Raw genomic sequence first — 109694 nt, forward strand, 5'->3', positions numbered from 1 at the left:
TGTGTCTGCCAGAGGGCTGCAGCAGCAGCTCCGGACTGGTAGTCAGGTTCTAGTCAGCGTTCGAGTGAAGACCACTTTCCGGCCATCGCCCCCTTTGTGTGGTTTCTGTGCCACTGAGCCCTTTACATCTGCAGAGCTGACAAGCTGGGCACGTTCTGACCCCAGAGACCTGCAGGGGAGCAAACAGCGACAAGAAGCAATCTCAATATTGTGACAGGAAGGCTTCGTGGAGATGCACTTGGCTATGCGCAGACACTCACGCCCACAGCCCCGAGGGGGTCGGGACATGCACGGTGGCCTCCTTTCTTCCTGTCAATCACAGCCTCAGCCTTTTTTCACGGCAGGGGGTTTGCTAATGTGTGTGCGGCTACTGGAACTCCATCAGACTACCGTCCCCCGGCATCTTTCTGCAGGGCAATGGAGGGAAATTCTCCAGAACAGTTTCCAGCAGCTCCTTCGGCCCTCTCCCTCAGTCCCACCTGATCTCAGGTATGCGAAGGTTTGTCGCTGGCCTCCCAGGCGGGAAATCCAGACTTACAAGGGATGTCTCCTCTGTCTTGGCGAACTCGCTCACCTTGCGTTCTCCCTGAGTATGGATGGGCATAGCAGGGGGACGTGCCAGCCTTACCTCTCGCTTTCCTGCCTGGAGCCCTGAACAATCACCTAGCGAGGGAGGGGGATGAACAAGAGCCAAGGTTGGGTTTTCAGTCCTGTGTGTGGCCTGAGTCTTCCATGCCCGGCATCAAGGACACAGAAGTACACTCCCCCCCCCGCCCCCGCCAACACACCAAAAAAACCCAGCCAAGGTTGGACCCAGGTAAAGCAAAGGTAGAAATAAGACAGATTGAAAGGCTACAGAAACAAAGGTGGCACCAAGTGGAAGGATCAAACAATGGCCTGGCCTTGAGGTTTCGTCTGTCACCAGAGGGACACAGCAGACAATCCCACTCAAGTACAAGGTGAGTCTCTACCACCTCACCGCCCTTGTTAATCCAGTGGGGAGCGTATGGGTTCTTGGCCCAGTGGAAGCATTCTGTGAGGTTTCCCCCTAAGGAGGAGGCTCTCAGGCTCCTTCAGTGAACTGGACCCTGGCGGAGCCATGAGGGTGGGTACTTGGAAGATGACTGGGTTTTTCCAACTTTTGATCTATGTTCTCACCCTTAGCCTGTACCTCGCCTGCTGCCAGCTCCAGTGAGTCTGGGACCAAGCCCTTCTGGACTCAGGAAAGAATTGTCTCCTGTTCCATGGGGGTCTGGCGGTGGTCTTCTCCCCTTGCTAAACCAGAGATATTTGCCATCCTCCACCTGCTCCTGTCCACTATTGTTATGGAGCAGTTTTGGAAGGAGCTTGTGATTGACCACCAGGAGCAAACCCAAGTCCCTCTTTCCTGCCCTCTGACTGTGTGATGCCCAGACCTCCTCAGGAATGTGGCTCAGTGGGGCTGGGGTGGGGGTGAGGCTGGTGGGCTTTGGTCCTGCACGCCTCCAGAACACAGGGAAGGGAGGAAGGTGCAGATGCAGACCTAACGTGAGGGCCACGTGACACTTGAACTTGCCAAGGGAACAAGAGTCCCCCGGGGCTGGTACTGAGGAAGGAGGAGGGAGGGCCAAAAGGCTGCGCACATATCTCAGGAATCCATTCACCATGGTGTTGGACTGATTGGATCAGTCTTGTGGCCTGAATGCCACAGGCTCTGTGGGTTTATTTGTGTTAAATTTGTAAAAAAAAAAAAAAAAATTTAGTTTACACTAGTATACCCTGGTTTACATTTGAAACCCTGGTGGCATAGTGGTTAAGCGCTACGGCTGATAACCAAAGGGTCGGCAGTTTGAATCCGCCAGGCACTCCTTGGAAACTCTATAGGGCAGTTCTACTCTGTCCTATAGGGTCACTGTGAGTCGGAATCGACTCGACAGCACTGGGTTTGGTTTGGGTTTGGTTATACTTAGGTTTTATGATAAAGATCATTTAAGTTGACATTAATGATTTATTAGACCTTTTCTTTAGAAATTGTGCATACATTATTCGTTCAAGAAATTCTGATAGAACACAAGGACACGTCTGCAGCTTTGCAGTGTGGTATTAATCAGGGTATGCTACACTTTTCTGTGAAAACCAATTACCATCCCTCCCCTCCCCGGATTTGGGACAGATTCCATATTTGTGAGGGAACTACCCCTCACCTGCCTACATCATTGGGTTGTGGTAAGGATTAGTATGTGGAAATACGTTAGAATCTGCAAAGTGAGAGACGCACTCCAGTCCATCCACACATCCGTCTATCTTCCAAGTCTTTATTAAGCTTTATTAAGTTCTTTGGGGTCCCGATGGTGCAGTGGTTAAGAGTTTGGCTACCAACCAAAAGGTCAGCAGTTCGAATCCACCAGCCGTTCCTTGGAAAACCTATGGGGGCAGTTCTACCGTGCCCTATAGGGTGGCTATGAGTCAGAATCAACTCTCCTACAGCAATAGTGTTTTTTTGGTTATTAAGCCCTTTGCCTGGGTCAGCCCCATTCACACTCATGAAAGTGATGTAGACAGCAACCCTCAAAGTCACATTACCGCCCTTATTTACAGATTAATAAATGGAGCTTGAAGAGCTTAAGAGGTTTACCCAAGGTCGCCCAGCTGCCAGGCAGGCGCCCGGCTGACCATGTGTTGTGACAGGCATTGGAGTGATGGATGGTGATTTCGGGTGAGCAGGTCCCCTGTGTGTTGGGAAAGGGGTGGGGGTGGGCAGGCATCAGCAGGCTTCCTCATTGCCTCTGCAGCCCTTGCTTTCTCCCTAATGTAGGAAGCTCATTTGAGCTGTTCTGCTCCACTGCACACAGCCCAGAGGGCTGTGAGTGATGGAGGAACTGGGGATGCTGGGGGGAGCGGGGGTTGTCTTTCAGGGAAGGCTTGCCACAGTGCCAAAAGTGCTGCCAGGGTGGCCTGGGAAATGAGCCACATTTGTCAAAAACGAAAAGGAAATTTTATTAATTCACTTTAACATCATCGCATTCTCTGTCGTGAAAATTCAGAACAAAGCAGACTGATGGTGGTGGCAAGGGGCGGTGATGATGGTCAGATGATGGTGGTGAAGATACTGGTCGTGGTGAGGTGATGATGGGGGCGGTGAAGATGGTGACAATGGTGAGACTGATGCTAATGACAACAGTGATCACTGCCACTTACTGCTACTTTGGGCCAGGCTCTGCCGAGCATTTTAAAGTAAATGTTATTGCTAATTTTACAGATGAGGAAATGGGTTGCATGTTTGAAAATACATAAAAATGAAGGTTAAAATAAAAGCTAACCAGACTAAATGCTTTTCTAAAAAATGCACTAGGACAAAATGGAGTGACTGCTACTAAATTATCAGGAAAACATACCAGAGCCCTCAGCAATTTACTCTCTTTTTCTATCCAAGGACAAAAGTTTATCCCCAAAATTCATCAAAATGAAGTTTGACAGCCTGGTACTGGTACAATAACAGGCACATAGACCAATGGAACAGAATTGAGAACCCAGATATAAATCCATCCATGTATGAGCAGCTGATATTTGACAAAGGCCCAGTGTCAGTTAATTGGGGAAAAGATAGTCTTTTTAACAAATGGTGCTGGCATAACTGGATATCCATTTGCAAAAAAATGAAACAGGACCCATACCTCACACCATGCACAAAAACTAACTCCAAGTGGATCAAAGACCTAAACATAAAGGCTAAAACGATAAAGATCATGGAAGAAAAAATATGGACAACTCTAGGAGCCCTAATACAAGGCATAAACAGAATACAAAACATTACCAAAAACGATGAAGAGAAACCAGATAACTGGGAGCTCCTAAAAATCAAACACCTATGTTCATCTAAAGACTTCACCAAAAGAGTAAAAAGACCACCTACAGACTGGGAAAGAATTTTCAGCTATGACATCTCAGACCAGCGCCTGATCTCTAAAATCTACATGATTCTGTCAAAACTCAACCACAAAAAGACAAACAACCCAATCAAGAAGTGGGCAAAGGATATGAACACACATTTCACTAAAGAAGATATTCAGGCAGCCAACAGACACATGAGAAAATGCTCCCGATCATTAGCCATTAGAGAAATGCAAATTAAAACTACGATGAGATTCCATCTCACACCAACTAGGCTGGCATTAATCCAAAAAACACAAAATAATAAATGTTGGAGAGGCTGTGGAGAGATTGGAACTCTTCTACACTGCTGGTGGGAATGTAAAATGGTACAACCACTTTGGAAATCTATCTGGCGTTATCTTAAACAGTTAGAAATAGAACTACCATACAACCCAGAAATCCCACTCCTGGGAATATACCCTAGAGATACAAGAGCCTTCACACAAACAGATATATGCACACCCATGTTTATTGCAGCTCTGTTTACAATAGCAAAAAGCTGGAAGCAACCAAGGTGTCCGTCAACGGATGAATGGTTAAATAAATTGTGGTATATTCACACAATGGAATACTACGCATCGATAAAGAACAGTGACTGTGAAACATTTCATAACATGGAGGAACCTGGAAGGCATTATGCTGAGCGAAATTAGTCAGAGGCAAAAGGACAAATATTGTATAAGACCACTATTATAAGATCTTGAGAAATAGTAAAAACTGAGAAGAACACATACTTTTGTGGTTAAGAAGAGGGGAGGGAGGGAGGGAGGGAGGGAGGGAGAGGTTTTTTTTATTGATTAATCAGTAGATAAGAACTGCTTTGGGTGAAGGGAAAGACAACACTCAATACATGGAAGGTCAGCTCAATTGGACTGGACTAAAAGCAAAGAAGTTTCCGGGATAAAATAAATACTTCAAAGGTCAGCGGAGCAGGGGCGGGGGTCTGGGGAACATGGTTTGAGGGGACTTCTAAGTCAATTGGCAAAATAATTCTATTATGAAAACATTCTGCATCCCACTTTGAAATGTGGTGTCTGGGGTCTTAAATGCTAACAAGCGGCCATCTAAGATGCATCAATTGGTCTCAACCCACCTGGAGCAAAGGAAAATGAAGAACACCAAGGTCACACGACAACTAAGAGCCCAAGAGACAGAAAGGGCCACATGAACCAGAGACCTACATCATCCTGAGACCAGAAGAACTAGTTGGTGCCCGGCCACAATCGATGACTGCCCTGGCAGGGAGCACAACAGAGAACCCCTGAGGGAGCAGAAGAACAGTGGGATGCAGACCTCAAATTCTCATAAAAAGACCATACTTAAGGGTCTGACTGCGACTGGAGGAATCCCGGCAGCAATGCTCCCCAGACCTTCTGTTGACACAGGACAGGAACCATTCCCGAAGACAACCCATCAGACATGAAAGGGACTGGTCAGCGGTGGGGAGAGAGATGCTGATGAAGAGTGAGCTAATTAAATCAGGTGGACACTTAAAAAAAAAAACAAAATGAAGTTTGAACGAAGAAGAGACGGGGGCGGGGCGGGGCAAGTGTAACTTCAACATTTTAAATGTTATTTCTAGTAAGCTGATATTCTGTGTTGTACTTTTCACATTCTGCTTAAATATTCTCTATCAAAATTCTCTCAAAATAACATTCACTTAATTAAAAAAATCATATTTAGTTATTTAAATATTCTTGAAAAAGAACAAAAAATAAATAAATAAGGAATCTGCATCTAACTAAGCAGTTAGAGCTAACTTCTACCCTGCAGGAAACAGTGGTAAAGGACTAGTGAAATGGCAGTCCAAGGAAGGCAGGTACGGACGCACGCGGGAATTCTGTGGGAGAAATGACTCAGTCACCTCAGTAAGTCAAAAAAAAAAAAAAAAGGCAGGACAAATACAGGCAGGCAGACAGGTGGGAGAAGGGTGGGGGAGGGCTCTGCCATAGGTAGGAAGAGACTTAAGAGACATAGAAACAAACAAACAAAAAACTACAATGTGTGGACCTCGTTTAGGTCCTGTTGGGAACAAAACTAAGACCTTTTTCAGGAAATCTGGGAAGTGGGAATATGAAGTGGACATCAACTGATATTAATTTTCATAGGTGTAAGAATGCCATTGTGATTAAATAGGAAAATGCCTTTTTGTTTATCTGAGGTCCAACTGATGTTTTTGAAGGCAAAATGATGTCTTTGGAATTTACTTTAAAGTTAAAGTTACTCCAGTAAAAAGAGTCAGTGAAATAAGAATGGCAAAATGCTGGTGACTGCTGAAGCTGGGTAATGTGGGTGGGGTTGATTGCACTTTCTGCTTCTGTGTATGTTTGGAAAGTTCCGTTAATAAAAATACAAAAAAGTAGATAAGTCCATTAAAATATACTGATTTCCCTTATCAAAAATCTTACATAACAATGTGAATTTGTATTGGTATAACTGTAACTGAACTGTATTTTTTTTTTCATATCCACTAAAGTCATACTCTCTGTAGTTTGTTACATTAATGTACCAAACTCTTCTCTCCACAGTCCCTTCTCACCACTAGCATGTAAATTTTATGAGGGCAAGATTTTCGTTTGTTCACTGATATATCCTAAAAAGTATGTATAAAAATGACTGAAATATAAATATTTGTGGAATGACTCTTTTTTTCCAGAAAATATTCTAGATTGCACATAAACATTTCATAAACATGAATAAAGTTTCCATCAGACCCAGCCTAGTAAAGAAATGATCCAATTTTTCAGTAATTAGTGAATGATGAATTTTCTTTAGGAAAGCAGTTCTGCATCTTTAAGAATTTTTTATAATCTATACATTTTACAGACCTGATAAACAGTAACATGGTAAGATTATGTATTAAGATTGCTGGTAGAAAATTACATAAAATTCACATTAAATTGTTTTTAACAGCGTTGTGTCTATAGAAGCACCTTTGTCAAACGCTCAGCTGAACGTATTTTAAAACATCCTGAACTTTTCTCAGACAAGACCTGATACAGAACACAGCTCAATAAATGGAAGTCAATTCCAGGTCCTGACCAGGTGGGTTCATTCCCGGGTGTGTCCTGATGACTTTCTTCATTCATAAAATTGTGTGACATCAAGGAACTCAGAAACTGGGTTACAGTGCTTCAAAACCCAGTTACTTGAGACAAAAATTGACTTCAGAACAAACAAGCTTTTTTTTGAGTGGAAGATTCCTTATTGTTTCAAGGCCACAAATTGTTTTCTGCGTCCTTCATGCACTGTCTGATGACTCACAGCCTGGAAAGGGAGAGCGGAAGGGGAAGAGGAGGCCACTCTTGAGTCCTGGCCTCTAGGGCTGCACAGAGCAGCTCAGATGATCTCGCAGCGGGCAGGCTGGGGGCTGGGAGTGGTGGCTGCAGTGAGGAGTGAGTCAAGAGCCAAGTCCAACAAACGCAGCCTCTGGCTCCCCTATCGCACAACCCTCATGAGCAGACTGGGACCTCTTTGGACAGTGGTCAGCCTCTCTTACCCCCGTGGGGCCGAGATCAGTACAATGGGTCTTTGGCACCAACACCTCTATCCCACCTGGTCTTCAGCAGTTACCTTGCCTAGTCTCCTGCCCCTGAATCTGCAAGGACCCTGTAACTGTTCTGACCAATAGAATGCAGCAGAGGTGACATAGTGCCTGTTGGTCTCTGAAGGACCTTGTACTGGCCCGGTGCTTCTGCTTCTGGTCACTGGCTTCCTGTCTCCTAGAACCTCGAGGTGATCCCTGAGCTGTGCCCAGGAGCAGCTCGGCCAAAGCAGCGCGCTTGATGGGAGACCCTTGCGTGCTCATCCAGTGCAGGCAAGCCCAGTCAATCCTCAAACAGAGCAAGTGCAGGGCTGTTTTAAGGGAACACAGTCATCTCCCAGCCCACTTTTTTGCTCCTCAGTCTGGGCCCCACAGAGGTATTGGGGACTCATACAAAAAGCTGGGGTTGAGTCACGGTCACAGTCCAGGGACAAAGCTGGGATTGAAGCATGACAACACTTCACACATGTTCTTTATTTTCCTTCTCACCAGACTTGGTGGCAGTACATAAGGTCTAAGAACATAGTTTCTTTCCCTTTTGAGTAAGAAAAAAAAAACACACTCAAAAACTTTCTTTGACATTCTTTATGCCTTTCAGCCCTGATGCTCCCAGTGACCAAGAACTTGGACTTGGGTAGGTCCTTTAACTGTGGGCATTTGTTTATTCAACAAATGTTGAGTTTCTGCTCTGCCCTGGGTGCTGGGGATATAGTGGTGAACAAGATTAAAAGAACCCTTCCCGTGGAGCCTGATGTCTAGTGAAGGAGACAGTCAATAAGCACATTCAAAGAATGAATGCGGTAAGTTCAGATAGTAGTAAGTAATGGGGTGGAGAGTTGGGGGAGGGGTGGGCTTGGTACAGCCCCTGAGAGCCTGGGAGGTGACTTCTGAGCAAACCCCTTGGCACCATGAAGACCTGGGAGGAGTGATGTGAGCAGAGACGTGGCACATGCAGAGGTCCTGAGTGTGGAATGTAGGGGGCAGCGATGAGGCCTCGTGGGGAGCACACTAGGATAGCATTAGGGGCCCTGTGAGGAGGCAGAGATGAGGGTGACTGGAACCAGGTCCCAGCTGTATCTTTAAGTGAGATTTAAGGTGAGTGTGACAAGACTTGCAGAAGGACTGGATGTTGAGTGAGAAGATGGGTGAGTCAAGGTCTGGTGTCTGGGATGACCTTGCTACATCTTCTTCAGCAAACCCTTCTAGTTAAGCTAAGCAGATAGGAGACTTCCAGGAAGGAAACTCAGTCAGGATGGAAACCTATGTGAAGTAGAAAATCATTCCAAGAAGCAGAAGAAGTCCCTGGGAGACACTGGAGACACTTTAAGATGGAGACTCATTTTAGAAGCCTATTCACCTTGCCTTTGGGGGGAAGAATGAGCTGATGTACAGTGAATTTCAAAGCGGCTACCAATCTTCTCCATTGATAAAGCGACATCAAGAGGTGGAGTCTGCCCCCCTGCCCCCACTATTGGCTCTGGGCTCAGCCATGTGATTTCTTTGGCCAATGGGACTTCACTCATCACATGTTACCCAAGCCGAGACTTGAAAAGTGCTTGGGCATTGGGGCTTACCCTTTCCTGCTGTGTCTTCCAATCTTTCTCTCTGTATATTTACATAGGCTCCTCCTCCGTTCTGTCTGAAATCTCCCTCTGCCTCTCGTGAAAACACTTATGGTTGCATTTAGGGCCTACCAGATAATCCAGATGAATATCTCCATCTCGAGGTGCTCAATTCAGTCACATCTGCAAAAATAATTTTTCTGTAAAAGGTAATAAACAGATTCCAGGGATTAGGGCCTGATAAGGGGGGTATTTTTCAGCTCACCACACGCCACTACTCCCACAGCTGTCTGCCAGCTGACTGTGATTGGGGAAGTCACCCGAAGTGCTCAGCTGGCCCAGCCATAACTGCTGACCCACAAATTGTGAGCTATTAAGTGATCATTGCTTTAAACCATTACTTTTTGGGGAAGTTTCTTTATATTGCAAAAAAGCAACTGATACAGGATCATTTTTGTTTGGCTAGCAGCACCTGAAAGCCACTTCTTATCCCACCTGCCTCCTCGATTTTGTTTCTCTTCACAACATGCTTGTGAAAATATTAGTTTACTACTTTCCTTAGTGGTTAGATACAGTCTTTTCCCACATCTGCCTTTGTTTCTCATCACTAAACTTATAATATTGAGGTCATCAAGGATTTCATTTTACTTGGATCCACAATCAACATCCATGGAAGCAGCAGTCAAGAAATCAAACCAAGTATTGCATTGGGCAAATCTGCTGCAAAAGATCTCTCTAAAGTGTTAAAGCAAAGACGTCACTTTGAGGACGAAGGTGCATCTGACCCAAGCAAGGTGTTTTCAATCACCTCATATACCTGGGAAAGCTGGACAGTGAATAAGGAAGACCGAAGAAGAGTTGATGCCTTTGAATTGTGGTGTTGGCGAAGAATATTGAATATACCATGGACTGCCAGAAGAACGAACACATCTGTCTTGGAAGAAGTACAGCCAGAATGCTCTTTAGAGGCAAGGATGGCGAGACTTGGTCTCACGTACTTCGGAGGGACCAGTCACTGGAGAAAGACATCATGCTTGGTAAAGTAGAACGTTAGCAAGAAGAGGAAACCCTCAACAAGACTGATTGACAAAGTGGCTGCAACGGGTGGGCTTGAGCATGGCAACGATTGTGAGGATGGTGCAGGTCTGGGCAGAGTTTTGTTCTGTTGTATATAGGGTCACTATGGGTTGTAACTGACTCAACAGCAACTAACAACAATAACAACAAATTTATAAACTGAACTTTGTAAAATGAAGTCAGTTTTACACAGGCAAGATAAGAAAGGAGCAAATTATTTCTGAAACAATCATGTATGTATTTTTTTCTAGCCAAATGTCACTCAAATACGCCTAATTCAAGACGCAAAATGTACTGCGATAGCAGGTAACAGCCTGGTTAGACAAGAGATTACTTTCTAGATCTGAGGATATTAATACAAAAGGGTTTTAGCCTTACACATGGGCTCAGACAGTTCTTCAGAAAGAGACATTGACTGCATTCTCAGATCTGTGTATGTGTGCATATGTGGTGTGTACGTGGGAGGTATGAATATCGGTGGGTTGTGTATGTGTGTGTCTGTGTGTGTCGGGGTGTGTATTCTAAGTTCCCCAACTGATCTCTCTGTGAGGTGGCAAACCTCTACTCTGTTCCTGGCAGCTGCAGGCCCCACTCAAACCTGGGGCTGCCCCACCTTTTGTAGTTATTCCATCTCATGGCACTGGTTTCCTACTTCATCCAAATCCCGTTTGATTTTGGTGTTTTAGGAATTCTTTATTTCCTAAAGGAGTCATGGTCCTATTTATGGAAAACCTACTTTCTGTCATTTGCAAGAGTTTGGGCAGGAGGGGGCAGCTGTCGTGCAGGCTCATGAAGGTGTATGTTGAGCAGAGCATTGTACCAATTAACTAGACATGAAATGTAGCATGGACTCCAAGACAGGGCACTGTCTGGTCCATTGCAAGCCCAGGTGCCACCTTGAGGGACAACGGCTACTGTAATAGTGGCTCATGGATCCACACCTGCCCTTGTTGAGGACCCTCTACCTCCTCAAAGTCACATCATTTTGAGGGGTGGCGTGTTTTGTGGACACTTGAACTGTCTGCCCACCTGTTTTCTCCCACTGAGGGCCCTGCTGAAGTCTCTGCCTGCAAGTTTTGTCCTCTGGGGACAGCTGTGTCCCTGTCAAGGGCATCCCTCCTGCCCTGTCAATCTTCCATATGGCTTACTCAAAAATACTTTGAAATTTGAAAGTTATATTGCACTGTTGGGTGGGAACATTTTTATGATACGAATAAAAAATAATTTTATGCTCTGTGGATGTAATTAATTTTTCTACTGCAACTCAGATGTCAGCTAAGATCATCCTGTTCTTTGAGCTTTACATGACCTTTGCTCAAACTTCTTATCTTAAGCCTCTGTCATGGATTGAATTTTGTTCCTCAAAAATATGTGTCAACTTGGCTAGGCCATGATTCCCAGTATTGTGTGGTTGTCCTCCATTTTGTGATTGTAATTTTATGTTAAAAGAGGATTAGGGCGGGATTGTAACACCCTTACTAACTTCACTTCCCTTATTCAATATAAAGGTAATTTGCCTGGAATGTGGCCTGCACCACCTTTTATCTTACAAGAGGTAAAGGAAAAGGGAAGCAAGCAGAGAGTAGAGATCTGATACCACCAGGAAAGAAGCACCAGGAGCAGATCGTGTCCTTTGGACCGGGGGTTCCTGCGCAGAGAAGCTCCTAGTCCAGGGAAAGATTGACGAGAAGGACCTTCCTCCAGAGGCGACAGAGAAAGCCTTCCCCTGGAGCTGACACCCCTGAATTTGGACTTCTAGCCTACTAGACTGTGAGAAAATATTTTTCTCTTTGTTAAAGCCATCCACTTCTGGTATTTCTGTTATAGCAGCACTAGATGACTAAGACAGCCTCTGCACAACCAAAGAACGTCCTAGGAGGTCTGGTAAATTCCAGGTGCTTCTGTCCTCTGTTGGCTGTTTCTTGGGATTCTTGTTTTCTCTAAACATTGCCTCTTTGTGCATCACTCTCTCTGACTTCCATCTCTGTTTTGTAGAGCACAGGCCTATTTCCTTGATTTCCTAGAACCCTACTCACAAGGCATTTGTGCATGCAGTGGGCATTCCTGAGGGCTCGGAGCAGCAGAGGTGGCTCTCAAAACAGCTTTTGAAATACTTTTGTAGCACTTCTTGTTGCCGGCCATGTCTCCAGAAGCCCCCACCTCCACTGCATTCCTAGTGCTTTTCTCAATCCCTGTCCTTTGTCTTTTCCCTTCTTAAGTTTGTGTCTATTTTTAGACATGAGAGAGTTGCCTGGTCTTGCCATCTTCCCTGACTCGGCTCCCAGTTACTCCTCAGGTGCTTCAGGCCGGCTCCACCCATTATGATGCTGAAGCAGCTCTTCCTCCATCACCAGTGGCCCCATGCTACAGGGCCAGTGGGGATTTGATTTCCTTATATTTTCTGTTTTTTTTTTTTTTGTAAACTGTGGAATATGTTACTCAGATGGAAGACTGAACAAGACATATATGTACCTTAAGGGACTGATAATAAAACACACTCCTGGGTGCCCATTGTCCAGGCTGAGAAAAAGGACATGGTAAGGACATTGGTTGCCCCTGTGGACCTCTCCTCAAATGTGTGCACCTTTCCCCTCACAGCGTCTTGACTTTCTCATGGGCATATCTCGTCTTCATCTCTTTGGGCCCATCAGTAACTTTTGACACTGTTGTCCAGCATGACCTTCCCTCTGGACACCACAATCTCCGTGCTCCCTTTCTCTATGGGTGCCCCTTCTTGGTTCTCTTTATACCACATCTTAAGACTGGTTACCAGACCCTCTTCTCTCTCAAGACACTTCATACAAGTCCACAGCCTCAACTACCATCTACCTCCCATCGTGCCTAAATTTATAACGCAAGCCCAGATCTCCTCTCTGTTCTAGACACAATATCTGAGGACCTTGTGATGGTTAATATTGTGTGTCAGCTTGGCTGGGCCATGATTCTCAGTGTTTTGGCAGTCATATAATATTGCGATTACCTCCCTGTTGAGATTTGATATGTGATCACCCACATGATGAGATCTGCTGTGAGTAGCCAGTCTCTTAAAAGGGAGTTTCCTTGGGTGTGTGGCCTGCATTGAATATAAGTGGACATTCTGGCAAGGCGCAGGGGGCTTTTTGCTGGTGGTAGATTCTGCAGCTGGCTCTTGTTCGTCTGACCTCCAATTCTTGGAACTTGAGATAGTAGCTTACCTGTGGTCTTACCTGCCGATCTTGGGATTCTTCAAACTTTGCAGCCTGTGAGCAAGAGCCCTGCTGTCTGACCTGCTGATCTTGGGTTCACCAGCCCCTACAGCTACGTGAATCATGAGAGACCTCTATCCTGACCCACAGACTTGGGACGTTCCAGTCTCTACGACCATGTAAGCCATTTCCTTGATATTTCTCTCTCTCTCTCTCTATATATATATTCAAATGCTTTACTGGTTTTGCTTCTCTGGAGAACCCAGCCTAAGACAGATCTACTTGATACTTCCACTTGAGGGTTCACGGGCTCGGCAAAGTTGACATATAGAAGCTGAATTCATGATTTTTCCCAGTCAGTTGTATCCTCCCACTGCTCCTCCTTTCAGTGGACACCACAGTTCTCCATCCTGATGCAGGAACCAGGAAACAGGAAGTCATCTTTGATGCCATCATCCAATCACCCAATATCCAACTCACCTCGACTCTGAACAACTTTACCTCCCAGACATCTCTCTGATCTGTCCACTTCTTTCTGTTGCTCTACCAGGTCCTGGGGGCCACTATCTCTCTCCTGGACAATAGAAAAAGCCTCATCTGCTCCCTCCCCAGTAGAGTCTCAGTAGCCAGATTAATTTTTCAAAATACACATGTAATTTATGTCACTCACTCTCTTCCCATGATTGAAGGCTAAAGACACAAATACTCCTCATAGGTCTCCAGGTCCATGTGGATTGGTCCCTGCCTCTATCCAGCCCCATTGCCATTCTACCCTTCCTCTTGTCTTTTGCACTGTGACCACATTGATCTCTTCTGGTTTAAGTTGTAGGCAGATGGCATATGACATAGAAAGTGCTTTCCTTAGAAGTGAGAAGAGAACCGATTAATATAAATCTGAAGGCATACCTGAGAAGATGGTGTGGAGACAGAGGCAGTAAGGAAGAAAGAACAGTAGAAGAAAGAATTATTACTCCTGGGGCATCTCAGTTATCTCACTAAAATAGGAGACTAAGCTATTCCTGAGGAAACTCTGGTGGCATAGTGGTTAAGTGCTACAGCTGCTAACTCAAGGGTCAGCAGTTCAAATCCAACAGGTGCTCCTTGGAAACTCTACAGGGCAGTTCTACTATGTCCTATAGGGTCGCTATGAGTCAGAATCAACTCGACGGCACTGGGTTTAAGCTATTCCTGAAGTGATAGAGTGGGCGCAGAGGTGGGTTACATCTCAGGTTACTAAACGAACAATAGATAAATTCAAGAGGCAGTTGAAACCCCTATGAATTGGTACAGAGATGAGCCTGCTCCTTGATAATTGAGGTATTGGCTCAAAGGAAAATGAAAAGAATTGGGGTTATTTGGTCAATATAATAGCCAGTCGCAGAGTTCCAGTTGACTAAGACTTAGTACAATATTACTGGTTGTAGCAGTTGTTCTTAACTTTTTCTGTGCCAAGGACCTCCACCACTCTTTGGGAATCTGATAAAAATGAAAACTAAGGACATTCTGTTCAGGACAAAAAGCCCATAACACACACATACACAGAGAGAGAGAGAGAGAGAGAGAGCACACACAGCCAGCTAATGCATGTGTTTCCTACAGCACAGAGTGAAGGGTTGGACTAGATGTTGCTTATCTCTATGGAGCCATATACCAGGGAACCATGCTGGGCTGAGGAGAAGGAATTTGTATTGTGTTAACTCATATTCTCACTGCTGGCCCTTTTGGAATTGGAATATCAACTTTTATATTCTCTCTAAAATTGCTTTTCAGTATACAGATATTTCCCACATTGGCAGTCCTGAAACTGAAATTCAGGAGGTTTTAATATTAAGATAGGAGTTGACATTCGAGTTAAATTCTGAAAATATTTGTCCCCGGTATTACTGCCGTATTTCTACAAGTGTCATTCTAGACAACAGAATTTCCCGGGATGATTGTTAAAAATTGATTGCAACAGCCACCTTCATTCATTACTGTTGGAGGTACAAGATGGTACAGCCTCTATGGAGGGGAATCTTGCAATATCTAACAAAACTACAGATATATTTACCCTTTGACTCAGCAATCTGACTTCTAAGTATGTTCCACAAAGATTCGTCTTCACAAATGTAGAGTAGCATATGCATACAGTTATTTATTGATGCCTTGTTTTGTAATCCAAGGCTTGGGAACAGTATAATGCCCAACCATAGGAAACTGGCTGAATTAACTCTGATACGCCCACCCAATGGGATACTAGTCATCTGCAAAGAAACAGAAAAGTGTCTATGAACTGATGGCGTGATTTCCAGGATATAATTGTCAAGTGAAAATACCAAGATGCCAAAGAGTTTGCAAGTATGGTTCTGTTTATGGAAAAAGAAAATTTAAATATGCACACTACATATTAGTTTATTTCTCCAGAAGTAACACAAGGGATAAACAGAAACAAATGAAAATGCTCATTTCTATATACAAACGCCGGAGGTAGTGGGAACATGGTGGGTCTTGCAGTGACGCCAGCACAGTAGCCTGCAGAGTGGTGTAAACACGGCCGCCTGCGGTGCGGGGGGACCTGGAGGCTCACGGAGTATGTGAACACGACAGCCCACAGAGTGAGCGAACATGGCAGCACTTGGAGGGGTATAAACATGATGGCTCTGCCTGTTCTAAACAGCCTCTTGGTTGATAGCAAAAAATAGGCATGTGACCCAAATTAATAAATTTGTATCTTTAAAGACATTATTTTAAGTAGGCAAGCACATCTCTTAGTAGAAGAGATAGGAAAATTGGAAGAGCTCCTTTAAGTTTTGAAAGTCATGTCTTCTGGCCAACGTTTTTGATAGCCGACTACTTTTTTCCCCTCAAAACAGCTTCCCCAGGTCACCTGCTGAGTAACAAGAGTGCCACTTTATGTACAAGCAGAGGGAGGTAGGTCTCACAGAATATACAACAACAAAAACCAGAAAAATGGACAGGGTTATCGGACCTCTTTCAGATTTCATTTTCTTCACTAGAGTTCCCCTGAATGGAGCAATGGAAGAAGAGTGATGGAGCTTAAAGAGGAGCAGCAGGGGTGTCCTGTGATTCTCTCAAGTGTCCCATTGTGTGAAACCTCTTTTGCCAAAAGCACAGAAGGTAGCTGGAGCCAGAAGCTGGGCTGAAGTGTGAGGTTGATGTCGTCGAGGGCGAATCTTATGTCAGGAAGGAAGAGCTACGGTGAATCAGGTGGAACACTACTATTTTTGCATGTTTTGATTTCTAAATATATTTTTTCCCCTATTACACAAACAGATTTTCTCTGTAAGCCACTTGGGGAATACAGTCAGAGAAGGAAGAAATTCCCCCTCAAGGTCCTGCCCCCTAAAATAATGCCTTCAACTTAACCTAAGGCCAGAGGAATGGGCACTCCACTCGCACGGCCTTTCAGAGGTCCCCTACAGTGCTGTGCCCCACCCCATGCTCCACTGCACCCCCTCCCAGTGTGGCAGACACTCTGTCCAGGTTGCTTCCTTTGGCCCCTCTCCCTTCTCCTTCTTTGTAGATCTTCCAGCTTCTCTGCAGTCTGCCCACCAGCTCCTGCAGTTCCTCCCTCCCCCAACCAAGAGTCTCAGGCCACTCTCCTAAGCCTCCCCTCCCACTGTCACTTGCCATCTGTCCTGAGGGGAGTAGGAAGGAGCCAGGTCAGGATGTGTCCATCTAGACATGTCTGTTCTGTTGAAGGTGTGAATGCTTGGGTCCACCACTCAGGCCTTCAGACTTATGAGGCTCTGGAAGGTTCATGTCCAGCCCTTCACGATCACCTGCCTGCAGCCCCACCACGTTTGGGTTATGCCCCAGCACACAGCAGCCTAGGCCTCCCTGGTCAGGGCCACTGCGGGCTATCTAGGAGCCATGGAAGCTGGACCCCTGACCTCTGTACCCTCTGGAGCTTGGCCCACTGCAGTGATTCTAGTGGAGGTCTTCTTGTGTGGAATTCGTGGCGCATGGCCACGCTCCCTCACTGTAACACTGGCGTCAGTCACAGATGAAGTGCTGAAGCCAACAGAAGATGAGAACCTTAGAGAATGTCTTCCTCTGCACTCTGAGATGTGGAGGTCCAAGTAGAAGCCAGCAGCACGTGTTATTCACATCAGGATGCAAGCAGGCCCCGCATGACGGCCCTGGGCTCAGGACAACTTTGTCATCCTGCAGGCTTTTGGTGAGGCAGGGGCCAGGTTGAACTGAAACAGCCTGCCTGCAGTGTCCCTCAGGGTCCAGCTGGCCTGGCCCAGCTGAGAGGTGGGGTTGTGCCTGAATAGCTTCTGCAGGCTCCCAGCCATGACCAGGCCATGTCCTGCCGGGACAGAGCCTTGTGGACACTTAGACGTTGACCTGGCACAGTGCCTCCCTGTCCCTTTCTCGACCTGGTACAGTGCATCCAGCACCCTGCTTGGCCATCCACAGATGGGATGGTCCAGTGTAGCAGTCAGAATCACAAAGGCCTGGGTTTGAGTCCCAGCTCCACCCCTGAAACCTGGGGCAGCAGTTCATCTTTCTGAACTTCAATTTCTTCCTCTGTAAAATGGGAACGGCCTGACTTCAGGGACTTTGGTTGGGGTGGGGACCAGTGCTGGTACAGGGCAGTCTTTGCTGTATGCTGGCTGCTACTATGAATGCCCCTTCCCTCCCTCTGTCTCTCTGCTCTGCCTCTTTGCGTGTGTGAAATGGGTGCTGAGGTTCTAAAATCGTTTATGTAGTTTAACCTATGGATCATTTCCTTTATGATTTTTACCTTTACTGTAAAGCTTAGAAAGGTGTCCTTACTTCAAGGTTATATAAAAATTCAATACTTTCTTCTAACACTTATAAGTCCTCTTGATTTTGTATTTAAATATTAAACCTTAGTCCAAAGGACTAATGGATCACAAGTACCACTGCCTCCACCAGACTGAGTCCAGCACAACTGCTCTGACAGGGACCACAATAAAGGGTCCCAGACAGGGCTGGAGAAAAATGTAGAACAAAATTCTAATTCACACAAGCACATACACACAAAAGACCAGCCTTACTGGTCTGACAGAGACTGGAGAAACCCTGAGGGTATGGCTCCTGGACACCCTTTAGCTCAGTAATGAAGTCACTCTTGAGGTTCACCAGGCTCATAAAACAAAATGAGACTAAGTAGACACACCCACTCAGGGGCAAGGACGAGAAGGCAGGAGGGGACAGGAAAGCTGGTAATGGGGAACCTAAGGTCAAGAAGGGGAGAGTGTTGACTTGTGGTGGGGGTGGCAACCAATGTCGCAAAACAATATGTATATTGTTTAATGAGAAGCTAGTTTGCTCTGCGAACCAACTGAAGTACAGTAAAAAATAATTAAAAAACAAAAACAATAAGAATACAGATAATCCAGAAATAATTTAAGGAACAGAGGAAAACTTCAAAATACCTGTGATTAAAATTCTTAAATAGATGGATGAGATATACATGAAACAGGAACAGGAAGCTGCTAAAAAGGAACCTTTAAAGAAGAACAGCTTTTGGATTACTAAATGTATTAGAACACACCTGGAATATTGTGTCCAGTTCTAGGAAGATCCCCCATTCTAAGAGGGACATTGAGGAAGTAGAGGGCATCCCAAGGAAGTCAGGACCCAAATTTATTTGTGCCTGCAGCACACGTGCACTGGTAAACATTCATCCTATGCCTTTGTCAGGCAGCCAGACAATCACATTTCTCTGAATGAGCAAGAGGAGAAATGAGTGAGAGGAGGCTGAGCCATCAGGAGCTCATAGTTTGGGGTAGGATGAAGATAGATAATAGTCTTGGTCATCCAGTGCTGCTATAACAGAAATATCACAAGTGGATGGTTTTAACAAAGAGAAGCTTATTCTCTCACAGTCCAGTAGGCTAGAAGTCCGAATTCAGGGCGTCAGCTCCAGGGGAAGGCTTTCTCTCTCTGTCGGCTCTGGAGGAAGGTCCTTGTGATGCATCAGTTTTCCCTTGGTCTGGGAGCGTCTCCATACAGGAACCTTAGGTCCAAAGGATGTACTCTGCTTCTGGCACTGCTTTCTTTGTGGTATGGGGTTCTTGATTCTCTCTTTTATATCTCAGAAGAGATTGGCTTAAGACATTACCTAATCTTGTAGACTCAATATAACTGTTGCTAATCGATCTTATTAGATCAGAGTGATAGGATTTACAATACATAGGGAAACCACATAAAATGGAGGACAATCATATAAAATGGTGAAAAATCACACAATACTGAGAATCACGGCCCAGCTAAGTTGACACGTATTTTTAATAGACACGATTCAATCCATGACAATAATAAAAAATAAAGAAGAAGACATTTCTGAGCTGTAGGGATAAAGCTACCTACAACTTTTATAGGGAATCTGAAGGCTCTGGGTAGAAACGTGGTCATAGGTTTTCAGAAGCTCTTTAGGGAAAGCGGTCTCATTTGGTTCCTGTGGCATCCCTGTTACCATTGCATTTCGCACTTAGCAGGTGCAGATGACACACGGCAGAGCTGCTGCCTCTGGAAGGCAGCAAGCCAGGTCGAAGTGTTGCTCAGAAGGCAATGCCTGCAGGCACAGGGATCAGGCACCGGTTAGGAGCTAGGCTCCAGAACCAGATCTTCTGGGTGTCAACCCTGTTCTGTCACAAGCTGGCTAGGTGCCCTTGGGTAAGGTCTATGTAATGGAAAAAAAAAATTGAATTAAATTTAAAAAGCATCTTTAGGGAAGACAGAGAGGGTCATTTCATAATATGGCCAATTTGCCAAGGAGTTACGTATGTGTGCACCTGGTAAACCGTGTCAAAACATACGAAGCAAAAGTTGAAAAAGAAAAAATTAAATCAGTCTGTGTGAGTGCCTGTGGGTGCATTTGTTTGGTGTAAAATTATTTCAACACACAGCCAATCGTCTTACCTTCTCTTATTGAATAATATGTATTTCCCTGTTGCCTTGAAATCCCACTGTTATCAAAAGCACAATTTATGTGTATATCTGTATCATCTATATTTATTTTATCTGTCTTCATCATCATCTATCTATTCATCATTATTCTGTCTCTCTATCATCAGAACTGGGGTTTATTTATAGACATTCTGTTTTTCATTGATCTGGGACAATCTGGCCCTGTTTGCATTCACTACAAAACTAGCTCTTTTGCTAGAATCCATTCTACTTGGATCACTGAGAGACATCCCTGTTTTTCTCATTGGCTCTGTTACTTTCTGATTTGTTGGTAACTCTCAAGTTGAGGTGCAAACCTGGAGAGTGCTCCTTTCCCTCCCCACACTCTCCATTCTGGGTCTTTCATTTCTTTATCCATTTGGTATTCACACAGAGGTGGATTAACCGGTAAGCAAGGTACCCCCAGGCTTACTAGTGCTTACTTACTAATCTGTAGTGCACAATTTCACCTGGTTTGTGTGTGTGTGTGTGTGTGAAACTCATGTGCAATTGTGCACTACAGACTAGTTAAGTAAAAAAAAATAAAAAATTTTTTCTTTTTTAGTTAAGTAAACACAATTAAGTCTGTGCATACCTTGCTTACTGGTTAATCTTACTAAGACTAGTGCCGAAATGACAACTCTGGCTGCAGGATACAGATGCGAAGGGCCAGTGTGGGTGCCATGAAGACCAGCTGTGGGCAAAGCCAGAAACGGTTGGTCATCTGGTCTTCCTGCATCTGGAGCTCAGCATGGGCTCAGGATGATCTGGAGAAGGGAAACCTGTGCTGAATCCTGGGCTACTGGAACTGCCCTCCCCTACCGCCTCTGTGGCCTTGGGGGCATTGGTGTCTCATTTGATGTCTCCTGGAGTTCGAGAGGTGCAGTTGCTGACGGAGGAGGTCCCTGCAATGTTCTGAGCTTCTGTATGTGACCACTGGGTCTCCAGTTAAAGCCTCTCCCTGCCAGGCCAGCTGTTTCCCTCCTTCACGGTATGCCCTGGAGGTAGACAATTAAACCATTTTTTACAGGGAGTCTTCTTAGTGATCTCCCATCAAGTCATCTGGAGGAGTTTGACCTTTGTAGTAACTGCACCAGTAGATTGGCTGCCCTGTGGAGGTCAGTGGGCTGGGGACAAGTCTCGGTCTCCTTAGGAGCCACTTTTCTTCTGTGGCTTGAGCTGGTCATGATGGGGTTTGGGTGAGAGACTAAATAGCTCAGGAGCCCCGTGGCCAGTGCTGGTGCAGCTTGCATGTGGTCTGGCTGATGGTACCAGAACCACAGCCAGAGCTGGGGCCAGGGGGGTTGGGTGGGGAGGGACACTAGCCCAGCCAGAAGAGGGGGATCCTGACCCTGGTCAGCAGGAAGAGCACCCACTCTCATGCTGTGGCACACCCCCTCCCCCTTGAGGAACTCACTCCCCGCTCTGCTCAGCTTCCCTGACTGAACCATGAGAGCATGCAGCTGGGTGACCCCAAAGCTTCTCTCCAGCCCAGTGTCCTGGGAGTCTACAACCTGGGTCAGCTGGTGCTGGCAACAGTGAACTAACACCCATGTGGATTACAGCATGACACATGGCAGATTTGAAAACAGGAGGGCAAAGCTGGAGGACAGAAACATACCTGGTATTTCCCAAATTATCTCCCACCCCTTAGGGCCAGGGATATATACACGTGTAGAAAGAGAAAATACCTGTAACTTAGAAATACAAGTACCCACTAAGGGGAGGACAGTGGGGAAGGGGCACTGCCCTCAGCGAGAAGTCTCTGGGGGGTGAGGAGGGGCCCCTTGGTGATAGGAGGTGAGCAAGACTTCTTTTGTAGGGTCACCCCTTTGTTCCTCCCCAGACCCAATACACTGTGCATTCCAGAGGTGATTTAAACATTTCTTTTTAGCAAGATCACATCAGAACCCCAAAGAAATGTAGAATTAGGGGAACTGGAACTTAAGATGTGAACTGCCTGATTCCCTTGTCCTATAAGAGAGGATGAGGGGACGCAGTGTCCTTGGTACACCCCAAAGGGACCCCTATGGCTGCCCCATTTCCCTCCTCACTTGGTCTCTCCATTTCTCCCCCACCCTCTCCCCAGAACAACCAGAATGCTCCTTAGAAGCAAGGATGGCGAGCCTGCGTCTTACATACTTTGGACATGTTGTCAAGAAGGATCAGTCCCTGGAGAAAGGCATCATGCTTGGTAGAGGGTCAGGGAAAGACAGGAAGACCTTCAATGAGATGGAATGACACAGTGGCTGCAACAATGGGCTCAAGCCCACAATAAAAATTGTGAGCACGGCCCAGGACCAGGCAGTGTTTCATTCTGTTGTTTCATTCTGTCATTATGAGTTGGAACTGACTCAATAGCACATAACAACAACAACTCTCCCTGTAGACACCTTTAAGCCCCTCATGGCCATGTGCCAAGCCCCCTTCCCCTCCCAGGAGAACCGGATCCCCTACCCCCTAGTGAGGGAAAGGCCTGCCCTCTGATGTTGTACTGGTGTGACCTGGAGTGCCATATGCACCCTTTCTACACCGTGACTCCTTGCCTGGCTGCTGGCAGAACAGCCCCCCACCCCACTGGACCGCCTCCTGGGCCTGTTGTAATTTCCACCGGAGAAGAACTTGCATTCCCATCCTCCAATCATTTCTTTCTGACTTCCAAATTTACAGTGTGACGCAAGATGGCAAAGGAAGAGGTGTCTGGTCCATCATCATCTGTTTGGATGGTAATCCTGCAGACGTGGCAGGCGTGTCGTGGGCACCGCTTTCCCAGCACCGGCTCTATAAACACGTGCAAGGAAAACTGGCAGGTCTGTTTCCTTGCAGAGGTCCAGTGAGCCGAGGCACAGTGGGCGGCTCGGCCTGAGCTCACCTCAGGGTGCCATTGCTGGGCTTACATGGCTGCTGTCGCATTAAGAGACTGGTTATCATCTTCCCCTTAAGTATTTGACTAATTTTACAAATATACCTAACTGGGTGTGGTTTTTTTATCAGAAGGTTTGTTTTTTACTGATTCCATTCTTTTAACAGAAATACAGCTATTCGTATTTTTCAATTCTTTTTGCCTCAGCTTTGTAAAATTGTATTTTCTGAGGAATTTGTCCATTTCTTCTAAGTTGTCAAATTTATTGTTATAAAGTTGTTCATAAAATCCCCTTACTATCCTGTATAATGTCTGTATGATCTGTAGTAATTTCACTTTTTTGATAGCTGTTCTCATTATCTCTCTCTGTTTCTCTCATCAGTTTTGCTGAGATTTATCAATTTTATTCACCTTTTCAAAGAACATTTGACGGCTTGGTTTTCTCTATTTCGTTAATTTTCTTCTTCAACGATTTCTGCTTGAAATTGTTTAATTTGTTCTCTTTTTTCTAAGTTCTTGAGGTAGAAACTTTGATTTTAAACTTTTCTCTCTTTTTAAATAGATGCAGTGTAAGTTTCTCCCTATGCACTTTTCATCCCACTAAATTTGATAGGTTGTATCTTTATTATTGTTCTGTTCAATATCTCTCCTAGTTTTCTTTGTGGTTTGTTCTTTGATTAATGTGTTATTTAGCAGGTTTTTTGTTTTTGTTTTTAATTTCCAAATAAATGGGGGATTTTCTAGATAACTTTTTATTATTGAGTTGTAGTTTAATTTATTGTCATTAGAGGAAATACCCTGCATGATTTTAATTCTCTTAAATGTTGTAAGGCTTATTTTATGTCCAGCATATATATGTATTTTGGAGCCCTGGTGGCGCAGTGGTTAAGAGCTTGGCTGCTCACCAAAAGGTTGGCAGTTTGAATCCACCAGCCACTCCTGGGAAACCCTATGGGGCAGTTCTACTCTGTCCAAAGGGTTGCTATGAGTCGGAATCAACTCGATGGGAATGGGTTTGGTTTGGTTTTGGTTTACATATTTTAGTGAAAGTCTCATGTGTGGTTGAAAAGAACATTTATCCTGCTTTGCTGACTGTAAGGGTCTATTAACGCCAATAAGGCCAAGTTGGTTAATGTTCTGTTCAGATCTTCCACATCCTTACTGACTTACCTAGTTGTCACATCTATTACTGAGAGATAAATGCTGAAATCTCTAAACTTGACTGGCATTTGCTAATTACCTGTTTTCACCCTGTGTAATTCTTATGTCATGTGGCCTCCCTGGGCTAGAGAAGGCTGCCCTGTCCTCTGAGGACATTCTGAGGCTACAACTCAGGTGCATAGGTGCAAAGAGATTAAAATAGGTAGAGACAGACAGGTAGACAGGTAGACATTGTTGTTGTTAGGTGCCATCGAGTCAGTTCCAACTCATAGTGACCCTACGCACAACAGAACGAAACACTGCCCAGTCCTGCACCATCCTTACAATCATTGTTATGCTTGAGCTCATTGTTGCAGCCACTGTGTCAATCCACCTCACTGAAGGTCTTCCTCTTTTCTGCTGACCCTGTACTTTGCCAACTGTGATGTCCTTCTCTAGGGACTGATTCCTCCTGACAACATGTCCGAAGTATGTAAGATGCAGTCTCGCCATCCTTGCTTCTAAGGAGCATTCTGGTTGTACTTCTTCTAAGACAGATTTGTACGTTCTTTTGGCAGTCCGTGGTATATTCAGTATTCTTCACCAGCACCACAATTCAAAGGCGTCAATTCTTCTTCAGTCTTCCTTATTCATTGTCCAACTTTCACACGCATATGATGCGATTGAAAATACCATGGCTGGGGTCAGGCGCACCTTAGTCTTCAAAGTGACATCTTTGCTTTTCAACACTTTAAAGAGGTCCTTTGCAACAGATACGTAGATATAAATACAGCATTGGATCAGAGTGATTTAGCATTAGACAAAATATCAAAACATGAAGTCAACCAGGGTTCCCAAGGAGTGGTCACCTCATGCAATCTCTGCCTGAGATTCTTAGGGAAGATTGTATGTTCCTGCTGGTAGGATAAGTGAGACTCCCCTGGAGGATGTCTGTTATCACAGGTCATCCTGATTCTCTATAATCTGCTTTTATTTTTGCTATTAAAGGCTGTATTTTGCAGTGGAAGCATACATTGGTACACCCTGGGGCTAGTGTTGGTTGGAGACGTGAACTTCACCCCAGGGGTAGCAGCTCAGGTTGGGATGGGGAGGAAGAACTGGAGATCAGGGTGACACTGGGGCAAGTCCTCTGGCCTATGACTCATTTTCCTCCATTGTAAGTGAGGACTTGGAAAATTCCTATCCATTTCAAGCGGTTGTTGTGGGACTCGACTGACACGTGGGGTGAGTGGGCTTTGTGAGTGACAGATTAGGGGCACAAATGAGAAGAATTTCAGTCCATGGAGGTCCTGGACAGGAACCTGCTACAGCCTCTCCAACATGCATCAACTCTCTAGCAATGGTACCTCTCTGCTTATAATACCAAAAGTCTCTACAGGCTCTCCTTTGAGTTGCGACACAAAAAGTCTCCTTCAACTACCCTACTTGGCTTGAGCTTGGCACCTTAGAGGAGAAGAAGTTCAATAAAGCCCTCAGCTACCCCAAGACCATGATCATACTCTAATAAGCCCACTCAGCCTACTTTCCCTTCTCGTTCCCTGTCCCCACCTCCCTTTCCCCACCTGACCAGCCCTGGGATATCAAGAATTTGGCTTCCCCTCCATTTGGCCCTGGCTTTTTTTTTGGGAAGCAGTGTGTCCCTGAATCCTCGGGGTGACCCTTCAGTCCCACTCACCGATTACCATCAGCACTGCCATAGCACCGGCACTGTTCCTGAATTATAATATTGCAAACACGTTCCAGGTGTGCAATTTATCATTCATAGCACTTGCGACTTTAAAAGGAAAATCATCAAATTATTTAAAAATCATACTCAGTAAGAAGGAAGAACACAATTCAATAATCTGATCGAATAAGTCAGGCTGGTCTTCATATACAAATTTGTTTCCTCTCCTCCTACTTGGCACAGATCACAAATACAAAGGAAGCAGAAAACCTGCACTTCTCAAAGAAGGTGAGTTAGATCTGTAACTATAAACACACTGAATCATGAATTACACCAGGAAGAGGTGATGGTATTGACCATGAAACTCCTATATATTTTTTGAATACAGAAATAATCGTTTGCCAAGGGCATGGATTGTATTGGGTTACGAAGTTATGATTGCCAAAGTATTATTTAAACCAAATATAGCCTTCAGCATACTGTACACCCCAATTATTGGGGAGACTGATTTTGTTCCTGGAACAATGTAACTTCATCAAGGTGTTGACTTTGTGCTTTCCCTGACTGGAGAATCCTGTAAATTCTAGGGCAAGAGCAGAGGGCAGGCTAGTGAGCCCTCTTTTTGAAAAGAACTTGGGGCTGTGCTTTTTTTTTTTTTTTAAACAAGAGTTTATATGCTGGTGCCTATTTTTGGTCATCTTCTGTATTTGGGTACAGACTGGGACGTGGTGTGATATGTGGGCTAAGACTTTCTGAGGCTGGCTTTCTAACCTGGGGTGTGGCCTCCCACCTCTGGACTTCCACCTCCCTGCCATCCATGGCCCTCCAAGGCCAGCTGCCACAGAACTGGTTTTCTGAGGCCTACTGATCTACAAGTGGTCAACATGAAGATCTCACCCATCTCCCACCACCTTTACCACCTTTGAAAACATGCAGATGAACAGGACCAGGCTGCTCCGGAAAGCTGGGGCAGGGCCAGGGCCAGGGTCTTCTGCCTCACAAAACAGACGCTCTACTCTATTGCCTTTGGGAAACAGCCCCAAGGAGACATCAGTGAGTCAACAAACGTAAAAACTGAGGCACTTCATGGAGGGCTGAGGGCCCATCAGCCCTTCACACCTTTGCGGATGCAGTTCAGTCAGGTTCTCAAGACTTTCTTTGCTGCTGATTTCTGGCCTGGGTTTGGAGGGGGTTGGTGAGGGCCCTGAGCATAGGCTTGATGGTAATTTGGGGCAGCAGAAGGGACCTTGAGCCACAAGAGAAGGAGACAGACGACAGTGAGTGGGGAGGGAAAGCCCAGTTTAACTGGAGGGAAGTTTCTCCCTAGAACCATCCTGCGTGTGGAGACAAGCCAAGCCTTTCCTCCTCTGCCTTCCTACTCCATGGTTTCCTGTCCCCAAGGCCCAGTCCAGCCACACTGTGTTAAGTAGGTTTTTGTAAGCTGGCCCCTATAAAACATGTCCTAGGGCAAGTTGTGAGCAGCTTGTATTCAAACGGATGTGATGACCACCACTCACCTGTTACTTGGGGACCACTGCGCCTTTCATTGGGACCCCCTAACATGCTCCCTGTATTTATGCCTTTGTACATGCCCCCACTTTGATTCTGAGCCTGGCCATGTGACTGGGCTTGGCCAATGGTATGTCAGCAAACCTACCACAGCAGAGGCTTGGAAGTACCTGTTATCTTCTTGGAATACGTCACAGCTGAAAAACCCAGGATTTCCTGCCAGAGACCGCATGGAGAAGAACTGAGAAGCCCTGGCTGATGTCCAGGGAACCTGATTTCCACAGAACTGCCCCAGATGAGCCGCCAGACCACTGAAACTATGTGTGTGATGCCCACCGAGCCCAGCCCATGTTGCAGAATATGTAAATAAGTGTTATGTCAGTCTGTTAACTTTTAGGGTGATTGTTACTCAGCAATACAACCAATATATGTCATGTGAGTAGTGTGCTCTCATTGCTTTATTAGAGTCCACAAGGGTAACCAAACAACACGGAAACAAGACGTGCACATTATTACATACATGTAATGGATCTTTAGTTCACACAGAAGTTTTTGAGCAGCTTTATAAAGCCTGTTGATCAAGTTCAGGAATGCCTTAGGAAAACGACTCTTCACATCATGATGGGCCTTAGAGCGTCCAAGCATGTGTGCTGTTTTGTGATTAGTCAGACTGTTCTCTTTGGACAAGAGTGGGGCAGAGAAAAAAGTAAAAAGCAAAGTAGACCACTGCCTTTCAGGGCACCATGCTGCCATGTACAGACTACCGAGGTTAGGGAACCTACCTTCACCCCATGATGGGAGGCAGTGTTGTCAGTTTGAGAGAAGGCTAAAGCATTTGTTTAGTACTGGTGAACATCTTTTGTGCTTATTTGTTTGTCAGGGCTTCAGGGCCTTCCTTAATCTCTTAGCATTTTGGAGCCAAGGCTCCTAGACGGCACACTTCCCATAAGCAGAGCAATGTCATTATCAACGACAACACATAGATCCACGATTTTGTCAGAAAATGAACACCGATAACTGCCCTCTACCCCTCCCCTGCCCAGCACATGTAGATAAACCCACGTCTGGAGAAGTACTAACGAAACTAGACGTCATCAGAAAGGCCCCCAGCCGGGCTCTGCACGGGCAAGTCTCTTGGCCCCTCTGTGCTTCAGCTCCATGTTTTCATCTGCTCATTCATTCACTCATTCATTCACACACACAACAAATATTCATGAAGTACCTACTGTGTGCCAGGCATTCTGCCTTCTTCTGAGGCTGCAGTGTTGAGCAGGACACATGGGGTCCCAGCCTTCAGGGTCCTACCCTGTGGCCTCATGCAAATTGATGGAGTTATATTTGGTGATGGCTAAGGTCCATTTTAGCTCCTGAACAATGAATCCTGCGGTTCTATGTCAAAGCAGTAAGTAGAAGTGGTACTGTAAAGTCCTATTGTTCTGAATCCTTTATGGAAGGAGAAGGCAGGGGCCCAGTGTGAGCCTCACCAGCCTCTCTTCTTTGCTCTGCAGTGAGATGAAAGCCTCACTCACCCTGTGTCTCAAGGGTATGCTGTTGCTGGATTTTCCACCTCACTGGCATCCTCATACCTTCCTCACAGACTGGATGCCTTTTCTCCTGCACATGGACTCTCTGCAGAGAACCCACTTATCCTAAAGCCAAGATCCTGGGTGAAGGCTAAGTCCCTTTCAGGGGTCCAGGCCACAGGACACATTCTCTCCCCACCCGCTGTCGTCAACCTCTGAGGTGTCCTGGTGATGTAAGAACCTCGCGATCAGTGGCCTCTGGCCTTGAACTTTCTGGGATGGTTCTGGTTGCAAACAGTAGGCCTCGTGGCTCCACATTTGTCTGATGCTGAGTCTCAAGGGTGAGCTTGGAAAATGTGGTCACCAAACAACACGTCTCTGGGACCCCTTCCAGGTGAACATCGGGATATGTCTGGGTGGTTGCCTGCTCACTACATCCCTTTTTTATTCATGTTGTCGTGGTTCCGGAAGTTATTTTTAAGCAAAGAAGAGATTTATGTATGTTTCTCTTTGAGTGTAAAGTGCGCTGAATTACATGACGCTGAAAAGCGTATCTCTGGGATTCAGAGACTAGGCTTTCAGGTATGTACGTTTATACACACAGAAAAAAGTTAACGATTCACCCAGCAATGTGAAAGTTTACGACACTTCAATTCCAGGAAAAATGTTAGTAATGAAGGACCCAAGTCACCTCCGCAGATACGGAGTGAAAAGCATTGCACTAAGTCAGAATTTGGAGGAAAACATGCTTCCTTTTGGGCCTGGAATTCTAAGCCCATGATGCTGTGGGCTTCATTTTGGTGACACTGCTGTTTGGGAAAGCTAACAGCAACCACAGCTGTTTGGAAACTGGGAAACGTTAAGTTAGAATCAAATTGCTGAAAGAAGGGTAAAGGGTTAATTCAAGGACTCTCACTTTGATCCTTGTTTATAAAGATGTAAATTTGTGGCTTTGGCTTGAAGTCTATTTAGGTTGGTTTCGGATATGTCTAAAAAGTTTGGTTTTCTGATTTTCTAACCTATAACCCATTAACTACTGCTGTCAGGTCGACTCTGACTCGTAACAACCTTATAAGGCAGAGCAGAAGCACCCCATAGGGTTTCAGAGACTGTAAATCTTTACGGAAGCAGACTGTTGCATCTTTCTCCGGAACAGCGGCTGGTGGGTTCGAACTGCTGACCTTTTGGTTAGGAGCCAAGCGCTTAACCACCACACCACCAGGGCTCATTTTCTCACCTATAAACTCAAAACCTGTTGCTGTTGAGTTGACTCCAACTCATAGTGACCCTATAGGACAGAGCAGAAATGCCTCATAGGGTTTCCAAGGAGCAGCTGGTGGATTCAAACTGCTGACCTTTTGGTTAGCAGCTGAGCTCTTTAACACTGCACCACCAGATGGAAAACGCTGGAAAGGGTGTGAGCTCAGGGCTCCTGTAGAGGCAGGCTGGATGCTCAAGTGAGAACTGGCAGGGCGACAATGAGAAAGGGGCAGAAACCCAGCAACACAATGGGAGAGAGGTGCTCAGAATGCAGGTGCTGGGGCCACTTAGGGTTCAGAGAAACAGCCCTGCTTTCCTACTCAGCCTGAGGGCATCCCTGTCACCTCAGGCTCTGGTATATCACCTGGAAAATGTTTCCGTGTGTTCTGTCCTCTCCATCCAAAGGCTGCCTTTGAGAGAGTTAACGACCATCTGAGGGACTCCCCTTTTCAAGGGGATCAAGTGAGAAGTACTCACACCTGCATGTGGCCGTCAGCTGTGGCCCAGTAAGAACTGACACAGGGAGGGCTGGCAACAGAGCAGAAATGGGTGCTGATTTCAGACCAAGACGACTTCAAGCTCTGGGTGTCCAAAAAAAAAATTTTTTTTTCTTTTTTTTTTTTCAAGGCTGGATTAAATGGCTGAGATCAGCCCCAGATGGTCCAGGATGGTCCAGGAGACCCATGGTGGGAGCAGGCGGGGGTTGGGGTCAGCAGGTTATAACCAAGATCCTCAGGGATAGGAGGGGAATGCCATTCCCGCCGTTGTCACTGGCCTCACTTGGCCAACAACATCGGTGAGCTGGTACATTTACCAGATCCTTCCACATACCCTCCCTGGACCTGCACAGCACCTGCACTGAAGCCCGGCTGGTACCAGATGATCACCCACATCCTACGCTGGCAAGCTGGCTGGCCTTGTGGAGTCTGGGTCCACATCCGGATTTGCCAGTGGCTCTGCACTTAACTAGCACTGTGGAGCCCCTCCCGCCACCCCTAGCCCCGCTGGTCCCCAGCTCCCCACAACCCTGCTTACCAACAATTACCTAGAGCCAGATGTCACAGCCTTGTAAAGAGGCAGGTGGCCAGGCAAGGTCGGGAGGGCAGGGAGGCAGAGTCAGGTTGGATGGCACCTGTGGTCTGCCCAGCGCACCTGGGGCGGGGCCCCAGAGTCTGTCCTGGCATTGCCTTGGGGGCTCTGCTGAGCCATGGTTGTGGCCTGTGCCTGGGGAGCTGCAGTTGAAGTCAAGAGAGGGGAAGGGGCTCAGCCATGGGGCCTGGGGAGCAGCATTTCTCAGGTGGCCAGCCAGGTGCCAGCCACCTGGCCCCCCTCCTCTTGCCCTCCTGCAAGGCTCCTGGGTCTGTTGCCCCACAGGCACCCACTGGTGCTGGTTGGCGGCTGAGCTCAGGTCTACACCGTAAGAGCTCTGTGTAGTCCAGGGTCCGTGCAGAAGCTCCTGGGAAGGACAGGCAGGGCTCCCTGAAAGCTGGCACACCCTCAGAGAACGGGGTGGATACTCTTGACCCCCAGGTGTTTCCTCTGGTGTCCCTGCTGCTCCCCGCACCCATAGGGGCTGGCCCCTGCCCAAGTTGGGAGGAACGTCTCCAGCTGGCTGTGGACATGGAAGCCAGGGGTCAACCACCCTCTGGTGGCTGAAGAGGTCAGGCCGGGCCTGTCCTGCTCCCTGCCCTGACCCCACTTCCATGGGGACCATAACTGGCTGGCCCTGGATGGGGGTATCCCAAATGCCGCCTGAGAGATGGGAGCCACAGGAAATGGCACGGAGGGTGGGGTCTGAGGTCATCAGGGGCTCCTGACACTGACCACTGTGTGTGGGTGTCCCAGGCACAGATTCCTCGCAAAAATCCAAAACACCAGAGGCTGGGTGAGCCAGGTGCCCAAAGACATTTTCTCCTAAAGACAGTGTAGCTGCATAGCTCAGCTCAAACATCTGGGCAGGCCGTCTGGGGCTGGAAGCCTCAGGCGGTGGGCTGGCAACACTTCTGTGGTCAGATATTGTTTGTTTCTGGCTCATACCAAAGGTCAAAGGTGCTAACTGACTGTGCCCAGGCTGCTGCTGTGGAGGGTTTTGAGGTGGGCTCTGGCATGTGGGGCCAGGGGTGGTCTGGCCAGAGACAAGAAAATGCTGGAGATAGGCCTGAGAGGGGCTGGGCTCAGTGCCCAGCTTCCGAGGCGGAGTCATCTCCATGGCTAGATGGCCCGAGCTCAGAGAAGACCGAGGCCTCAGGATTGGTGGGGGAGTTGTGCTGGCCGTCAAGGACAAGCTCACATGCAAGCCCTCAGGAAAAAGTGCCCCCTCCTCCCTCTGGGGCTCTCCTCCCTGGCTGCGTGGCAGCAGGTGGCAGTTTTGAGGCCCTGCAGGGTCTGATTCAGCCCCAAGAAGGTTCTCTTCCCATGGATGCTTCTCAAGGTCGGCGACCCCCAGGTGCCGAAGGGTGAAACAGAGGTCTGGTGGTTCTCCCGTGTCCTTCTCCAGCAGGGTCTCGATGAGGGCTAGGAGGGAGCGGCCTTCCTCCCCCTCTTCCTCCTCCTCGTCCTCACATCTATCATCAGGCCCCCACCTATCCAAGGATGAGCCTTGGGGGGTGGGGGCAATGCAGGACAAGCACATGGATTCATCTTGCTGTCTCGTGGCTCTGAGGAGCGATCCTGGGTGCACTGGGCCCTCCTGGTCAGTGGGATGGCCCTTCCTTGACCTGGACCTCTTCCTGGCAGGGAGAGTGGTCAGGAGGCCTGGGAGGCTCTTCTCATACAGGATGGCTTCCCCGGTGGTGAAGGTGAACGGCAGCTCCAGGGCCCGCTTTCGCAGGTGCTCCTCCCCCTCCGCATTCCTGTGGTTAAGCAGAATCACAAGACTTACCTTTGGTTACATGGCATTTCTGGGAAAGATGACACCAGTGAGACGGGGGCCTCCTGGCCAGCAGACGGTAGTGGCCAGGTACCTGAACAGGTGAGCAAGAGGCAGGACATCATGTCTTCTGGCTTTTTCAACAAGATGAAAGGGAACAAGCCATGAAATTTAACCAGCTTCTCTCTTGCATTTTTTTTTTTTTTTTGAGTGTAAAATACTTGGTCAATCTATCTCAGATTATGGAATAGTTTCAGAGAAATTTGCTTATTTGTGTGACGGTATTCAAAAAATCCATGTATAACTTCTCCAAACTTCAAGTTTACTTTGAAAAGAATAAGTCATTCCACAATATAAGGTGATACATACAAGTGTTTTTTCACTGGGGAAAATAATGTTTTCCTTCCTTTCTACCCTCCCGCCCTTCCAATGGATTGCTGGGACCATCTGCCATCAGGCTGCCCTGACAGTCACGGGACACTAAACCCATGATTTAAAACTCGTTGCTGTCCAGTAGGTTCCAACTCATAATGACCCTAAAGACATAGTAGAACTGCCCCATAAAGTTTCTAGGGAGCGCCTGGTGGATTTGAACTGCCAACCTTCTGGTTTGTAGCTCTTAACCATTGTGCTACCCGTGATCTAGGAGATAATATTGGAGCCGTTATTCCTTGTCCTAGAACGTGGCCCAGCTGGAGCTGGGCTCATAAGGATTCACAAGGTGGTATCAACTGGGCCCTGGGTATAAAGACAATAGCTAGGACAATCTTGGAAAACATCTTTTTAGGGACCTTTCACATAAACTAATGAAACAACACAAATAACTCACATACTTTCTGCTCTTATCTTTTTTTATTAGCCCTTAGTGAATAGTAAGATTTGTTGGACCAGCAAAGACCCTCCTGACTGTCGTTACAGAAACCTGTATCGATGATTGTTAAGAAAGAATTCAAAACGTAGGATGACAGTTTCTAGCCAATCTGCGACAAGGTGATGCTCCTGATGGTTTTGCGCATTTGTAATATAATATATACTGATGAGTCTGTAATGTTCCTCGGACTCGGGCAGACACGGCTGCCACAGCAGGCTTGTCTGTGTTCCCACTTTTGCCCTATTCTGTTATATTCCTTGGATTCAGACAGACATGGCTCTGGCAGCATGCTTGTCCATTTACTACTTTTGCCTTTTTGAATATATGCCGAATAAAATTTTCTTTTTGCTTTACTGAACTTTGTGATGTTTTTACCCTAGAACACCCAGAAGCATGAGAACCTTGCTTGGCTGGCCTGACCCCACTTGGAATCCCCATATTTGGCTTGGAGCTCCAGAAAGGAAAACTGACTGAACTAGAATAGTGTCTTTGGTAGAAGCTGACCTGGCTGGTGTGGGCCAAGGAAGCCCTCTCACTGAATGGCCATCTGAAGAAGCTGGGTGTCTCACCTACCTGATATCAACAGAGCCATTCCAGTCTTCTTATGCTTACTGTTTGTATTATATGTATCTTTTTCCATCCAATTACTTTCAGCCTATCTATGTCTTTATATTTAAAACGTATCTCTTGTAGATGGCATATAACTGAGTCCTACTTTTTTTTTTTTAATCCATTTTAACAATCTCTACCTTTCGAGCCCTCATGGTGCAGTGGTTAAGAGCTCGGCTGCTAACCAAAAGGTCGGCAGTTCGAATCCACCAGCCACTCCTTGGAAACCCCACAGGGCAGTTCTACTCAACCCTATAGGATTGCCGTGAGTCGGAATCAACTTGACGGCAACGGGTTTTTGGTTTACCGTTTAATTGGAGTGTCTTGCCAATTAACATTTAATGGCATTATTGCTATAGTTAGATTTGGGTCTTCTATTTTACTATTTGCTTTCTATTTGTCCAGTTTTTTGTTCCTCTCTTCTTTTCCTGCCTTAAAAAAAAAAATTTTTTTTTTTTTTAAGAAATCCATTTTCACTTATTTACTGGCTATTTAGCTACACTTTTTGCATTATACTTTTTGTGGTTGCTTTAAGAATTACGATATATACCCTTAACTTTTCACTGCTTAGTGCGTCACTTCACATATAATATATGTACCTTACAATTGTGCAGACGCTCAACCCCTATCCTATAGGCTAAAGTTATCATATATGTGACATCCACATGTTATAAATTCCACAGTCCATTGTCACTTTTGCTTTAAACAGTCACCTTGTATTTTAAAGAAAGGGAACAGAGTCTTTTTATCTTTTACATTTTAGGCACACGTTTACCATTTCCCCTCCTCTTCATTCCACAACTTGGAAGGGAAGAACATTTTGTGGTTTGACAACCTGGCTATGTAAAAACAGTAACAATAATAAAACCCTGTTTGTAGAGCATATTACAGTTTACAAATTATGTGACAGATTGACGAAAGGACGTGAAAGATTAAATAGTGAAACCCTGGTCTTCTGGAAGTGAGTGGCAGGCCCTCCATGTTACCCATACGGGGCTGTTATCAGCTTGCCCCTCTGAGAAGAGCCTAAGAGGTGATTCCATTTGCCCCTAAAGGCCACAGGCACAGATTCACAACAGAGGCAGGTGACTAAGAAGTGTGGAAGGCAAGCTTAACGAAGCCGTTTCTGAGGAGAGGCCCGAAGTCAGATTTCTGCGTAGGGCAAAGGAGGATAGGAACTTCCTTCTAATATAGTTAATAGAAGATTCTAGATTCAGAATTTTATTTCTGGGGGCAAATAGAGCCCGGGAATTCTCTGTAATTAGTATTCAAGGCTTCAATACGTGCAGACATTTTGGTGCAGGCAAGGATCAAACCGAAAAACCAAACCCGTTTCGGTCGAGGTGATTCTGACTCATAGCAACCCTATAGGATAGAGCAGAACTGTCCCATAGGGTTTCTAAGGAGAGGCTGGTGGATTCAAACTGCTGACCATTTGGTTAGTAGCCGTAGCTCTTAACCACTGTACCACCAGGGCTCCACAGGCAAGGATGGGAGGATGAAAAGAAGAGTCCTCCTCGCGAGCAGAAGCAGCAAAGTTGGCTTTGGCATCCCCAGCCAAGGGGAAAAGAGATTCTGTGTGCACATGCTCCAGTAGCCGCACACCAGAGGGGAGTGTGGGCTCATTGGAAACCCAAAGCCACGGGCAGGGTCTTGTGCTGGACTCTGCTGGCTATGCCCGGAGAAGGCCAAGTGAACTGGGCTGGTTCCTGTGCATGGTGTTAATCCCTCACAACGACCCCCAGAAGGAGCACTCTCCCTAGTCTACACTCTCCCTACCCTGGAAAGAGCACTCTCTCCTATCGGGAAACTGAGGCTCGTGGGATTAAGCTTCTTGTATAAGGTCCAACAGCTGGTAAACAGTGGCACCAGCCTCAGGGCGTCCAAAGACACTTCTAAGATGGCAGCCTTATTGTGGGAGGAGGACAGGCCCAGCCTTACTTATGTCAGGCAACACTTCCGACAGGGCCATTATGGGCCTCGTTTATCTCTGTTTCCATGCTTTTACTTACCTTAGGCCCCCGTTTAGTATAGGGTCCTCACGCAAGACCCTCAGGCCTTTTTTTAAATCAGGTTTAGCACTTCCATGGGAGGCAGTCATTGTTTACGTGGGGTCTCACTCACTTCTGCAGGGCCACACTTACGTTAGCACCCGCTGTCTGGCAACAATGCAGTCTGGCTGGCCACCACGGAACACCAGGCGGGCGTCGGACTGCACCCACAGCCAGCTGGCCTGCTTGGTGAGTAGCCGGAACACCGTAAGACCGCTCTCGCCCGTTCGTATCACTGCAGAGAGAGGAGGGCACAGGGGCTAGCATCAAGCTTCGGCCACCCACCTGTGCACCTGTGGAGCTTTCTGGAACCACCTCTGCAGGAGGAGGCAGGAGGATGGTGAGAAGCCCCGGAAAGTGTATAAGGATTCGCCTCTGCCCCTCAACAAACCCACGGGGTTGGGCCCTGAGGGCACTTCCTGAACTCACACTGCAAGTGTTTCTCAGCACAGTGCATCATGTCGGCTGGGTGGATGAACTGGTAACCCGATCCCCTTCTGCAGAGCTCACTCTCCGTGTAGCCCAGGGCCACCTTGCCTCTGCGTGGAAGAGACACTGTGTATCTTTATCCTATAGCCCCCCAGTGAGATACCTAAAGGAACAATACGTCACTACTCCCCCACCCCCCCAACCCCCCGCCTTCCCAGCTCCCAGTTCTCGCTGAAACTGGCCTTTCAGCCCTGTGCCCGGTGTGGGATCTCATCCAGGACTCATCCCTGGGCCTCCTCTGGACGCTCCAGGACTGGAAGGGGCACCTCTCCTACAGCAGGGCTGGGGCGAGCATTGGCAATGAAGATTGTGGCAACGTCTCAGACATCTCCACCATACACGCCATTCAGAGATCTGCTTTAAGCCTGTTTCTGCCTGTGCTACCGAGCAGGGGCCCTTGCCTGGGGTCTAGAGAATCTCTGAAACTGTACACACACTTGTGCATAAGGGACAGCAAGTGGATCATCTGTAAGGAGAGCATCCGCAACTCTCATCAAAGGCTCTGCAACCCACACCATGTTAAGGACCAGTGCCTTAGAGGAAGAAATAGACAAACAGGCTGTAGTATTAACGATACACTGGGTTAACAAAAAAAACAAATGTAAAAAAAAAAAAAATTTTTTTTTTTTTATTGCTGTCGAGTCAATTCTGACTCATAATGATCCTATAGGACAGAGTAGAACTGCCTCATAGAGTTTCCAAGGAGCGCCTGGTGGATTTGAACTGCCGACCTTTTGGTTAGCAGATGTAGCTCTTAACCACTAAGCCACCAGGGTTTCCATACATCAGATTACTTGCTCTGAAACCAATGCTTTCTAGAGTGTGTTCCAAGAAGCACTGGCATGTTATTTGGTTGTTCCACCAAGAAAGGCTCCAAGGCCAAATAAGTTTGGGAACCATGGAGTCAAACAATTAGACTTCTTCACAGTGGGATTTCTTAGGGGTTCACTACTATCTATTACTGAGAGTCTCCCAGAGGGAGACAAGTATTTCCAGGATTTGATGTTTGGATCACACACTAACTCCAAACCCATCTTCCTACATGGAAGGTTCAGTACATCCCCCCTTTAAACACAGCATATTTTTTTATTGACTTATTTCCCGGAACACATTTTAACAGAATTGGCCAATGGTTCCATTATGTAGGATCTGGGTCATAGCTAGTCTCAGAGCACAACCCTGGGTCCCTGGGAGTCATGATTTCTGAGGAGAGGGATATACCTGGAATCGCAGGCTATAGGTGTGAAATCTAATTTATGTTTTGTTTGAAAAAGAAATGTTTTGGTTTGGAGCTCCAACATGGTGAGAGGCTGGTGGGGCGTCGCAATGGCAAACAGGGTAAGCTGAGAAGACACAAGGGTGCCATCTTCTGACCTGTTGTTCTGCCCAGGGAGGCATTTAAGATGGCCATGGAAATGCAATTCCTGGAAAAGGAAGACCCCAAACATAATGAGCAGAGAAAAGAGAAGAGGACATTGAGTAGCTAAAACAGTGGACACGATTTCCTCCTACCAGGAGTCGAGCAGGCAGGAGGCACCTCCCCACTCCTTCCTCTGCAGAAGTGTGCACAGGCTAGGTGCCTTCTCATGCTACCTGCTCAGCAGGCCCAGACCATCTTTCACCATTCCTCAGCCCTCCCTCAGGACCCTGACCCACACAGTTGTTCACAGAGCTAACCCAGCTGTTACGACAGTATACAATCCCAAGAATTCGTTTGCCCTGCTTGATAATTTTGAGGCTGGAGAAAAAGGTGGATATTAACATTCTGAGGTCACCAGAAACCTTCACACATCAGGGGTAATCTCCAAGTGTTACGGATTGAATTACGCGACCCCCCAAAATATGCATGGTAAATCCTAACCTCTATGCCTGTGGTTATAATCCCATTTGGGAATGGGTTGTCTTTGTTTTGTTAATGAGGCAGGATTAGTGCAGGGTGTATCTTGTGTCAATCTCTGTTGAGACAATAAAAGAGATTAAATAAGCAAGCAGAGCAGAGATGTCCAGAGATGCCAAGCCACATGAAGGTCACCCAGAAGCAGAAGCTCAAAGAGATAGGGACCTTCCGGCAGTGCTGACAGAGAGCAAAAGCCTTCCCCTGGAGCTGGCACCCTGAATTCGGACTTCTAGCCTCTTAAACTCCGAGAAAATAAATATCTCTTTGTTAAAACCACCATTTGTGGTATTTCTGTTACAGCAGCACTAGATAACTAAGACATCAAGTAAATACATCCCAAGTCTTAACCAGGTAGACGAAGCTTCAAATGACAACTCAGTGGTCAATAGGTGGGCTCTTTGAAACAGCAGTGGGCTGAAGGCCAGAAGACCCTTCCTAGGTTAGCAAAGAATCCTGTCCCAACCCCTGGGGAGTGTTCCAGTGAGCAGAGCCTTGCATCCCTTTAGGAAGCCCCTGACCCTGTAAGGATGGTGTGATTACCAGAAACCCAGGAGAGTTGTCCAGTAGGCAGCGGAATCGGCAAACAAAGCTTCTCTCCAGACAGGGAGGGTCTTCCAAGGACGGATGCTGATGGCCGTCAATGGCGGCTCCACTAAGGGGCTGAAATTTCTTTCCAGGCAGAGCTGGGAGGACAGAGAGACAAACTGAGGAGGCTCTACCAGAACAATCATTGTCACAGAGCTGAAAGGCTTTAGTTCTAGACGCAGCTGGTGGGTTGAAAGAATGTGGGTCATAAGCCCTGTGGCCAAGTGAGTTTTGGCCTCCAGCAGCAGGGTGACCTTGATGACCAGCTATTCAGGCTGGCTTTCTCATTCATCAAATGATGCTACCAGTCTTGTCTGGTAGCCTCATCGAATCATGAGGATCAAGATAAAAATGAGCCGATACACATTAACATACGCATCATTCCATCAGCAACCCTGTTGGCTCTACTGTTGGCTCTACTGTTGAAATATACCCTGGAGCCAACCACTTCTCATCTCCTCCACCTCCACCTCTACCTCCACTGTGCTGGTTAGTCCCTTTGTTGTCAGACGGGCAGGCACTGTGGTGGCCGAGAGCAAGGACCCTGGGCTCAGACTAGAGCCCACCTGTGTGGCCCTGGTTAAGTTGTTTAATCTCTCTACGGGTCTCAGTTTTCTCTTCTGACTTCCCGAGGTGGTTAAGAGAATTAAATACATTTACATACGTAAAGCACTTGGAGTAGTGCTGGGCACCTTATAACCTCTCTATATACCTTGGCTGTTACTATCATTTTGTTTTCTTGCCATGACTTTGCCATAGCCTTCTAATTGGTGTCCCTCCCTCCACCCTTGCCTGCTACAGTATGTCCTCCACTCAGTAGCCAGAGTGACAGTAAAACATAGGTCAGATCATGTTACACCTTAGAATTCTCTAGGGACTTCCTACCTCAAAGTCTTTACAAAGCCCTGCAAGGCCTTCCTAATACACAGCCCCTCATTCTTCCATTAATCTCTTTTCACTCTCTCTGTACCCTTCTCAGTGGCCTCCTGGCTATGCCTTAGCTATGCCAAGTGTATTTCTGCCTCAGGACCTTTGCACCGGCCTTCCTTTCATCTGCATTGCTTTCTCCCATTCATGCAAACCACTATAAACAGCAGCATCCCCACCGCATAACTTCTTTCTCCTCACTTTTTTCTTTTCCTCACCAGGAATATTACATTGGTTTAATTTTGATCCCCCCATTAGAATTCAAGTAGCATCAGAATAAGAATTTGACAATTTTGTTCACGGTTTCTCTCTAGTGCTTAGAATAGAGCTTGGCACATGCTAGGTATTCAATAAACGTCTATTAAATGAAGGACTGAACAAAGTGCAATAGAAACAATGGTTTGCACATTTCTTGTTTTCTACAGTGGGCGTCAGTTACTGCCAGTTTGGCAGGAAAAGAAAGCTTTATGCCCGAAGTGGTTTGATAATCTCACGTTCCAAGAAAAAGCACTTTTGTGGAGGATCCTGTCTCACCTTTCAGGAGTGCTGGTTCGACCTCCTCTCTTTCCCTCCCAGGAATTTGTAGGGAAGTCCTCCCAAAGGGTAATAAGGGGAAAATGGAAGTCTTGGGATTAAAAATAAAAGTGTCATCTGAGCATCACTAGGAAGTCAAAGTTGCAAAATCCAGGTCTGTCCTGTTGTGCAGCAATTCTCAGTCTGACAAGTCAGATTATCTTTACACTGGTGAGTTTCCCTGTGTCACGTGAAAATTGATTTTTCTAGACTTAAGGTCTGCAGAAGAATAAAGTGAAAGCAGGCTGTGGTAGATCAGGAAACCTCAATGTTGTACTGGGAGCAGCGATGGGAGGCCTTAATCAGGGTATGATATGATTAATTCCGTAACTGTTTTTCCTTACTCTCATTTAACTAAAGCCCCTAGCACCGGATACACCCTCCGCAAATGTTAGAACATATAATACACACACTTGGATAAAGCACCCATTGACCTGAATTTGGTTTATGGGGGATGGTCTTTAGATGCTTTCTGGCATATTACAGCACTATATTAAGGTTTTCTCTGTATTTTGAGGAATGTTGTCTTGCACATTTACAAACATGTACGCAGACTACTGCATAGTTCCTGCTATTGCAGGGATGTAAAGGTATAAAAGAAGTTAAAACATGAAATTATATACAAAACATATATATATATATATATATACATATATCCATTGTCAAGGACATAATTCAAACTTGCCAGTATCAGTAAGTGCACAAAATCCAGTGCCCACTGGGCCATTCACAGATACATTGTGACTGTGGTTTAAAATCCAGGCTGCACAAACCATAGAGCCTGTGTGGATAAAAATGGATAATTCCACGTTCCAATATTTTTCTATTTAGAAATACTACCGAGTTTTCTAGACTTAAGTTTTATTTCCTGAACCCCTAAATGGGGGAAACATATGATACCCTTGCTAATATGACATTTCCGATTAATACTTTATTTTGAAGTTGGAAAAAGGAACGGAAAATTCCAAGACCATAAAAACAAAGATTAGAACAGTACGCTGTAGATTCATCACAAGGTTTGCTACCTCAGAGTGCATTACTCATACTCGTGATGCTTCCTTACGTAAAAACGGGTATAAATAAAAGCAATGGAAACACACTAAAAATTATTCCAGACGATATTATTTTTGTATTTATTTGACTCCCAAGTGCTATGAATGAAGTAAGACAATTTGGTGACTTCTTGACCTCACTGCCTTTTGAACGAGTGCCAAGAACTATTAATGAATAGCTGTTCAATTTATTAAACAAAAAACCTGTTGGGTTGACATTGACATAGTTTTCAAAGTGGTGTCAAATAGTTTAGAGTCATGTATGAAACTATGGTTGCAACAGGAAATTATTGGTTTGAAGAAGAAATGAAGTAAGTACACCAGTCGAAAAAACCAAACCCGTTGCCATTGTGTCGATTCCGATTCATAGTCACCCCATGAAGTAATAGGCACAAGAAACCACTAGGTTAGAGGCGGCAGTAGTGCAGAACCTAGCAGAGTTGAGGGAGCTGAGTTGTTGGTGTTGTGTCTTGGCCTTAAACTACCTTGGTGCTTTAGAAAGGATCCCTATCCACTCTGAGGCTTTCTTTCCAGAGCTCTGAAATAGAGGGATCGGGGTAGACGCCGACTATGCTCCCACAGACAAAGCTGAACTTCAGACTATCCATTCCCTCCCCCTGGTCCCTAGCCAGTCAGCATGGACAGGGCCTGGGCACAGGAAGAGTCCCCACACAGAGGCTCACACCTCAAAGCAGAGGACAAGGTTTCTGCCTTCAAGGAGCTGATAATCTGATGGGAAAGAAAAGAGAAACAAACTAAAGATAACTTTCATGCAAGTAAATTTATACAGTTGGCAGCATAGCTGGTCCAGACAGGTTCCTCTTTGGGATGTCTGGGGTATGAGCAGGCTTTGGTGGAGACAGAATGAAATGGGCACCGCAGCCAGAGCTAACCTGAATTAAAGGCCGAGTCTCACAGAGCTATACCACCATACCCTATAGTTAGTCTTATAAGTTTATTTTTGTTTAATACGTTAGGCTTCCCACCACAAAAAGGCTATCATTATTAGTATGCAAACATTGACACGTGGCCTCATTTTTCTCTAGGTCAAATTTCCAGTTTTTGAGTATTTCATTCTTCTCTGACAATTCTTCACACAAAAACAGAGAAGACCCTTTTCCTCAATGCACTCTGAAGCCCTTGGAGAAGGGACCTGCTACTGGGTGTACAAAATAGTATTTACGTGGAAATAACATTGCCTTTTGCCTATGGTTTCCCACTAGCCAACAAGTAAACATGTGCCAGCACACAACTGGCCACCCGTCTTGTGTATCCAGCAAGTGCAGAGGTGTGAGTTCCCTGACAGTCAGAACACAGTTCACGGGGAGCACCCTACCTCTCGCCAGGATATTCCCTCCAGCACGAGTCTCACCACTCACAAGTTGGATCAAACTGGGCAAGCCTCAGTCTCCTCACCTGTGTATTCATTCGTTCAAGCAACGAATGTTTACTGAGTGCTCACTTTGTATCAGGCACTGTTCTAGGCACTGAGGGTGCATCAGTGAACAAGACAGTCAAAAATCCATGCTTACCGATATATTCCATAAACACAGTGTTCTACATCCTAGTTTGGTGAGTAGTGTCTGGGGTTTTAAGAGCTTGTGAGCGGCCATCTAAGATACAACCATTGGTCTCTACTTCTCTGGAGCCAAAGAGAAAGAAGGAAACCAAAGACTCAAAGAAAAAACTAGTCTATAGAACCAACAGCCTACATGAACAATGACATTACCTACCTTGAGACCAAAAGAACCAGATGGTGCCCGGCTGCCACTACTGACTATTCCAACCAGAGCCCCAATAAATGGACCCAGATAGAATAGGAGAAAAATGTAGAACAAAACTCAAATTCCTAAATAAAAAAGGCCAGGATTACTGGACCAGTAGAGACTAGATGAACCCCCAAGAGTATCGCCCTGAGATATTCTTTAAACTTGGAACTCAGACCACTCCCAGAGGTCACCTTTCATTCAAACGGCAGATTGGCCCATAAAATAAATAATATCACTCATGAGTACTGTACTCCTCAAAATAATCATCTAGATGAAACTAAATGGTTAGCATTTACCCTAGACCGAAGATAAGAAGGCTAGGAAGGACAGGGAAGCTAGATTACTGGAAAGAGAACCACCAAAAAGGAAATGAGAATGCTAATATTGTGAAGAACGTAACCAAAGTCACTGAACAATATACACAGGAATTGTTAAATAGGAACTGAATTTCCTGGGCAAACATTCACCAAAAACACAATCAAGAAAAAAAAAAATCCATGCCTGCATTTTACTGGTAGCAAAAACAACAGAAATCCATTCCTATGCCTGTTTTCCTGTGACTAGGAGGACCAAATGAGGTCGCAGACATGAAATCCTGTACCGCCAACTCTACCAGATTCCTCAAGTGCACCGACGTGTCCTGCCCTCCTCCCTTCCCTTCATGTACCTGGAACACAGTGAGCACCCCATCAACGCTTGCTTAATGGAATATACATACATTCAAGGTGAGAAACGAAGCCTAACTCTCTAATTTCTGCCTCTTGGCCTGTAAGGTTCAGGCACTGTGGGTCAAAACACACACCCAGGGTTCATTCGGCATCTTAGCCCTTTCCCTTCCAAGCCTTGGTGACTCACGGCTGGTGTCCTCCTTGGCCTCTTTGCTGACGGGTTCTGGGTCTGGTGACCAGCGTAACTGGCTCTGGAACATGGGTCTATCCTCCTTGTGGATCAGCTCAAACACACTCTGATAGATGACATCTGACTGCAAAGACAAGGGGGTGGCATCACACTCCTGGGGCTGCCTCCTGCCTGTCAACCCCAGAGTAAGGCCCGCTCATCCCAAAGGTCCCTGAGCCAGAGCAACCCATTTGATGTCCTTCCTGGCTGACAAGGCATCCTGGTTTCACACGTCCTTGTTCCTCCTCACCACTAGAGGCTAGTGTGTGCACTCTGTCCCTAGTCCCTCTTAAGGTCTTGCACAACCCATTTTCTCAGGCTGCTGCTGTCCCTAGACCTAGGATACATCTCCTGAGACATGCACTCCATGGAGTGAATGCCCAGGTGACAGGTCACAGGTAAATAACAGGGAGATGCTTGAGGTGGGGACACTGTAGTTAGCTACTGCAATAGCTTCCGAAAGTTAGTTTGAAGCTCACCAGAAGGAGGAGGTTGACCTTCTCTGGCAATCTATCCTCAGCTCTTTTGGATAATAAAATTAAACAGGTTTAGAAAAAAAAAAATCTAATTTCCTGGGAGATCAAAGTTTGTTCCGTTATTTGTTAAAAGAAGTGAGAGAATACAAATGTTAATGTAATCTCTTGGGAACTGGGTCTGCTAAGCAATTAACTTGAACAGAAACAGAATTAACATATCTGGTCTCTTACAGATTTTACAGTACTGTACACATTAAAAAAAAAAAGAACCCGTTGCCTTCGAGTCTATTCCAACTGATAGTGACCACATACAACAGAGTAGAACTGCCCCATGGGGTTTCCAAGGAGCGCGTGGTGGATTCGAACTGCCGACCTTTTAGTTAGCAGCTGAGCTCTTAACCACTGTGCTACCAGGGCTCCTTTACACCACATTCCCTTTTTACACATAAAAGGAATGTTAAATTATTTTCAGGCAGCTTGTCTTGAGAAACCTTAGTGTATTCCTTATAAATCAAACAGGTTTAATTAAAATACAATGATTCTTTATCTCTATGCCTGTGGTTAATAACTCATGAAGCTATGCTCTATATAGGTATGGTCTGGGATTCTTCTGGACCTTGTGGGAGGAATTAAATGCAGTTGAAAATTCTCTGTGAGAATAGAAAATTCTGCTGGGCCAAATTCCATTCCAAGTAAATTATATTCTTCCTCACCGTTTCTGCATTTAACCCTCCCCCCGTACCTCCTCCACCAACACATACTATGATTTTTCAGGAGACTGTTGTATATATTCACTTTCTTCCACTAAACTCAGGGAAAATGAACTTCAGAACCATCACTACTCCAGTTCCTAGGACGGTGATAACCATTTACAGGGGTCTGGTGTCTAATCTGGAGCCCTGGTGGTGCAGTGGTTAAGACCTCAGCTACTAACCAAAAGGTTGGCAGTTCGAATCCACCAGCCATTCCTTGGAAACCCTATGGTGCAGTTCTACTCTGTCCTAGAGGGTCCCTACAAGTTGGAATCAACTTGATAGCAATGAGTTTGGTTTGGTTTCTAGTTTGTCTAATCTATGAAAGGACAAAGATATTGGAGGTCCCAGCAAAGGGATCTCTAGGCTGAAAGCCAGCAAAGGGAGGTGATCGGAAAGTGGGATGAATACCCTCAAATCACAGGAAGAGCCTGAGGGGAAATAATGGATCAGGAAGGGTTAATAGGAACATCACATGGCACAGGGGCTGAGATAAGGGAGGTGGGCTACAGAGGGACCACCCTGGAAAAACAGAAAAGATCATGTGAAAGAACACAGCAGGTCAAACTGGCCTAATTTCCCTGCCCCTAACTATTCAAGCTGTGAAAATATGGCCAGGCCCAGCTTACTGTCCTGGGAGGGCTGTGGGCAGACGCAGAGGCCATGCTGAAGGCTGCGTCCTTCCCGACCCCACCTGCTCCTCCGTGTCCCTTTCCGCCTTCTCCTCTCCCCTGAGGCCCTGATTTCTCTCCCTTCTGTCCCTCTTCCTGTCCTTCCTCCTAGATCTCTGTTTGATGTTCCTGGGAACTCTACAGTAGAAGGACATCTTAGTTGGGGAGTCCCTGTGCTCCTGACTTCTGTCACCCTGCTCTATGCTTCCCTGAGTTTTTCCCCGAGTTGAAGGGCTTTAAATGTTAATTTCTTTTCTTTTGGAAACTCTTTTCAGTAGGGGCCTCTGTCCCCAGCAAGCCCCATCCTCCATCAAGTTCCTCCTCTGCCATCAAGAAACTGGACAGCAGGTGGTGTACGCGAAGGTTCTAGTGAACCTCCAGCCTCAGGTCTGTCTTTGACAAATAAAACCCTGTCTCGGATTCCAGCCCAAAACCAGATCCAGCAGAAAGGTACTGACCTATTTGTTTTCTAAGCAAGGGTGAAAGGACTGTAAAAATCCTCAACCTACATCTTCTCATCACAGGTTAGAGGGCAAAAGTCATAGTACAAGTGTTGGGCAGGTTCCACATTGAGTAGGGGTGGGGGAGAGTGGGGCAGTGGGGAAGAGACACAGATGGAGGGACGCTCTCTTTTTATTACCTTGATTTCAGAAAGCCCTCTGTTGCTACATTTTATAAGTCCTTTCCACTGCATGGAGCTCTAGTGTGGAGTGGCTAAGCACTTGTCTGTTAACCAAAAAGTTGGCAGTTCGAGCCCACCAGCCACTCCATGGGGAAAGATGTGGCAGTCTGCTTCCATAAAGATTAACCAAAAAAAAAAGAAACCCAAACCCGTTGCTGTTGAGTTGATTCCGACTCATAGCAACCCTAGAGGACAGAGTAGAACTGCCCCATAGGGCTTCCAAGAAGTGCCTGGTGGATTAGAACTACTGACCTTTTGGTTAGCAGCCTTAGCTCTTAACCACTACGCCACCAGGGTTTGCTTCATAAAGATTACACCCTTGGAAACCCTGTAGGGCAGTTCTACAGGGTCGCTGTGAGTCAGGATCGATGTGACAGCAACGGGTTTGTTTTGTTTGTATTTTTTCCACTGGCGGCACTCTTGGTGTGTAACGTACTTGCATATGCACTGCTGCTATCCAATCCACATGACAGTGATGTGAGGTACTGTCTTAGTCATTCAGTGCTGCTATAACAGAAATACCACAAGCGCATGGCTTCAACAAAGAGAAATTTATTCTCTCACAGGCTAGTAGGCTAAAAGTCCAAATTCAGAGTGTCAGCTCCAGGGCAAGGCTTTCTATCTCTGTCGGCTCTGGGGGAAGGTCCTTGACATCAATCTTTCCCTGATCCAGGAGTCTTCCAGTGCAGGGACCCCAGGTCCAAAGGAAGCGCTATTCTCCTAGCTCTGTTTCTTGGTGGTATGAGGTTCTCCTGTCTCCTTGCTTGCTTTTCTCTTTTATGTCTCAGAAGAGATTGGCTTAAGACACAACCTCACCTTGTGGCTTGAGCCCTGCCCATTAACATAACTGCTGCTGACCCCACCTCATTAACATCACAGAAACAGGATTTACAACACACAGGAAAATCACATCAGATGACAAAATGGTGGACAATCACACAATACTGGGAATCATGGCCTAGCCAATTTGACAGATATTTTTGGCGGACAAAATTCAACCCATGACAGGTAGAGAATATCTTCCCTCAGTGGCAGTCATGAAAATGCCTCTCTCAGCTCTCCGACTGCAGAGAGCGTACCAGCGACCGTCCCAGCTGGTACTCTCAGATACCCATCACAGCAGCGACACTAAGTTAGGCCTGTTCCTGGGAGAGAAAGGACTTCTCTGATGGGCAACTTTGGCTCAAGGTCTCCTCTTTGGCCTTGTCAGTCTTCCCTAGAGATGGTCTGCAAGCCAAGACTTTTCCACTTAACTTTCCTTCTGTCCCTCTCTCCTTCAAAAGGGGCAGATCAGAGCTTCTCTGGACATGGATTTCCCACCCTGGTGAAGACCCCAGGAAATCTGGGCAAACTCACTGCTGGAGTGGCTCTTAGAAATCTGGAAAAAGCCAGTGCTCAGAGAGGTGGAAATGCCTGAGTTGTCCTGGCAGATGACAGAGAGAAGAATAAAGAGGCTGAGGGAGAGAAGTGGGCTTGCTGGAATTTCATGAAGCCAAAAGGCCCACCAGAGATTATGTTCCACGGGAGGGCCCACAAGGCACGCCACCCACCAAGTGCACTGGTGAAGAGGTGGATGCCAGCATTGCCAAAAAGTTTGGTGGTGGGTGGCTGGCAAGAGAAGTCACAGAGTTGGGATCATTTATACCCATGGGGATGGTGGTCCTGTTGTATCCATTTAATTCACCAGTCTGGTCCCTACAGAAACTGTAGACTGCTCATGCTTAACCAAGCTGTGGGCCTGACTGCAGCTCTGAGCAGTACATGGTACCACTGCTGGAATAGGCTAATGGTACCCGGTACATGATACGTGGAAAATGATTTGAAATACATTTTTTTCACTATGAGTAGAAAAGAGGATCAGAAACAGCTTGCATTCATGTGAGAGGGATAACAACAGATATTACAGTTTAGCCTCATGGCCATAGGTTCTCTCTTCCATCATAATATGGTGTGAAGAGATCTGGACCAGCTGGACATCCCACCAACCACAACACTGATGTGTTACAGCGATGCCATCGTGCTGATTAGCAGGGCACACAACAGCTGGCCAGCAGAGTTAGGCCTTGTGAGACATATGCGTTCCAGGTGACGGGAAAGAAATCCCATGAAAATTCAGAGATTTGAATTTTGGGGTCCAGTAGCCAGAGGCATGCTGGAGTATTCTCTCCAAAGTGAAAGACACATCACTGCATCTTGCATCCCATACCACAAAGAAGAAAGCACAACACCTGGTGAGCCTTTTTTGGGGTTCTGAAGGCAACACATTCTACTCCTGGAAATACTGCTCCAACCCATAACCCAGGTGACACAAAGGCTTCCAGCTCTGAGGGATGCTTGGAGAAGAAACTGTCTCTAGGCTCGGTCTAGATACAAGTAGCCCTGTCACTTGGACTGTATGACCCATTAGTCTCTGTGGTGACGGAGGTGTCAGGACACATCCATGAGATCATGTGTTCAGAACTGCCCGTTAGGAGCTGAGTTCTGTCAGATCTGCTACGTCATAAAGTCAGATGTCCTTAGTAGCACTTCCTTAGACAACGGAAATGGTATACCCAGTATCAAGGGACCATAAAGCACAAGCAAGGTGCGTGAACAGGTAGCCCACCTCTCATGTCACCTATCATCATTGTACCAGTGCCCCTCCCTCAGATCACACCTGTGGCTCCATGCAGGTCCTGTATGACCACCTGAAGGCAAAGGAAGAAGTCTGAATTTGGTTTACAGATGGGTCAGCTCATTTGACAATAGATAGTGGTTGGCCGACAGCCACACTCAGGGGCTGAAAACAGTGGTGGGGGGATAATTTCCCTAATGGGAAAAGGTGCAAATGGTGGACCTGAGCATATACTTTGAAAGGAGAAGTGACCTGAGGAGCACATGTATATAGATTCCTGGGAAGGGGCCAATGCTCTGTCCGTCTGGTCAAGGACATGGAAGGAAAACGACTAGAAGATAGGAGATAAGCAAGTCTGGAATGTGGATGGACATATGGGAGCGGGCATGATGCGTGAAAGTTTTTGCATTGCATATCAGTGCCCATCAGAAAGCATCCACCATAGAAGAGGCAATGAGCAATCAGCCAAGTAGGTAAAATGGCTGGAGGACTTGACATTAGCCAGCCTTCATCACTGGCTCCCAGGAACCGGCACAAAGGGAAATAAATGGAGGCTAGGCATAGGTCCAATGGCATGGACTCCCACGTGCAAGGCAGATTCAGCTACCTGTGAGTGTCCAACCAGTAAGCAAGAGAGACCAACACCAACCCTCCAATATGGCACTATTCCTCAAGGAGCCCAACTGGTACTTGGAGGCAAGTTGACTACATTCAGCCCTTTCCATGGAAGAACCTGGGTCATCCTCACAGTGATAGGTATATATTCCAGGTATGGGCTTGCCCTACCTGCTCATAGAGTCTTAGCCAGCATCACTATCCTGAGGCTAATCCACAGGCATTGAATCCCACAAGCTTAACCTCTGATGAGGGGATTCGCTTCATAGCGAAGGAATGTAGCATAATCATCACACTCAATAGTAGTATCAGGTACTGCAGCATCCAAAAATAGCTGGCTTCATAGAGTGCTGGAATGGCCTTCTAAGGGTACAGTTGAAGGCAACAAATTGAAAAGTGAGAGTCCATCTTTTAGGGTTAAATACATATATTAAATCAGAAACCTCTATACAGCACTGTGTCCCCAATAAGAAGCATACATACATGGGGTGGAAACTTAACCATCATCCTCAGCGACCCACTGAGGGATTTGATTCTTTCTGTATCCGTGACTCTGGGCAGCTCAGGGTTCAAGGTCCTGGTCTTACCCTGTTACCCTAACCATAACACTAAGTCTAGTTGTAACCCTAATTCTTCCCCTAACCTAATCCTAGACCTAACCATAACCCTAACCTTAATCTTAGATTGAACCTAATCCTAAAGCCAGTGCACTATTGCTAGGGCACAGCAAGGGTCCCATCAAACTATATATTACAGCTGCCACCAGGGCTCTTTGAACCAGAAGGTGAGAAGAGGGTCATTGTCTCAGAAGGGGTAATTAGCCCTGATCTGCGGAGGTAGGACTTCTTTTACACCATAGGGGCAGGGAGGCACGTGTAGAATCCAGTGATTTACTTGGGTGCCTCTGGGCACTCCCCTTCCCCATTGTAGCTGTGAAGGGACGTGTACAAGCCCAGCCTAAACGGTTTGACTGCTAATAGCTCAGATCCTCAGGAATGAAGGTTTGGGTCACACCCCCCCAGTAAGCCACCAAGATGTTCCAAGGTGATGGCCAAGGGTGAACGGAATTTAGAACAGACAGTGGAGGAAGGACAGGATGAGAACTAGTTGCTCCCTGAGATCAACTTCCATCATGGGAGCTGTAGTCAGTCCCACTAACCTCTCTCTTTTGAGTTTCCCCTCAGGAAGAGAGGCTAATGGGAACCAAGGAGGAGCTGCCTCCCAATCCCCTGTGGAGAAGTGGATGTGCACAGAACAAGGGGTGAGTGTGACAACCATAGAAATGGGCTCACAGACTCCTGACTGAGGGACATGTAATTGACTGTTGGCCCCAATTGCTGCCCCTCTTGGGTCCACCACCAGGATTGCACCAGGGTCACAGTTCCTACAGGCAGGTTCCAGCCAGTGACTGAACATGGACCTGGACTAACACACCCTCCAACGGGTGAGGAAACCAAAGCTTGGAAAGGGTTCATTTCAAATACCTGCAGTGTGTACATGAAGAACTGAGATGCAGACCCAGGTCTTCTGACTTCCGTTATAGCTCCACAGAAAAAACCGCGTATGCAGCCCCGCCTCAGCCCCAGACCCACCCAAACCCCTGAAAAATAAAGCCACTCGCCTGGTGAAATCCCAGGTAGTCCTGGACTGTGGGAGAGACGTAGAAAACATAGCCATCTTCTGTAACAGCCATGAGAAAGCCATTGAGGGCCTGGGGAGAGGCAGAGAGGAGAGTGCATTCAGGTTTATTCATTTTTGTTTTAAGTTTTCAGGTATGTGGAGCTCCTGAGGGCCCTGGTCCAGGGTGGGAGGTGTTTCTGCTGAGCCTCCTTTCTGTGTGGAGCGTCACTCACATCCTCTGAGTTGTCACTTCCTAAAGCAGGACCTAGATCTGTGACTGGTCTGGTTTCTCAGAAAAGTTCAGCTTAAATAGCGCTCACTCACACCAACTAAAAGGCGAGTGTGTGTGCGTGTGGATGTGTGTGCATGCGTGTGTGTGCTTGTGCGCACAGCAGCAAATGGGAGTCAAACTCCTATTCCCTTCAACTTCAGTCTACTGAGGACACGTTGAACAAAAGTTAAGCAAATAAATACATACATAAAGCAGCTCATCCATGAAGAAGATCAGATATTATCCTAAGGAAGGTTTGGGGATTCTGTTTTGTCTTGCTCTCTGTATCTCAGCCCCTTGGCTGACCCGGGCCGCTGCAGAGCAGAAGCCCCTCATGCATGAGGAGGGGGACAGGAGCAGATCAATGTTCTCCACTGGCTACAGCCCCACATCAGATCCACCTGGGCTGGGTGGCTAAAAAACAACGCTCACTCACCACCGTATTAGAAGCTCCAGAGGCAGCACTGGGAGGGTAAGTTTTTAACCATTTCCCCAGGAGACCAGAGGAGGTTTCCAGCCTTAGGACAAAAGTATTTAGGTGTGTTTTAATGTTAAACTTTCAGTGAAAAACATTTCTCTCTGCTCATTCCAGGGAAACGTGTACCCATGGTTGGAAGCCACTATCTGACACCACCCTGTCTCTCTCTTCCTCCTGCAGTTCCAAATAAAAATCAAACTCGTGCTCATTGGGAAAAATCCATCTATTCAGTCAGTATTGAACACACGCTTCCCAATTCTGAGCCTGAGGCATACGACACATAAACCATAGGCTTCAGCCTCCAGAAGAGGCTTAGTAGGGAGCGCGTGAAGACGCGACACAACGCAGTGATGGGTGGCCTCCTGAGCGGGTGGCTAGGGCAGTCAGGCCACAGAGGTCAGAGAGGGAAGTGGGCATGAGGGCTGCTGGGTGGTTCTGCTTGGAAGGTTATGGACTGAGTGTGACCCCCCCCAAAACATGTGTTGAAGATCCTGGTCCCCATACCTGTGGTTATGATCCCATTTGCGAATGGGTTTTCTTTGTTATGTTAATGAGACAGGATTAGTGTAGGATGTGTCTTGAGTCAATCTCTTTTGAGATATAAAAGGAGCAGATTAGGCAAGCAGAGATGGGGAAAAGAGATGCCAAGTCCCAAGAAGATCATCCAGGAGCAGAAGCTCAAACAGACAAGGACCTTCTTCCGGAGGCGACAGAGAGAGAAAGCCTTCCTCTAAAGCTGGCACCCTGAATTTGGACTTTCGGCCCCCTAAACTGTGAGAAAACACATGGCTGTTAAAACTACCCACTTGTGGTATTTCTGTTACAGGGGTGGAGGGTGGGGTGCAGGGTGTGTGTGCCACGTTGAAGATGATGAGTGACTTCCATGTACTGAGCGTGGAAAAAGGCATGAAAGGACAAACACCAAAACGTACAGGAGTTCTTTCTGGTGGTATGGTTTTTGCCTATTTTCATATTATACCTTTTCGACTATGAACAAGTTTATTTTAGAAAATGAAGGCCATATTGAGAATATGCCTGGGGATCATGAGGAGATGTGCAGGGAGGAGCAGTAAGAGTGTGTGGTGGGTGGAATTATACAGGATTTCAAAATAGCCCATCTCCAAGTAGCTCCTTTTACCTTCCATCTGGTCCCCCCATGGTGGGGACTCTAAGAGCACCTGGTGCTTCAGGAAAACACGACCCAGTAGAAAGAAAGAGTCTCCCTGACATTTGTGTTTCAAAGGCCAAGTCCTCAGGAAGAAGGAAATCAATTCATGAGCCTAGAGAAGACAACAGCCAGGACACTGCTGGATGACATGACAGCAGCATAGCTTCCTTCCTGTGAGACTTAAAAAGGGTTTCCAGGCTCTGGAGGAGAGAATCAAAAGAGAAGTGAGGAAAGCTGCCATGTTTCAGTGGTCCCTGAGAAAGTTGGGGAGGGTGGAAAGTGGGAGCAGAAACCTCACATAGGTTTGGGGGAGTCCCCACACTGAGAGTCTGAGTCTCTGGGAGGCTTTGGAGAAACTATGTTTATGTTTCAGCACAGTTAGGGGTTCCTGAGAGAATCTTACTGAAACTTGGGACCTGGGCTAAAAGAGCAAACCTTAGAAGTTCATTCACAATGGTAGAGGTTAGATTGTAGGAACTACAGAGGGATTGATCTAACTCCAGAGACTTGTTCACATTTGAGGGCCAGGGTCTGAGACCCAGGAGACATGGAGACATCCCTGGGTTGTAAAGCTTGAGACGATGGTCCTTTCTGTTTTCTGGAAAGATTTATTTACATTCCAAATGGTCAGAGCAAGAACTCAGAATCCTTTAAGGAGGGGAGAGGAACAACGTGTATATAAATGCCAAAATTTATATTTTTTTGATTCTTGCCTAACTATAGGTCCAAATGAGTAAGATAACCTCCACTTTCATCACATTGCCCACCGTTGCTTGTCAACTCATAGTGACCCTACAGGACAGAGTAGAACTGCCCCACAGGGTTTCCAAGGAGCAGCTGGTGCATTCGAACTGCTGACCTTTTGGTTAACAGCTGAGCTCTTAACCACTGCGCCACCAGGGCTCCATCACATTGCCCAAGGGTTAGGAACTGAAGCACAGGGGAACCACACCATTTTTGTTTGTTTGTAATAAATAACAACCTGCTCTGCTCCAGAAACCCTGTGTGTGCATTCGGGATAATATTAATAAATGCAGCTATTAAAAACTTAACAGTTCCCTCCTGGGGTAAAACCCAAGGAGGTGGGAAGGCCTAAGAAGCGACTGCCTGGTAGTCTAGAGAGAAGGTGCCTGTGACACTCACAGCAGTTCCCTAGCCCAGAGCGGGCAGGAGAGCTTGGATTATTCTGTGGTAAAAAAATATATATATATATATTTTTCTAACCTGAGAGGAGCTGGGCCTGGAAGACACAAGGAACAAAGGAAGTCAGGAGGGGCAGTACAGACTCACACCAAGAGAACAGGAGTGTCAGAGATTGAATTATGTCTCTCCAAAAATGTGTGTATCAATTTGGCTGAGCTTTGATTCCCAGTTTTGTGTGATTTTCCTGTATGTTGTAAATCCTGCCTCTATGATGTTAATGAGGCAAGACGGACAGCAGTTGTGTTAGTGAAGCAGGACTCAACCTACAGGATTGGATTGTGTCCTGAGGCAATCTCTTGAGATATAAAAGAGAGAAGCAAGCAGAGAGACAAGGGGACCTCATACCACCAAGAAAGCAGTGCCTGGAGCAGGGTGCATCCTTCGGACCCCGGGTCCCTGCACGGAGAAGAAGCTCCTAGTCTGGGGGAAGACTGATGAGAAGACCTGCAGAGAGAGAAGGCCTTTCCCTGGAACTGACACCCTGAATTTGGACTTTTAGCCCACTTTACTGTGGAGAAATAAATTTCTCTTCATTAGAGCCAACCACTTGTGGTATTTCTGTTATAGCAGCGCTAGACGACTAAGACAAGGAGGGAACACGAGTCTCTCAGAAGTCGCCAGCACGGACAACCCCGATCAGATGCCTTCCAGCTCCCAAACCTTGGTGCCTTCCAAGTCCCCATGAGTTTAGATGCAATTTCAAGAGCAAGAGTGGGACTTCTGAGCTGGAAGAGGTTATGCTTCCCAACTGGAAAGACATCCATTGCCAAAAAAACAAACAAACTCATTGCTGCCAAGCCAATTGTGACTCCTAACGACCCTATACGACAGAGCAGAACTGCCCCACAGGGTTTCCAAGGATTTGCCGGTGGATCTGAACTGCCAACCTTTTAATCAGCAGCCAAATGCATAACTACTGTGTCACCAGGGCTCGGTAGGAAGAATAAAAAAAACAAAAACCCCGTTGCTGTTTAGTCAATTCCAACTCATAGCGACCCTATAGGACAGAGTAGAACTGTGCCATATGGTTTCCAAGGAGAGCCTGGTGGATTCGAACTGCTGACCTTTTTTGGTTAGCGGCCATAGCTCTTAACCACTAAGCCACAAGAGTTTCCATAGGAAGAATTAAAAAAAAAAAAAATACAGGCTTTTAAATTATTGATGAAGTTATAGGAAAATTAAAAAAGTTATGGTTCTTGCACACCTCAGTGGCCTGAGATGGTCACATTCTCCTTCTCTCCCTCCTCCTCATCATAACAACAAGAGCAGCAATAATAATAATGCTGAAGAACGTTATACCCTCTTATTGAAACCCTGATGGCATAGTGGTTAAGCGCTACAGCTGCTAACCAAAAGGTTGGCAGTTCGAATCCACCAAGCGATTCTTGGACACTGTACGGGGCTGTACTATTCTGCCCTATAGGGTCGCTATGAGTTGGAATCTACTCGATGGCAACGGGTTCTTCCCTATTATAGTTTTACTATATAATTATCATATCAATCATTTTAATGATTCCTTTGGCTACACCCTCAAATTCTATGCTCCTCTCAATTTGTTGTGCTCATCTGAGTAAATTACAAACGTGGTTAAGTCCAACCTTCTGCCTACTCTGTGTTGCATTCCCTCAGCCGAATGTTCCTGTCTCCTCAAGTGGCTTCCAGGGCTGCCCCCAGATTCTGTGACATTTCCCTGGCGCATTCGCTCTCCCTTTTCACACGCTCTCCTCTCTCTTCAAACCTCCAAGATCTTCTCCTCGTCCTCACTCTCAACGTTGTTTCCTATTTTATTGAAGATAAACAGCAATCAGAAGACAACTTCTGCAGGCTTCCATCACCTCTCCCTACCTATTTTTATCTGGGTACAGGGGATCTGCCTTCCCTCTTGTTACCATGGGTGAACTTTCCATGCCCCAGGCCAAGCCTAGGTCCTCCTCCACTTATCAATACATGAGATTCCACCTCCATTTGTTTAGAAGGTTTCAGTAAAAAGTGCTAGATTTCAAGGTAGTCATTTCAGTTCAGCTCAGAGAAATGCCAGTTACATGTTAGAATGGCCTAGTTGACGAGCAGGGGCTGGATAGCTGCACTGTCATGGCAGGCAAAATCTGAAGTCAGAAAGTAACCTGGCCTGATAAAATGCCAGCTTAGGTTAGAATCATCTTGGAAGTAGACCCGTCCCACGGCTGCCACAATTGTTTGCTGACCACCCAGAACACATCCCCTCTAGCTGCAGTGAACTACTGTTGACTCGCCACTATCTGATGAAATGCTTATCTTTCCCCCATGGCTATGCAGGGTCACATTGTTATAGGTCACTGGCTGTACTTGAGTGGATCTGTTTGTGGGCTTTTCATCGTATGTCATTGGTTTATTGGCATTTGTATCAATACCATGGTGCTTTAAAAACTGTGGATTTAAAATATATCACGACATCCAGTAGAACACATCTTCCTACTTCCTTTTCTTGCTCTTCCTCCTTTAAGATGCTGTTGTTAGGTGCTGTCGAGTTGGTTCTGACTCATAGCGACCCTACGAACAACAGAACGAAACACTGCCCGGTCCTGCGCCATCCTTACAATCGTTGTTATGCTTGAGCTCACTGTTGCAGCCACTGTGTCAATCCACCTCGTTGAGGGTCTTCCTTTTTTCCGCTGACCCGGTACTCTGCCAAGCATGATGTCCTTCTTCAGGGACTGATCCCTCCTGACAACATGTCCAAATTATGTAAGATGCAGTCTCGCCATCCTTGCTCTTAAGGAGCATTCTGGCCGCACTTCTTCCAAGACAGAGTTGTTCGTTCTTTTGGCAGTCCATGGTATATTCAATATTCTTCGCCAACACCACAATTCAAAGGCATCAATTCTTCTTTGATCCTTCTTATTCATTGTCCAGCTTTCATATGCAGATGATGCAATTGAAAATACCATGGCTTGGGTCAGGCGCACCTTAGTCTTCAAGGTGACATCTTTGCTTTTCAACACTTTTAAGAGGTCCTTTGCAGCAGATTTACCCGATGCAATGTGTCTTTTGATTTCTTGACTGCTGCTTCCATGGGTGTGATTGTGGATCCAAGTAAAATGAAATCCTTGACAACTTAAATCTTTTCTCCATTTATTATGATGTTGCTTATTGGTCCGGTTGTGGCATTTTTGTTTTCTTTATGTTGGAGTGCATTCCATACTGAAGGCTGTGGTCTTTGATCTTCATCAGTAAGTGCTTCAAGTCCTTTTCACTTTCAGCAAGCAAGGTTGTGTCATCTGCACAATGCAGGTTGTTAATGAATCTTCCTCCAATTCTGATGCCCCACTCCTCTTCATATAGTCCAGCTTCTCAGATTATAGGGTTTTATGGGTTTCTCGGATTATTTGCTCAGCACACAGATTAAATAGGTATGGTGAAAGTCTACAACCCTGACGCACGCCTTTCCTGACTTTAAACCAGTCAGTATCCCCTTGTTCTGTCTGAACAACTACCTTTTGATCTATGTAAAGGCTCCTTAACAGCACAATTAAGTGTTCTGGAATTCCCATTCTTCGCAATGTTACCCATAATTTGTTACGATCCACACAGTCGAAAACCTTTGCATAGTCAATAAAACACAGGTAAACATTCTTCTGGTTTTCTCTGCTTTCAGCCAGGACTCATCTGACATCAGCAATGATATCCCTGATTCCACGTCCTCTTCTGAAACCAGCCTGAATTTCTGGCAGTTCCCTGTCGATATACTGCTGCAGCTGTTTTTGAATGATCTTCAGCAAAATTTTGCTTGCATGTGATATTAATGATATTGTTCTATAATTTTCATTAAAAAATTACTGGGATTTTAATTAGAATTTCATTGGATTTATAGATGAATTCAGGAGAATTTAAAAATGGAGTCTTCCCCGGACTTAATGGTCTGACTGAGATTAGAAGGACCCCAGTGGTCATGGCCCCCAGACCTTCTGTTGGCCCAGGACAGGAACCAGTCCCAAAGCCAACTCTTCAGACAGGGCTTGGACTGGACAATGGGTTGGAGAGGGATGCTGGTGAGGAGTGAGCTTCTTGGATTAGGTGGACAGTTGAGACTATGTTGGCATTTCCTGCCTGGAGGGGAGATGAGAGGGTAGAGGGGGTTAGAAGCTGGTGGAATGGACTTGAAAAGAGAGAGTGGAGGGAGGAAGTGGGCTGTCTCATTAGGGGGAGAGCAATTGGGAGTATGTAGCAAGGTGCATGTAAGTTTTTGTGTGAGAGGCTGACTTGATTTGTAAACTTTCACTTAAAGCACAATAAAAATTTTAAAAAATAATAAATAAAAATGGAGTCTTCCAATCCATGATTTCAATTTGATTCAGTCATAAATCACAAACATCTGAACATAACCCCACATAATTAGGTCAAATTTTTCTTTATGAACTGAATCAAGTTTACTTTCTCCTTTCATAATCGAAACAAATTCTTGTTGACTCCATTAAAAAAATTAACTAACAATGAAACCCTAATGAGAATTCTCAACTAAAGAAATTAATTTTAAATAATTCACTGGACATTTCAAGAGCTATGTTCTGTTAAAGCTTCAATTTTAAAGTTATAAATACAAAATATTTCAAACCCACAAAATAGTAAACAGCATATAATTGAGAAACATGTATCCAAGTTTAACACATGCTCACATTTTACCAGAGTCTTTGTCTCAGGTCTTTTTTTAAAAAAAGGTTTTAAAAAAAAATATTCGAATATGCAGTTCCTTCAGCTTACGGGTAAGGACAAAAGACCACAGACTTTTAAGAGAAAGAATGACTCTGCTGAGATTGAAGTCTCAACTGGAGGAGTCTAATGACTTGTCTCGATAGATAAATAAGGCCTTACAAGGTAAAGATGGAGTGTGCATATGTGTCATTTCCTCACCCTGAAAAAGAAACCCATCTGCTTCTAATAAGAAACCCAGAGAGAATTTATGGGCAACAGCCAATCATCCAGTAGTTGTGGGTATTCTACCCGGATGGGATATTGAGATTTTGTACTTCCAGTCTGTGAGGTGACATCAAGAAATTGGATTCTTTGCTAAGGTAGCAGCGGTGTATTATTTTTAGATAGAAATTTACTGCAGTGGCCTTGTAACTCCCACCAAAAGACTAGGTGAGACTCTGCAAAAGAGATGCTTATGGCCCACCAAGGGGATTGGATAGCTTGCTAATAATGTAAATAAGGTGCATGGCACCTTGTGGGGGTGGGACCGTTCAAATAAGGTGTATGGAATCCTAATGAGGGGATTGGTCCATTCTGCTATCCCGTTAGGCTTGAAAGACAACCAATTCCAGAGCAGAGAAGGGACCTCCAAGCTACCAACAAGAAAAGACAGGGAAGTGGAGAGCGTCCTTTGGACCTAGGATCCCTGCACTGAGACACTTCTAGACCCAGAAGACAGAGAGAGAGAGAGCTGTAACACCGAAGACGGCAAAAAACAGTGGCAGAAGAGGCAGCAGAACCAGGAGACCAGCAGAAGTCAGAGCAGTGGGCTGAGCGAGAAAGCCGAACACCTTCGGGCAGGAGGCTTACTAGTGGAGTGGGGTGCCCCTGGGCACAGATCAGTAGAGCTAAAAGAGTTTTGTTTCACTTGCCCTAGGAGGGCAGAGACTGGGCCAGCCCAAGAGACCCCCTGGGGGGCCGAGGGCCAGAGAGAGGCCTGTCTATGGCACAGCTGAGAAGAAGCTGTCCTGACGGAAGAACTGTATCCTGAGTGTTCCTGAACCCTGACTGTAACCTGTTACTTCCCTAATAAACCCCATAACTGTGAGTATGGTCTGTGAGTTCTGTGTGGCCGCTGCAATGAATTATCCAACCCAGCAGATAAGTAGAGTGTCATAGGAGGGATAAATGGCATCAGAATCAGTGAAAAGGTTGGAGGGTTGAGGCATGCCTGATCTCCTTCTCCTCATGGGCTGTTGAGGTGACAATGATTCTCTCTCCCCTTGTGACATTAGATGAGGTCAGAAGCTGCCCCCACGCCATTTTTAGAACTGCATAGAAGAAATTTTTTTTAATGCTCGGAAGTAGTAAGAATGGAATTGGCATTCCCATGTATACAAAATAGAAATATGTTTCCTTTGTCTATTTATTTCATGACTTGGAATTTGATGGCTCACAGCTAGATTTTCACATCCACCTCTCCATCTGAATCTCGTAGCCCTGGATGGGAATCCCGCTTGGGGTGACCATCAGGGACTGACGTCCAGGGTTTCTGACTCCTCCTACTCCATGTGTAACTCCTACCCACAGGACCTTGTGAGTATAAAACCAAAAAAACCCAAACCCGTTAACGTCCAGTCTATTCAACTCTTAATGACCCTATAGGACAGAGTAGAACTGCCCTAGAGGGTTTCCAAGGCTGTAATCCTTATGGAAGCAAACTGCCCCATCTTTCTCCCATGGAGCAGCTAGTGGGTTCGAACCGCCAACCTTTCAGTTAGCAGCTGAGAGCTTACCCACTGTACCACCAGGGCTCCTGACTATGCGTATAAATCTGTCCCAAAGTGGGAAATGAGATATACAATACTGTATTCAACCAGACATTAAACACGATAATTAAAGATAAATTCAACAAGAGTTGAAACGATGTGCTTTCTGGAAAACTCTGAAACCTGATTTTGCCACAATCATAACCATGGACACGGAAGAGAGATGGACAATGTCATACGATACCTGAAGAAGCAAGTCCCCTTCAGAAAATAGCTCTGCATTGATCTGTGGAGAGGCATGTTCACTTCCCCCTGGGTTCACGGGTGGGTTGGCTGAACAGCCTGCACTGCTCTCCTTTAAGGTGGCTGGGAAAGGGAAAAGGTGTAATTAGGACCGTGGCTGCCCTTCCCAGGGATGGGGAGGAGAATCCAGGAGGCCTTGGCAAGAATGGCCAGTGTGGCTCCATGTGTCTGCACCTTGACCTCTTCTTTGAAGGTTGCAGTAGGAGTGGCCATATTTGATTGAACGCCTACCCCTCCACCTGGAAAAAAAGCCCCATTTTAACCTCTGTCTGAGTTGCTCTTATTGTAGTTTCGTGTAAGCAAAACAATCATTCTTTAAAGGCCAGCTTAATTGCCACCTCTTCTGAGGATCCCCTTCTAAAGTCTCCTAAAGTGACAGCTGGCAAGGAATAGGTATCTCCTGAGGAAAGTTAGCTGTGCCTCTCTGCTCCCTTAGCATCACACAGTCGCCACCATTAAAATGTGTGTCTTGGTGTCTGACCATTTTATTTCAGCCTTATCGATCAATGTGGAAACCCTGGTGGTGTAGTAGTTAAGAGCTACAGCTGCTGACCAAAAGGTTGGCAGTTCAAATCCACCAGGCACTCCTTGGAAACTCTATGGGGCAGTTCTACTCCGTCCTATGGGGTCACTATGAGTTAGAATCAACTTGATGGCAATGGATTAAGGTTTTTTTTTTCAATCCACCAGTTGGGTAGAAGTGCTTAACATCACTTCTTATGAAAAATCTTAGTCCCAGATGCTCTCCCCTCGTTTCACCACACTGTCCACCATCACCTTGTCTGAACCACCACCCACTCTGGCTGGGTGAAGGCGGCAGCCTCCGTGAGGTTCTCCCTGCTTCCACTTTTGCCCATGCAGTCGGTTCTTAAAATTATAAGCCGATGATGCCACTGTCCTGCCAAAAACCATCCGAGGGCCACATATCATACTCAGAACAAAATCCAAAGTCATGACCATAGTATATCAAGATTCCATTTGGTTGTGAGTAACCAGAAAATCCAAAATAAGAACAACTTACAGGATAAAATTTCACTTGCCTCATATAATCTCAAAAGGGTGCAGTCTGGGCTGTGTGGCACCCCTGCTTCCTGAGATTCTCTGGGGCCAGCTCTCTCAAGCTCACTCTGGGCCTGGCCTCAGAGCCCAAGGTATCATTCGGTTCTAGAAGGAGGTGAGTCCAAGGAGGAAAAGCTGAGGCACCAGCTCTTGCTTTAGGAAGCTGCCCCATGACTCCTTTGCTTAGTCTATTAGACAGAACTCGGCCACAAGGTCACTCTTGTAGCAAGGGAGTCTGGAAGCATATCTGTTTCTGGGAGGCCATGTTCCTGTTTTCTGTATTGGTCTGGGGACTGACCAGCAAGCAGCGCCTCTGACTATGTCTCCCATCACATGAGTGATTGCACACCCATGTCAGCCACACGAATCTTACGGCTGTTTCCCACACAGGTCACACTTGTCCTGTGCCAGCAACTTTGCAGGTGCAGTTTCCTCTGCTTTCTTGCAGTTATTCACATGGATTTTCCTTCACTTCCTCAAACTCTGTCCTGTTAAGCTAGAGTGAGTGTAGCTGAATGGTGAATTCCATGTCCTATTTCTGTGTATCTGTAAAAATGAAGGGAATACAGCCCCAACAGGTGCTCACAGCTCTGTTCTGCACAAATTGTCCTTGGGGAGCTCTGGAAAGGAGCCAGGAAAAAAAGAGCCAAGAACTCTTTGCCATTTCACATTCCTAAGTGTTACTGTTGAGTATGGGTAAGTCTCCACAGGTCCCGGATGTATTTAGCAGAATAAACATAAATGAAATGTATTACTAATACAGATAAAGAAGAATTTTATAGTTTATTTGACAGTGTATAACTTTCCAGTGTAAACTTTAGGACTTCCTCTCCACAGAATCACCAGTGATATCTGTGGATGTATTTTTTTCTCTCAACATTGAAGATGAAATAAAAGAGGAAAAAAAGACTTACCTAAAAAATCCAATTTAACCACAATGTGCATAATTTTGTGATAAGGCATTCCACACTAAATACAAGCCTACATACAAGGTCTACCTTTCCTCTTGGTCAAGTCTTCCTTTAGTTTAAACAGACAATAGCATAAGAACTGCATTGCTAAATTCACCAGGGAAAGCTGGTGATAAAGATGTACTAGTAAGCGTATGAAAAATTGTTGGAAAGAGGGTCTTTCCTTTCATCACATGGAGCTGGCAATGAAGTGCCAAATACAGCAGCCCCTCCCCGTCACAGGCAGGACCAAGGGGACCGGGTGAGTGTCAGCTCCTCATCTTCCTCTGTTTGGCTGCCTGGCTCCCCCATTTTTGAAGCTGATTTTTGCAGCAAAGGGATTTTAGGCTCAAAATACCCATTAATTCAAGTATCATCATGTTATCTTATACACGGCATGCAGCGCTCCTTAGAGATACAAGCTTTTGAAAGAACAGAAAAAATGTCACTGTGGATAATCCCCTCCCAACCCTTCTCTTTTTCTGTTACTCTCTTTTGGTCTCTCCCAGCCAAAGAATCCGCAAGTTCCTACTTGCCTATGAGCCTGATAAACCCAAATGTTTGATAGCAAATGATAAATGTTTTAATGATAAATGTTTCAAACCAAATGATAAACGTTGCCAAATGAATTATTTTCTTCCTCAAGCCTCTGGAAGGGAAAGTCCCTGAAATTTTGCAAGGACTAACTGTTGTTCAGATCTCTGGCTTTTCACTGAGCTGATATTTCACTCGGACACCTAATATTTCCTTCATATTCCACTCAAATGTTTCCTAAAGATCTGTTATGCCAAAGGCTCTGTGTAAGGACCCTGGGGATGATGGAGATATAATCTTGGGTTTGGAAATGGTGGGCAGAAAAACATCTCCAGAAAATGCTCATGAGACCAATAGGTGGCCTCTGATCTGAGGTACATCCTGACCATGCTGTAGGGGAACCTCGAACAGGCTGGGGGAGGCACCCCAATCTGACAGGAGGGGATCCAGGAAACCTTCATGGCAGAGGTGGCAGGCCTTGAAGCACTAGCAAGATTCTGGCCAGTAGGACCTCCTTCGCAACCTTGTTCTTGACTGTGTTTTCCATATGGGGCCTCTGACCCTCCCGCAGGCTCTCCAGTCTGAGAATGCCAGACTCCTTGGCTGCCACGGCGATGTGCACAAATAGTGCTTGGGGGCCTGATCCTTGTCTCACTGCCCAGCACCTTCCTTCTGTTTCTTTCTTTCAGTCACACTCAGCTCTGAGTTCTGCTACCACACATGCCCTGAACAGGATGAAAAGCTGCTTTAGGTCTTCACGCTTTTGTTTCTAGGCAAGTGAAGGCTCATCAAACATCTCATTCCAAAGCACCCCTGCTCCTTCCCACAAGCAGATTCAGCCTAATGCCTGTCCCCGTGTCAAGGAGAACAAAAACTGAACAAAAATCCAAATAGGTATTAGGTATCCTCAAAGACGGAAATATCAGGGATAAACCAAAAAAAGAAAAACCCATTGCCATCGAGTTGATTCCAACTCATAGCAAGCCTATAGGACACAGTAGAACTGCCCCTAGAGTTTCCAAGGCTGTAATCTTTGTGGAAACAGGTGACTGCCACATCTGTCTCCCAAACAGTGGCTGGTAGGTTCCAACTGCTGACGTGTCAGTTGGCAGCCGAGTGCTTAACCACTGTACCACCAGGACTCCTCTAATGCTTTTTGGGTTTCTGGAAATATGGAAATGAGAAAGCAAAGTGTTGTAAGATAAGAACCGAAATGTCACAGAGAAAGCTAATGATTCAGCATTCTGTTATGTTTTCCTTTCAGGATCAAATAGAGGGGAGTCATTGACACTGGAAAAGAAATCACCTTACACTGGGGTGGCTCAAGAGTGAAACATTGCTCCAGAAACCCCTAAGCTGCAGGCTGAGGACTTCAGGTTAGCAATTCCAATCACTTGCAGAAGGAACTGCTGATGGAAGCCAATAAATGATACCAAAGGAGGGCAGTGGGGGTGTTGGGATTGATATAAGCAGTAAATTCAGGCCCACGGAGCTGCTGAGCAGCTGTGTGGTAAACACTCTTCTTCAGGATGTTCAGAAAAGGCCAAGCAGGGTCTGGTCCAGAAGTGATGGAAGGGTGGAAGTACATGTGGACAGGGTGCCATAGGCAGCTAGAGGGAGGAGGGAAGCCACATTCACTGGGGGGAATACAGGGTCTTGGGTCACAGAAACACAGGATTCAACTCAGCCACCCTGGAGCATGTGCTGTTCGAGGGTCTCCAGATGGTGCAGAGGCACCTGGGGTCGATGCTTCTGTTTCTGAAGAAGCCAGAGCTGCCCACGGGGCCTGTGATGTTAAGGTTATGGGTCAGCTTGGCTGGGCCATGGTTCTCAGTGGTTTGGCAGTTATGTAAAAATGTAATTTGGCAGACACTGGACTGATTGCTCTTCCATACCTCCGTGAAGAGATCTGATATAATGTAATTACCTCCATGATGAGATTTGCCATGAGCAGCCAATCAATTGTAAGGGGAGTTTCCTGGGGGTGTGGCCTGGATCCAATACATATGGGCGGTCTGGCAAAGCTCGAAGGCTTTCCTCTGGATTCGCACCCAGTTCGTCATCATATGACCTCCGGTTCTCGGTTCTTGAGCCAGTGGCTTGCCACGTTGCCTGCTGATCTTGGGATTCATCTGCTTCTGCAGCCTGTTGTGAGTCAGAAGCCTCCAGCCTGATGCCTGATCCCCTAGTAACTGCACAAGCCACTTCTTTGATAAATCTCTCTCTACACACACACACACACACACACACACACACACACACACACACACGCATATTGAAACACTGCCGGCTCCAGCGCCATCCTCACAATTGTGGCTATACTTGAGCCCATTGTTGCAGCCACTGTGCCAACACATCCTTTTGAGGTCTTCCCCTTTTTGCTGACCCTCTACTTTAGCAAGCATGACATCCTTCTCCAGGGACTGACATCTCCTGACAGCATGTCCAAAGTATGTGAGACCCAGTTTCTCCATCCTTGCTACCAAGGAGCATTCTGGTTGTACTTCTTCCAACACAGGTTTGTTCATTCTTCTGGCAGTCCATGGTATATTCAACATTCTTCGCCAACACCACAATTCAAAGGCGTCAGTTCTTTTTCGGCCTTCCTTATTCATTGTCCAGATTTCACACGCATACAATGTGATTGAAAATACCATGGCTTGGGTCAGGCGCACCTTAGTTCTCAAGGTGACAGCTTTGCTTTTTAAACACTTTAAAGAAACATCTCTTGCAGCCTGTTTGCCCAATGCAATGCATCTTTTGATTTCTTGACTGAGGCTTCCATGGGCGTTGATTGTGAATCCAAGTAAAATGAAATTCTTGACAACTTCTATCTTTTCTCCATTTATCATTATTGGTCCAGTTGTGAGGATTTTTGTTTTCCTTTTTTTTTTATGTTGGGGTGTAATCCATATTGAAGGCTGTGGTCTTTGATCTTCATTAGTAAATGCTTCAAGTCCTCTTCACTTTGAGCAAGCAAGGTTGTTAAGGAGTCTTCCTACAATCCTGATGCCCTGTTCTTCTTCGTATAGTCCAGCTTCTCGGACTATTTGCTCAACATACAGACTGAATAGGTATGGTGAAAAGATACAACCCCGATGCACACTCTTTCTGAGTTTGAACCATGCAGTATCCCCTTGTTTTGTTCCTACGACTGCCTCTTGATCCATGTACAGATTCCTCATGAGCACAATTTAGTGTTCCGGAATTCCCATTCTCCGCAATAGATCATAGTTTGTTATGATTCACACAGTTGAATGCCTTAGCATAATCAATAAAACACAGGTAAACTTTTTTCTGGTATTCTCTGCTTTCAGCCAGGATCCATCTGACCTCAGCAATGACACCCCTGGTTCTACGTCCTCTTCTATATCTGGCTTGAATTTCTGGCAGTTCCCTGTCACTATACTGCTGCAGCCGATTTTGAATCATCTTCAGCAAAATTTTACTTGCACATGATATTAATGATATTGTTTGATAATTTCCACATTCGGTTGGATTGCCTTTCTTGGAAAAAGGCATAAATATGAATCTCTTCCAGTTGGTTGGCCAGGTAGCTGTCTTCCAAATTTCTTGGCATAGACGAGTGAGCACTTCCAGTGCTGCATCGTTTGTTGAAACATCTCAATTGGTATTCCATCAATTCCCAGAGCCTTGTTTTTCACCAATGCCTTCAGCGCAGCTTGGACTTCCTCTTTCAGTACCATTGGTTCCTGATCATGTTACCTCCTGAAATGGCTGAACGTCGACTAGTTCTTTTTGCTATAGTGACTGGTATTCCTTCCAGCCTCTTTTGATGCTTTTTGCGTTGTTTAATATTTTCCCTTTGGAATTCTTCAGTATTGCAACCCAAGGCTTGAGTTTTTTCTTCAGTTCTTTCAGCTTGAGAAATTCTGAGCATGTTCTTCCCTTTTGGTTTTCTATAGCCAGCTCTTTGCACGTGTCGTAATACTTTACTTTTTCTTCTTGAGCCGCCCTTTGAAATCTTCTGTTCAGCTCTTTTGCTTCATCATTTTTTCTTTTTGCTTTAGGTACTTGACATTCAAGAGCAAGTTTCAGAGTCTCTTCTGACGTCCATTTAAGTCTTTCTTTCTCTCCTGTCTTTTTAATGACCTCTTGCTTTCTTCATGTATGATGTCCTTGATGTCATTCTACAACTCATCTGGTCTTTGGTCAATAGTGTCAAATCTATCCATGAGATGGTCTCTAAATTCAGGTGGGATATACTCAAGGTCGTACTTTGGCTCCCATGGACTTGCTCTAATTTTCTTCAGTTTCAGCTTGAACTTGCATATGAGTAATTGATGGTCTGATTAGCAGTCGGTCTGGTCCTTGTTCTGATTGATGATACTGAGCTTTTCTATCGTCTCTTTCTACAGATGTAGTCGATTTGGTTCCTGTGTATTGAATTGAATCCTGTGTATTGTATTGAATTGTGTTCCCCCAAAATATGTGTCAACTTGGCTAGGCCATGATTCCCAGTATTGTGTGATTATCCATCATTTTGTCATCTGATGTGATTTTCTTATGTGTTGTAAATCTTATTTCTATGACGTTACTGAGGCAGGATTAGATGCAGTTATGTTAATGAGGCAGGACTCAATTTACAAGATTAGGTTGTGTCTTAAATCAATCTCTTCTGAGGTATAAAAGAGAAAATCGAGTACAGAGACTGGGGAACCTCATACCACCAAGAAACAAGAGCCAAGAGAACAGCATGTCTTTGGATCCAGGGTCCCTGTGCTGAGAAGCTCCTTGACCACAGAAGATTGATGACAAGGACCTCCCCCCAGAGCAAACAGAGAGAGAAAGCGTTTCCCTGGAGCTAGCACCCTGAATTTGGACTTCTAGCCCCCTAAGACTGTGGGAGAATAATTTTCTCTTTGTTAAAGCCAATCACTTGTGATATTTCTGTTATAGCATCACCAGTAACTAAGACAAGGCTTCAAGCTTCTTTTCTTATTTAAGAAATGAGCTGCTCATCTCTATTACCTGTAATAACATATAACTCTCTACAAATCGCCTTTGATAAGAAAAAAGATCCAAAGGTTAAAGTGAAATATACAAAACAAATGTTTACTAAGCTCGTTGGCACAGCTTTTGTTCAAGAAAAGTATTTTACAGCCACACGAAATACCCATTAAGTGACCTGGCTCTGATACTGGGAAAGAAACCCTAAGGATGTTAGAGTCATGGTTGTTCAAACAGACATCGAAGACAGAGCAGATGAGAGAAACGGACTAGGCTGGCTTGAAATCAGAGAAGAATGATTTTACAAGAGGTCTTCAAGTTATTTTATGGCTTATTTGGTTTATTTTAAACCAAACTAAACAAAAACAACAACAAAAAAAACCCTAAACCCATTGCCATCAAGTCGATTCCAACTCATGTAACTTAAAAACAAACACCCTTCTCTGCCATTGTAGAGCCCCTGTGGAGGCCCGAGGCATTCTCACCTCTGAGCCACATACCACAATGGCTGGAGTGGCCCCAGGTCAGATGAGGATGTAGATGGGGCTGGTTGTCAGGGAAGGTAAAAGGTGTACGTGGGCAGGGGGATGCATAGGAGCTGGGGAAGGAGTTCAAGTGTCACATGGGGAAATATGGAGAAACAGGATGCTCTTCCCTTTAGACTATGATATTTGGGCCAAGCCCAGGCCAGCAGGAGCCCAGCACACCTGCATGCCTCCAGTTCTGCACCACCCCAGCCAAGATGCCCCATCTCTTCTTGGCTCCTGCACCTCCCACGCCACGCTGAGGGCTCACTTGCTTGCACCCCCAGCCCTGTTCTCCCACAGTTCCCAAAGGAGGAAGTATGGACAGCACGTTTCTATTCAGCGATGGTCTTTCTCTGGGGAGGAGTGGTGGTGATGTCCATTTCCCCCATGTCTCCTGCAGAATCTCCTCACCTGCACTTTTTGTGGGAGAATGAGGCCAGTCAATCTGAGACCCAAGTAACAGGCCTTTTGGTCTCCTTCAGCTCAAGCTCACAGCTTCAAACTACCTCATGAGACTTCCCAAAAGAGATGCTCGGTGCAGTGGGAGAAAGTTCTGTCCTTGTCTCTCACTGCCGTGCTGGGGGATAGTGAAATCCCCTCACAGAAGTAGGTGAGTTACCTGAATAAAAAGCCTGGCTTGTAGAGGATGCTCAGGACAGCAATAAACAATGCTGAGTCACAGAGAAAGGGGGGAAAACATGATAGATGGACATGGTGAGCAGACATGGGTTAAAAATTTAGTTAAATGGAACCTGCTCTGTTTGCTATGGCACAGAAACAGCTTTGATGCCAGTGAGGTGGAGCAGGGAAATTGTTCTTCAAAAGCAGGTGAACATATCTATGCCATTTACTGACCCTTCTGTTACCTGTTAGGGAACTGGCACCAGAGCAGATGGCATCGAAGGTGGGAGAGACAGATTCGGTGACTGACACACAACAGGTGCCCAAGAAATGTCCAAAGGAAGAACACTGGAATGGTCAGAACACAGGAGATCAGAATGTGCTGGGGTCGATTTTAGACAGCTAGAACCTGTTTGGTTTTGACTTGCAATTCCAGTAGGTTAAAGCAGCGAATGTGCGGACGGTGTGGGTGTCTGTGCTGGGGAAGGGGGAGCAGCAGAGGTACAGGCTGTGGGGGGAGGCGAGAGCAGGGTCCTGATGGCAGAGACAGGGCTCGGAAGCAAGGCCATTTGGCCTGTCCACTGTATAGCCTGACTCACCAAGAATCAGCCCAACTAGGTCCAGCATATTCTGTTTAAGAAAGCAAGAAAGTCTACGCTACACCTTAGAAGACATTTCTCCTTAAAAATGATGAGAAACTTTCAAAGTTGAGGTGTACAGAAGAATAAATCTTTAGCTATTTAGGAAAAAAGCTCATATATGGGAGAGTCACAGATTTCCAAATATTCTATCTTAGCTTTTACTAGAGTATACTTCCAACCCCAACCCAGCCCCTAAATATCTACCATGTGCACACCGCTGTGAATGAATTAGGTGCCATGTGAGAGCAAAAAGGCCAGGCGCCGATGCACGTGTCCCAGGAGAGACAGAAGGGGGCCGTGAGAAGCATCCTCAGACTTTGCGCCCATGGTCTGAACAAGAGGGACCAACACTGGTGTCTGCTTCTGTTCCAGGTGAGCAGCAGCACACTGCTGTATAGCAAGTCTACCATACAGGTACAGTGTTGTTGTTGTTGTTGTTAGGTGCCGTTGAGTCAGTTTTGACTCATAGTGACCCTACGCACAACAGAACGAAACACTGCCCAGTCCTGCGCCATCCTTACAATCATTGTTATGCTTGAGCTCATTGTTGCAACCACTGTGTCAATCCACCTCGTTGAGGGTCTTCCTCTTTTCCACTGACCCTGTACTCTGCCAAGCATGATGTCCTTCTCCAGGGACTGATCCTGCCTGACAACTTGTCCAAAGTATGTAAGACGCAGTCCCGCCATCCTAGACATACATAAATTCAAAAGCATGGATAATAATGAAATGTGATAAAATAATTGGGAAGCAACGAGTTGTCTTTATTACCTTTGTTTTTCATATAATTTATTTAATTGTAAGGTGATGTAAGCTAAATTTTAATAATGGCTTTGTTTAAGTATTGACTTGCAAAATTCCTGAAAATTTAATAATTGGCTCTCTTGAGCTGATACAAGCCAGCTCCAGCACTCCATTGGATACTACCCACAGCCCAATCCCTGCTCCCACCCTCCATGTCTTTGGGCCAGATAAACAGAGACTGCAGCACTGGGAAAGCAGTGCCGTTGAGTCAGTTCTGACTCATAGCTACCTGAGAAAATTTACATGTAAACAAATGGGAAAACAGCCCCTTAACAGGACACTGCCCACCTTCAGATACACACTGTACACATAGATTCTCCATCTCCTGTCTAAGATGGCCTCTACTAGAAGTCCTCACCAGAGCAATTAGGCAAGAAAAAGGAATAAATGGAATCCAAATCAGAAAAGAAGTAAAACTATCTCTACACATACATGGCATGATCTTGTGTATAGAAATCCCAAAGAATCCACAAGAAAGCTACTCGAGCTAATAAACAAATTCATCAAAGTTGCAGGGCGCAAAATCACACACAAAAATCAGCCATGCTTCCCTACACACCAGCAATGAACAACCTGCAAAGGAAATTAAGAATTCTATTCCTTTTACAACAACATCTGAAACAATAAAATACCTAAGAATAAATTCAACCAAGGAGGTGAAAGACTTTTACGTGGAAAACTATAAAACACTGCCGAAAGAAATTGAAGGAGACCTCAATAAATAGAAACAAATAGAACATCCCATGTTCATGAATTAAAAAAAAAAAAAATTGCCGTCAAGTCGATTCCAACTAACAGCGACCCTATAGGACAGAGTAGAACTGCCCCTGTAGAGTTTCCAAGGAGCACCTGGTGGATTCATACTGCCAGCCTTTTGGTTAGCAGCAGTAGCACTGAACTGCTACACCAGCAGGGTTTCCACTCATGGATTAGAAGACTTAACATTGGTAAGATGTCAACCAACTCTACCCAAAGCAATCTATAGGTACAATACAATATCTAGTAAAATGCTGGCAGACTTTTTTGCAGAAATGGAAAATCTGATCCTCAAATTCGTAGAGAATTGCAAGGGGCCCCGAAAAACCAAAACAATCTAGCAAAAAAACAAAAAGAAAGAAAAAAAGTAGGAGGACTAACACTTCCTTGTTTCAAAACGTATTATAAAGCTACAGTAATCAAAAGAGTATTGTATTGGTATAAGGATAGACATACAGACCAATGGAAAAAAACTGACAATCCAAAGATAAGCCCATATATCTATGGCCAACTGATTTTGGATAAGGGTGTCAAATCTACTCAATGGGAAAAGAAGAGTCCCAACAAATGGTGTTGGGACAGCTGGACCCCCACGTGCCAAAGAATGATGTACCTCACACCATACACAAAAATTAATTCAAAATGGATCAATAACCTATACATAAGAGCTAAAACCTTAAAACTCTTATTAGAAAACATGGGGGTAAAGCTCAGGACCTCTTTTTAGGCAATGGGTTCTTAACTGACACCAAAAGTATAAGCAACAAGAGAAAAAAATAGAGAAACTGGACTTCATAAAAATTTAAAACTTCTGTGCATCAAAGGACATTATCAAGAAAGTGTGAAGAGACAACCTACAGAATGGGAGAAATATTTGGAAACCATATATCAGATAAGGGTTTAACATCCAGAATATATAAAGAACTCTTTAAATCCAACAAAGTGGCCACTGGTGGGTCAGTGGTAGAATTCTCAACTTCCATGTGGGAGGCCCAAGCTCAATTTCTGAGCAACACACTGTTGAAAAGAAAATTTCGATTAATGAGTCAATTAGAGTTAACAGGGTTTATTGAGTGAGAAGCTGTTATCAAACAGGGAGCATCTAAACGGAAAGAGGTCAGGAGCTCACTTAAGCAGGGTAAGTACAGGGTTTTTAAAGCATTAGGGGATTTCCAGCAAAGAAGTTACAATGACTGGGTCTTAAGTCTGTCCTTAACTGAAGAGAGGGTTTTACAAAGCGGGAGTCTTTCTGTCATGGTCTCATAGAAATGCTTATCTATTGCAGATTAGTTATTTTGGTGTGATAAAAACCAAAACCAAACTTGCTGCTGTCAAGTCAATTCTGACTCATAGCGACCCTGTAGGACAGAGTAGAACTGCCCCGTAGGGTTTCCAGGGAGTGCCTGGTGAATTCGAACTGCCAACCTTTTGGTTAGCAGCTGAGCTTCTAACCACTTGTGCCACCAGGGCTCCTTTGGTGTGGTGAATCAGGAATGTTTTTCACTGTCAAGTTGTTCTTTTCAGAAAGTGTCTGCGATTAGGACATTTTCAAAACTCCCTATTGCTCTGTCAAGGTTTGTACCTGGCACAAATGGCTATTTTGATTTACTGTTTTTTGGAAAGGTTTTGCTCTTGGCACAAATGGCCATTAATCTTTAATATTTAACACACCTCGTACACAGTCATTACCCATCTGTCAGTGGAGGCTTGCATGTTGGCTATGATGCTGAAAAGGTTTCATTAGAACTTCCAGAATAAGACAGACTAGGAGAAAAGGCCTGGCCAGTGAAAACCCTGTGGATCACAACAGCCTGATCCACAACAAATCATGGGGATGGTACAGGATCAGGCAGCATTTTGTTCCATTGTGCTTAGGGTCACCATTAGTTGGGGACTGACTCAAGGGCAGCTAACGACAACCATCACCACAACAAAACTCAGCAACAAAAACACTGATGACCCAATCAAAAATGGGTAAAGAACTTGAACAGACATTTCTCCAAAGGAGATACACAAATGGCCAATAAGCATGAATAGATGCTCAATGTCATTAGCCATTAAAACCAAACCAAACCTGTTGCTGTTGACTTGATTCCAACTCATAGTGACCCTATAAGACAGGGTAGAGCTGCCCCATAGGGTTTCTGAGTAGCAGTTTCCAGGGCTGCAAGGACTCAGTGGCCTTTCCCCCTACCCGCGCCCCTCCACCCGCCAGGTCTTTCCCTCAAGCTAAATGCTCCCTATGTTGCACTGTTGCAGAAGAAATCTCTTGGCAACAAAACTTCAAATGCGTGTACAGAACAATAGCATCTTAAAAGCTATTTTTATATCAAAAATTAGTTAAGAACAGTTATATAAAATAGTAAGAGTTTGTGCCTATCTGGCAAAAACAAATTTTTAACAAAGAGTAGAAATTATCCTCAGAAAAAAATGGTGGGAAAGAGAATTTCTTTCATCATGAGTTTTTTTTTCCTGCCTCAGGAAGAAAACATAAAATGAACTTCTCCTTGGTGGGTGCCAAGATGCCAGCCCCTGTCAGATACCAACGAAACCTAAGGAGGTTGTGATGTTGGGCTTAAGGAGTTCCACTCCTCCAATGGATGCCTACTAAGCAGCCACCCTGAGCAGGCAACTGTTCCAGGTGCTCCATCTGCCAAAGCAAACACGTACCTCTGGCGACCCGATATTTCTCTCTAGAGCTGGCCTATTGGTTCCATGTCTCTGACGTGGGGTGTGAAATCATGAAGGAGTCAGAAGGGGACAAGGAGAGAAGGAAAGTGGGACGTGAGGCTTATTCAGGTTGGGGCTGGAGGGGAGAGGGATGGGACTGTTCTCAGGTTGCCTGGGAAGGTTGGAGGCAGAGCCCGGGCTTGGATCATTACCTTGGGTCCTCATCCAGTGCCCCCTCCCTCACGCCTCTCCTGCCCAGGGCTTAGGGTCTGGGAGAGGTTCCAGAATCCCTGCAGTCTTAGCACATTTGGCTTTGGTGAAGACCAGTCATGGCTGCCCTGCATTTGGTCAGTCTGTGGCTCAGGCTGCCTCCCTGGGCCCAGGAAGCTGCCAGGCCCGGCCCTTCCCTGCCTGAAGTGTGAGTCTCCTGTTTTTCTTCCATAGTGGCTCAAAGGGCAGGAGACGGTTTTTCCCACTCATTTAGTACCCAGTAAAAAAAAAATTTTTTAATTAAAAAAAAAATTTTTTTTTTTAAACGGAGGTGGGATGACCAGGCAAGGCAGCACCAGCACTGAGGGCAGATAACAAGGTGATGGGCTGCCCTGAGTGGGCAGGGCCCTCAACCCTCCATGCCTGGCCCCAGTGTTACCTCTGACTGTCTCATGGCCAGGCTGGGCCAAGCTCACTGCCACCCCAGGATGGATGTGGTTAGTCTGGGCTGAGTTGGGCTACACACCCAGCCTGAGCAGCAGAGGCTAGAGTGCTGTGATCTTTAATCCCTGGGAAGGGAGGAAGGGCGGGTGGCCTCATGGGCTGTAGTCACGCTAGGGAGGAGCTGCCATGCTGGGCTGTGCACCAGATGGATGCGTGTGCACTTATGTTTGGGTATGCATTTGTGTGCCAGGGAACGGAGGGGCCAGGGCAGTCCCTCCAAAGGTAAAGACAGACCTTCCTTTCTGAGTTAAGGGGGCTTGATGGCCCTGTGTCTGCTCACCACCCCCAAAGAATTCCAGCACTGCTGGTTTATGACTATCAAGTAGGGAAAGAATGTTACAGGGCCAAGCCGCAGTCTGTCACTGGGCAATTTCCTGGGAGACTGTGATCAGGCAGGTTAGGCGACAGTCCTGCCCTCACCTCCACCCTAATGAGGTGTCAACATGAACCTGGGGTGGAGTTCTGCTGTTCTGTCAGGAATGTGGGGGCAGAAGGGAACCGCAGGGGCAGCGAGGGGTCTGCGTCACTGCCCGAGCCTTGGCTCTGTCGACCACCCACAGGATCTTTCCCAACTTTCTCTGAATCAGCTGAACTTTTGGCTCTTTCTTGCACAAGGGGAAGGGCAGGGGTCTCAGCTGTCCTTGGGGAACTGCTTAACTCCCAGAAGGACCTTCTCCTTCACATCAGAGATGAGGACTTTTGTGGTCTCTGGGGGTGGGGGGTGGGGGTGGGTCTTTCAACCCTGATGCAGTGGCCAAAGCCAGACCCTTGGGCCAGATGGTTTTCGCTATCTGAACTGACAACACCCACATACTCCTCCCCAGATGGCTTGTGCTTGCTGCCTGCCTGGCCTTGGGAGGCATCCAGCTAGATCCCACACCCCACCCACACCCACACCCACACCCACACCCACACCCACACTCACACCCATACCCACACCCACACCTCCATCCCATCTCCAGCCAGCCTCTGGGATGCTCCCTTCCCCCTTACTGCTTCTCCACAGCAAGTCTTACTCGGAGTCAGGGTCTCCCTGGGGTGGGCTTGTTTCCCTCGTTTGTACCTGATGGTGGAAGGAGGGCACATGGCAAGTGTCTGTGGAGTGAGGGAACCATCTGAGGAAGAAAAGGGCTGCTGCAGCTGCCAACCAGGAGGGACAAGGGAGGAGGCAGATCTGTAGCTTCCTAAAGGTTAGGCTCCTATGGAGTGACCTGCCAGCATGAGGCTGAAGACTCTCCTGTCTTATTCTAGAAGCAGCTGGATCCACTTCTAAACATGATAGGAAACGGTGTCTTCAACTTTACACCAGGGGGATGACATAACTGCTGAGGGTCTTAGAGACCAGCAGCCACCTGCCATCTTGTCACCAGAAGGTACCAAATGGATGTGTAGCTGACAGAGCTAACCAGGACACACTCCTGAGCCCCGACTTGGCCTTACTTGGGCTCTAATGAGCTTTGGGGCCATCTATAAGGGTGTTGGGAGGGAAAAGGTTTTGAATGTGTTTTTGATCAATGTACAGATAGCCACATTATCATTGTACATGCTTAAACAGCTGCTAGTTTCCTGCAGTTATTACTGCATTTTGGGCAAAGTTTCATAATCTTCAGTATATCGCCAGGGTCCACTGGATCCAACTTTAGGTCTGTTTTGAATGGCTCTTAGAATTTTGTAAGGATTAACATTTCATGAATTTTATTCTTTATTAGAGGTCTTCCAAAGAACAAAGAGCCCTAGTGGCACAGTGATTAAGAGCTCGGCTGCTAACCAAAAGGTTGGCAGTTCAAATCCATCAGCTGCTCCTTGAAAACCCTGTGGGGCAGTTCTACTCTGTCCTACAGGGTTCCTATGAATCGGAATCAACTCGATGGCAACGTGTTTGTTTACTTGGTTTCCAAAGAACAAAGAGAAAATTTACTTATGTTTAAAGTAGAATAAAATTCACTTTATTTTTCCAATTACCATATAAGTCCGTTTAACCCTTATATAAATCTAATATACACTATGGAATCTTAGTGATTTTATTTATTTTTTTAAATCTTGAAAACACTTAGGTATTTTATCATCCTAAGAATTATTTCCAAATTCATCATTAAGGATACTCGACTTTACCAAAAAGACTAACATAATAATCAAACAGAATAATGATGGAGCACCTAGAAAGACGGTGTAGTAGAGAAATGGAACATCCCTCTTGTCTTGTCCTTCAGCATTCTTATTGCATTCCCAAAGTCCTGCATTCTCTTTCAAGGAGATACAAAGTATACAAAGGAAGACTGTCATTGTGGTCTGCTCTTACCTTTCACAAGACACAGTTGAGAAATCAAACATTATAATTTTCTTCCCAAAACATCAAAAAGAACACACTGATAGAGGAAGATGTTTTATAATTATTGGTCAAATCAGAAGACAATTGCAAAGACAGATCAGTGCTATACAATGCTAGGATAGAAATGTTCTACACCTGTGCTGTCCAATACGATGGCCGCTAGACACCATGTGGTAGCTATTCAGCTCTTAAAATGTGACTGAGGAACTAAATTTTTAATTTTAATTCTAATTTGAATAATCACTTGTGGCTAATAGATATGGTATTGGATAGCACAGTTCTGGACTCTAATAGTTACAGTAAAATTGACCATTTAATGAAACTCAGTAAAGAAATGGAAACTACAAAAAAAGAATTAAAAAGAAATTCTAGATCTGAAAAATGCAATATCTGAAATAACAAATATATCTGATGGGCTTAGCAGAATAAACACTGCAGAAGAAAGGATTGGTAAACTTGAAAACCCACCTATTGCCATCAAGTGAATTCTGACTCGTAGCGGCCCTATAGGATAAAGCAGAACTGCCCCGTAGGGTTTCGAAGGCTGTAATCTTTAGGGAAGCAGCCACATCTTTCTCCCACGGAGAGGCTGGTGGTTTGAACCACCAACCTTTCCATAGTAGCCGAGAGCTTTAACCACTGTACAACCTGTGCTCCTAACTTGAAGACAGGCTAATGGAAAATATCCAAAATGAAGCAGAAATGGCAAAAAGAAAAAAAAGAAAGAAATAGACAAAGCCAAGCACAGCATCAGTGGCCTGTGGCATAACACCAAGCTGTATAACATGCATGAGCACACCAACGATTGTGAAGATGGTGCTGGACCAGGTAACGTTTTGTTCTGTTGTATGTGGGGTTGCCATAAGTCAGAGCCAACTCGACAACACAATTAATTAGCAAGTAGGAAAGAGTAGAATAAAATGATGTCCATTGCACTGATAGAGAAATTTGGAAAAATAAATTTTCAAGAACACAAGAAATTTATGACTGAAAAAGTCATATCCAAGTTCGTATCCTAGCTCAGCAGAAATGAGCCCTTTGTTCTGAACCAGAGTGGCCAAACACTTGGATTCTTACAAGAAGCAACAAAACTAAAGGAGGAAAGGGCTGGCCGAACTAAGGACTCCTCTTCCGCACACTGTTCTATGAAAAGGCTGGTGCGGAAAGGCAGAGCTGGCAGGGGAAATCCGGGCCCATCTTCTTTCATGAACAGCCCGGGGAGGCAAGATGGAGCCCAGGGTTTACCCCACCAGGCTGGGCAAGCACAAGTCCCTCTCCTGTTCACCCAAGTACCTGCGTTGAGCATGATGCTTCCCCCCTCTGCCTGACCGCCAAAGGCGACTGTGCTTTTACATGGACAGAAGGTTAGATCCAAGTGCTCATGCCCTGGGCCTCCAATGGGGTTTGGCCAGTGTGGGGGCACCTTTTGCACCTTGCTTTGGAACTGCCAGCAACACTTACCTGAGAAGTAGCCCTTCATCTTCAGGTAGCCCACGATGAGCCTGAGGATGGAGAGTTTGTCCAGGCGGGCTCGCACGTCCTCGGGGAAGGGCAGCAAGTGGGTCAGTTTGCTCAGCTCCTGATTGAGGCGGTCCCGGTGCCTTTTAGAAGGGTTGGACTTGGCTCCCTCAGGAGGTTGTGGCTTAGGACTTGGGGAAAAGAGAAAAGTGGTTATCATCACACGTTCCTCTGTAATGTCATTCTTGGACTCGGTAACCAACCTTGGGGCTCCAATGCTGTGCCAGGCGCTATGGTATTTGCAGGACACATGTGACCCATGTCCCATTGTTTCTGAGGCAGAACCTTCGTCCTACAGCCTCAAGTCCTGCCTGTCCATGAGCCCCGTGGTTGCTCTGCTCACAGTGCTCTCCTTGACTGTGGGCATGCACACCAGTTGGGTCCTAGACACGTAGGAGGCTCTTTCCTACCGTGCACGGCTACCGCACATGTGTTGGACCTGGTGGCCCTCAAAGCAGCAGGGGCCCAACACCCACAATCTAGTGGATGGGTCATCCTTCCACTTTCCCATGACCTGATATGTCTGCATTCGTAAGCAAGTTCTAAATTAGAAAATACCACAATGAACAACAAAAAGATAGAAACTCCTAGGAAATTATAGTTTATTAAGAACTGAGAACACACACACATACACACATTTATAAGCATACACATGTATTCTCTCTCAATAGATAGAAAAACGGATAGATTATGTGCATATATACATATATATATATATACAGACACATATGCATATATCTATACCATTATCTACCTCTATGTATCAATCTATCATCTCCCATCAAAATGCTGTATGCAGGAAAGAATAATTCACTTAAGGCATTTAGTCAGTCTACAACTCTCCTCTCTTTACTCTTACAGGTTTCCGCTCTCAGTATCAGTTTCAAGAATTTCCATATTCCACATAAACACAGTAAGAGATTTCAGGTGTGGCTTTGCCAGAGGATCCCCTCTTGACACTTTGTTCCCGGGCCCACACTTGCCCTCAAGGCCTAGCACAGACCCCCGTGACAGAAGAGCAGCCAGTCATTATTTCAGAGCTGTTCATAAGGACTTGGTTCTCTAAGGTCGCAAGGCTGAAGCTACTTCCATTATCTTATCCAAAAAATAAAACACAGTATCACTCTCTAGACAGCAGAAGCAAGTTCAAATCACTGAGAAGCCAAAGATATAATAAAAAAACAATGCCATATATTTAGAAGCCAAATGCTGTAGTGAGCCTATCATTCGTTTTTAGAGGCAAAAAGCGAACGACATTGTTTCTGCCTCACTCATGAAAGAGAACTGACAGTTCCCACCTTGCAGGACTGCTGTGCAGGAAGCATCCAGCTGTGGCAGGTACACAATAGGTGCTTTATGCATGTGCACCTTTTGCTAAGAGGATATTAAAATGGCAGCTTTTCTCTCATTTCCAGCTGAGCACTGTCAGCTCCAGGGACTGTCTCCAAAGTGGGTGTGTTACCAAATAAATTTCAAGAACTAGGACTGCAGTAGGGCTCTTTTTTTGGGTTTTACAACTCCCAGCCCCACACTCAGATATAAAATGGCTAAGAAAGGATTTTGTGAGGAGCTTTCCTTGGAAGAGAGTTGCACTGTGATCCCTACTTCTGCTCCCAAAGACAGCTGGAGGGACACAGAAGGCTAGAGAAACACAGGGGGCTGGGGTCTGACTCCTCCCCAGGTGAGATATGGCACCCACTCTCCCTTCTGATAGTGGGCCATGGGTGAGGACCATGCAGCAGAGAGAGTCCTCCAGAGCTGTCTTTAGTCTTATCCAGGAGGACTCCAGAGAAGGGTGAGAAGCCAATCCTCCAACAAAGAAATGGAATCCTCCTCCTCTCTTAGGGCCCAGCATGTGTGTGTGTGTGTGTTTGTGTGTGTGTGTAAGAGGGACAGAAAGAAACAGGCTCCACTCTCCCTCCCCATTCTCAGTCTTGAGGGGCCAGGAGTGGTCTTTGGCCCCCCAGGACAGAAGTGGGTGGAGAGAGAAGGCAGGGCTATGTTTCCCTCTCACAGCAAGTAAGTGATCAGGCCCAATGTGGTAGTGGTGGAAGGGCTTTAGTGGGGAACTAGGCTTTCTATGGGAACTGTGGGGAGCTAGGGCTGTGGGGAACTAGGCTTTCTAAATTCTGAACTGAGGCCTTGTCTCTCAGGATAACCATAAGTCTGTCTACTATTGCCCAAGAGTGATCAGGAAAGGTCCTGCAACCTACCCTGTTTTCATCCGGGGACAGATAATGGTGACTCCATGAACATATCCTGAAAGGTCACTGGGAGACAATTTGATCATATTCCCCAAATGTATTAATTCAATGTATTGGTAATATTTTTTCTCTTCCCAAGTCCTGGTAATTTTAGGGTCACCAGCCACTACATTCATAGTATTCTTAATTTAAAATTTAATCTCATGCTTTTCAACACTCTGTGTCCTAACTATCAAAGAAGCAGAAATATAGAAACTTCCTTTACCAGGAGGTTGTGTCAGCTGGAATTTGCAGGTCAGAGTTCTGAAAAGAAAGGAACTATGTGGAAAGGGCACATTTGAAAAATGAAAATGGGTTCCCTTGAGTCTTTGGCTGAATACTAAGCTACACATAAGTACAGCGAGACTCTATGAGATTGGGCAAATGGTAACTGACAAATAAAGAACCATTACTGAAGGCTCTAAGATGAAAAATTTCCAGAGTTCATTCATGTCTGAAAGACATTCAAGTTCTTACTAGCAAGAGTGGAGAGACATGGATGAAGACCCACAGCATTCAGTAGAGACCCTAGAAGGGTCACTCCTTAGGAGTACAGCTAAACTATCCCTATAGCAAAGCCTACTGGAGATGCTTCATGAAACAAAAACCAAATTCACTGCTGTTGAGTCGATTCCGACTCATGGTGACCCTACAGGACAGAGCAGCAAAGCTAAAAACAAGTCTCAAATGGTCAAGTTACAATCCACAAGTAATTTAACAATGTGCATGAACAAAGCCCAATGCTCTAAAAGAAGACAATAAAATCCAGAAACTGTAACATGCCAAATGTCCACCATCCAGTCAAAAATTACTAGATATGTGAAAAAGTAGGAAAATGTGACCCATAATAAGAGAAAAACCAGTCAATAGAATCAAATCCAGAAATGACAGAAACGATGGATCAAGCAAAGACTGTAAACACTTGTTATAACTATGCTCAAAGCAACACATGAACATAATGAAAAGATATGTGAAAAAGTAGGAAAATGTGACCCATAAAAGAAAAATCAGTCAATAAAATCAAACCCAGAACTGACAGAAACAATGGATCAAGCAAAGACTGTAAACACTTGTTATAACTATGCTCAAAGCAACACATGAACATAATGAAAAGAAAAATGGAATTTACTAAAAAAACAAACAGAACTTACAGAGATGAAAAATATAATATCTGAGTGAAAAATTCTAGAAAAAAAAAAAAACAGTGACCTTGAAAACATAACAATGGAATGATCCAGACTGAAGCACAGAAAGAGAAAAGGCTGAAAATAAAATGAATAGAGCCTCACTGACATCAAAACAGTAAATAACTGAAGTCCCAGAAAGGGGAGGGGCAGAAAAATATTTGAGGAAACAGTAGCTGAAAAACTTCCAAGTTTGATGAAGACTACAAACACAGACATCCGAGAAGCTCAACAAATGCCAAAGTGGAGAAGCATACATTTATGCCCATATGCTTGCACGTACACACACATGTATACACTCAACCAAGGTACATCATAGTCAAATTGCTACAAACCAATGATGAAGATGACATCTTAAAAGCAGCCTGAGAAAAAAGACACAATATATATGGATGAACAAAGATGAATACTGACTTATCAGATAGAATGCCAGCCGGAAGACATTTTTAATTCACTGAAAGAAGGAAACTATTAACCCAGAATTCTATATCCAGAGACAAGATTCCTCAAAAATGAAGGCAAAGTAAAAACGCTTCCAGACAAACAAAGGCACAAAGAATGTGTCTCAAGAAGAACAAACTACAATAAATATTCAAGAAGTTTCTTCAAACTGAAGGAAAATGATACTAGATGGAAATTTGGATTTACACCAGAAATGAAGAATGCTGGAAATGGGAAAAAAAAAAAAAAAAGATACATATTAAATAATTTTTATTAATTTCAATTTATTTAAAAGATAGTTGCTGCTTAAAGAAAAATAATAGCATTGCATTGTTGGGTTTATAACATATGTAGAAATAAAATGTATGAGAATAATAGTACAAAGCATAGGAGGGGAAAATGGAAGAATATTGTTGTACGACTCTTATCTATAAAGCGGCATAATATTATTTGAAGGTAGGGAGTTTCACACACTGAAAAAAGTAAACAAATAAATATAGCTAATAAGCCACAAATGGATACATGAGATACGAAAAATATTAAATCCAAAGGAAGGCAAGAAAAGAGGAAAAAAGACAAACAACAGATGGAACAAGTTGAAAACAAATAGCAAGATAGTAGAGTTAAGCCCGACCATACTGACAACTATAAAAATGTGAAAAAGCAAAGAATGTTGAACTGGATGAAAAAACAAGACTCAACACTACTGTGTCTATGAGAAACACGATTTAAATAAATATGAAGACCAAAACCAAAACCAGTTGCAGTCCAGTAGATTCTGACTCACAGTGACTCCATGTGTGTCAGCGTAGGGGTTTCAATGGCTGATGTTTTGGAAGTAGAACAACGGGCCTTTCTTTTGAGGTGCCTCTGAGTGGACTTGAACCTCCAATCTTTTGGTTAGCAGCTGAGTGCATTAGCCATTTGTGCCACTCAGGGTGTACCACTCAGGGACTCCAAGTACAGAAACACAGGTAAGTTAAAAGTAAAAGGATTGAAAAAAGACACCATGCACACATTAATTATAACAAAGCTGTAGTGGCTATATTAATATCAGACGAAGAAGACGTGAAAACCAGAAATACAGCCAGAATTAATGAGGAATATTTTCATAATTAAAAGGTCACTTGATCAAGTAGATATAACCATCCAAAATATATATGCATATAATAACAGGTTCTAAAATACATAAAGCAAAAACTGACAACTGAAAAGAGAAACAAATCCCTAATTAGAGTTGAAGATTTCAATACTTCTCAGTAATTGATAGAAAAATTTTTAGAAAATTAGTAAGGGTATGCAGCTTCCCCACACACTAACTTAATCTAATTGACATCTATAGAACACTACACCCAATAATGAGGAGCCCGGTGGTGCAGTGGCTAAAGTGCTCAGCTACTAACAGAAAGGTTGGCAGTTCAAACTCACCAGCTGCTCCATGGAAGAAAGATATGCCAGTCTCCTTCTATAATGATTACAGCCTTGGAAACCCTATGGCAGCAGTTCTGCTGTGCCCTATAGGATTGGTATGAGTAGGAATTGACTCGATGGCAATGGGTTTTGGAACCAATAATGACAGAATACAAATTCTTTCCATGTATGCAAGGAAATTCACCAAAGTAAACCATATGCTGAGCTACAAAACAAATTTCAATAAATTTATATGGATTGAAATTACACAGGGTATATTCTCAGGCCCAATGGTATTTAGGATTCCATAAAAAAAAAGATACCCAGAAAATCCTCAAATATTTGAAAATTACATTTTAAATAACTCAAGGGTCAAAGAAGAAATCGCAAGGGAAATAAAATATTTTAAACTGAATGGCAGTGAAAGACATCATGCCAAAATTTGTGGGATGTAATTACCAATATAAATGAAAGAGGATGTTATAGATTGAATTGTGTTCCCCCAAAACATGTGTTGAAATCCTAATCCCTGTACCTGTTAATATGACCCTGTTTGGAAACAGGGGTTCTTCTTTTGTTATGTTAATGAGGTCATACATGTGGAAGGTAGATCCTAAACCTAATCACTTCTTAATTATAAAAACACCGGAATAAACACAGAGACACATGGAGGAGGCAGACACTATCTGACATGGAAGGATATCTTCCTAGGGCCATGCCCTGCGTTTGAACTTCCAGTCTCCAGAACTGTGAGAAAATAAATTTCTGTTCTTTAAAGCCACTAACTTGTGGTACTTCTGTTACAGCCAAAAAAAAAAAAAAAAAAAAAACTCACTTCTGTCAAGTCAATTGTGACTCTTGGCGACCCGCTAGGACAGAGTAGAACTGTCCCATAGGGTTCCCAAGGCTGTAAATCTTTATGGAAGCAAACTCACATCTTTCTTCCTCAGAGTGACTGGTGGGTTCAAACTGCCAATCTTTCAGTTAGCAGCCAAGCGCTTAACTACTGCAGCACCAGAGCTCCTCTGTTCCAGCAACACCAGGTAACCCAGACAGAGGAGAAATAACTATGGATCCTATAGACATTACAAGGAAAAAATCCTCAGAACCTTACAATATGCAAAGATTTGTTAGATGGGTCGCAAAAAGCTCTAACCTTAACAGAAAACAATTGATAAACTGAACCTCATCAAAATTAAAAAACTGAAGAGGCAAGCCACAGACTGGGAGAAAATATACAAAGGAATCGTATCCAGAATATGCAAAGGACTTTTATAAACTAATTAGAAATGGGAAAATAATTTGAACAGATACTTCACTAACAAAGATATACGAATGGCCAAAAGCACATGATATCGTAATCAACATCATAATTCAACAGAAACATGCAAATTAAAATATTAAATTACTTCTACATCCGTGCTAGAATGGCTAAAATTTAAAAAACTGACAACATCAAATGTTAGAGGGAATGTGGAGCAACTGGAACTCTCATACATTGGAAAAATACTTTGCATTTTCCTAAAAAGTTAAACATGACCTAGATTTTCCAGTTGTAGGCATTTGTTGGAGCAAAATGAAAATGTCTGTTCTCAAAAAGCCCTATACAAGAATATTTATAGCATCTTGCTCATAATAGCCCCAAACTAGAATCAGTCCAGACATCCACTTACAAAGGGTACCTAAAAGCCTGATATATTCATAAAACCAACTATTACTAGGCAATGAAAAGGAACAAACATATGCAAAAGCATGGATGAGTCTCAAAAATATTATGCTTTGTGAAAAAGCTAGATACAAAAAGCACACCCTGTGTAATTTCATTTATATGAAATTCTAGATTAGGCAAAGCTAATCTATGGTGACTGACCCAAGCCATGGTATTTTCCAATTGCATCATATGCATGTGAAAGCTGGACAATGAATAAGGAAGACAGAAGAAGAACTGATGCCTTTGAATAGTGGTATTGGTGAAGAATATGGAATATACCATGGACTGCCAAAAGAATGAACAAATCTGTCTTGGAGGAAGTGCAACCAGAATGCTCTTTAGAAGCAAGGGTGGCGAGATTACATCTTACATACTTCGGACATGCTGTCAGGAGAGATCAGTTCCTGGAGAGAACACCATGCTTAGTAAAGTACAGGGTCAACGAAAAAGAGGAAGACCCTCAACGAGATGGATTGACACAGTGGCTGCAACAATGGATTCAAGCATTACAACAATTGTGGGCATGGCACAGGACCGGGCAGCATTTTATTCTGTTGTACATAGGGTTGCTGTGAGTCAGAACCGACTCGACAGCACCCAACAACAACAACAAGCTATGGTGATAGAAACCAGATTAGAAGTTGCTTCTGGGCAGCTGATGGCAGGGGTTGGGGATAAGGGTAGGAAAAAACTTTCTGGGGTGATGGAAATGTTCTGTGTCTTGATATCTTTTCATCAAAATTGATTGAATGGTTTACTTAACACCTGACCCTCTATATGTAAGTTACATCTCAATAAAAATGATAAATAAGAAGAAAATTTTAAATTCTTCCCATAAAGAATACTCTATGCTCAGATGCTTTAAAGGTGATTCCTATCAACTATCTAAGGAATACAAATTTTCAATTTTACACAACCACAGAGAAAAGAAAGGGGGAAATGTCTCCAAATTATATAATGAGGCTAGCATAACCTTTATCCCCAAACCTAACAAGAAGAGCTCAAGAAGTAAAAAGTACAGGATAATCTCACTCATAAACATAGATACTGACTTCTGAAAGAAAGAAATAAATAACCACACCCACCGATACGCAGGAAGAATTGGGATAAATCAGATTGGGTTCACCCCGCAGATGCAACTGGGGTTTAACATTGGAGAGCAAAATACCTAGAAATAAATCTAACCAGAGAAGTGAAGGACTTATACCATGAAACTATAAAATACTGTTGAAAGAGATTAAATAAATGGAAAGATGTTCCATGTTCACGCATTGGAAGACTTAATAGTGTTAAGATGTCAATATTATCCAAAGCAATCTATATACTCAATGCAATCCCGATCAAAATTTCAACAGCCTTCTTTACAGAAATAGAAAACAATTCTCAACTTTACATGGAATGGCAAGAGGCCTTGAATAGCTAAAGCAATGTTGAAAGAGAACAAAGTACAGGACTCATACTTTCTGATTTTAAAACATACTACAGTTACAGGGAAAACCTGGTTGCGTAGTGGTTAAGAGCTTTGGCTGCTAATCAAATGGTTGCCAGTTCGAATCCACCAGGCGCTCCTTGGAAACCCTGTGGGGCAGTTCTACTCTGCTCTATAGGGTTGCTATAAGTCGGAATCAACTCAATGGCAATGGGTTTGGTTATTTCGGTTTTGTAGTTACAGTAATCAAAACAGCCTGATACTGGTATAACAATAGACACATCATAGACCAATGGAATAGAATTGAGAGTCCAGAAATAAACCCACACATCTATGGTCAACTGATTTTTGACAAGGGTGCTAAGTTCATTTGATGGAGAAAGAAGAGTCTCTTCAATAAACGGTGCTGGGAAAACTGGATTTCCACATACAAAACATTGAAACAGGATCGTTGCCTCACACCATGTTGTTGTTGTTCAGTGCCATTGAGTCAGTTCCAATTCATAGTGACCCTGTGTACCACAGAATGAAACACTGCCCCGTCCTGTGCCATGATCACAATCACTGCAATGCTTGAGCCCACTGTTGCAGCCACTGTGTCAATCCATTTCGTTGAGGACTGGATTATTTGCTGATGCTATACTTTACCAAGTGTGATGTCCTTCTCCAGGACTGATCCCTCTTGACAATATGTCCAAAGTATGTAAGACTCAGTCTCGCAATCCTTGCTTTTAACGAGCATTCTGGTTGTACTTCCTCCAAGACAGATTTGTTTGTTCTTTTGGCAGTCCATGGTATATTCAGTATTCTTCGCCAACACCACAATTCAAAGTCATCAATTCTTCTTCCCTCTTCCTTATTCATTGTCCAGCTTTCGCATGCATACGAGTCTACTGAAAACACCATGGTTGGGTCAGACGCACCTTAGTCTTTAAGGTGCCATTTTTGCTTTTCAACAGTTTAAAGAGGTCCTTTACAGCACGTTTGCCCAAAGCAATGCGTCTTTTGATTTCTTGACTGCTGCTTCCATGGCTGTTCCTTGTGGATTCAGGTAAAATGAAATCCTTGACAACTTCAATCTTTTCTCTGTTTATCATGATGTCGTTAATTGGTCCAGTTGTGAAGATTTTTGTTTTCTTTATGTTGAGGTGTAATCTGTGGTCTTTGATCTTCATTAGTAAGTGCTTCAAGCCCTCTTCACTTTCAGCAAGCAAGGTTGTGTTACCTGCATAACGCAGGTTGTTAATGAGTCCTCCTCCAATCCTGATGGACTTCATATAGTCCAGCTTCTGGTAATATCTGTTCAGCATACAGATTAAATAGGTATGGTGAAAAAATACAACCCTGACGCACGTCTTTCCTGACTTTAAACCAATCAGTATCCCCTTGTTCTGTCTGAACAACTGCCTCTTGATCTATGTAAAGGTTCCTCATGAGCACAATTAAGTGTGTTCTGGAATTCCCATTCTTCACAGTGTTATCCATAGTTTGTTATGATCCACACAGTCAAATGCCTTTGCATAGTCAATAAAACACAGGTAAACATCCTTCTGGTATTCTCTGCTTTCAGCTAGGATCCATCTGACATCAGCAACGATATCCCTGCACGCCCTCTTCTGAAACCGGCCTGAATTTCTGGCAGTTCCCTGTCCATATACTGCTGCAGCCGGTTTTGAATGATCTTCAGCAAAATTTTGCTTGTGTGTGATATTAATGACACTGTTCTATAATTTCCACATTCGGTTGGATCACCTTTTTTGGGAATAGGCATAAATATGGATCTCTTCCAGTAAGTTGGCCAGGAAGCTGTCTTCCATATTTCTTGGCACAGATGAGTAAGCACCTCCAGTGCTGCATCTGTATGTTGAAACATCTCAATTGATATTCCTTCAATTCCTGGAGCCTTGTTTTTCGCCAATGCCTTCAGAGCAGCTTGGACTTCTTCCTTCAGTGCCATCGGTTCCTGATCATATGCTACTTCTTGAAATGGTTGAACCTTGACTAATTCTTTTTGGTATAATGACTCTGTGTATTCCTTCCATCTTCTTTTGATGCTTCCTGCATCATTTAATGTTTTCCCCAAAGAATTCTTCACTATTGCAACTCGAGGCTTGAATTTTTTCTTCAGTTCTTCCAGCTTAAGAAGTGGTGAGCGTGTTCTTCCCTTTTGGTTTTCCATCTCCAGCTCTTTGTACATGTCATTATAATACTTTACTTTGTCTTCTCGAGCCGCCCTTTGAAATCTTCTGTTCATTTCTTCCTTTTGCTTTAAAAAAAAAAAAAAAATTTTTTTTTTAAGCTGCTCTAAAATCAAGAGCAAGTTTCAGAGTCTCTTCTGACATCCATTTAGGTCTTTTCTTTCTCTCCTGCCTTTTTAATGACCTCTTGCTTTCTTTATGTATGATGTCCTTGATATCATTCTACAACTCATCTGGTCTTAGGTCACTAGTGTTCAATGCATCAAATCTATTCTTGAGTTGGTCTCTAAATTCAGGTGTGATATACTCAAGGTTGTACTTTGGCTCTTGTGGACTTGTTCTAATTTTCTTCAGTTTCAAACTGAACTTGCATATGAGCAATTGATGGTCTGATCTGAAGTCAGCCCCTGGTCTTCTTTGACTGATGATATTGAGCTTTTCCATCGTCTTTTTCCACATATGTAGTTGATTTGATTCCTGTGTATTAAATCTGGCAAGGTTCATGTGTACAGTCACCGTTCATGTTGGTAAAAAAAAGTATTGGCAATGAAGAAGTCGTTGGTCTTGCAAAATTCTATCATAGGATCTCCGGCATCATTTCTATTATCAAAGCCATATTTTCCAACTATCAATCCTTTTTTGTTTCCAACTTTTGCACTCCAATCACCAGTAATTATCAGTGCCTCCTGATTGCACATTAGATCAATTTGAGACTGCAGAAGCTTGTAAAAATCTTCAGTTTCTTCATCTTTGGAATTAGTGGTTGGTGCATAAATTTGAATAACAGTCCTTGCAGGCATATACATATTATCCTATCACTGACAGCTTTGTGCTTCAGGATAGATCTTGAAAGGTTCTTTTTGATGATGAATGCAATGCCATTCCTCTTCAAGTTGTCATTCCCAGCATAGTAGACTATATGATTGTCCAATTCAAAATGTCCAATACCAGTCCATTTCAGCTCACTAATGCCTAGGATATCGATGTTTATGTGGTCCATTTCATTTCTGACAATTTTCAATTTTCTTAGTTTCATACTTTGTACATTCCACATTCTGATTATTAATGGATGTTTGCAGCTGTTTCTTCTCATTTTGAGTTGTGCCACATCAGCAGATGAAGGTCCCGAAAGCTTGACTCCAGCCACGTCATTAAGGTCGACTCTGCTTTGAGGAGGCAGCTCTTCCCCAGTCATCTTTTCAGTGCCTTCCAACCTGGGGGTCTCATCTTCTGGCACTATATTAGACAATGTTCTACTGCTATTCGTACGGTTTTCACTGGCTAATTCTTTTCAGAAGTAGACTGTCAGGTCCTTCTTCCATATACACCATATACAAAAACAAATTCAAAATGGATTAAGGACCTAAATGTGCAAACTAAAACCATAAAATTCTTAGAATAAAAAGCAGGGGCAGCCCGTCAGGCCTAGATTTTAACAATGGATTACCTAATATAGTAACAAAAGCATAAATGGCAAAAGACAAAATAAATAAATGGGACCTCATAAAAATGAAAAGCCTTTGTTCATCAAAAGACTTTACCAAAAAAGTGAAAAGACAAGCTTGGAGAATATCTTTGGAAACCATATATCCGACAAAAACCTAATAACCAAAACATACTTAAAATTTCAACAACTTAACAAAAAAACAAATAACTCAATCAGAAAATGGGCAAAGGACTTGAATAAACATTTCATCAAAGAGGACATTCAAATGGCCCCCAAACACATGACTCCAAGTGACCCTACAGAACAGAGTAGAACTGCTCCACAGTTTTTCCAAGGAGCGGGAGGTCAGTTTGAACTGCTGACCTTTTGTTTAGCAGGTGTAGCACGCAGTAGCTCTTAACCTCTGTGCCACCTGGGCCCCAAGATGATGGCAGGGGGTGCTTAAAAAAAGGGCAGAGTGTGGTTGTGAAAATCACGGACAGAGGGTGGACGTGTCCTGGAGGCAGAATCAGTAGCAGTCTGGGATGGCTCCTGCAGGGGGTGAAGCACGTCCTCCAGATTGGGTGGATGGTGACATGTGGGGCAGGCTAGGTGGGAGGGAGGGAGAAAAGGAAGATTCCTTCTTAAATTTGGACCATGCTAAGTTTGAGATCCTGCAAGGCTCCTGGGTGGGTGTTATCCCAGCAAATTTGCTCAAGCTTGACTCACTCCTCCCCCACATCCAGTTAAACAGCAAATCCTGTCGGCACTTAGGCCACTCCTCACCCTTCCAGGGTCTCCATGGTGCCTCTTACCTGGAGTCCCACAGGACCCCTCACTGCCCTCCACCCTTGCCCCCCCCCCCACTGTCCCTCTCCCCAAAGCAGCCAGAGGATCTGCCTGGGCCACTCTCCTGCTCGGAGCTTCCAATGACTTCCATTTCCCCAGTCCTCAGCGCCCCCTGCCCCCGCCCGCCACAGCCCACTTGCTCAGTTCCAGCTTCAAAGCTAGCTGTCCGAAGGACCTTTGCACTTGTCCCTTTGCCTGGAGTTCTTGTCCCCTGGACGGCCTGTTTCATACCCTAACATGTGTTAGTTTTGCTTGTTTGTTTTTCTCTGTCCTCTAGTTTGTTTTTTTTTTTTAGGATGTAAACTATATGAGGGCAGGTTTCTGTTTTGCTCCCTGCTGTACCCCTCACGCCAAGCACGGGGTCTGGCAGGGTCGGTGCTCAGGCAGAATCTGTCAAACAGATGAGTGAGTCAAGTTTCTTATCCCTTCTGCTCTCCTTATGCTGCCATTCCTAACGTGCCAGCTTTTGTCTTCCTGCCTCCTGGTCACCCAACGGCTGCTGCTTCAACATTAACTCTGCATGCTGGACAGAAGTGCGGGCCCACCTGGCCACACCCATCTCCTTGGGTCAGGAGCATTCCCAGAATCCCCAGCACACTTCCTCTAGGGTCTCACTGGCCAGTACGAGGTCACAAGGGAGCCTTGGAAGTAGGGGAGTCGCACTGGCACAGCTGGCTTAAACCGTCACAGCTCAGCGCCCAGGTGCCCAAAACCCGTGGACCTCTGACCCGGAGACCGGGTGGGGCCGGCAGGTCACCAACCACAGCCTTGTCTCAGTGGCAGCGAGGCGAGCTTGCAGGAGGCGCCCAGGGCCGAGGGGTACTGGAGGCTCGGGCAGAGCTGAGCAGAACTTCTTCTTGAAGTGGGACACTGACCCCCAAGGTCGCATCAGGTACAGCTCATCCTTTTTGCGATGTCACTAAAGAAACCTAGTCACTAGGCGAGAAAGCTCCACTCGAAGCAATTTGTGCATTTACCAAAAGAAGCATGACGGGAAAAGGCACGAGGCTGCAGGCCACTGTCTGCACCTTCCTTTCCGAGACAAGGGCGCTGGGCCGAGGGCTGCGGTTAGGGGGCTGGCCCGGGAGGAGGCCTCCGAGGAGCTCACAGCCCCGCCGCCCCAGCACTGCATACAGCTGCTCTCTTACTGTACCTGGCGGATGGAGAATAAAGCCGTGAGGACAGGGAGCCACTCTGGGGTCGCACTCCAGTCCCCACCCCCTCTCTGGGGACTCCACATTAGAACCCACTTATGGATGCATCTCTGTCTGTCGAAGGAGACCACACCCTTTTCCTGATGAGCAAATCTAGCTCCTGCTGATATTTGTACAAATCCTGAGAGTTTGAGGAGAAAATCATTTCCAAGAAAGTGGACTCCATCCCCTGCTATAAAACCAAGTTGTATTAATACCATTCAATGAGAAACCACTGGAGAGATGCTTCGATTACAAAAGAAATATATCTATTTAACAAGAAAACAAGAATATGTGGAAGAAAAGAGAATCATGTAAACAGAGCCATGTAATGCGTTTTCAACCTTCAGAAAAAAGTAATAGGCACTTATGTACAGAAAATCTTTGATGGACAAATGAAACCGAGCGCTCTTTCGTTTGTAATCACTGCAGTTCACAGTCACAATCAGACCACGTGGGAACTACAGCCAGAAGGAACTCAGCTGCCTCTAGCCCCCATTTCAGTCTTGAACCCAAAAAACATCAAACCCACTGCCACCGAGTAGATCCCGACTCATAGCGACCCTATAGGACAGAGTAGAACTGCCCCCCATAGAGTTTCCAAGGAGCACCCGGTGGATTCGAACAGCTGAACTTTTGGTTAGCAGCCATATCTCAACCACTATGCCACCAGGGTTTCCATTTCAATCTCAAGACACAGCAAATTCTCATAAAGATGTTTGGCAGTAAAAAAAAAAAAAAACACCAGAACTCGAATGGACTCGAATCCCAACTATAAAATATTACTTTGCACAGATCTGTGACTTTCAACCAAGGCTGATTTTCAAGCACACGCATATATAACACCAGTGTAATGGCCTGCATGTTTTCAAAGTTTCCATGATTACAAATTTTACCTTGACAGTTGCTCTGACTGAATGGGATCTATTAGCTGGTCTGAGATTTCAAAGCTGTGGTAGCACTGAACAAAAGGAAGGAGAAGACACGGCCCTACCCCAGGTGCTCACACACCTTCTGTGAGGAGGAGTCAGAACAGAGAAGGTGAGGCCCAGGGGCAGGTTGGCACTGAGGAGTGTGGGGCTGGCAGGAGCTCAGCAAGCTCACAAGGTAGAAAAGGGCACTAGGCAGAGGGGCTGCATGCCTGCAAGGCTGGACAGAGAGCACCCCGGCACATGGGGGGACAGAGGTGAGGGGTGCAGGGAGGAGGGACAGCAGTGGCAGAGGGCCTGGGGCTGGGTCCTGGGCAGTCGTGTGCACCTCTCCCAGAGTCAGAGGCATTTCTAAGCCTTGGTGGCTCCGAGGCACCGTGGGGTGGGGAGGACAGACCTGAGAAAAGGAGCTACGTGAGGATGAGAACATGGGGGGCCTGAAAAGTAGTGTGTCTATGCAGACAGCAGACCCTCAACTGACCTGAGAGGGAAGGAAAAATCCCAGGACCCAGAGACCAACTGAGGAGGGGAAAGAAGTGGAGTGAGCAATAGGAAGTAAGTGTCCTGTCTGGTCCCTGGGTGACCCTGGGGACAGGTGAAGGGTGTGCAGAGGCCAGGCCGAATCACTGGAGGGGCTGTATCAAGGGGCAGGACAAAGAAGCTTGGTCAAGATAGAGAAGCAGGAGGGATGGGGAGCGGCCACCACTGCTGGAGGCACAGGGATGCCACACGATGTGGGCTTTGTGCATTAGGGGGGTCTGCAAGAAGGGAGCCTCCGGGACTTCTTCAGTGAAGAAGGGCTAGGTGCCACTTCCCAGAAGATGGCTTAGCAGAGCAGCTCAGCCAGGAAAAGAAGAGGATGAGTGAGCTTGCCTTCTGGGTGCCCCCAGAGAAAGGCCCACCAGGAGGGACAGGGTGGGGTTAAATGGAGTTAAAGGGACCAGTTTTCAAGGTCCTGACGATGTCAGTGACCTTCAGCCTGGGCAGGGCACCAAGGAGGGTGGTAGAGCCTGTGCCCTGGGAGGGTGAAAACCTGTGGTGCATTCCAGCCCACTCAGGTCACCCTGAACCCGCAGGTGCCTCCTCATCCCACAACGAGGCCCTCCCACTCTGTATGCACCCAAATGAGATGGAAGGCCTGTGCCTGAGAGCATTTAAAATGACCTGAAGTGCCTGGACTTCAGTAGTAGCTTCCCGACAGAGGCCGACACGGCACGGATTCTTCCTCAGGTGCCCCAGGGGAAGCCTGTGTAAATGCAGGGGTCTCTGCACCAAGGCCGAGGGTCATCAGCCGAATCTCAGGGAAATCAACGGCAGACAGAGGAGGAGGCTGTGATGCTGTCAGCGACATCGTGTGCTGATAAACCTTCGCAGTGGAAGCCCCTAGAGCATCTTGACCAGACGGTATGGTGACCGGGTGCTACTGCTTGGCTTCCTGCTTGACAAACCTCTCAGGGTTCTGCTTCAAAGCAGCTTATGCGGATTTAAGAGATGAACTCACCTACAGTTCTGTGAGGTTAGTTTCATCTTCCATTGTCTCCATTCTTTCAAACGTAAAATAAATTGTCTACGTTTCTACATAAGACAGTGGTTGGACACACAGACTAAAGCTGTTGGCAAAGGACCATGAGGCTGGCACAAGTCTTTTAAATAGTGGAGTTACACACTGGAGGGCATGGCTCTGGCAGATGCCAGGTGGACTCTCCCATCGGGTGCAACCCAGCCTCCAGGAAGGCCCAATGGCTCAGCCTCATGCCTCGTGCCCCCACCCCACCAGTTCTGCTCACCACCCTGGCCTTGATCCCATGAGATGTGCCCGGCCTTGGCCACCTAATCCCTGGACTCTTCAACACAGCCATTGCCACTGCCGTCACCACCTTCTCTGAGGGGCTGGGGAAGGAGGGTCCAGTGCGAAAGCAAAAGACCTGGTTTCAAGTCACAGCCACTTCACCACCACCTTTCCCACCCTACTCCCCCAGCCTTGGTGCCTCATCTATAAAATGGGAATAATAATAGAAGTTCCTACCTCCATGAGGACTGAGTACAACAATAAACGTGAAATAATTCTGAAAACTAGAGTTTAAAGTACTTTACAAATGAGAAGGATGGCTATGACACTAGATGAGTCAACTGACTGACAAGCACTTAACTCAGTCCCCCCATCACCCAGCACTGGCCATTCCATCTGCCAACCTTCACTCACACCTACTGCGTCCAGCACTTCTGGCCTGTGGCGACTGTCCAGGACTCAAAGGCTTTGCTGTTACAGGTAAGCTGTGGGCTTAAGCTGTGGGCCAACCAAGGATCATTGAGGAATACCCCCCAACCTTTTAATGTCAGCTCTTTTTGTTATGTTCACTAGAAAATACGAGCACAAACAGACAGGGTTGTTTCTGTGAAAACTATGCTGGGTGCTTTGGAAAGAGAAAGTCGAAAAATGGCTTCCTTCTAGAAAGTAAAAGCTAGAGGGTGAAGCAAGCCTCTTTAACTTGTAGACAGTCCATGTGGGTGTGATTTATGCAATAAACTTGAAGAAGGTCACCAAGAGAGCCTTGACCCTGCATCCAAAGACTGGCAAATGGATACACACTGATGTTCTCAGTTAAAATATTTAGAGGATAAGTAGCACTTAATGGCTCCGCATTTTAAACACCTTTTCTAATTAACCCACAATCGCTGGTCCCACTGCTCTGGAAGAGCCGCTTGGTTCTGAAACATCTGCCCCCTACTGAAAACGCTTCACTGTGTTTCTTATCATGCTAAAATGAACGTAATGCACAAGTTACCACTGTGGCCGTTTTAAAGTGTACAATTCGGTGACATTGAGCACACTCACCACTATCTAGCGCCAGAGCTTTTTCTTTGCCTTATAAAGAAACCCAGCATCCATTAAGGGTCATTTCCCAGGCCCCTCTTCCCCAGCCCCTGGCAACCACTAAAGTCTTTCCATCTCTATGAATTTGCCGATTCTGGATATTTCATATAAACGGAATCAGTACAATTTGTGGCCTTTTGTGTCTGGCTTCTTTCATGGCATCTTATGTATTTTTTTTAAAAAAATTAAACAGAATTAGAATTGGTGTTCTGAGATCTTTTGTACATTTCTCAGGCATGGACTCAAAGTCAAGCATTGCCAACCGTGCAGGCATCGGGGTTGTGCTGCCAGGTTACTCCGAGCCAAACCACTGGGTCCCCCGGGAAGGCTTCCGGGGCCGGAAGCGCTCCGAAAACAGCCTCCAGCCGTGAGGCCGCCGCGTTCAGCTTCATGCAACCGCTCCGGATCCCGCACCGGCCGCTCCGGGCAGCGGCCGCAGATCATGGCACTGGGGAAAAGCTTTGGCGCTCCCGGGTTCTGATCAGAACTGTCCTCTCCACAGGACTTCCAATTTACTTGTTCGCAGGACAGTGTGCCCAACCGGAGGCGCTGCAGGAAACTCGACGGGCCACCCCTGTCTCCAAGACCAGTGGAACCCGCCGGGGAAGGGAACCCGCCCGGGTGTCAGAGTCCCGGGGCGGGCGCACACCAGCCAGGGGCTCCCTACCCGCGCGGGGCTTCGACATTCCGGTCCGTAAATAGGGTGGGGGCCGTCCACAGGGAAGGCCGCTCTCTTCCCACCCCACCCCCCACCCCCCGTCTGTGACTCCAGCCCTCCAGATTCCGCCCTTGTGCGCCCTGGGTAAACCCAGTCCCGGGCCGGGACGCGGCGCGGGGACCCCAGAGGGCGCAGATGACTGACTCTGCAGACCCCGGCGCGCTCTCTTCGGAAAACGACGCCTAAACGAGGCTGGGAACTTCCTGACAAAAGTTAAAGCACTACAGTAGCTGTTTAAGGGAGACAAGAGCAAAAGATCTTAAAAAGGAAATTCCTTCTCCCAGGCGATAAACTCAAGCACAGCGCTGCCGACCCGGAGGAACCTCAGGATTGTCCGCCCCCCAACTCGGGAGGCGGTGGACGCGGTCAAAGGCTGCGCCTCGGGGGCCACCCCTGACGCAGACGTCCCCCCACCACCTCCCTGGGAGCCGCGCGCCCGGAGGAGGACGTCCTGGCCTGTCCCCGCCGCCCCGAGGGGGACTCCCGACAGGTCTCGGGCCTGCTCCAGCCGCGCCCCACGCCTCTCGCACCCCAGAGGCGGCCCCCGCTGTCCCGCGGCCTCCATACCTCTTCTGCACCGGCTTTTTTCTCTTCTTCACGGCGTACAAGCCCCGGGTGGACCGCATGGTGCCGGCAGGCTGGTCGCCTGGCCCTTGGCTGCGCCAAGGGGCGGGGGGCCGGCCGCTGTCGACGCCAGAAAGGTGGGGCCGCCCAGCTCCGGGAAGGTGTGGCCGGAAGGCTGCAGGCTCCGTGTCAGGTCCACTGGCCGGGGGTCCCCAGCCCGGAGGTCCCGGCGCCCCCTCCCCGCCGGCGGCGACCGAGCAGGACCAGCGGCCCGCGAGGCGCCGCCCCCTGCGCTTCCCGGACGCGCGGGCCCCTCAACACCTTGTGAAGGCGGCGCGGGGTCTGCACTTGACCCTTCAGTGGGGCCGAGGCGCGGCGGGCTCGGCGGCCGGGGGACGGGAAGTGGGGTCCTCGAGGGCAGGCAGCAAGGCGGATTTGCCAGGATCGCCGGGGTCGGCCTGGAGCCTCAGTGTTAGGGTCGCGACTCAAGGCCTGGTTGGTCTTCTCCTGGGGGGCTCAAGATGTGTCGGTTTTATCCTGGTGGGGGGCGGGGAGGGAGTCTCGGTCCAGAAACTATGGAGTTCCTCATCTGTGGACGTGTGCGACTTCCAAGTAGCGTCTCTGACCCATTCCGCTAATTTGGAAAGCCGGCGCGTCCTTGGCGTACAGCCGACACCCTGGAAGGAGTCGTGGAGAAATGCTTGTCCCCGCGCGAGGCCCCTTCCTTCCTTATGTCTTTCCCTCAGTGAAAGGCCCAGACTCCAAAGACTGCCTTTCCCTGGAGCTTCCACGGGGGAATTCCGCTTCTCTGCTGGAAGGACGGTCCCCAGGCGTCGGGAGAGACGAGTCCGCGAGGCGCGAAGGAGAACCAAGACATTGTTTGAACGTGCGGAGGGGGTGTGGGCGCGGACACAGGGACCGTGAGGTGCCGAAGCCGAAAGGACCACTTCTCCCCGCCCCCACCCCTCCCCCAGCACCGCGTTAAGGCGGGGACCGCCTCCAGCAGGGACGTCTGCGCTGGACTGGCCTTTCTGCAGGGTTGATTCCAGCTCGTCCGCAAATACCTGCTGAGCCTGGACAGAGGAAGCAGACATCCCTGGGACTGTCTGGAAGCAAAGGCCCGCTGTGGGTGCGAGGCGTGAATCTGTCTATAAATCTCTATCTACACCTCGTTCTAATGTGTGCTTGCGTGTGTGTGCAATGCTTCGGAACAAGGCAGTCTATAAATAATAGAAATACCTCTGGGTCTTTCCACACCCAGGGGTGACAGGTGAGATGCGGCCCTGCAGGGTGGGGCTTTCTTGTTTTCCAAGTATCTTGGCTTGTTTAGGTCACCCCAGCGCCCAGACTTTGGATCTGAAACTGCTCACCTTGGCATGGAAATGTGAAACAACCAAGAGATTTTATTTTCATTTTGATAAACGTAGTACCAAACCCATTGCCTTTGAGTGGATTCCTAAACCCTGTGGGGGAGCTCTGTTCTCTCCCATAGGGTCGCTATGAGTTGGAATCTACTCGACCACAGTGGGTTTGGTTTTCGGGGTTTTCATCTTTAGGGAAGCAGACTGCCACATCGTTCTCCCGTGGAGTGGCTGGTGGGTTCGAGCGCTTCACCACTTCTCCGCTAAATGTAGTAGTGCTCAGAAAATGGAAAATAATCAAGGACATTTGTTAAAACCCCAATACTGAAATGTATTAATGAATCTAGACTCTTCAGAGAGCAATAAGCACCTCGGTATCTTCCTGTGATCGTCAGGTTCATATTGTACGTTAAAGTTTTATGAAGAGGAGTGGAAGACAAAACCATTGTACTTAAAGATGCAACTTGGCAGTTCTGAGTTTTGTAGGTGCCTCCCAGGGTGCTTCCCAGCTGTTACACTGTTGCAGACCTCTAAATAGAGGGGACCCAAGTTTTCCAAACACCTTATCAGTAAACTCTTAACTGCGGTGGGGGAAGTTTGAGGGCACTGAGGATGTGGAGGTTGGCAAGAAAAAAGCTCCCCATCCCCCCAGCTGGCAGCACTGCCAGTACAGCCGCTCCAAGGCAGAGCAGAGATGCCCCAAACAAGGTGGGGAAAGCTGTGAGCTGCTGGAGACCCTCACTCGGTCCCCCCAGGTTTGCCTCTCTCTCAATCCTCCTTCTTCCCTCTTTTCATTAATGATCAAAAGGGATAATGTCAACACAGCGTGCAAAGGCATTTCAGAGTCTCATCAAAAGACAATGGCACTCTGGTGGTACAGTGGTTAACAGCTCTGCTGGTAACCGAAAGGTCTGCAGTTCGAATCCACCAGCCACTCCTTGGAAACTCTGTGGGGCAGTTCTGCAGTGTCCTATAGGTCACTAAGAGTCAGAATCGACCCAACAGCAGCGGGTTTTCAAAAGACAGTAAACACAGGTCTAGGGCAAACTTGGCTTCCAGGTCCTGATTTGCCAGTGGGACTGTGAGAAAGTGAACCCCTCTCTAGGCCTCAGTTTCCCTCTCTAAATTGAGAAGTGCCAACAAGGTGATCTCCCAGTCCTTTAAAACCTTTCCTCAAAAAGCTTTTTTAAAAAAATTCTGCTTTGTGATGTTTCCATTCTAGGGCACCTGAGTTCAAGCGAAGTTTCACAATATCCCTCCTCTTGTGTTGTCACAGCCCATGTGGTTTCTGAGCTTATTGTTGAAAACAGATAACAGAGATATAGTAAATACCCAACCAAGGCCCTTTCTCTGGACTTTGATACAAGGGAAGATCTCAGTAATAGTTATTAGATAAGGGTGTAGGTCTCTCAAATGAACCAGGATGTGTGCTTTGTTTTGTTGTGTGTCCTTGAGCTTGTCCCTTTGATTGATCTGAAAATATACAGTGTTCGCCGCTCATCAAGGGCGTCAGTGACTTGGAATCTAGCATACTTGGAGGAAAGGGGTTATTGTTTTAGGCTGTGTTGGCTTTTTCCTAAAGTTATCAGTGAGGTGATACAAGAGAGAGGCAAACTTGGTTTCACTCCAGCTGATCTGAAAGCAGAGAGCCATCAGCTGAAAAGGTGGATTGAGACTTACAAGATGTCCTCACTGCCTGTGGCCAGGGGCCCAGAAGCACCTACAGTCAGGCTATCATACACCTTGTTGAACTACAAAGGTGGGATTCTTTGCCCCATGGCAAAGTAAGGATAGGGCTATCAAACAGTGATATTCTGGAAAGTGGGATGGTGTGTTAGCCTGGAGAATCCAGAGAATCCTGTACCCCTTCTCAACCCCTCTTTCTTCTTCCCCCTCTCCCCAAACCATAAAATCAAACCCATTGCCATGGAGTCAATTCCAACTCATAGCAACCACGTAGGAGTGTAGAACTGCCCCATAATATTTCCAAGGAGTGGCTGGTGGATTTGAACTGCTGACCTTTTGATAGCAGCCAAGCTCTTTACCATTGCGCCATGAGGGCTCCCCAACCCACCATAAATTTCAACAGGGCTGGGGAGGGTGGCACTGCCCTGCTGCCCTGGCTCTTTGTCTTTGTTCCCACTACTTAGAGGCAGAGAGAAGGTCAGGGCAGATGCCGTCGAGTAAAGGTCTAGAGACAAGAGCAGTAGTAAAAGATCTTGGCATTTGTTGCCAACCAGAATAAATCAACAGACGTGGATTTATTCGGCGTTGAAGAGAGTGGTATCAGTAGAGTGTGCCCCAGCCTGGCAAGCAGGAGCCTATGACTGTGAGGTCCCCAAGGCCACCCCCAGGAGTGTTGTCCCCACCACAGAACATGGGTTGCTGGGGGTAACTCTTCCCAACACCCCTTTCAGGCAGGTTGATACCATTAACAGCCCCATCAAGGGCCTCTCCCCTCCACGCCCTTTGCCCTGTACCTTTGCAGGGTCCTCCCACCCTTGACTGGGGCTGGGACACGTTGCTTGCTTGGACCAGCGGAACGAGCAAATGACTCTGAAGCAGAGGCTTGGGAGGCCCAGGCGTTATTCTGCTTGTGCTCATTCTCATGTAACTGGGCTTTCTCTCTCTTTGGCCCCTGCCTATTCACAGGAGCAAGTGTGGAATGTGAAAAACCAGGTGTGGAGAGCTACACCCCCAGCCAAAGCCACTCAACATGACCACAGATGCATGAGCGTGGTGGCCAAATTACCAAGCCCAGCTCAGATTCTGCAGAATGGGCCAGTTAACCTGAAGACTCAAAAAAACTCACGGGAGGTAATAAACAATCGTTCCATTATATAGTAGGCAGAATTTCTCATGGCCTCTAAGATCCCTGCCCCCGGCACATACACCCTGCAGGGCTGTGAATATGGTGAAGTTTACAACCATGACTCAGTTATGTCATATGGTGCAGTTGACTTTAAGAAAGAGTAAAACCCCAAACCCATTGCCATAGACTTGATTCTAACTCATGGCAATCCCAGAGGACAGGGTAGAACTGCCCCATAGGATTTCCAAAGTCGTAATGTTTAAGGAAGCAGACTGCACATCTTTCTCCCTCTGAGCAGCTGGTGGATTTGAACCGCTGACCATTCAGTTAGCAGTCATGCACTTAACCAGTATACCACCAGGGTTCCTTTAAGAAAGAGTAGGTGTGACCTAATAACATAAGACCCTTAAATTTGGATCTATAGATCAAAGACAGGAAGTCAGAGATTCAGAGCATGAGGAGCTGACACACTCTTGCTGGCCTGAACGTGGAGCGGACTTGTGGCAAGGAATAGGGGCAGCCTCTAGGAGCAGAGAGCAGTCCCCAGATAAGAGTCAGCTAGGAAGTGAATTCTGCCAACAAGAATGAGCTTTAAGAGAGGCAGAGCCAAGATGGCACAATAGACAGATGCTTCCGGCGAGCCCTCTTTACAACAAAGACCTGAAAAAACAAGTAAAACGAGTATATTTGTGACTAGCTGGGAGCCCTGAGCATCAAAGGCAACCTTAGACAACGAACTGAGGGGCAGGGGAAGGAAGAGGCCGTTCAGAAGTGGAGAGGAGTTACTGGACCTGAATCACAGGGAGTCCTCAGGCACTATTCCCAGAGCTGCGGCAGCGGGCTGCTCCTAGTGTTCAGCTGCAGTTTCCTCAGGGAGAAGCAGCCAGCCACACAGCCCACCCACACCTCCACAACCTGAGGAGAAGGGCGCTCTCGGCAAAAGCTAAGTACTTGCAGATGTTTTACTGCGCCCCCCACACCCCCAAGCTGGCTTCAGCGGCTGAAACCCTGGGCCTGAGATAGACCCTGGTGAGCACCTGGAGCCGTCCTCCCGGCCTTGGGGAAGGAAAAAATTTGCAACTGCGGGGGCGGGGGGGGGCGGCAGAGATAACTTGCTAGCTCCATTAACCAGGGGAGCTCAGGACAGAAGTGGCTTCTGTCCAGACATAAACCGTCCGTGGACCTTGAGCACCTTTCCCTTCTGCATGGACCTGTGTGGGCCTATTTCAGGAGAATAGGCCCTTGTTGGCAGACTCCAACCATTTCAGCTGTGCGGTGGAGAGGCGGATGTTTGACATTTCACATTGCTTTGCCTATTAAACAAGGTCCTCACCTACCCATATCAGGGACCTAAGGACTGGTAGCTCCACTTAGGTCACCCAGCCACGCACAAAAGGGGTCCAAAGATGACTGGTAGCTCCCAGTCCTTACAACCAAAAACTTGGGGTGCCCATGGTCCCTCTGCAGAACACACCCACCAGCACACTCTAGGGAACAGGGACACGTTTTCCTCAGAGACACTTGGGGGTCGGTTCTTAGACCACTTCCTTGTTCAGAGCGTGACCCCCTGCTGCAATCAGATACCGGAATATACGCCAATCACCCCTGCCTCTCTAAGACTGTAGGACAGAGCCTGTACCACACACTTGATGATCAGCTACCTGGAAACCTGAGCTGAATTCATACAAGAAAACTGAATGGACTCCTAGACTGATATACCTGATAACAACTCTAGCCAGCTGGGGACAGGACACAGAGCTCCAAAGGCTAAAATAATCAAGCTAGCTCACTCAAGCAACCCACAGAGGTATACCAAAACAAAGCAAGCAGCTACGACACAGTAAGCAAGCATAAACTAATACAATAACTTATAGATGGCTCGGAGGCAACAGTCAATACCAAGTCACATAAAGAAACAGACCATGATCACCTCAACAGGCTCCCAAAACACAGAATCCAGGGATCTTCTAGATGAAAGCGCATTCCTGGAATTACCAGATGCAGAATACAGAAGTTTAATATACAGAACCCTTCAAGACATCAGGAAGGAAATGAGGCAATACGCAGAACAAGCCAAGGAACACACAGATAAAGCACCTAAAGAAATTAGAAAGATTATTCAGGAACATAATGAAAAGTTGAATAAGCTGGGAAAATCCACAGGCAGATAGCAATCAGAAATTCAGAAGATTAACAAAAAAATTACAGAATTAGACAACTCAATAGAAAGCCAGAGGAGCAGAATTGAGCAAGTAGAAGCTAGAATTTCTGAACTCGAAGATAAATCACTTGGCACTAATATATTTGAAGAAAAACCAGATAAAAGAATTTAAACAAAATGAAGAAACCATAAGAATCATGTGGGACCCTGTCAAGAGAAATAACCTACAAGTGATTGGAGTACCAGAACAGGGAGGGATAACAGAAAATACAGAGAAAATTGTTGAAGATTTGTTGGCAGAAAACTTCCCTGATATTGTGAAAGATGAGAAGATATCTATCCAAGATGCTCATCGAACTCCACATAAGGTAGATCTAAAAAGAAAGTCACCAAGACATATTATAATCAAACTTGCCGAAACCAAAGATAAAGAGAGAGTTATAAGAGCAGTGAGGGATAAACGAAAAGTCACCTACAAAGGAGAGCCAATAAGAATAAGCTCGGACTACTCGGCAGAAACCATGCAGGCAAGAAGGTAATGGGATGACATATTTGAAAAATTGAAGGAAAAAAATTGCCTGCCAAGAATCATATATCCAGCAAAACTGTCTCTTAAATATGAAGGTGAAATTAAGACATTTCCAGATAAACACAAGTTGAGGGAATTAATAAAAACCAAACCAAAACTACAAGAAATACTAAAGGGAGATTTTTGGTTAGAAAATCAATAATACCAAGTATCAACCCAAGACTAGAACACTGGGCAGAGCAACCAGAAGTCAACCCAGACAGGGAAATCCAAAAAAAGCAAAGCAAGATTATATTAAAAAAAAAAAAAAGCCCAAAACAGTGTAACAGTGATGTTATTATATAAAAGAAGACAACATTAAAATAATAAAGAGGGACTAAGAAATGTAATCATACACCTTCCATATGGAGAGGAAGATACGACGATACAAAGAAATAAAAGTTAGTTATAAATTTAGAAAAATAGGGGTAAATAATAAGGTAACCACAAAGGAGACAAACTATCCTACTCATCAAAATAAAATACAAGGGAAAAATACACTCAGCAGAAACAGAACCAACAACAACAAATATGCAGAAAGGACAATATATAAAGAAAATCTACTCAGCACATAAAATTAAGTGGGAAAAAGGAACTGTCAACAACACACAAAAAAGACATCAAAATGATAGCACTAATTACCCTGAATGTAAATGGACTAAATGCACCAATAAAGAGACAGAGAGTGGCAGAATGGATTAAAAAACAAGATCCGTCTATATGCTGCCTACAAGAGACACGCCTTCGACTTAGAGACACAAACTCAAAGGATGGAAAAAAATATATCAAGCAAACAACCATCAAAAAAGAGCAGGAGTGGCAATATTAATTTCTAACAAAATAGACTTTAAAGTTAAATCCATCAGAAAGAATAAGGAAGGACACTATACAATAATTAAAGAGACAATACACCAAGAAGATATAACCATATTAAATATTTATGCACCGAATGACAGGGCTGCAAGATACATACAACAAACTCTATCAACATTGAAAAGTGAGATGGACAGCTCCACAATAATAGTAGGAGACTTCAACACACCACTTTCGGAGAAGGACAGGACATCCACAAAGAAGCTCAATAAAGACACGGAAGATCTAAATGCCACAATCAACCAACTTGACCTCGCAGACATATACAGAACACTCCACCCAACACCAACCAACTATACTTTCTTTTCTAGTGCACATGGAACATTCTCTAGAATAGACCACATATTAGGTCATAAAGCAAGCCTTAGCAGAATCCAAAACAGTGAAATATTACAAAGCATCTTCTCTGACCATAAGGCCATAAAAGTGGAAATCAATAACAGGAAAAGCAGGGAAAAGAAATCAAACACTTGGAAACTGAACAATACCCTGCTCAAAAAAGACTGGATTATAGAAGACATCAAGGATGAAATAAAGAAATTCAGAGAATCCAATGAGAATGAAAAGACTTCCTATCAGAACCTTTGGGACACAGCAAAAGCAGTGCTCAGAGGCCACTTTATATCAATAAAGGCACACATCAAAAAAGAAGAAAGGACCAAAATCAAAGAATTATCCCTGCTACTTGAACAAATAGAAAGAGAGCAACAAAAGAAACCCACAGGCCCCAGAAGGAAACACATAATAAAAATTAGAGCAGAACTAAATGAAATAGAAAACAGAAAAACAATTGAAAGAATTAACAAGACCAAAAGCTGCTTTTTTTTTTACAGAGATTTACTTTTACTGAAAACACAAATATTAAAGAAAACAATTAAATAAATGAAAAATCATTCCTTCTCCCCCTATGTTACCACAGTGAATTTCAGTTTCACATATAACCACATGTGTAAAGATTTCACAAAGTCACAATAGTGTGAACACTATATTGTATTGTGCTTATTTCACTTACCATCATCATAGACACAGCTATGTTTCTACATAGTCTTCCAGATGATTACTTTAATGGCTGTCTAATACCTACCTCACTGTTCTTATTAGCCTACTTTCTTCCTTGACATATAGGTTATTTCCAATTTTTGCTATCACAAGGAATACAGACATAAACATCTTCATGCATTTACCTTTTCTTCCTTTGAGTTAGTCCTTATAGGTTAAAAATCTAGGAGTAGAATTAATGGGGCAGAGGACATGGTCATTTTTATGGCTCTTGCTATCTAGTACCAAACTGCATTCCCAAAGGATTGTACCTATTTAAAATAATATCTGAAATGAGTGCATTCAACAGTTCTTCTCAAAAAAAAAAAAAAAAAGCCAGAAGTATTACGTAGTTTTAAACCTCAGTCTTTAAAGTTAAATATAATTATCGTCTCTTTTTAAAAAATGAAGGGTTTAGAATAGATGGTCTCACAGATTACTGAAAGTTTAGATGAGTTAAGCACTGTTGGGGCACACATGAAATGTGATATGGCAGGCATGCCGGGGTAAAGGGACAAAGGGGTTTCTAGCCCAGAGGTTCCAGCCACCCAGGTCCCCTCCGGGCATTCCAAGGGCTGAAGGAATCCGTATCTGGGAGCATCTGTGATCCACAGTGCCAGTTCACAAGGATTAGGAAGCTCTAAAACAGAGGTTAAGTGACTTGACCCCAGTCACAAACATAGTGGCAGAGCTGGGAACGGAACTCAAATTTCTTGGCTCTCGTCAATGTATTTTCTACTATATCACAATTGTTCTGCATACTTTCTAGCTCTAAACTCAATTTTATATGCAAACATTTATCTACAATTAAGAATAAAGAAATTTATAACGTGCTTAAGTTTTTTTTTTAAACTAAAGATACCTAAGCCAACAATTTAAATCACAGCTGAAAAATTAAACACAGCCATTAACACCGCAAGTGTCGACTCTTTTCTCTGCAGGTTTTCAGATTTGCCATTCTTTTAAATTCAGTTTGTAAACTCTTACACAGTAGCACAGGTTTGCACAGCATTTTGTAACTCTCTGGTGGTCAGTAAATAAAGAAAAGTAACAATAAATTACATACACTACGAAGAAAAATAAACTAGTCAGTCCACATGCTAAATAATTCTAATGGCGTGTGTGTGTTTTTAAAAAATGTGCGTGTGTTTTTTTAAGTGTTGATTTTGCAGAGGTAGAAAAGATTTCCTCTTTAAATTTCAAATTCCTGCTAGCTAAACAGAACCTTGATATACACTATTACTTCACAGGGCCATAAAGAGACATTTCGGTCCATAGACTGATTATGACTTATACCTAGTGTTGATGCTACCAGGAGGAAAAGATTCACCGCAAAGGTATTTCACCTTTTATCAAGTGTCCAATATCCCATATTGGCTTAAAAAGAAGGGATTCTAGGGTTAATAAACCCACTATTTCGCCTGCATATGCGTAAGATTTTCTTAACCATTCGTTACTGGGTTTGGGGTTATAGTAAGAGTTATATAAAATTTACCAATTCCTTACTATATGCCAGGCCACAATAACAAGTTAGGGACTTCAAAGCCCT

The 109694-nt window shown here is 45.5% G+C and overlaps 1 protein-coding gene across 1 annotated transcript; it reads right to left on the bottom strand.

The window, feature by feature from the left end:
- Positions 1 to 31686: 31686 nt before the first annotated feature.
- LOC104847035 (aryl hydrocarbon receptor-like) lies at positions 31687 to 96526 on the bottom strand. The gene is made up of 13 exons (XM_023540364.2): positions 96448 to 96526; positions 94031 to 94206; positions 93782 to 93957; positions 80090 to 80293; positions 62010 to 62112; positions 52210 to 52299; positions 44737 to 44863; positions 39516 to 39658; positions 38300 to 38502; positions 37019 to 37128; positions 36683 to 36824; positions 31884 to 33041; positions 31687 to 31801 (listed from the first exon to the last, which is right to left on the bottom strand). The coding sequence occupies exons 1-13, from the start codon at positions 96524 to 96526 to the stop codon at positions 31687 to 31689; spliced, it is 2826 nt and encodes a 941-aa protein (XP_023396132.2).
- Positions 96527 to 109694: the final 13168 nt, after the last annotated feature.

Source organism: Loxodonta africana, chromosome 2 (genome assembly GCF_030014295.1).
Source record: "Loxodonta africana isolate mLoxAfr1 chromosome 2, mLoxAfr1.hap2, whole genome shotgun sequence".
Taxonomy (NCBI): domain Eukaryota; kingdom Metazoa; phylum Chordata; class Mammalia; order Proboscidea; family Elephantidae; genus Loxodonta; species Loxodonta africana.

Bases quoted from the DNA above. Each gene is read 5' to 3' on its own strand.
- LOC104847035 (XM_023540364.2), bottom strand. From the start codon at position 96,526: ATGTCGCTGACAGCATCACAGCCTCCTCCTCTGTCTGCCGTTGATTTC. The intron at 44,864-52,209 runs GCGAGTGGCTTT...TTGTCTTTGCAG, and splicing joins ACTACCTGGGATTTCACCAG to TCAGATGTCATCTATCAGAG. The intron at 37,129-38,299 runs GTATATCCCTCT...TCTTCCACGCAG, and splicing joins CCTATAGCCTGCGATTCCAG to AGGCAAGGTGGCCCTGGGCT.